The sequence below is a fragment of the Aethalodelphis obliquidens genome, unplaced genomic scaffold (assembly GCF_003676395.1).
Source record: "Aethalodelphis obliquidens isolate GAN/ISIS:26980383/991018 unplaced genomic scaffold, ASM367639v1 scaffold9, whole genome shotgun sequence".
Lineage (NCBI taxonomy): Eukaryota > Metazoa > Chordata > Mammalia > Artiodactyla > Delphinidae > Aethalodelphis > Aethalodelphis obliquidens.
The window spans coordinates 36,216,724-36,357,290 of NW_020837953.1; the positions used below are offsets into that span (position 1 = coordinate 36,216,724).

The 140,567-nt window shown below is 52.9% G+C and overlaps 2 protein-coding genes across 13 annotated transcripts; one reads left to right on the forward strand and one right to left on the reverse strand.

The window, feature by feature from the left end:
• The first annotated feature begins 1,067 nt into the window (after nt 1–1,067).
• RAP1GAP (RAP1 GTPase activating protein) lies at nt 1,068–50,061 on the forward strand. Of its 11 annotated transcripts, none has more exons than XM_027109853.1 (24): nt 1,068–1,097; nt 20,617–20,710; nt 27,070–27,105; nt 28,119–28,166; nt 29,421–29,459; nt 29,947–30,132; nt 33,331–33,434; nt 33,675–33,753; nt 34,128–34,181; nt 35,279–35,362; nt 35,565–35,665; nt 35,799–35,928; nt 36,982–37,137; nt 37,603–37,674; nt 38,286–38,372; nt 38,802–38,939; nt 40,772–40,903; nt 43,880–43,989; nt 44,961–45,074; nt 46,645–46,768; nt 47,752–47,854; nt 48,243–48,346; nt 48,615–48,656; nt 49,032–50,061. In XM_027109853.1, exons 3-23 carry the CDS (start codon nt 27,088–27,090, stop codon nt 48,621–48,623), a joined length of 1,992 nt encoding a protein of 663 aa, XP_026965654.1. In that variant the 5' UTR covers nt 1,068–1,097; nt 20,617–20,710; nt 27,070–27,087; the 3' UTR covers nt 48,624–48,656; nt 49,032–50,061. The 11 variants fall into 11 exon arrangements, 9 of the variants coding, with proteins under 9 accessions (XP_026965654.1, XP_026965658.1, XP_026965653.1 ...); XM_027109854.1 differs by lacking the exons at nt 1,068–1,097; nt 20,617–20,710 and adding exons at nt 24,327–24,576; nt 26,518–26,567 and having other exon boundaries at nt 44,919–45,074; nt 48,243–48,376; nt 49,032–49,271; XM_027109857.1 differs by lacking the exon at nt 1,068–1,097 and having other exon boundaries at nt 20,639–20,710; nt 48,243–48,376; nt 49,032–49,271.
• Nucleotides 50,062–64,316: 14,255 nt separating this feature from the next.
• ALPL (alkaline phosphatase, biomineralization associated) lies at nt 64,317–121,601 on the reverse strand. Of its 2 annotated transcripts, none has more exons than XM_027109858.1 (12): nt 121,444–121,601; nt 83,818–83,981; nt 79,134–79,253; nt 78,706–78,821; nt 77,407–77,581; nt 76,449–76,624; nt 73,080–73,223; nt 71,115–71,184; nt 68,880–69,014; nt 66,616–66,807; nt 66,028–66,147; nt 64,317–65,328 (listed from the first exon to the last, which is right to left on the reverse strand). In XM_027109858.1, exons 2-12 carry the CDS (start codon nt 83,876–83,878, stop codon nt 65,063–65,065), a joined length of 1,575 nt encoding a protein of 524 aa, XP_026965659.1. In that variant the 5' UTR covers nt 83,879–83,981; nt 121,444–121,601; the 3' UTR covers nt 64,317–65,062. The 2 variants fall into 2 exon arrangements, with proteins under 2 accessions (XP_026965659.1, XP_026965660.1); XM_027109859.1 differs by lacking the exon at nt 121,444–121,601 and adding an exon at nt 90,672–90,853.
• Nucleotides 121,602–140,567: the final 18,966 nt, after the last annotated feature.

The window sequence follows — 140,567 nt, forward strand, 5'->3', positions numbered from 1 at the left end:
CCTGGGTTGAGCCCTGAGCCTCCCGGTCAGCTGACACCGAGAGGCAGCCGGGCAGTGGGGCTGCATTCTGTTGTGTGACCTTGGGCGAGTCCTGGCCTCTCTGGCCTCACTTTCCCCATCTGCAGAGTCCGCATTAGCTGATCCCTGGGAGACCCCAGCCCTGCCTCCCCAGAAGATGTCTCCTTAGCTGGCGGAATCCGGTTTGGGGCCCCTTTCCGGTTCTCCTCTGGCCTCTGACCAGGAGGCAGGAGTTGTTTGTTGTCCCAACAGCTGCTGAGCCCCTCGGCCCCCAGCTGGGCTGGACGCTGGAGCCCTCCCCTATCTCAAGGTGCCCTCAGAGGGCAATGGGGGGAGCCTCTGGGAGGGGGCGCTGCCTATACACCCTCTCTAATGCTGGACCTGGAGAGAGTGGGGGAGACGAGGCCAGCGGGTGGCCCCTGAGCTCTGTGGGCTTGAGGTCTTCCTCTGGTTCTGCTCTGGGTTGGGGGTGGGTAAGGAGAGGAAGCCCCCCATGGGTCTCCTGCGCCCAGATTCCCAGGCGTTTGTCCCCTGGGTGGATGTGAGTGAGCTCCAGCTCCGGGATCGAGGCAGGCCACTGGGGAAGTAGAGGGGGGTGTTCTTCCTGCCCACCTTTACAAATACCCACACCCTTCAGTCCCGTCTGGAAACACTCTAAGTTGGTCCAGCCACACCCCTACATCCTTGCTCTGATCCCAAACTGCTGTAGTCACTGTCCCACCCCACCTGTTCCAGGACATCCCATGCTGAACCCCACCCCTGCTGCCACCCCATAGCCTGGTCCTGGGCCCCTGCTCCCCCGTCCCCAATCCTGTCTCTCTTCCTTTCTTCTTCACCCCACAACTTCACATGTCCCTAAACTGACATTAGGGCCCCTGCAGCCTATGGGGGATGGTGACAGTGCGTCAGGCACCTTAGAAGCAATACCTCCTCTAGGCCCCTCTGCAAGGGCGGTGGTGAGTTAGGATTGGCCTGATGTGCTGGGCGAGGCCTGGTAAGAGGGTCTGCCCCCCTCACCTGCTGTCCCTCTTGCTGTGTTTCAGGGTGGACAAGTCCTTCACCCCTCACCGGAGTGCGTGGTGAGTACTGAGGGGCTCTCGGGAGGGGCTGGGCTGCTTGGCCGAACTTTAGAGACACTCCCAAACCATTACTGCCCCCTGTAATGCCAGGCCAGACCCCACCAACCCTCCACCCATCCTCTGCAGGCCTTGGAGTGGGCAGACCCTCTTACCAGCTCTGTCCCATCACCACAGTTCTTTCTAGAGCTCTGCCTTGGAGTCAGGCAAATCAGGTTAAATCTCAGCTCTGCCATTGCCTGTGTGACCTTCAGCAATTCACTCACCTCTGTGAACTTCAGAGCTCTAATCTGTGAAATGGGGACTAAAATGCCTATTTAGCAGAGCGAAAGCTGTACCCAAAAAAAAAAGCAAAACAGGGCCTGGCAGAGTGTAGGCCACCAGTGAAAGGGTTTCCTTCCTTTCCTCTATTCTTTCCCATCTCATGGTGTCTCCTGGCCACTGACCCCCAAACCCTCTACTTCCACTCCATACATAGCCTTCAGGACGCCCTCCTCCAGCCCATTTCCTGTGTCTGAGGCTGCCTCTCTCTGGAGGAGGAAGTGTCTGCAGCTTCCCCAACACTGTGAGTAGTGGGTGGAGGTGCAGCCTCACCTCGGGATTCACACCCCCCAGCCCGATGCCCCAGCAGGCGGGTGCCTCCCGGCTTCCCTGGCACCGGCATCACTTGGGTCCGGCTGGCTGCTCCTGCTGCCACTTTAACTCCAGCAGGAAAGCCCCCAACTGCTCTGGCTTCTGCTTTCTGCCCCTGCTGAGGGCTTCCTGGGGTCCCCAGGCCCTGCAGTGCCCCCCAGCTGCTGGATGACTCCTATCTGGCACCATTGCCTTACCTGCTGCCAAGAGCTCCCTAGGAAGCCACACCTGGGGCAGGAGGCAAACGGGGTGCCCAGGCTGAGCTCCAGGGCCTGCCCTTTTATTTTCCTCTGATGCTCTCTGTGCCACCTGGAGCCAGTTACTCTCCCTCTCTGGGTTTTGTCTCCTGCTGCTGTGCCTCTGCTACGTGCAAAGCCAGTTTGAGTCTCTACCATGTGCAAGGCCATATGCCAAGCCCAGCGCAGGGGTAGGGCGAGGAGAGATACAGATGGAGGTGAGAAAAGTGCCCTTTCTGTCAAGGAGTTCAATAATAGTATCCCAACAACTGCCATTTGTCAAGAACCTGCTGTGCACTGGGTACTGTTAGGTGCTTGAATTGCATCATCTCACGTAATCTTTCCCACATCGCTGAGTCAGGGACTACTAGCCTTAACTACAGATGAGAAGAATGGTGCATGGAAGGGGTAAGTGACTTGCCCGGGTTCACACAGCTAGTCAGTGGCAGAGCTGGGATTTGAATCTTGATCTTCCAGGCTCTGTGCAGAGCCCAGAGTCTCACTCACTCCGTCCCAGGGCCTCCAGGCCACAGGGCAGATCTGACAGATGCACCTGAGGGAAGACTTGAAGATGGAGGAGGACTCAGAAGGATGGAGGAGTGACTCAGAAAGCCCACTCTAGGGAGCCTTGAATGAAGAGTCAAAGAGACGAGGGTCTAGGACTAATAGTAACTAACCACTGTGCGACTTTGGGCAAGTCCCTTCCCCTCTCTGGGCCTCAGTTGACACATTTACAAAATAAGGTTCTGGGATGACCAGGACTTGCCCATCACCCACAATGCCTTGCCCCACGCCCTCCTTGCTGGAGCTGCTGTCCTTGGTGCTAGCCCCTAGGCCCTCTCTTCCCTCATCCCCAAGCCAATTGCTTAGCCCCCAGCCTGTGCCTGGCATCTAGGTAGTGCCCTGTAAGTGGGTGGTCACTTTGACTATCGGTTATGATCTTCTGGCATTCAAGGCCTGTCTCCACCTCACCTTCCAGGCTGGCACTCACTTCTCCCATGCCCTGCATTTCCGATCAATGGGAATATGGTCCCCATGAGCACCACCTCCAGGCTTTGGCTCACATTGTCCCCTCCTCTCGACCTGCCCTCCCCTCCCATTTCCACAAGCCCTCACCACACCTGCAGCCCATCTTTATCACCATTTGTTGAGTGTTTGCTTTCCTGATCCCCACACCTCCTCTTTTTCTCCTTGAATGCCGTTTCTGCTGCTTACCATGCTTGTAGAGCACACAGTAGAGCTTACTCCTAGTGCAGTGGAAAGGCCATGGCCTTTGGAGTCTGACAGACATTGATTTGAATCTGCCTCTGTCACACACTAGTGGTGTGACCTTGGGCAGGTCACTTCCCCTCTCTGAGCCCCATTTGGTGCTCAATGGTATTTAATGAATTGGATCTTTCAGCGAGTTAACCTCAGTTGAGTTGAACGAATCCACACAAGAGTGTGGTGTGAGGCAGGGTCTGAGGTCCTTGAAAGCAGAGGTTGCTTGAGTTACTTTTGACTTAGGCCCACTTTCCAGCATGAGTCCCATAAGAGCTGGGCTGTACTCTTCTCATCTCTCCATCCTCCACACAGTCTTGCCCAGCTGCCCAAACCCAGTAAATGCTTAATGAATGTTTGTGGGATTGAATTGAATGTGTCCAGAGGGTGGAAGAGGTGAAACCTTGTCAGGTAGACTGAGAGGGGGTGTGGTTTTCACCACGTATTTTTTTTTTTTTGCGGTACGCGGGCCTCTCACTGTTGTGGCCTCTCGCGTTGCGGAGCACAGGCTCCGGACGCGCAGGCTCAGCGGCCATGGCTCACGGGCCCAGCCGCTCCGCGGCATGTGGGATCTTGCCAGACCAGGGCACGAACCCGCGTCCCCTGCATCGGCAGGCGGACTCTCAACCACTGCGCCACCTGGAAAGCCCTCACCGTGTATTTTTAAAAAGGATTAAGAGGTAGGGGCTTGGATCAAGGGAGCAGTGAGGCCTGGTAGAGACCAGACGTGATCATGGCTGGATTCCCCTACCCCCTGCCTCTCATCAGCAGATTATCTACAGTGAAAGAACACAGAACAAGTGTGCAAATGCCAAGGAATGAGGCCCAGTAGGGGGATTAGGAGCCAGTGGGATAGTGGGTGACTCTGGTTCCGCAGCCCTAATGGACATTACGGTGGATTCAAATGGTGGGGGGAGGAGGGAGGTGGAACAGTGTCAGAGTGGGGGAATGGCTAGGTGGAGTTGTGCAGGGAAGGTGGGTTCTGGAAATACCCTGGGAAGAGGAGGTTCAGCTTTGACCTTAAAGCTGGGCCCCTGGGAGGAGGAGCAGGACCTGGCAAGGACTCAGTGCCAGTGCCTGCTGGGCATTTTACTGTGGTGACCTCATTAAGTCATGATGACAGTCCTGAAAGTTGGCCTTAGTGTCCCCTTTATAGAGGCCAAAACCAAGACTGAGCACGTTGAAGACTCTGGCCCAAAGTTGCACAGCTGGCAAAGGCTGGATTTGAATCCAGCTTTTCCTCCTGCCAGGGAAGGGTCCTTGGCCAGAGACAAGGAAGCCACAGGAATGAGAAAAATCCTGGTTATGCGGTGAGAGAGGAGGACGAGGAGAGTGAGATAATCCTGGAACACCTCCAAAGCAGAGGGCACTGCCCAGCCCCCTGTGTCCCACCGGGAGGGCCTCTCTGGTCACTGAGATATTTCCCCGTGATAGTAATGGTACCAGTTGCTCCCATATATGAAACATTTCCCCGGTCTCAGGCCCTGGGCTGAGAACTTCATTTAAATTATTTCATTCCATCCTCATACCAGCTTTACAAAGTAGAGACTATTACTATCTGTCTCCCATTTTACAGATGAGGAAACTGAGGCTCAGAGAGGGGACCTGGCTGGCCCAGGGGAACACAGTCCGTGCGTGGTGAACAAGACTGGCAGCAGGGTCAGCCTGAGCCTGTACCTTTAGCTCCAGCTCTCCTGGAGGCTGCCTGTGCTGACTGGGGGTCTTGGGTGGGCAGCCCCTGTCAGGTGGTTCCTTTCTGTAATCACTGAGCCGGAGGCCCTGGGCGGCGGAGGGAGCCTGTGTGCTGCTGCAGGAAGCATGAGGCTGGCCTCATTAGTGGTTCTGAAATGCCAGGCGGGCACAGCCTGCTGGGCCTCCTTTTCTATTATGCATCTGGTGGGCAGGACCCCGGTGGGCAGCTGGCAGAGCACAGGACAGGGGAGCTAGCTACCACTTCTTGAGCCCACACCTGCCACCACACCTCTGAGCAGGGATCCCCCAGGGCGAACGCCAGGGCAGCTCCTGCCTCATTCCCCCAGCCCAGCCTGGGTGAGGGGGTTCCACAGGGGACAGGAGCGTGGATGCTGGTGCCCAGCTCATTAGTCTGCCTGTCTCAGCAGCTACTTCTGAGAGAGGCTGGGACCTTGATTGAGCTGAGAGTCATTTGGGACTAGGGTGGGCAGAGGCAGGCTGCTATAGAGTCTTAGGTGCACAGGCTCCTGGCTGCACAGCACCTCGGAGCGACGGTAGTCTTGGTCACTTATTCATCATTCATTCAGCTATAAGGAACTACCGAACACCTACTGTAAGCCAGACACAGTTCTAGGGACTGCAGATTCAGTGGAGAACGAGACAGGCGCAGTCCCTATCTTCAGAGAGATTGATTTGGTCAGTTCTTCACCTCTGAACCTCAGTTTCCTCATGTGTAAAACAGGGAGTAGGGGAGACAGTCTATAAATAGACGCCCCCCCAAAATAGCAAAAGACAGACTCTGATGGTTGCTAGCAAGAGCTGACCCTTACTTGGAGCTTAGCCAGCATGCTGTGTTCCAAAGCCCTTTCCATATATTGATGAATTGAATCCTCACAACCCCATGAGGCAGGTACTGTCATTACTCCTGGTTTAGGGCTGAGGAAACTGAGGCATAGAGAAGCCAAGTAACTTATTCAAGGTCTCTTGGCCAGGCTGAGATTTGAACACAAGCAGCTGGGCTCCAGCTTGTGCATCACCCTGTACTGTGAAGCTGTGGGCTGAGGGATGGAGTCATGGAAGGCTTTTCCGAGGAGGTGGCATTTGAACCAAAATCTGGAGAATGAGAAGAGCCACTTGAGAAAGCAGCAGATGCAAAGGCCCTGAGGCAGGAGTGAGTTTGGTGTGTCCTCAGAACAGGAAGGAGGCTGGTGTGGCTGAAGAGATGTGGGAGAGTGAAGCCAGGGGTGGATTTAGAAAGGGGGAGGGGCCAGACTGAGAGTCTCGCAGGCAGAGTAGGAGTCTGGCTACAACATCAGTGACTGACATGCAGAACCACAGAGTCTCAGACTCTTGGCTTTGTGAAATCTTAGAATCAGAGAATTTGGGCCTCCTAGAATCTTTGGAGATGGAAGAAATGTTTGAGGCACCCTCCTATGGCCTCCCACTAAACAAGGAACCCTCCCTTGGTTCACAACCCTTTGAATATTGGAAGAAGACTGTGGGGGGCCCCTGAGGAGATCGTACCTTTTTTTCAGTGGCTTTGTAGCCCTCCTGAAGCTCATCGTCCCTGGCTGAGACCATCATGACCTCTTGGCAGCTCCTTGACTAGCCTTTGTCGCTCACTCCTAGTGATGGGGGGCTCACTACCCTTGAAGTATCCCATTCCATTCCTGAGCAACTCAGATGGATTTCAAAATTCTTCCTTACTTCAAACCAGCTGCCTGAGCTAGATGCACCTTCTGGGTGTCCCATCCCTGACAGTGGCCCTTTAGTGAGACAAGGATGGGGATTTTATATCCCCAGGTCCACTCTTTCTTGTCTAAACAGTCACTCATCTTAGCCCACCCTCCTTTACATCCTCTATTTAGCTCAGTTTGTGCAGGCCTCGAAGCCCCCTTAGTTGTGCCTCTCTGCCTTCCTAGGGCCAGACAATGCCCACTCCTGGGGAAGGCCACTTCTTGGGCAGGGGGGATGCCTAGGAGAGACTCCAGACCAGAGAGGCCCCCTCTTCCAGGAAAGAGGCCTCCCTAACTTGAGGAGATAAGAGAAAGTCTCCTTCAGATGGGTTTTGGTCCTGGGTCTGCCGCTATGTTTCTGTGTGACCTTGGGAAGTGAATCCCCGTCTTTGGGCAGTTTCCCCATGCCCACCTTCGGCACAATCAAGAGGCAGAGATGGGGGACTTCCTTGGCAGTCCAGTGGTTAAGACTCCGCGCTTCCACTTCAGGGAGCATGGGTTCGATCCCTAGTCAGGGAATTAAGATCCTGCTTGCTGCGAGGTGTGGTCAAGAAAACGGGAGGCAGAATGGTCCTGGAGGGCACTTGCAGCTCTAAGTTTCCCAGTCTGGTTGGCCCTGCTTGCCTCTACATCCTGGCAACGCTCAGGCTTAGGTCCCTTTGTTTGGGAGGTGCAAAGAAAGATGGGGGTTCTGTTTTCAGGCAGATCTGAGTCCAGATACCAACTTCAACTTTTCTTACTTGCTGTGTGGCCTTGCCCAAGCTACTTTTGCCTCTCTGAACCTCAGATTGCTCATGACAATAAGAACCAGGCTCCGTACCCCACGGGGGGCTAAGAATGAAATAAGTTCATTGTGTGCACTCAGTGGATGTTTTCCCTCTCCCTGAGCATTTGCATTTTGAGAGAAAAGACACATTAAACCAAAGAGAGACTCATTAAAATTTTAGTGCTAGAATTTTAGGCACTGTGGAGGTGGCTTATTTTAGAAGTGATTAAGGAGGGGACCTTTCTGATATCCCTAAATCCCATAAAGACTTTCCTCTGCTCAGGGTCTCTCCCAAGACAGTCATTCCTTCATTTAGCAAATTAATTCAACAAATATTTAATGTGGGAATGCCCTCCAAGGGCCAACCAGACCCCATGCTGGACACTGGGGACATGGCAATGGAGATGACAGACAAGGCCACTCGCCTCGTGGAGTTCAAGGGCAGGGGGGAGAATAAGGAAAGAGAGCGTTCTAAGGGGGGGGGGTGATACGTGTTGATGGGGCAGATGTGGGGAGTTCTGAGAGCTCAGAGAAGGACTCCTCTCCCCTACCTGGGAATCAGGGGAGGCTTCCTGGAGGAGGTGACCCAGAAGCTGAAACTCACAAAACAAGTTGAAATGGGCCAAGTGGCAGAGTGTCTGTGCGTGTGTGGTGTGGGAGAGAGGGCCAGTGCCAAGAGAGTGTTCCAAGAAGAGGAGGTGGCAGGTCAGCAACGTGGAGGAGAAAAGCATTTGGTGGCACTTACTGGGCACAGGACGGAACTGGACCTGGCAACAGACAGTGGGAGAGGCAACCACCAGCTCATGTCCCTGTTAGCCCCACTGGGACTTCCTGTGGGTGCCCTAGAGGGTCTGAACCCCCAAGCCACGATGGGGCAGAGGCCTGCCGGGGCTGCCTGTCACCCACTGTAAGATGGGCACTCCCCACTGTAAGGGCTGCCCTGCTCTGTGCTGTCAGTCTGGGGCTGTGTACAATGGAGGATAACTTCTCTGGGTCTTATAAATTGAAGACCATAAAAGCACCTACCCTGAAGATTGTTGTGGGGATTAAGTGAGAAATACATGCCAAGGTCCAAAACCAAAGTGATGCCAGCGATCGTGGTCCCTGCCGTGTCATCCTTACAAGCTGGTCCTTGCAGTGGGGGCAGAATCGCTCAGTGTGGACTCTGCCCTCTGGAAGTTCACTGCCTGCCGGGAGGCAAGACCTGCCCACACTTGAGCATGCTCCCAGCCATGGGCACTGACCTTGACACTGGCCCTGAGAATGCTGGTTTTGCAGCCAGCCAGGTCTGCACTGAGTCCTGGCTGGGTGACCTTGGGCAGTACCTCCCTGGCTGAGCCATGGTTTCTTCCTTTGTGCAGCGGGGTTATTAGTTGTCACCACCTCAGGGTGAGAGGAGTGAGGAGGTGTTTTTAAAGGGCCAGCGCAGCCTAACAGTGCAGCTCTTTCAGACCATGGGAAGCCCCGGTAACCTGCAGAAACAGCACTCTCACTCTCTGAGGCTCATTTTCCTATCTATAAAATGGGAAGGTTAGCTACAAAACACTGTCGTGCTGGGGTTCTAGTGGAGTCTGATAGTCCCTAATCTTGACCTGGTCTGACTGATTGCTGTGTGACCCTGGGCTAGAGACTTAACCTCTCTGAACCTCAGTTTCCACACCTATAAACAGGGACAATATTCACCTCACAGGATCCTTTCAAGGATTCGTTAGCCATTTGCTTGTTGTTTTTTTGCAAATAAATTTGTTTATTTTATTTATTTATTTTTGGCTACATTGGGTCTTTGTTGCTGCCCGCAGGCTTTCTCTAGTTGCGGCGAGCGGGGGCTACTCTTCGTTGTGGTGCGCAGGCTTCTCGTTGCGGTGGCTTCTCTTGTTGCGGAGCACGGGCTCTAGGCACGCAGGCTTCAGTAGTTGTGACATGCAGGCTCAGTAGTTGTGGCTCGCAGGCTCTAGAGCGCAGGCTCAGTAGTTGTGGCGCATGGGCCTAGTTGCTCCACGGCATGTGGGATCTTCCCAGACCAGGGCTTGAACCCTTGTCCCCTGCCTTGGCAGGCAGATTCTTAACCACTGCGCCACCAGGGAAGTCCCTCGTTAGCCATTTGTTCATTCAACAAATACTTATCAAGTCCCTGCCACGTGTCGTCTAAGAATTGGGGATACAGCGGCGAACCTGAGGTGCCTGGTGTGTGGCCTCATACAGGTCACCTTCCAATGCAGGAGACAGATGCAAAACGAGCTAATGGGCAAATAAGGTGAATTCACATGGGTAGTGGGTAGTGCGTGACAGGGTGGCTGGGGAGGGGATACCCTTTGCTAAGGGTATCGGGGAGGGTCTCTCAAGGCCTGAATGGGAAGGAACTGACTGTGGGAAGTGTGATCCAAGCAGAGGGCGGAGTATGTGTAAAGGCCTTGGGGCAGGAACAAGATTCCTTCCCTTCCCCAAATCTGGAACATTCCAGATCATCTCCTGACAGCATGTGGAAGGTGGCTGAATAGGCAGGGGTGTTGGAGGCCCATCCTCTCTCAGAAGAACTGCTGCTCACGAGGCAGGCCTGGGGGAGGGGGGTGGGCAGGCATGCAAGACCAGGCTTGGGTTGGGCCTCCCGTGAGATGGGGCGTGTGGCAGAAGGCGGAGCCTCTGAGCCCGCAGGGGTGGGGCCGACTGCAGGGGTGGGGCCGACTGCAGGGCACAGGCAGGAGGCCAGCCTGGCGACCACCTGGCTGATCCCCCTGCCCAGAAGTATTCTGGGGTCTGGTGCAGAGACCCGGGGCCTATTTCAGGAGGAGTTTGGGGGAGGGGAGCAAAGGAACCTTGGCTGGCTTTCTCTCTCTCTGCAGCCAACCTGGGCCTGAGTACCAGTCATAGCGTGCTCCGGCGTTTCCCAGATCTGGCCCACCCATGGGCCAGAGGTTCTTTGAGATGCCCCCTATACACACGCACATTTTCCCTGTGCACACTCCTAGACTTGACTCTTGTCCAGGCAGCTTCGTCACGAGCATACAGCTGTATACACATTCACTCGTGTAGCATATCATAATCGGGCAGCGACTGTGTGCCAGGCCCCCAAACAGGTCGGGTCCACACTGCAGAAGCCCCGTGATCTGATAATCACACTGTGACAAGTGCAAACCCGGGACAGGCTTCTGGGAAAGCTGGTCAGGGTAGGGGCAACCTGACCCAGTCTGAGGAGGGGGCTCCAGAAAGACTGTATAAGAGTGTAGCATGTGGCTTCCCTGGTGGCGCAGTGGTTGAGAGTCTGCCTGCCGATGCAGGGTACACGGGTTTGAGCCCTGGTCTGGGAGGATCCCACATGCCGCGGAGCAACTAGGCCCGTGAGCCACAACTACTGAGCCTGCGCGTCTGGAGCCTGTGCTCCGCAGCCGCGATAGTGAGAGGCCCGCGCATCGCGATGAAGAGTGGCCCCTGCTTGCCGCAACTAGAGAAAGCCCTCACACAGAAACGAGGACCCAACACAGCCAAAGATAAATAAATAAATAAAAATTAAAAATGAATATCTGCTTATAAAAAAAAAAAGAGTGTAGCATGTAGGTGTGATGGGGGATGACGGGGGAGGGTGGAACAGGTGGAGGGTACGGTGTGTGCAAAGGCTGGGAGGTGGGACAGACGCTCAGGGCCTCGTGGGCCACGTGAGGCAGTCGAATCTCCATCCTGCACGTGGCGGGAAGCCACGGGGGGGCTTTTAGGCAGGTGGATGACGTGATAGACACAAACATGCTCGCCTACAAACCCACGCACGCCCCAGACACGAGCGTGTTTTCTCCCACCCACACTTCACGTTCCTGCCAGGCCTCCCACCTACATCCTCACCCACGGAGTTGCACACACCCTGTCGCACCAGCAGGCAGCACTGCAGAAAACCCCGTGCCGGCTCCCAGCAAAAGTGTCAGACACTCGCCCCAGCTGCTTGCTGATTTTGTGGAGCAGCGCCCTCTGATCCAGCCCTTTGCACACTCCACATTTGCACAGATGTGCACGTGCCCCCTCCCAACCACCCCCACAGTGTGCAGGATCATAACCCTCCCCTGCACATGGAAGGTGGCTCCTAGCTTGGGCAGTACTTTCATACGCGTTATCTCACTGAATTCTCCCAGCAGCCCTGCGTGGAGGAATTATCAACACCATTTTACAGCTGAGGAAACTGAGGCTCAGAGAGGTGAAGTGACTCTCCCCAGGCCACACAGCTAGAGCTTGGCCAAGTCAGGATTTGAACTCAAGTCCATCTGGCTTCTAGATCTGTCCATTGGTCCAGCCAGACTCAGGAGCACGCATCTGTGTTCCTCTCCTCTCCAGGCTTTCACTGAGAAGGCGGCAAGGAACTTAAAACGCCAGTTTCTTCCAGAAACACGTTGATCAACTTGGAAAGTTATTTAGAGCCCCAGTGCAAGTGAGGCCTTGGGGCGGTGGTTCCAGGGGTGGGGCTGGGCACCTGCCAGCCTGCTAGCCTGGGGCAGCTCGGGGCTGGGACCTGACGCCAGGAGCAGAGGCTTCATTTATTTGCATTTGCAAATGAGGCAGACAGCCTTGTCTCCGCACAGGCTGACCGTGGCTGGCCTGGCTCCCAGGACCTGACAGCTGAGGTCCCAGGGTATAGCCCCCGAGCCCAGCAGCCTGGATTGCTTCTCTCCTGCCTTCTCTCCTCCCTGCCCCTCAGAGCAGAGTGCCTTGTGTAGGAGAAAGAGCGTGGGCTTCAGAGCCAGCCAGAACGAGGGTTACAGCCCAGCTCTCTCACTGCTGCTGGGGGACCTTGGCCATGTTGTTTAACCTCCCTCTGTGTCAGCTTCTCCTTGGAATACGGAGTGAAGAGTATCTCTTTCTTAAGATGATTGAGGAAGGTAAAGGAGTCAGGTACTCAGCTGACTCAAAGGACTCAGTTCTTTTAATCTTTCTTTTTTTTTTTTCTAATGACAAAAATAATCAGTGCTCGTTGTAAAAATCCAAACAATACAGAGAAATATATCCTGTAGAAGGCAGAAGTTCCTAGTGGTCCTGTTGCCCAGAGATAACCCATGTGAACTTTTACATGTAATTTAAAATTTTTGCAAGTGAGATTTTTTGGGGGGCAGCCTGTTTTTTTTCACTTAACAGTATACCTCAAATTCCCTTTTCCGTCAGGACTAGAGACCTCCTTTGTCACCACTGCATGGTCTTCCCTGGTTTGCACATGACTTGTGTATTTAATCAGCTTCCAGGTTTCAGCTGTGGCAAACCCTGCTGCAGTGAATGTCCTCTGTTCATATATTTTTGTGCTTTTTTGTAAGTATTTCTGGGGGATAAATGCCTAGAAGTGGAGTTGCTGGGCCAAAGAGTGTGCACATTTTCATCCTTAATGGGTGTGGCAAACAAACCGGCAGAGAAGTAGCAGCAATCCATGTGTCACGGGAGACCCAGGAAAGTCCATCTCCTCGAAAGAATGGGAATTTATCCACTGCCTCTGCCTTTGACCACAGACCCTGGAGTCAAGAGGAATCGATTCCACATGTGGGAGGTGCCTGGCAGGTCATCTAGTGAACCCCCATGCTCCCATTATTCTCCCTGTTCCCATACTTTGGCATCTCCCCCCTTCATCCCTTCCTGCCTTTGCTTGACGGGGAGCTCAGTACCTTACACGGCTCTATTCATCACATTATTTCTCATGTTGGACTCTGGTCTACCTTCTCACGACTTTCACCCAGGAGACCTGCCTCAGTCCTCAGCAGCCTACAGAGGAAGGAAAAAAGGAGGAGAGAAGGGAAGGCCAGGAAATGCTCATGGTTAATATTTACATACTTTACATGTATGAACTCATTTAATCCTCACGACAACCCTTGGAGGCAGACACAGTTGTTACCCCCAAATTATAGATGAGGAAACTGAGGCTCAGAGAGATTAAGTAACTTGCCCAAGTCCCACAGCTGTTAAGTGGCAGAGCTAGGATATAAACCCAGGCAGTCTGGCTCCAGGGCCCACACCTCTGATGTTATGCTGTCTCTCCGGGCAGGAGCTTGTAATTTATTGAACAACACCTACGGTATTCTCAGCTTCTGCTCACCAGTGGCCTGGAACCCATGAGGGAGCAAACCCACTGGCTAGGAGGAAGACGGATAGATTTAACAAGGCCTCAGCACTGCAGGGTTTAGCATCTGAGCAGTGAGGCCACAGAGCAGCAGGCACAGCTAAAGAACAGTCCGGGCAGTGTCACTGGGCTTTGCTTTGAGGTGGGTGAGGCCTGGCTCTGATGCCAACGCCCAGCACCATTGTCTGGCCCAGAGCGGGCGTCAGGACGTGTGTCCTGAATGAGTGACTAAGCACAGGAATGAAGGGCACACGGGGGAGTGGGTGGGTGATGGAGTGAGTGAGTGAAGGAATGCATGGAGTTCAGCAAGGGAGACCCCCTGGGCGGCAAAGGCTGGGAAAGAACGATAAGGTTAAGGAGGGAGGCGGAGCGCGGGTGGCGCTAAGACTGAGCAGCCGATGGGTGCTGGGAAGGCCCCTGCTCACGAGCTGGGTGCTAAGGGCGGCGGCCTGTGCCGGCCCATTGGTAAGTTGTCCTGTGCCCACGTGGGCAAGGGCTAGAGCCGCTGGGTTTGGGCGTCGGGTGTGATACCATGGGCGAGTCATCAGCTCTGTCCCGGCTTCACTTTCCTTCTGTGTAGAATGGAGGTGACGAACGTTACCTGCCTTCGGTTCCTTGTGAGGCTGTAGGGAGGGTCTAGAGCAAAGGAAGTGTGTAAACTGTAAAGTGCCAGGCGGGATAAGCGGATGTTGTTATTAGGGAGCAGGGAGGCTCGGTCACCTCAGCGTCACTCCTCCCTCCTGCCCCCCGGTGCAGGGAGGGGTCAGTCCCCGGGGAGGAGGAGGGTCAGGCTTAGGCTGCTGCAGGCCTTGGGCCACCTGGGCAGGGGAGGCACTGGCGGGCAGCTGGCAGATGGGAGGCCCGGCTCCCAGGTGCTGTGCCCCGGGTGGGGGCCAGTCCCATGACCTCCTCTCGGGGCTGCCAACCTGTTGTTTGCTCAGGAGGCCGCTGCCTGGCGCAGCTCTGGGATCCGGTTGTCTCGGCGCTCAGCCAGCTCAGGGTGAGGGTGCGGTGCCCCCGAGCCCCCTTCCCGCTCCCCTCTGCCCTGCCTGGTGCCTGAGATCCTCTCCTCCTGCCCCCAGGGGGGCCCTGCCAGCTCTGCAGCTGGGCGGCTGCGAGACCCCGGCCCATCTTGCAACCTAGCTGAGCCTCTGCTTCCTTATCTCTGAAATGGTGTGAGGATGACAGCAGCCTCAGTCAGAGCTGTTGTAAGGATTACAGGACATCACAGCGCTTGGCTCGCCCCCCCCCGACCCCACCTTGTCTCCTGTGCCCTCAACACTCCCTCTTGAGTCCTGGCTGAGGTCAAAGGTGCCTGGGGAAAGGAGAGCCAGGAGCAGCCATGCCTGTGTCCCCGACGCCCCTGCTCTCGCTGCCCCTCCCCAAGGGCCCCCAGAGGGGGCCCAGGCCTAGCTTCAGAAACTTGCTCACCGGCTGCCCCTGGCCACCTTCCCTGGCACCTTGGCAAGGCCAGGGGCGAGCGGTGCCAGATGGTTGAGCTCCGGAGACAATGGGCTTCTGTGGCCCCCGGGGGGAGGGGGCAGTTCCAGGGCGGCCTGTAGCCTCTGGTTTCAGGAGTCCCCTCAGACCTGACCCCGCGGCTGGGGGGCACGGGCAGCCTCCCAAGCCCATCCAGAGGGCCCTCTCTCAGGGGACTGAAGGTTCACAGGAGTGACCCTCCGGGGCGGGACCCCTTCTCACTTTGAGGTCTGTGCCCTTTCCCCATCCCCCCGCCCCAACGTGAATCACCAGTTTGGTAGAACCGGTTGATCTCATGAAGACCAGGGAGATTCAAGGGACCCTGAGCTCTGGTGACCAGTGCTGGGCTGGCCTGGACCCCTTAGGCCCCGGTCCTGGGCTAGCCCCCGACAAATCCTTCTCAGCCTTATGTTCGTTGGTTGGCTGAGCCCCTCTTCTGCCCTCCCAACACCCCCCAGGACTGGATTCCCAACTTGTGTGTGTGCCGTTCAGCACCTGCCCGGCTACCCTGCTCCCCGTCACAGGACTCCTGCCTTGGTGGTCATGTGTCACCTGCTCTGGCCACCAGAGTTTCACCTGTTTCAATTGCATTTTAAAGCATGAATGGTTTACCGGGGAGAAAAGAAGGAAAAAGGAGCTCCCAGCAAAGGGCAAAGCCTGTGCAGAGGCTCAGCCCTGGGAAACAGCGCGTTTGGAAAGCTGCCTGCAGCCCAGCCAGGTTAGGGCAGGAAGCGGCGGTTGGGGGCGGGAGATGAGGCTGGGAGACTCAGCAGGGGTCAGACCCACCTGGGGGCCTCCGTTCAGGGCAGCTCTCTCGGAATGGCCAAAGGGCCAAGTCCTACTCGCAGGATAGCTCAGCCACCCCTCTGGTGCCCTGAAAGGGTGGGTTCTCTGGGAGAGCGGCTAATATTAATAATAATAATGGCAAACACTTCTACTGGGCTTACTTGCTTACTGTAATCCGTGGCTTAGGAGGTGGGTACATTGTCTCTCATTTTGCAGATAAAAGACAGGACCCTCCCACCAACTCTCCAGCTGGTTAACAGGTGGGAAGCAACCCAGGGAGGCATCTGGTCACCTGTCCTCCGTCTTCCCTTTCTCCCCAATCACACCTGGGTCTGACCTGCAGTTTTGCAGAGTGTGGACACCCCCCTGAGAGGCCCCCCACCCCAGCGCAGCATCTGTGGCCCTGGACCGGTGGTGGCCTGGTTCTAGTTCCTAATCTGCTCCCGCCTTGCTGGGTAACTTCAAGTTAGTTGTTTATCCTCTCTGAGCCTCAGTTTACCCTTCTGGGATAGCGACTGCCTTATCTCCCGCTCCAGTTCCGGTGAGACTTCCAGGAGTGAGCAGATAAAGAGGGCTTTTGAAAAGTAGAAAAAGCTGCACTCACGACACTGCAATTATTACTGTTACCTCAACATGGAGATAAGGGAGGGGGAGGAGGTGCAGTGACAGTTGCCAAGTTACCGGGAGCTGTCTGCAGCAGCTTCCGGCCTGGCCCATCCCACTCAGGAGCTGGGCCACTGGGTCCCTCCCCACACACCCCGCTGCACCCTTTCCCTGGAAGAGATGGGCACTCCAAGAGGGAGGGGAGCTAGGGCCAGATGGCTGGTGGCCACACACCTGCAGGGCCGGAAGGTGACCCTGGAATGTGGCTGGCCCAGACTCCAGGTGGGCTCTGGCTTTCTGTGTGACCTTGGGCAAGTCACCTCCTTTCTGGCTGCCGCCTATTCCTGTCTCCAGGTGTCCTGTACCTACAGGCAGGTGTCCAGGCCAGACAGGGCAGCATTGGAGCTGGACCTAGAGAAGATGCTTGGCGGTGGCAGCAGGAACCTGGGGCTGTGATGGGGAGGCCGCTGGGGGCTGGGTGACAGGACTGAGGGCCTGGGTTGAGAGCGGCTGTGATGCATGTAGTAGAAGAACCCTGGGCTAGAGTGCAACCCCGGCACTGCCCTTTCCCTGGAGTGACCTTGGGCTTGTCACTTAACCTCTCTCAGCCTCAGTTTTCTTATATGGAAAAAGGCTGATAATAATCCAAGCTCACAAAACTGCCATGGTGATTGAATGAGACAATGTCTATGTAAACTGTAGAGTGCTGTGCAGCTATGACTACGGTCCTGGCCAGGGGAACGGAAAAGTGGGGAGAGTTCCCCATGTCCCAGCTGCTGCGTGTGCAGGAAGAAGGCAAAGCATTTTAAGCTGAGCCAGGCCCTAGGGTCAGGAAGGTTTCCAGAGAAATGGGGAGCGGGCAGAGACTTGGGAGGCCCCTGTGTGAACGGAAGGATGGAGGTCGGGAGGAGACAAGGGTGGGATAGGAGAGAAAGAGAGATTCAAGTTCATGAGAGGGAGGAAAATAACCAAATAGGGGGAGGTCTGCGGAGACCAGAGGCAGAGGAGAGTGCATGGGAGGCTAGAAAGGTGGGGGAGAGGTGTGTGAGAGGTGAGGAAGGCTAAGACGAGGAAGAGGAGGCATCAGGAGGGGAGGGGGGAGGGAGGGAGGCAAGAACCTGAGTTTATTCATTTCTTCAGAAGCCCTGATTGAGCAGCTACTATTTTCTAAGAGATAATAGTGTAACATTAGGGCAGCGTCTAGATCCGACGGCTGGAGGTTCAAAGCCTCTGTATTTCACTATCAGCGTGACCTTGGACACATTGCTTAACCTCTGTGTCTTAGTTCCCTCCTCTGAAACAGAATTAAATGAGGTAATACAAGTGAAGCCATTCGCTCAGGGTCTGCACGCGGTACGTCCTGCATCAGGGTTGGCTGCCCTTGCTGTTGTTACTGTTATTATTATTATTTTTTTTTTTTGAGGTACGCGGGCCTCTCACTGCCGTGGCCTCTCCCGTTGCGGAGCACAGGCTCCGGACGCCCAGGCTCAGCGGCCATGCTCACAGGCCCAGCCGCTCCGCGGCATGTGGGATCCTCCCTGACCGGGACACGAACCCGGTCTGCATCGGCAGGCAGACTCTCAACCACTGTGCCACCAGGGAAGCCCAGTTACTGTTATTATTACTTCCCTGATGTGACGTGCTGGGTCCACAGGGCTGGCTGCCCATGCTCTGAAGTTCAGATCTTTGGCTCTGGAGTGACAAACCTGGGCTCAAATGCCTGCTCTGCCTCATTAACCGTGCGACCTTGGGCAAGTTAATATACCTTTCTGAGCCTCAGTTTCCTCGTGTGTAAAGCAGGTAGATTTTGAGCACCTGCCTCACTGGGGCGCTGTGAGGATTAAGAAAACTCATGGAAGGCACAGGGAGGCTGTGGCTTTTGTCATTATTGTCCTTCTATCCCTGCAGAGCTGGGATGGATTGGGGCAGGCAGGACCCAGGGCCTCCGATTTCTGCGCTATTCTCATCCTGGAGCCCCTCGCTTCCCCTGCCCCTTAGGGCCTCAGCAATGACCTTTGAGGTGGAGGGGTTGCCTGTGAGGGGCAGACTCTGGACAGCCAGGAACTGGAGAGCTGAGGGCCTTGGGCAGCACTCCAACAGAAGCAAGAGCCCCCTTGTCTTGAGAGACCTACCGAGTCCTGTGCCTACGTGAGCAGTCCTGCACGAGGGGGCACCTGGACACAGGGAAACGGAGACGTGTTCTGGAAGGGGAGCGTGTTGGGGAGCTGCTGCCAGGCTGACCTGCAGTGGCCACAGCCTGAGCCTTGGGGTATGAGAAGGGACAGACAGAAGGACAGCACCCGAATAGCTCAATCATGGGCAAAAACCTCCACTCGGCAGCCAGGGCCACCGAGACAGTGATCGCTGCCATCAAGGGGACCCAGCTTCACCTGGGCTTCAACTCCAGGGCTTCCTGGACTTTGGACAATCTCCGCTCTCCGTGCTGACCTGGCTGTGTCAAGGGCTTGGCTTTAAATTCTGACCCTGTCACCCACTTGCTAGGGGAAGTGGCTTCATGTCTCTGAGCTTTAGTTTCTCCATCTGTAAAAAAGGGGAAGAATAATGCCAGCCTCCCAGCACAGTAGTGAAGGTGTTATATGCCTGACACAGTTCCAGGCACATAGTCGGTCTCAAGGGTCCCCATGGCAGCCTCAGTGGAATTTGCCCGGACCATTTCTATGGGCCTCTCTCCACTCCCCCTTCCCCAGTCTCTCCCCGTGTCACTGTACCTTGTAATCTACAGAAACCTGTGTTTAGGCCATTGTTTTGCTCACAGACCTTTAATGCCTTCCCACTGCCAACATTCATTCATTCACTCACTCATCCATTTAACAAATACTTAATGAGACCCTACCATGGGGAGCCAGAGTTTCCCATGAATGCATGAATACCAGAGAATTCATTGAGTGAATAGCTTCTAGCTGCCCAGGCTCTATGATGAATTTTTTCTGGAAACTGAGGCTGAGAGGGGTGTGTCACTGATTTAAGGTCACACAACAGTTAAGTGCCTGGGAATATCTCCCCTACAACGATGCCACAGGCCTGAAATGTCACTGCCACCATGTCTATCCTCTGGGTCAAGCACTCCCCAGTTCAGGACCCCCTTTTAAGGTGCTAGTCCCCCTGGGAGGTGGAGAGGCAGCTGGTGCCTGCTGCAGGGCTATGGACAGTTCCTCTGAGCTGTTTCTCCCTGAGTAGCTGGGCCCAGGGGAGCCAGCAAGGGGGCTCAGAGCTTCCTCAGCGTCTCCTTCCTGGGCCAGGTTCCCACAGGCCCTTCCCCTCTTGGGGTGTGGCAGTCCCAGCTCCGCCTGACTCAAGCTGGCCGTGGCCTGAATGACTCAACCTCTCAGGACCAGCCTTCGAGGGACTGGGGCGGGGGTGCAGCCACGTCAGGGTGGCCCTAGGTGGTGGGTGGAAGCCAGGACTGCTTGCCCAGCCCTGGGCCACCTGGGTCCCAGGAACCACTGGGCACTTCCTCTCCCCGGCCCCAGAATGAGCCTCCTCGGCAGACTTTCTAGGGTAATAGGAGCTGACTTCACCCTCACCAGACCTGCTTCCTTTCCTCAGGGAAGGCCGTGGGTGTGGGCAAAGAGTCTGGGCTTGGTGTCAGTCAAGCGCCACTCAGATGCTGCTCTGCTGCTGACCCGCTGTGTGACCTCTGCGTGCCTCTGCGTCCTCATCCGTAAAGTGGGAATGCCAGTGTGGTGATGAGTCTGTGCCCTCAGGCCTGGAAGGAGGGGCTTGGCACAGGACCTGGCACATAGTCGGCCCAATGAGTGTCCGTTAGTGTTATTGTCATTAATAATAGCAGTGGCCCAGGTGGCCTCTCAGCCTTAAGGCTACTCTGTCCCTAAAGGCTCAGGGAGAGGTGCATAGAGGCTGGGCTACCTTGCTTAGTCCAGAAGTCAGGGCTCAGCCCTCTACAGCAACCCTCACTGCCCCCCTGCCTCAGTCTGCCCATCTTCAGAATGGGCTGTGGACATCCTCTTGGCTGGAGTACGGGTTAGGGAGGCCTAATGGAGAGCTGGAAGTGAGACCCTGTGTACAGCTCTGATCCCTGGGGAAGGAGAGCCTGTTTGGCAGCCCCGCTCAGGAAGCCCTTCCTCTCCTGCCTCCTGGGGAACCCAGGACCCCCTCCTCTGTGAAATCTGTCCCCCTTAATGTCCCCCAACTCTGAGAGTGACTCTCCCTCCCAAAGTTCACAAATCTCCCAACTTGGGGCCCTCCCTGACCTCAGACTCTTTTTCTCTTTCAGGAGGAGTGATGGGCAGAACCAGCGCTTCCCTCAGGCACTAGACCTGCCACGAGTGGACTTAGCTCCCTCCCAGACTGCTTCACTCCACCCTAAGGTAAGTGCCCGTCTCCCCACGGCCCCTGGTCTGGAGACACCCCCCCCCCCGCCCCGCCCCAGGGCCAAGAGATACCTAGGAATGACTGCTGTGCAGAAGTAAATGTTTGGGTAGATGCTGCTTGGGGTTTAGCCCCCCCCCCCCAAGGGTATACAACTCCTCACCCCTGGGTGGGCCTGGTACAGTCTCAGAAGTTGAACCAGGGTCTGTAGCACTGTTGGGGGCAAAACAACTGGGAATAAACTGGCCAAACAGCTATTCTTCCTTATATTCGTTATCAACATCACCATCAGTTTCCTCATCTGTAAATCAGGTATAATGATAATACCCCACTTCACAGGCTACTGTGAGAGGTCGCCCTCTGAAGTGGGGTCAAGTGTGAAAAGTGATGATAAAACACTCTGTGCACAATATCTGGCACAGAGTAAGCGCCCTATAAATGAGGCTATTCTTGTTGTTATCATCAAAATCAAATGTTTGCCCAGCACCTGACCTGGGTCAGCTTTGTGTTGGGCACTGAGGTGCCAGAAACCAATTTGACACAAACCCTGCCCTCAGGGAGCCATAGTCCAGTTAGGAGATAAATAACTAAACAACTTATACAGGGTGTCAAATACCAGTAATAACCACTAGCATTTATTGAGATTTCCTATGTGCCAGGTGGGTACTTAATGCTTTACGTGCAGTATCTCATTTCATTCTCAAACTCTAACTACTATGTACTTATATTAGTACTGTTATTAGTTCCATTTTGCAGATGAGAAATCGAGGCTCAGAGAGGTTAGGTTACTTGCTCAAAGACACACAGGTAGGATGTGATGGGTCTAGGACCAGAACTCATGTTATCTGACCAGAGTGCCTAGTCTGGTGGCATCTCTAATGCAGAGGGTAATAAGCTGTCACTTTCGTAGTACACTTTTCAGTTTCTAAAGCACGTCCACAGATATCATGCCTCTTGGTCCTTCCATCAAACCTTGGTGGTAGGCATTCTCCAGATGAGGATCCAGATGCTCAGAGAGGGGAAGTGGTTTTCCCAAGGTCACACAGCCGGGAAATAGCAGAGGCAGGATCTGCCAAGCTCCTTTCCCAGTGCTCTGACCTGGAACAAGGGCCATATACTTCTTCTAGGCCAGGAGGGCACATGTCCAAGGAATGGTGTACTTTTGGATCACCACCTCCAAGGGGGTCCAAGTGCAGCGAGTCCTAGGGATCGTATCAAGGGGTTCTTGAGATCCTCTCCTGTTGTCTGTGCCTGGGCGACAACCCAAGACTGGGCCATGTGGATCCTGGGACCTGGCAGGTAGGGAGCGACTCCATGGCAGCTGGGCTCAGAAGTGAGTCTCCCAGTCCCTCTCCCCGTAAGCATCCAGTAGGAGGCCTGGGTTCACTTCCCCTTCCTGGGCCTCAGTGTTCCTGTTGGAAAAATGAGGGTTAGAAGAGCCCATCTCCCTGAGTCCTGCCTCCTTGGCCAGCCTGGGGCTGGCCTTCTCCGATTAGCTCTGAGCTACCTCCCCTCTGCCCAGTTTGGCTAGAAGCCTCCATTTGTGCCAATACAGCCCAGCCGGCTGCGGGCTCCAAACTGCCCCATCCCAACAGCCCGCCCCCACCCCAGAATCAAGACACAGTCTGTACATCGTGCTCCTTTGACAGCAAAGGAAACCAGGGCCCAGAGAGACTGGGTCCCCAGCAAACCAGTGGTGGGGCTGAGGGGTCCCAGGTCTGTGACACATTCTCCACTCCCCCTCCCCCAGCTCTGCACACGTTTATAATGTTGATGGTGGAGCCAGTGTGAGGGGCAGTTGACCTCCCTGTGCCAGTGGGCACATCCCTGCCCCTCTGTGGGCCTCAGTTCTGATCTGTGATATAGAGGTGGCAGTTTCTCTTCTACCCACCTTGCCAGCTTGCAGTTGGGGGATGACTGTGAAAGTAATTTTGGAAAGTTCAAATTAGGAAGCTGAACTATTATCAGCATCATTACGTTCCCAGGGCAGGACAGAACACCCAGAAGGGACATCCCCCTCTCACTGGGAAGCCGCATTTGTATAGACACTGAGCTGTCCAGACCCTCCTACCCTGCCCTGCTGCAGGATTTTTTCTGCTTGAGGATTTCGAAATCTGCACACATGTACATACACAGCCTACCCACACCTACATACATGGGTGCATTCACATGTCTGCAGATGTATTCAGAGACTCGCACATGTACGCATGCATGTATATACAGATACACATGTACAAACACACAAATATGCACACCCAGGATGTCCACATCTGATCTCAGTCACACACATCTACACAGCTGCATGCACACATGTGCACACCCTCCACTCCTGGCACACAGATGTCTCCGGTGATGCGAGCAGCTCTTGCCTCCTCCCAGTGTGGGAATGAATGTTTCTCTGGCTGCATTTCGATGGGTGCCCGGAAGCGCTCAGGCCTGGAAGTGCCTGCGCGAATCAATATTTGCTGCTGTTAATTATTAAAAACAAAGCTACACTGTGTCTGGAATACACATCTCCAGAGTTCCCACCGGCTTCCTGGGCTCCAGCTTGACCCAGGGCCAGGTCTAGGGGAAAGGAAGGTGCGGTGCGTTCCTTCCAGGAGGCCTTGGCCCTGGAGATGGAGAGTGGTGGGTAGCTGCCAACAGCTCCTTCAGGAAGCTGAAGAGAGGTTGGGCACTGAGCTGCTGGGCAGCCCTGCCCCGCAGGGTCTGCAGCAGCTGGTGTTGACTTGGCCACAGCTCAGGAAGCAATTGCTGCTTTCCCAGCATCTGTCTGGGGAGGGGATGCTGAGGCCCTGCCCCCCACTGTACAGTGGCAGACACAGTGCAGGATCAGCTGGAAGGGCTTTCAGAGGCCTTATATTTTACAGATGGGGAACCTGAGGCCTACAGAGGTGGCAGGGACTCACTCAGGTCTACTCAGCAAGTTGTAGCAAGGCCAGAGCTAGAACCTACATATGCTTAAGTCTTCTCCATGTGTGGGTCCTTGGCAGGCCCTGTTCCCTCCCTCTCCCAGGATCAGGGGCAGTTAGGGACAGGTATGGGCATGGGGCCTGGGGAAGGGAGGGTACAGGTCAGCCACTGGCAGGCATTAGAGGGGGGTGGAGGTGAGGAGGTGGGAGGGGAGAGAGCTCCAAGCCTTTCCCTGGATTCCTAGTTCTGCCTTTTCCAAGCTGTGTGATCTTCAGCATGATATTTTATCTCTTGGAATCAGTTTTCTCTTCTGTAAAATGGGGATGACACTCGTACCTCTTGAGTTGTGGGGCGAGGCTAAGACTTGCAAAGGGTCCAACATTAAGTAGATGCTCAAGAAAAGCCCTCTGTCTCCAAGGTAACCGCCCCCAACCCCCGCCACTTCCTCCCCGACTTCAAAGCCCAGCCCAAGAAGCCCATCCCTGAGGCCCTAAGGCGTGGTACCCAGAGTTTGGGAAGGTAGAGGACGCACGCTATGGGTGCGCTGAAGAGCCTCGGGGCCCAAGGGCCCGCGCCGACAGCTCCCAACGCGCTAGCAAGAGCGCGCAGGCGCAGTGTCCGGGGCGGGGCCTCCTGTGTCCCCGCCCCGGATCCCCGAAGCCCCGCCCCGGTCCCCGCGCTGCCCGTACCTGGCGCCCCGCCCCCTCAGGGCCCGGCAGCCCGGCGAGCCCAGCGCAGGCAGCGCGCCGCGGGAGCCCGAAGCCGGGAGCGCGGAGCTCGGCGCTGCGGGGCCCGGGCCGGGGCTCGCGCGGGCCGGAGCCGGCTGGGTCAGCTAAAGCGCTGCCGGGGTGGGGGCCGGGGCCGGGCCGAGCTCAGGATGGCGCAGCCGCGGCCCCTGGAGCCCCCGCGCCGTCCTCGGAGGGGATCACTGCCCTCTGGGGCCGGCTGGCAGGTGAGGACCAGGGCGAAGGCGGCCTGGCCGAGGGGGTCTGCGGGAGACGGATCAGCCCAACTTCTTCGGAGCCCGGCAGGCTCTGCCCCAGTCAGGGCGGGTGTGCGAGGCTCCGTCATGGAGGGTGTGTTAGCTTCTGGGCTGACACACGGCCATCGAGGCCACAGGGCACACCCCTGCCCTGGGGTCCCAGGCCTTGAGCTCTTTCTGCAGCTGCCTACGGAACAGAGTGCTCGTGGTTGCACTGTGGCTCTGGGCTGCGGGGGCACTCTGTGTGTGTGTGGATGTGTGTGTGCGTGTGTGTGGATGTGTGTGTGTGGGCGCTAGCCTTGGGACCACTTCATCCATCCCCTTCCCCCCTTAGGAAGGGTCTGAATGTCACAGTGTAACTTTGCTTGGTGCCCCGGGGCACTTCACTCACAGCCTTCCATGTGTCAGAGCGTCTGATGCACTAGTGAGGCTGTATCTGTGGGTATCACTTGTTGCTGTGTGTGCGCTCTGGGTGACAGTACCATGTGTCAGTGTTTATGTGGCTATGACTCCCAGTGCGTTGTTTCTGGCCATGTAAGGCCATGTTACCCTGAGTGGGGTATTCTGGGGGACATCAGTGCACCTGTGTCACTGGTGCTGGGACTGTGCTGGGCTGAGGTTATGTGGCTCACCCAGGCATGGATGCTGATGTTGCTGCTGTGCAAGGTGTTGGCTGACAGGCGTGTTTGTCTACCTGGACTGCAGATGTGTGTCTATGGTCTCTGCTCTAATTGCCTGTGGAATTGTCTTCCAAGCTCAGAAGTGTTGGGTGTGGCCACAGGGGCCATGGGTCACCATCTCCTGTGGACTCCTGTCGTGCATTTTACAGGGTGGGTTTTGCCTCTGTGGACAGGCCTCACAGTGTGCACATGGGGTGTCTGTGTCTTGTGATCTTTAACAGACAGCTCCGTGTAGCGTGTGTGTGTGTGTGTGTGTGTGGTTCAGGCCAACGCCCCTCATCCTTGGCGATTAACCACTTCCATAGTTGCTGCATGCTTTTTCTTTTTCTCAAAACTCATTTAATGTTATGGGATCAAGTCTGTCACGTCTGTTATACAGGGAGTGTGACTGATGGGGAAGGGTGAACTTGTGCATGGCAGTGGGGCTCTGTGGCTCAGTTTCCATGAACACACCTGCCTGTGTCTGCGAGTGCATGTTATTCTGTCTCTCGGCACGTGGATGTGAGAGTAGTTTGGTGGCGTTCGTGTAGCTTCGTGTGCAATTACTGGTGCAGCTGCGCAGATCTGCATAGGGGTGGGTTTGCATTTGTGTGTGCGGCTCTTACGCGACATAGACCTGTAAGTGTGTGAGGGAATGTGCTGTTGTGTAACGCAGGACACTGACACGTGTATTTGTATGTTAGCGTGTAGCTGTAAGAATTGATGTGCACAGACCCGGTGGGTTTGTGCGTGTGGGTTTCTGTGTGTTTGCTTTCTTTGGTACAGTGAGACTGTGTTTAAATATTGGTGTGCAGGCCTGTGTGTGTTTGAGCAAGAGAGAAAGAGAGAGGGAGGGAGTGTGTGTTTCCTGGTGTACAACCCCATAGCACATGTGTCTGTGAGCTCAGGCAGTGCCCCCACTGGACAGCAGGAGCCGACTGAACTGAGGACTTGGAGGTGCTGGGGGAGGGGCGCTCTCCTAGAGACTCTGGGGGCTTCCCAGGCCCAGCCCCCAGCTCCGCCAGCCGGCAAGGATGCCGCCTTCCAGGAAGGCTCGTAGGGAGTTGGCGCTGGAGAGGCTGAAGCTGCCAAGCACAGCTGGCAGATGCCCGGATTAACCCTGTGTGTGCCCGGGCTAGCCTCAGGAGAGGCTGGCTGGAGTGTGAGGAGGGAGGAGGGAGGAGGGGGAATGTGTGGACTCAGACACAGGTATTGGGCCAATGGGACATCCCAGCATTCTCTCCCCCAACAGACGCCCAGCCCACACTGCTTGGGGGGGAGGATGGGGCCCTCCTTCCAGAGGTGAGTGGAACCACAGACTCTCCTGAGGATCCCAGCTGGGCTCGTCTCTGGAGTTGGGACCTGGGGCTCTTCTGAGGGGTCCGTGGGCCAATCCGGGCACTGCCAGTCTTGCAGTGACATGGGGGAGGTGTGTCTCTCCCCAAAGGTCAAGACCTTCTTTGTCTGAGGCAGCAGCCTCCTCCTTTGGGGAAGGGGACTGAGTGGGGTGGGCTGCCTGGGGAGGGTGCTGGACTCTGGGCAGACTTCTCCGGGCAGTTGGTCAAACTCTGCCAGTCAGTGGCACAGAGCCCCATCCTATGATGTCCCTTCCACTCCCTCTTGCTGCTTGGACAGGTCCACGGTATTTGGTTCCTTCCACTCCCTCTTGCTGCTTGGACAGGTCCACGGTGTTTGGTCAGAGTTGGGGCACCAGGAGGGCTGGGGCAGGTGGAGACTCCTCGGAGACTTGCAGGATCAGCTGGGCTACCCCGGTGCTGACCTGCTCTCTCCATCTCTGTTGCAGAACACAGATCTGTTTGAGATGATTGAAAAGATGCAGGTGAGGTGGGCTCTGGAGCCCGTTCTGGGGAGCCACAGAGGGGGCTGGACTGGGGGCGGGGGGCCCTGCTGTGTCTGCAGCCCTACATCTCTCTGAGGACGGGCCGGGAGCTCTCGCAGACCGTGCCAGGAGGAGATGTTGGCAGTGTGCTGTCCAGAGCCCTTTGTCTGGGGATGGGGACTGATAGTGCCCAACTGCCTGACTGACCCAGGGCGCAGGCCCCACTTGCGTCTCTCCAGCTCCCATCCCTGTGTAGGTTGCTGGGGTCAGTGCCTCAACCCACCCCGCATACACATACCATCCCCCATCTCCCAAGAGGCATCACAGGCTCTGCAGGACCCTGTGTGGAATGGGGGGAGGGACAGATGCCAGGGCACAGGGCAACCAGAGGCTGGGCTGCAGGTCCGGAGAGGTGTTAAGGAACCGGGCAGCCCCCGCCCCCTCTGCCTGACCCCTGGCCATCCTCCACTCCCCAGCCCTGGTCTTCCAGGCCCTCGTCTGTGTTTTTCGCTTGGGTATGTGTTGGGAGGCGGCCGGGGGACTTGAACCAACCTCAGGAGCTTTCCTGATATCGGGTCACCCTCCAAACCCCCGTCTCCTGCCATCTTCCTGTTTCCCTGCCTCTCTTAGTCTTTCCATCTCCACCTCTCCCCCTCCTCTCTCTCCCCCTCTCTCTCCCCCTCTCCCTCTTCCTTTCTCTCTCTCTCTCCCTCTTGCTCTCAACAAGACGTATCTGTGTAGACGCAGCGGCCTCCCTCCCCAGCTCACACACAAGCGTGCACGCTGGCCCTGCCCCCACTCCCAGCAGTGACCAGAGCCCTGAGCCCTCCCTGCTGCTGCCAGCCTCCCGCAGCCCCCGTTCCCTCCAGGAGGGCCAGCCCTGCAGAGGCCTGAGTAACCAGGCAGCCAGCGCCCTGCCCTGGGAGCACCTCCACAGCACCATCTACCTGGAAGGGGTGCTGCTTCCAGCAGCAGGGGAAGGGGTGACGGGATGTGCTGCCTTCTCTTTGCAGGGAAGCAGGATGGATGAACAGCGATGCTCCTTCCCACCACCCCTCAAAGTAGGTCTGAATCTGGAACCACTCCACCCTTCTGGGGGCCTTTGGCTTCCTGAGCAGTGCTCTCCAAAGGGCTTGGGGATGGGAGGGGACGGGAAGGGGGAGGCAGACTCCCTCTCTAGGGGTGGGGGAAGTGCTGCCCCAGCCGAGCAGCCAGCCCAGGAGAATCTGCGCCCCCCCTTTCGCGAAGTAGCCTTACTGCGGGCTGGTGCTGGGGCCAAGGGGGAAGCAGGGTATACCCAGCCCCTCCCCTCGAGGAGGCTAAGGTGTGGAGAACCCCTCCCTGCCTGTAGGCCTTCATTCCAGCTCCTCCTCACCCCATCTGCACCACCGTAAACTCACCCTGCCTCTCCAGGCTTCCCCATCGCAAAATCGAAGCCCCATCCCTCACGATAGCCTGCCGTAAAAGGTTTTCCTTGAAGCCACTTGTGATCAGCAGTGGCAGAAAGACTCGTACCCAGGACCCAGGAGGCTTACGCTCCCCCTCTCCGTGTAGCTCCTGCCTGGGACGGCTGAGGGGGAGGGGGAGAGACGGAGAGATGGGGAGGGGTAGCCTCGTTACCCCCCAGCCTTCATGAAGAGACTAACAGGAAGCTGGGGACCAAAGGAGGCGTGAGGAGTCTCTTTAGACTCAGGATTTTCTTGGGGTGGGAGCTGCAGAGCCCCTCCAGGTAGGTGTACGGTACCATGGTTGGTGATTTGGGACCCCAATCATCCCAGAATATCAGTGGCTGGGCTTAGGGGAGTGGACCCAGGGCTACAGGGATGAGGGTTAAAGTGGGGCTCATGGGCACAAGGCTGATGCTTTGTCTGGAACAGGGCTTCTCAAAGTGTGGTCCTCAGGCCAGAAGCATCGGCATCACCTGGGAGCTCGTTGGCATCTAAATTCTTGGGCTCCACCCAGACGCACTGCACAAGAAACTCCGAGGGTGGGGCAAAGCAATCAGTTTAATGAGCCCTCCGGGCCATTCTGATGCACTGAGAACCGCTGGTCCAGAGGTTTCTTCTGGGGATGCAGTGAGCCTCCTTTTCCCCAGGCAGGAGACCCAGAAGAGGCTGCCAGCACTCAGTGAGCTAAGCCTGCCTCAGTCCCTGCCTCGTGGGGTCAGCCCACATGGGATGGGGAGATGAGGAAGCAGCCCCATCCGCAGCCCCAGCCCGGGGGTGCTGCCTGAACAGCAGGTGTTCTGGGGAGGCTGGAAGTAAAGGGTAAGGACCCCACCCCAGCTGGGCCTCTGCCCTGCTTGTGTTTTGCAGACGGAGGAGGACTACATTCCTTACCCGAGCGTCCACGAGGTAACCGACCGGATCCCACTGAGCCCATCTCCATCCCAAGCCCAGCAGGCACTCCCTCGGGGAGTCTGGACAGCTGGGTCCTCCTCCTTGTCAAGAGCCTGACCACAGGCCTTGCTCGGGGTGTTGGAGACTCAGTTTACAAGCCCAAGACTTCAGAGCCCATGTGAACCCTTAGGCCTCTGAGCCAAATATGCCAGCCTCTCGGCCAACGTCATGCTCTCAGCTTTACCTGTCCCCACACTCCCATCCTTTGAGACTGGGACATGGGGCTCTGTGCATCTGGGTCTGTGCCTGCAGTGGGAGGAGAAGGGCTGGAGCAAGTGCCTTGAAGGAGGTGGATTTGATCCCTGGGACCCACATAGGCTCTGGGCTGTCCCCTAGTACTCCTTAGCCATGGCAGAAGTGGCTCCAGGTCTGAAATGGGGGGGTGTCTTGGGGCCCCCAGTGGCGTGCAGTGTGGGTGGCTCTCAGCTGTGTCCTCCTTCAGGTCCTGGGGCGAGAAGGGCCCTTCCCCCTCATCCTGCTGCCCCAGTTTGGGGGCTACTGGATTGAAGGCACCAATCACGAAATCACCAGCATCCCGGAGACAGAGCCGCTGCAGTCACCCACGGCCAAGGTGAAGCTGGAATGCAACCCCACCGCCCGCATCTACCGCAAGCACTTTCTTGGCAAGGTGTGTGGCCCGCTGGTGTTGGGGGGCTGGGCTGGCTGGGGAGTGGATCACAGCCCAGCCCTGGGGGACGCTGGGCCTGGGAGGGAGCGGAACCGTGGGCTGGGCTGGCTGTCTGTCGCAGAGTCCAGGGAGCATGCGTAGTGGATTCACTCATTCAGTCAACAAACATTTATTGCAAAAGGCAGTGTTACGGCATAGTGGTTAACAGAGACTCTACCAGGGCTTGAATCCTGGCTCTGTCACTACATGAGACATCAGGCAAGTCACTTACCCTCTCTGTGCCTCTGTTTCTTTCTTTCTTTCTTTTTTTTAAGATGGGGAGACTTTTTTTTTGTTTTTAATACATTTATTTATTTTATTTACTTTTGGCTGCGTTGGGTCTTCGTCGCTGCGTGTGGGCTTTCTCTAGTTGCAGCAAGCGGAGGCTGCTCTTCGTTGCGATGCACGGGCTTCTCATTGCGGTGGCTTCTCTTGTGGAGCATGGGCTCTAGGTGCCTGGACTTCAGTAGTTGTGGCACGTGGGCTCAGTAGTTGTGGCTCGTGAGCTCTAGAGCTCAGGCTCAGTAGTTGTGGCACACGGGCTTAGTTGCTCTGTGGCATGTGGGATCTTCCCGGACCAGGGCTCGAACCCATGTCCCCTGCATTGGCACGCAGATTCTTAACTACTGCGCCACCAGGGAAGCCCCTGCCTCTGGTTCTTCATCTGTAAAAACGGAGATGGTGATGATACCCACCTCATGCCTCTAATGCGACAATGTTTGTGAGGCATTTAGAATGGTGTCCGGCCCAAAGTGTCCGGCCCAAAGGGCTCAGTCAGGGTGAACAAATAATGAGCACCAGCTGTGTGCCTGGTCCTGTTCTGGGCACCAGGTATACAGCAGCAAACAAAACAGCCCCAGGCCCTGCCCTCACGCAGCTTGAGGTGGGAAGACAGTAATTCCATGGTGTGACCTGGATTGGTACAACCCCTGCCCCACCACCTGCCCCAGAGCCGGGAGCCTGCCCAGTACGACCTGTCCTCGTGTCACCCAATGACAACGGCGTTCCAGGCAGGAGCTATTGGGCGAGGCTGTGGGAGCTGGAGGGGAGGTCACACGCTGGGACCTTGTAGGTGCCACGTTCCATGCCGAGTGCAGTCTCTGTGTCAGTTTACAAACGAGGTGGTGGCATGTAGCGTGGGCTCTGGAGTCTCGTGGCCTGGGGACGCCTATTGACTCTTCTGTTTATTGATGGTGTGACCTCGGGCAAGTTAGTTAACCTTCCTGAGCCTGTTTCCTCGTCTGTAGAAATGAGGATGATAAAAGCATTGAGAACCATGTTTGGCACATAGTAAGTGCTCAGTAAACGTTAGCTGTTATTATTACATCTTCATAATTACTCTGTGAGATCAGGATCGTCCTAATTTTTACAGAAAAGGAAACTGAGGCTCAGAGAGATAAAACGACTTGGTTAAGTTCACACAGTTACTGAGCTAGGAACTGGACATAGCTCTGGCTGACCTTCCATTAAGACACAGTAAGGGAGGGGTCACGTTTCTAGTGTGTGTGCGTGCACTCGTGGGTGCTGGGAGGAGGGGTGACTCCTTGGGGTGTTGGGAAGCTGTGTGGGCTCAGTCTGGGCCCAGGGCATTAGCCTGATGCTGGTGGGTATTGGTGCTAAGGTGGGCGGACAGGTTGACTGAGACTAAACCAGCAGGCCCAGATGCAGGAGCCATTGCCTGGGGACAAACTCAGAACAGGGCAGGGGATTCCACCTGTGGGTGGAGAGAGAACTGCATCCCCGGAACCCACTGTCCAGAGGCTCTTAATTGGGTCTGGCAGGTGGTGGGGCCTGGGGGACTATGTGGGCCTAGCCTATAGTTGGTGCACAGAAAAGTTTGCTGAAGAAGTGGTGAGTGATAGAATGAAGGTGGTGCCTTGGGCACTGGAGGATTGGAAGAGGCACAGGTTGGGGGGTCTTAGAGGAGGCATGATGGCCAGGGTCAGGCTGGCAGCACAGAGAGGAGGGGCCCCAGGGGCTGGCAGAGAGGCCGGGCCGTTCCCGGCTCCAGGTGGGGTGCTGGGGAAGCAGTGGGCCGTGTTCTGGCAGAGGGAGGAAGTTAGGGTGACTTTGGCATTGACCCACTGGGACCCTGAGCCCACTCTCCTTGGGCTTCTCTGGGCCCAGCCAGGGGGGTCCGGGGAAACTCCGCACCCCGAGGACTTCGGTGCAGACCTCCTTGCCAAGTGCCTGCCACTCCCTCTGCACAGATAGTGCCAAGCCTTTGGGGGTTTCCGTCACTCTGCCCCAGGTCCCCGCGGACTGCCCCTGAGCTGTGGATTTGTGGCGCACGTCCCCCGGCCCCTACATCTTTTTCCTCCCATCCTTTGAGCACAGCTGTTTGTATTTAAACAGGGCTTCCTTCTACGATGACTCCTGGGGTGGGTGTGGCTGAGGAGCCGGGCTGGCAGGGGAGCCCAGGGCCAGGCGGGGTGAAATCTTCCGGCACTTCCGGCTCTTGGCTCTGGGGCTTCCCACCTGGAGGTACCAGACTGCCAGCTCCTCTCTGGGGGCGCCATCCCTGCTGCAGTTCCCCTGGGCCCTCGGGAGCATTTCTTCCCCACCCTGTGTCTTCCCCAGGTGAGGCAGGAGGGCAGGAACCGGCTCGGTCAGCCGGCCAGTGTGTTCATGAGATGTTTCATTTCCTGATTCTCATGGGCCCTGGCTTCAGGGGCCGCAGAGCAATCAGTTAAACAATCAGTCAGTTGACATATTTTTATTGAGCAGCTCCTGTGTGCCCAGCTCTGAGAGGGGCGGGGGCTGGGAGACAGCCATGCAGGTACAGATGTGGTCCTGACTTTGCTGAAGACCCAGAGAGCCAAGGTTACTACAGACGTTCAGAGAACACCTACTCTGCGCCGGGCACTATCTCTTTCAGTGCCTGCCACCCTCCCACAAGGTAGTGGACCTCACTGCCATTTGATAGACTAGGAAACTGAGGCACAGAAAGGTGAGGTGACCTTCTCAGGTTACCCAGCTGGCAAGTGGCAGAGCTGGGATTTGAATGCAGGTCTCTCTGAGGCAGACAGTGCTGTTAGCCCGGACACCTGCTGCTTGGTGAAGGACCCCCATCCGGGGGTGAGTTGGCTTTCTCGTCTGGTTTCTGGAAGCCTCAGGCTCAGCCTCACCCTCTCCCCTGGCCCCTGCCTCCCACCACAGGAGCATTTTAATTACTACTCACTGGACACCGCCCTGGGCCACCTTGTCTTCTCACTCAAGTATGATGTCATCGGGGACCAGGAACACCTGCGTCTGCTGCTCAGGTGAGGGTGGGGTGAGGGGACCTGTGACTTTCAGAACCTGAGAGCCCATCTTATTTTACCCAGAGAGGGCCAGGGATTTGCCTGAGGTTGCCCTGCAAGTTAGTGCCCAAGCCAGGCCTGACCGCCTCATCACCTCTGGACCTCCCTGGGGTCTGCCCTCTCTGGTCCTACTTGGTGTGGAGGGGCTCCCATCTCCCTTTCGCGCTGCCTCACCCCTCAGCATGGGTCTTCTCCTCCCAGGGCCAAGTGCCGGACGTACCATGACGTCATCCCCATCTCCTGCCTCACTGAGTTCCCCAACGTGGTCCAGATGGCAAAGGTGAGGCCTCTGATCCTTCATGCTGAGCCCCCCGTGGATATCTCAGGTGGGCACAGAGCTGGGCTGCAGCCTCGCCTTTGCACACCCTCATCTTTAGCCCCAGATCCTGGCCTGCCTGCTGTGGCCTGTCTCCAGGGTCCTGCTGCTCACGTGTTCCCGTGATGCCCACCCACGTGCTGGCTGTGTGCTTTGGGCACTCTTTAGAGCACCTTTTGGAGACAGGGGCTCCAGTTCTCTGTACCCCATTCTGAGTGACAGTGGGCCTCCTTCAGCCTTGGTTGTCCCCTCTTTGTCCTCCACTGTCCTCCCCCCAGACCTTGGCCAGGGAGGCCCAGAGGCCCCACCCTCAGACCCTCCCTTATCTGCTTCCGCAGCTGGTGTGTGAAGACGTGAATGTGGATCGATTCTATCCTGTGCTCTACCCCAAGGTATGGCTGGATCTGGGCCCTGCTCACTGGGAGTGGGTGGATAACTAGGGGGCCAAGCATTTATTGGGCACCTGCTGTGTGCAGGGCATTTTTCCTAAGTTCTCTCATTTAAACCTCACAATAACCCTGCAAAGTCCCCAGTTTGTGGAAGAGGAACCAGAGGCCCAGAAAGGGTTGGTGCCTTACCCAAGGATGCACAGCAGATAAGGAAGCCTGCATTTGAACCTAGTGCTGTCCTCCTTGGAGGCGAGCCTTCCTTACCTCTGGAAACTCTCAGTGCCATCTGGGGACCCTCCTAAGGGTAATCTGTGCTCCTGAGCCAGGGCTCCACTGGTCTTGCCTTCTGACCCCAGAGGGGACCTGGGGAGAGAGAATAACACAGGCACCTCCGTAGGTGCCGCCCCACAGACGGCAGCTGCACTTCCAGCTCTGGTGCTGGGTGCTGGGTTTGAGGCACTGTGACAATGTGGGATAAAGGGGAGGGACTTCTGTCTTCATTGAGCCAGGGGGTTTCTGGAAAGAGGTGGGCCCTGAAAGACACGGATAGCCTGTGGCTCTGACTGAATTCCAGAGTGAGGTGAGGTCGCTGAAGGGCGGGTGGTCCAGGAAAGGTCCCCTGAAGGAAGGGGCTCAGAAATCAGGCCCTGCTTCTCAGTTACCGAAAGCCCAAGGTGAGGAGGGGAACTTGCTCAAGGCTCCACAGCACACTGGGGGGACTCGGCCTGTTCTAGAACGATGAGGTGGCTTTACAGAAGAGCCGGGGAACAGGTTGGGTGTTAGAGCAGAGTAGGGGCGGGAGCTTATGGGCAGAACTCAGGAGCAGTGCGCTTAGCCTTTGGAATCCAACAGACCTGAGTTCAAGTCCCAGCTCTGCCATTTGCCAGCTGTTGACCTCAGCAAGTCAGTTCCTTAAGGTCTCGGAATGTCGGCGTCTTCATCCGTGAGATGCAGTCCGCGGGAGTGCCTCCCTCACGGGTTTGTTCTGAGGAGGAAATGAGTGGATGCATGTGGAGTGCCTGGCACAGCGCTTGGCACATAGAGCAATAAACGGCAACTTGAAAAAGCAGCGTGTTTCACCCATCGTCCTGTCCCCGCAGGCATCCCGCCTCATTGTCACCTTCGACGAGCATGTCATCAGCAATAACTTCAAGTTCGGAGTCATTTATCAGAAGCTTGGGCAGGTGTGCTCACCTCCTCCTCCCTGCCCCCCACACATCTGGCCACGTACCTGGGACCTCAGACCTTTGCCAGGGAGAGCACCTGCCGAGGGACTCAGTTTCCCAGGAGCTCAGGGGCTGCCAGAGGTCCCCTTTCCAGCCTTCCTGGGTGTGAGTGGGGGTAGGAGGCCCAGCTCGATGACCTCTGCCCTCTGTGCATCCCTAGACCTCCGAGGAAGAACTCTTCAGCACCAACGAGGAGAGCCCCGCCTTCGTGGAGTTCCTCGAATTCCTTGGCCAGAAGGTCAAACTGCAGGACTTTAAGGGGTGAGCATTGGGGTGGGACAAGCAGAGGATAATCCGACCCATGCCCTTGGGCAGGGAGGGAGCCCCCATCCTGGCCCCGTGGAGGCCTGGCTGGGGCTGGAGACTGAGCCGTGGCCTGGGGGGCCTGGGGCAGGTTCCGAGGAGGCCTGGACGTGACCCACGGGCAGACGGGAACCGAGTCTGTGTACTGCAACTTCCGCAACAAGGAGATCATGTTTCACGTGTCCACCAAGCTGCCCTACACAGAAGGGGACGCCCAGCAGGTAGCCTGGGCACCGACCCACCTGCTTCCCACCTGTCCTCCTGTCCCCCATTTACCTACCCATTCAGTGTCCACCACACCAGACTCAGTGGGCCCTGGGATAGAGAGATGGAAATGATCTAGTCCCCCAACTTGTGGCCTCTAGTTGGGGCAGGGTGACAAGCTACTACGATGTTGTGAAAGCCTCAGTTTCCACATCTGTGAAATGGGGATAATGCACCTACCTTATAGGTGAGCATAAACGAGGGTATGCACCCAGAGTGGCTAGAACAGTAACTGGTACATAGCAGGAGCTCAGTAAATGCGAGTATTTTTACAGGAAATGAAGGGTATTGTCAGGTCACATGGGGGCACTTAGACTGGGCAGAGGTGGGAGTCAGGCAAAGCTTTCAAGATAAAGTGACTTTTAGGTGGCAAAGGAGGTAGGAGAGGGAGGAGGAGCATTCTGGGGGAAAGAATGGCTTCCATCTTCTGCAAAGGCCTGGTGATGAGGAAGTGCAAGGCATGTTCCTGGAGCTGAACTTGGAAATTTGTCACCTTGTCCTAAGCTTCCTGCAGGGCTGTCCTCCTTATTTCCCCACGCCCCCACTCCAGGGGTACAGGGGGATACAGGGGTCATGTGAGAAAAATGGAAATGCTTATTCCTTATTTTTAATGTCTTTTAATTTTCTTTTAATAGATTCTCTGTTCATTTTAACAGCAAAGATATATTGAGTGGAACTTATTTGTTCAAGAGGGGCCCATGTTTGGGGTATTTAGACAGGAGGAGGGTGAGAGGTAGGGCCTGGGGACCAAGAGCCCCGGGTTCAAGTCCCCTAATTCACTGTAGGGCCTTGCAAGTCACTTCTGTCTTGGCCTTAGTTTTCTCATCTGTCACAGGATTCCAAGAAAACGAGAATAATTTTAAGACAAGTTTCTCACCACATTTTTTTGGAGGAAGCAACTCCTTAGACATGCCCTCTGCCTACCCCAAGCCCCCCGCACCTCTGCGGGCACCCTCCCCACACTCCACGAGCCCCCGGCCAGGTGGTGAAGGCTGTGGCCCTGTGCTCAGTTGCAGCGGAAGCGGCACATCGGGAACGACATCGTGGCTGTGGTCTTCCAGGACGAGAACACGCCCTTTGTGCCAGACATGATTGCATCCAACTTTCTGCATGCCTATGTGGTGGTGCAGGCTGAGAGTGGGGGCCCCGATGGCCCCCTGTACAAGGTGGGTGATCTCGGAGCTTCCCAAGGGCATCAGCCACCATCCCAGCCCCACCCTCACTCACTGTGAGGCCTCTCTGAGCCTCAGTTTTCCTAACTGTAAGTAGGGGGACTGTCCGGAGGGCTCTGAGCCCCCCTCTTGCTCTGATGATGGAGGAGTCCCATCCCGCCCTCTCTGCCCCCTGAAATCCCTCCCCTCAGAGAGGCTGGTTACCCTCCTCCGCCCCTTAGCCTCCTCCTCCCTCTCCATCCTCATGACTCCTGAGACCCTCCAACCCTTCCCACCACTCAAATTCAGGACCAAGGATGGAGGAGCTGAAATCCTGGGGTTCACCCATCCAATCGGCAGTCACTGAACCTCCCCCGCCAAGGGGCAGCCCTGTGCCCAGCACGGGGCAGGATAGGGAGGTGAATCAGTGGTTTCTGGCTGGTGTGGGGACTCCATGGGGACAGCTGCCCTCCCTTCCAGGTCTCCGTCACTGCGAGAGACGATGTGCCCTTCTTCGGGCCACCCCTCCCGGACCCTGCTGTGTTCAGGAAGGTGAGGGGCAGCCCCCAGCACCCCCCCCATCATGGGCAGAGCAGGACTAAATGGGTGGGGGCTGAGAGGGTGCACATTCTGCTGTACGAGGTCCTGAAGCCCCACTGTGTGCCAGGGCAGCCGGGCTCCCCTAACTGAGCAGCTGGGGCCTGGCTTTTCTGTTCATCTTGATAAAAACTGTGACTTTATTTTACAACGTCCCAGAACAGACTATATCATTGTTTTACATTTGGTATAGCAGACTCTGTGGCCTTTCCTCACTTCTGTTGTCTTCTTGACAATTTCAACCTTCTTCTAAAATGTTCGGGGAGAGGGGCACACATCTCTCTCACCTCTCAGGAGCCCTCACTTTGAGCCTTGGCTTCGGCACCCCCCAATCCCCCAGACTGAGGCAGTGGGAGACCCCAACCCAGCTCTCCCGAGAGGTGGGCAGCCATGAAGGGCATAGGGCTCACAGGTGCCTGGGCTGGCGAGCTGAGCCCAAGGAGATGCCCTTCTGGGAGTGAAGAGGGCAGCCCGAGGCCCCAGCAGAGCGTGGCTCAGGAGCCCCAGCCCCTTGCCTCTGTGTTCGCCTGACCCCCCTTTCTCTTCTCCACGCTGGGGGCTCCCAGGGGCCTGAGTTCCAGGAATTTTTGCTGACAAAACTGATCAATGCTGAATACGCTTGCTACAAGGCAGAGAAGTTTGCCAAACTAGAGGTGAGTATGGGTTCTTGGGGTTGAATCCCCCCACCCCTTAGAATTTCAGCCCCTGGGGAGAGAAGAGCTGTGTTCAGACCTTGGCCTTAGGGAAGGCTGCCTGGGGGAGGACAGATTTACAGATGAGCAGCGTCAGGGTCAGGGGAGAGGAAGTAAGGGTTCATAAGGAATGCTCAGGAGGGCCTTGGAGGTAGGCGGGCTGCCACAGAGGACGCAGTGGAGGAGGGGCGTGGGGACATGAAGTCAGATCTTTGAGGGGCCACGTCGAGCCCTGGGGGCTGCCTGTGCTGCGGAGGGGCCTGAGGGAAGCCGTCTAGGCTTCTGGAGCCCAGGCCCACTTCCCACTCAGAGAAGGTGGCCACGATTGCAAATGTGGGAAGAAGGGCTGATCCCTGGGGTCTCTCCTAACGGCCCCGGCCTGGCCCTCAGGAGCGGACACGGGCCGCCCTCCTGGAGACGCTCTATGAGGAACTGCACATCCACAGCCAGTCCATGATGGGCCTGGGTGGAGACGAGGACAAGATGGAGAACGGCGGCGGGGGCGGCGGCTTCTTCGAGTCCTTCAAGGTGAAGAGCTGGGGTCTACCTGGGTGCGGAGGGGGACGGGTGTGGTTTTCTTGGAATCTGGGCACGTGGTTGGGCTACAGCAGGGGGATGCCGTTAGCTACAAGGTGTGGGGGTGTGGCTAGAGGTGAGCTCACATTGGAGGTGGAGTCGGGTGGGGGCGTGGCTCAGGGTGGAGTCACGGGTGGAGTTAATAGGCGTGAGCTCGGACTAGGTGGGCACGCACCTGGGGTAGAGTTTGGGTGATGGTGAGCCTCTGGGTGGACCTGGGCTTTAGAGTGGGCTTAGACTTGGCGGGGGGGTGGTCTTGGCCTGGGGTAGAGCTGCGGTTGGGAGTTGTAAGGTGGGCTCTGGCTGGGGGAGGAGTTGCTGGTTGGAGGCGGGGCTAAGCTTGGGGGCGGAGTCTGCCTGGGAGCTGTGCTGAAGGTTGGAGCCCTCTGGTGCCAAGGGTGGTGGCTCCCAGGTCAGCAGGCAGAGAAGAGAGGAGGAAGCCTCTGTCCTGACCGAGAGAAAGAAACAGAGGTCAGGGAAGGGAGGTGAACGAGGGGCTATAGGAGAGGGACCTGGTCTGCATGACCTTAGGCCGTGTGACCCACCCTGGCTATCTCTAGTTTAGCTTAGTGTTAAGAGCATAGACACCCTGGGTTCAAATCCCAGCTCTGCCACTTACCACCAGCTTGAGCATTCTCTGAGCCTCAGGTTTTCTAATCTGTTGTTTAGGGTAATGGCAACTTAGCTCATACAACTGTTGAGAATTATTTGTGAAGCAGTTAGATCAGTGTAATCTAAGTTAAGAAGCAAAATGCAAAGCCCTGCCCATCTACCTCAGCAACTACCATCCAAAGTGAGAGACAGAGGAGGAGAGAGTTCCTCTTCCCCCCACAGGGCCTGGACTCCCCCAGGCTGCAGGTCCCCAGGCGGTGGCCTCTTTGCCACTGTGTCCTCCACCCACAGGAGGAGGACTGCCCATCCTCCAGGTGCCCAGCAGGCTATTGGGGCCTCACATTTACCCCAGGGCAGGCCACAAAGTTGGAGGTGTGGGTTTGCGTAAGAGGCTTAGCCCAGCTGCCCAGGCCTGCCTTGGGCTGAGGCGAACAGAACGTCTTTGAGAAAGAGGCTTGAAGAGAGCCCTGCCTCTGCTCACTGGAGACAGGGAGTGGGTGGGAGGAACACGGACCTGGGGTGTCTTCTCTGAGGGGGCCTCCAGTGATCCCACATCTGGTGAGTGCTGGATGGTGGACCGGGCTTAAGTTACAGACCTTCTTCGAGGCAGCGGAGCCCACGGTCAAGGGTTTGGGTTTGGCATCTGGGTTCCAGCCCCACCTCTGCTTCAGTTTCATCACGTGTAAAATGGGCTTGGTGGCAGTGCCTGCTTCCTGGGGCGGATTGAGTGAGAGCAAATGTAAAGCACCCGGCCCTGAAGTGAGCGTTCAGTGCAGACTGACTGACAAAAGTGAGGCACGGAGGGAGGGAGGGAGGGAAGAAAAGCAAGGAAGAAACAAGCCCTGAGAGACGCTAAAAGGAGGGAACTGGGGTTTCTGGAGGTCTCTCTGTGCACGCTTTTGCTCATGACCCAGCGTCCTCTGCGGGCTTTACAACAACTGCACGACCGGCCATGAGGCTCAGAGGCTCAGAGGCGTGGGGTGGCTTGCCCAAGGTGACCCAGGAAGTTGGTGGCAGAGTCAAGGCCCACACTACCCTTGGCACATGTGGACCTGACTCTCGTGTGGTCTCATGGGAAGGAACTTCCTGGGGTCACCGAGATTGGCGTCAGTGGCTCCTGGGTTTCCCTGAGGGGGTGGGGCCTTAGGAAACCCCTACCGCCACCTTCGCAGCGGGTCATCCGGAGCCGCAGCCAGTCCATGGATGCCATGGGGCTGAGCAACAAGAAGCCCAACACCGTGTCCACCAGCCACAGCGGGAGCTTTGCGCCCAACAACCCGGACCTGGCCAAGGCGGCTGGAATAGTGAGTGCCCTCCCCCAGGGGCCCCGCCTCCCCCCGCTGCCCTGCTGTCCGAGGGCTCATCCTGGGCTCTAGGCTAGGTCTAACCACTGCCCTCCATGGGGTCAGGTGCCCAGGCTGTGACACTGGGATGCTGAGAGCCTGCAGCCCCCTCCCCAGCTCCTCGGCCCGCCCCACCTCCTGGCCCCTTATTCAGCTGTGTCTGTTCTGGGGCAGCTTCCGTGTCCCATTCCTTATGAAGCACCTACTGTCTGTCGTATGCTGGGGATTGGGCTGCTGTGTGGACACCTCCTGTCAAGCCTTGAGTTTCTGGGAGCACCTGCTGTGTGTCAGGCTGTGGGCACGCACTGTGTGTCAGGACCTGGATCTCTGTGTGAGCATCTGCTGTGTGCCTGGCTCTGAGATGCTGGTGGGTACCGCTGTGTGTCCAGACTTGGGCTGCTGTGTGAGCACCTACTGTGTGTTAGGACCCGGGCTGCTGTGTGGACATGTACTTTGTGAGCACCTACTGTGGGCCCGGCCCTGAGATTCTGTGAGCACCTGTTGTATGTCAGATCCTGGGCTACTGCGTGGACCTAACTCTGCAAGTGTCTGCTGTGTGCCCAGCCCTGAGCTGCTGTATGAGAATCCACCATGTGTCAGGAAATGGACTGCTGTGATAAGCCCTGGGTATCAGTGAATACCTTCTCTGTGTCAGGAGATGAGCTGCGTGAGCACCCATTATGTGCCAGGGCCTCTGTGGTTGTGCCCACCTGTTGTGTGTCAGGACCTGGGCTTCTGTGTGAGCCTCTCCTGAGTGAGCACCTACTGTGTGATTACTTCCTGTCTGCCAGGCTCTGCGGGATTCTGCTACTAACACTCAGGGGGTGTGCTGGGCACAAAGGCTGAATAAGGCCCTCAATTGTGGGCCAGTCTGCTTTCCACTGCCCAGTGGTCACCCCCAGCACTGCACCTACTGCTCTGCTGCCCCTTCCCCATCCATCTTTCCTTCCTTCCTTCCATCCACCCGTCCTTCCATCCATCCGTCTGTCCGTCCATCCATCCATCCACCCACCCACCCATCATTTACTGACTGACTGCTGCATGCCAAGCAAGCCCTGTGCTCAGTGCTGTGAGGCTGTGTCATGTGGCAGGAGGGACCCCCTCCACCCCACCCCTGCCCCATGGGCTGACCTGGCCAGGGAGGCAGGGCGAGTCCTCTGTGTTCCAGCAGTCACCAAGCCCACTGTCACTGGAGAAGCAGGCCCACCCTCCTCCAACCCCAATTCACTAGCCACTCCCTTCCTTCCCCGCCAGAGTGGCCCAGCCTCCTGTGGGTGGCTGTAGAGGGGCCCCAGGGACAGGGCCAGACCAGCAGCACCCACCGTGGCAGTAACCAGACCCATTTCTGTTTTTGTTTTTGCACAACTGTCCCCTCTCTTCATGTTGCTTCCTTTTCCTTCCACTCTCTCCTCGTTCCTTGTTTTCCCTTCCCTTTTTCTCTTCCCCTCCTCCACCCCCTGCCTCCCTCCACCTTCTTGCACTTGTGTATTCTGTCCTCTTGCACCTGTCTTTTTACTCCCTCTCCTCTTTCAAACTGTTTTCGCCCTTGATTTTTCCTTTGTGCCTGCCCCTCCCTCTCCATCTCTGTCCGTCTTGCTCCCCGGGTCCATCTCTGTGTCTGTCTCTCCGTGTTTCACTCTGTACCCCTTCTCATGTGACTGTCAATCTCTCTCCTCTGTTCTCTCTGTGTCTCCTCCCACCTCTTCTCTCCTTCCCTTCCCCGGCCTTGTCTCTCTCAATCCCCTGCCCCGCTCTCTTCTTTGTCCCTGTCTGTCTTTCCCTCCTTTCCCTGTCTCATTTCTCTGTGCCTCCCCCTCCCGCCATCTCTGTCTCTCTGACTCTCTCTATGCCTGTCTCCCTCTCTCTGCTCCCACCCTCTGCTGCTTGCCAGTCATTGCTTATTCCTGGGAAAAGTGCGAGTAGATTCGGACGCCGGGGCAGTGCCATAGGCATAGGAACCGTGGAAGAGGTTGTCGTCCGCGGGGCCGCCGTCTCTGGAGGCTGCCTGCACGCGCTGTTCTCTGCTCGCCCTCAGGACGGAGGCCATATTGGGGACGTTGCCCCCCTCCCCCCGGGACAGGCCCGAGGGCTGGCAGGATGGAGTGCCAGCAGCTCTGATGGCGCTCAGCACCTGCTTTGGGGCCTGGCACCTGTGCCAGTGCCAGTGCCCCCCCCACCAGGGGCTCTGGCCCTGCCCTGCCCCCTGGGACTCTGGCCCAGTCCCTGCCTTTAGGATCTGGTACCTAGAGACCCTCTGTCCAGCTGCACGTCCCCCAATATCGCCAGTTCTGCATGGAGCGCCACCGCCCTCCTCTGCCCTAACTCCCTGTCCCGACCATGAACTGGCCTGGGGGTTTCTGCCCATCTGTGCCTCCATGGGGCCCACCTTCCCGCCTCCCCAGAGAAATGGGGGACATGCTTCTGGTGCCTGGGGCATCCCACCATTGTATATGTGTGACCTGGGCTCGGGGGCATCTTTCAACTGCTCGGCCAGAACCTCCCCCAGCCAGTTTGGAGATTCCGAGGTGTAGCAGGGGGCAGGGGCTTGGGTTGCCTCACCCGCTCTCTCCCCACTGCCCGTAGGCTGCAGGTCCCATGAAGTCCTGGGGGCAAAGAGGCAGCAGTCATTCTGAGGACTTGGCCTCCTCCAGTCCCAGCCCAGAGTGGCTGTCCAGCTCCCTCAGGCTTCTGCTCTTCTCCTGGACTAAGATGCTGGGTCCAGACCTGCTGTGTGACCTCAGGGGGGCCTTTGCCCTCTCTGGGCCTGTTTCCTTATCTGTAAATTAGGACGGCCCTCTCTGGAGATGGACAGTTCTCTCATTTTTCTTGCTCATTGTCTCTGCTTCAGGGCCTGGGCAGCAGGGCCCCAGGGTGGCATGTGGGGGGCACAGGGGCTCCTGGAGCAGGTGGGTACTGAGTTGGGACCTCTCCCCGCAGTCCCTGATTGTCCCTGGAAAGAGCCCCACCAGGAAGAAGTCGGGCCCGTTCGGCTCACGCCGCAGCAGTGCCATCGGCATTGAGAACATACAGGAGGTGCAGGAGAAAAGGTGGGTGCAGCAGAGAGGGTAGGATGGCGTCCTGCGTCTCCTCTGGCTCCCCCGACCCCCATTCAGTGGCAAAGCACAGCAGGCAAGAGGGAGCTCCCACCCTTCTCCCGCTCTGTCCCCACCGGTGACAGCTACACGGTCAAGTCCCTGCTCTGCGTCAGGCACCACGGCCAGCTCGTCACCTAACATGAAGCCCTATCATCCAGTCCCAGCTCTGCCGGCTCCCAGGGGGTCACACCTTGCACATCAAGGAGCCACGGGTCAAGGGGTCAGGGGCCTGCCCAGGTCACACAGCTGGTGAGGGGCAGAGCTGGGATTTGAGGCCTGGTCCATGGAGGCCTGTAAGTGCATCTGTGTGGGCGGGGTGTGGACAGCACACCGTATTACCAGCAGAGAGCCTCCGGGAAGCAGAGGATAGTTCCTGGGTGTGAGTCCTGTCTCCACCACACTGGGGCTGTGTGACCTTGGGAAAGTCACTGTCCCTCTCTGAGCCTCACTGTCCCAATCTGAAAAATGGGGATAAGAACACAACCAACGGCATGGTGCTGCTGCGCCGGGTGGGGGGGGGTGCAGTGCATGTGAAGCAGGGAGCAGGTGCACTGAGGCCTCAGGAGTGGAGCTGGCACTGTCCTCAAAGGCAAGAGAGCCCAGAATCCCATGAACCCAGGGTTCGAGTCTTGGCTTCGCCATGTCCTAGCTGCGTGTCCCTGAGCAGGTTCCTTCCCATCTCTGGACTCCAGTTTCCTTATCCATAACAGGGTCTTCAGTAGGTGCTCCCACAGCACCTGCCCCCTCCTTGGCCAGGCCAGCCCAGGAGCTGCAGGGACTGCTCTGGGTCTGGCCCCTGAGGATGTAGGGTGTGGGTACAAGGCAGGAGGCACCCAAGACCTCCTCTCACCACCTGGGCCTCCTTCTGCCCTTGATGCCAGGCCTGGTGCTGAATCCCCCCGCTGCCCCCATGTGCCCCGCAGGGAGAGCCCCCCGGCTGGCCAGAAGACCCCAGACAGCGGGCACGTCTCACAGGAGCCCAAGTCGGAGAACTCATCCACTCAGAGCTCCCCAGAGATGCCCACGACCAAAAACAGGTTGGGGCTCGGGGCATGCTGAGCCGGGGGGCTTGGGTGTGGTGGGCCCATTCTTTCTACCCCCTGTCTGGGCCCAGGCCTGCCAGGAGTGTTGACACAGCCATACCACGGCGGCAGGGTGCCTGATTACTCTCCTAGGTCCTCCTTTGACACACACCCGCTGAGCACTTTGTGCATGCCAAGCTCTGCAAGACAGCAGTGAGCTGGACATACGCGGCCCCTGCCTCGTGGAGCTGACAGTCCAGCGTAACGTAACCTAATAAGCTACTTCCAGACAGTGATGATAGAAAAATAGAGCAGAGGATATGATGAAGAATGAGTGGGGGTGGGGCGCTAGGCGGGGGCTCAGGGAAGACATCTACCAAGGGTTGGGGTTTGAATTGGGAGCTGAGTGAGGAGTCGGCCCTGTTAGGGCTGACTTACAGTGGCATGGCAGAGGGAAGAGGGTTTCAGGTAAGAGACACGGCAAGTGCAAAGGCCCTGAGGCATGCTTGGTGCAGTTGGAGCTGAAGGAGTGAGGCTGGGCCCAGGCGGACACCGGTAGTGGAGGGGATGAGGGTGGAGAGGCGGGTGGGGGCTAGGTCACGGCTTTGAAGGCCATGTGAGAACTTTGAGACTGGCAAGGAGGCTTTGGAAGATTTTCGTTAAGAGGAGCAGTGGTGCTTTAACAAGCTGACTGTGGTCACCGTGTGAAGGCTCTGAGGGTGGGGGCAGGAGCAGAAGCAGGGAGGCCAGCCAGGAGGCTGCCCCTCCGTTCAGTGCTTGTTGGCTGAGCCCCTTCTGTGCTGGCTGCCGGGGGTGAGGGGGCTGCTGAGAGGACCCGGCCTGGGCTGAAGAGTCAGGCAAGTGAACAGAGAAGCAGGAGAGGGCCACAGGGACAGGGAGAGACAAAGCTCAGCAGAGAGGGTCATTCCCACAGCAAGGAAGAATCAGTGAGGGCCTCCTTGAGTGGCGACCCCTGGCTGGTTTTCCAAAGGTAAATTTACTTTTTTGGGATTTGAGGGAAGGAGTGAGACTCCAGGCAGGAGACACAAAGGCCCTGAGCATGGGACAAAATTGTGAGAGAGTTAAAAGAGAGTAGACTGTGGAGTTGGCAGGCCTGGGTCCTGCCGGTTCTCCCACCTATGGCTGCGTGACCTCGGGCCGTGTGCCCATCCTCTCTGTGCCTCGGTGTCTGCTCCTCTATAAGGTGGGTCTAATAATGATAGCAATGAGATAACTAGGGAAAAAGCACTTAGAACAGTGCCTGGCACAGAGCAAACCTGCACTAGATGGCAGTATTGTTGTTAATAGTTACGATTGAGCATCCAGCCAAGGAAGTTGGACTTTATCTGGGGCAGTGGGGATCCAGGAGGGGGAATTGAGCAGGGGAGGGGCATGATAGGGTCTGCGTGTTAGCAAGGACAGTGGCATTGGGGAGGCTCAGAGGCCCAGGGAGCTGTAAGAGGCCAAAAAGGCACTTGGCTGGCTGCAGGCTGGGCCGCCCTGGGCCGGGAGGGCAGGGGCATGGGGTCTTGGCCCAGGAGGTGCCCAGTGTGGATGCTGGCTGATAGGATGCTGTCTGTGGCAGAGCGGAGACAGCAGCTCAGAGAGCAGAAGTGCTGAAGGACTTCTCCCGCTCCTCGTCCAGTGCCAGCAGCTTCGCCAGCGTCGTGGAGGAAGCAGAGGGTGTGGACGGGGACGATACAGGCCTGGTGAGAGGCCCAGGGAGGGGAGGTGCCCCACGACGGCCTGAAAGGGGTGCTCTTTGGTCCCTGGAGATGCTCTGGGTGGAAGCATGAGGTTGGGTGTGGTTGAGTTGTGACCAAGGGACTCAGCCCAAAGGATTAATGCAGACTGACCTTCTCTTACTCTAAAGCCTTCCGTGGCTCCCCGGTACCCCCCACAGCCCAATCTCTGAGGCCATCTAGCCCCTCCCTCCCCACCCTCGTCTCTTACCACTTCAGCCATTCTGCCCTCCTTTGTAGTCCCCCAAACCAACCAGGCTTACTCTACTTCTGGGCCTTTGCACATGCCATTCCTCTGTCTGGAGCACTACCTGCTTCCTCCTTCCCACTTTGTCTGACTGACTCGTATTCATCCTTCTCAATTCAGCCTCATGTCACCTCCTCCTGAAAGCCTGCCTTCCTGGTCCCAGGGTAGGTTAGGAGCCCCCTTTACACTCTCGTAGACCCTGGGCTCTGTCCTTGGAACCTGTCTGTCATGCTTCACTCAACAGCCCTTTGGCGAGCGCTGTTCCTTGCCACGCCCCGTGCCAGGTGCTGCGTGGGCAGAGGGGACAGTGCAGACCAAGGCCCTGCCCTGTGGGGCTTGGACTAGTGTCTCTTCACAGCCTGTCTCTCCTCTCCTCTTCAAGCTCTCGGAGGGCTGGGACCTTTCCTGATTTCTCTCGGTGGCTTGGCTCACGAGAACAACAATAAATGTTTGCTGAATGAATGAATGGGAGCGCATGTGCGTGTGTGCACGCGCGCCCCTTCGTCTGTGTCTGTTCCCACTCTGTCCTCCTCTGGTCCCCCCTGGGGCAGACATTGCTGGGCCCTCATCCTCTTTGCAGAGGGGCAAGGGTGGGGGGTTGTGGATTGCAGCGGCCAGGGGCTGGTGAGGAGGGGAGAGGGCAGCCAAGCCAGTGCCATGGCCAAGGGCTGACCTCCCTCTCTCTCTCCTCCCCCATCCCCAGGAGAGCGTCTCATCCTCGGGGACGCCCCACAAGCGGGACTCCTTCATCTATAGCACGTGGCTGGAGGACAGTGTCAGCACCACAAGTGGGGGCAGCTCCCCAGGTACTGGCCAGGGCCAGCTTCCCCCACCACAAGCAGGGCCAGTCTTGTGGTGGGCAGGGGACAGGGCTGGGCACAGAGGGTCAAAAGCAGTTCTCAGGCCCCAGGTGGTGGTGTGTGATGGAACTGCCCCTGACATGGGGACAGTGGGCTGGTCATTGTCCAGCCTAGGGTGGTTGGTGGCTTGGAGGGCTGGTGGTTTCCAGAAAGGCCTTGGAGGGTGATGCAGGAAGGGGGGGGGCGGTAAAGAAGGGAGTTAAGGGTGGGAGTCCCAGAGGGAGGGGCTCGGTGGGGTTGGGGAGCACTGGTGCCGACCGCCCATCCATGCCCCCCGTCTCCCTGGTGCCTCCCCGCGGCCAGTGAGGTGGCTCCCTCCTGCCTCCCTCCCCAGGCCCCTCTCGGTCACCCCACCCAGACGCTGGCAAGTCGGGGGACCCTGCATGTCCCGAGATCAAGATCCAGCTGGAAGCATCTGAACAGCACACGCCCCAGCTGGTACGCACAGCCACCAGGGGCCTGGCCACGGTGGGGACGGGTGGCCTGGAGCCTGGCCCTATGGGGAGCCCTACTTGGGAGGGAGATTGGCTGCTGGGGAGAGGCATCAAAGCGACCAGGGGTCCCCAGGGATGGGGGCTGGACCAAGGGCCCCCCTTAATCCTGGGGGGCTGGGCTCGTCCAGCCTGGGCATAGCCAGTGACTTCTGCCTGCGTGTATCTTCCATGTCGTCTGTCCTGTCACCTGCATTGCCGCCATCTCTGTGCAGGGCTGTTAGCCAGGATGCCCCTCTGAAGGTGACACTGAGCAGGTCAGTACCAGCCCCCAGCTTCTGTTTGGTGGGGAGAGGGCGGGGGTGGGCCAGCTTCTCTGTCTTCCTCTGTCACCTCTCTTGGGTGAGAGCTATGTATCTAGGTTTGAGTCCTCTGCCACTCAGTTGCTAGGTGACCGCGGGCCTCAGTTTCCCTATCTGTACAATGGGGCTAATAAATGCTGCCTCACCTCTGCCCATGAGTTTCTGGGAGGATCTGATGGGAGCCTGAAAGGGACTTGGGAATTTCTGGGAGGGAGGGGTCTAGGGGGTTCCCAGTGGGATGGAAAGACCCAGAGCCTGGAACTCCAAGGGTGGGCCCTTCCGCATCTGTCCCCCGGCTTCACGGTGCCTCCGTCTCCCCTTACCCTGCAGATGAGGCCACAGAAGCACAAGGTGAAGATGCTGTGTCAAATCCAGGCAGACGGGACCTCTGCCCCCGAGGCCAGCACCAGCCTGTGGGCTGCCCCCGCCTCGCCAGCCCTCCTCCTGGCCCACTGTCTGGGCTGTCTCTGCAGGGCGGAGCCATCCAGACCTGGGAGCGGGGAAGCTGCTGGCACCATCCCCACCCCCTGGGCTGGGGGGCCGGCTGGGGCAGGGAGTGGTCACTTGAAACAGGACTCCAGGCCTGGCCATCCATCACCCCTGGGTGCCCCTCTGGACTCAGGGGGAGTGAGCTGGAAGGGGGGATTGAGACATCTCAGTGCATACAGAGCCTACTGTGGAGGCCGTGGGGTGTGAGGTGTGGTAGAATGAGCACTGGGCTGGGAGTCCTAAGTCCTAGCTTTTAATTTGGGTTCTGCTCTGTGACTATGGGCAAATCACTCTCCCTCTCCGGGCGCCTCTGCTATAAATGGACAAGATTATTTCAGAGGTCACTGAAGGCTGTGAGTCCATGCACCTGCCCCAGAATGGAGGATCGTCGTCCTAGAGACCTCCCATCACCCTACCCTGCTTCTTGGGGTTCCTGGGGCCCCCGGTGGGCCGAGGCTGTGCCCATTGCCCCTCCTGGACCCTCAGTCTCTACCGCAGATCTGCCGATGCCCTGTCCACTGCCTCCACGACAGACGAGTGACCCGCTTGTGGGGGAAGTGGGAGCTGCCTGGCTCCTCAGCCAGCACCCAGCTTAACCCCTGCCTTCCCATGCTCCTGGGCACACCGGGCCGAGGGGTTTCAGCTGGCCTAGAGTTATGGGCCGCACCTTCGCGCCACCCTCACCCACCACGGAGGGGGCAGCCAGGCACAGCTGCTGTGGGTCCACATCCTTGTGTGCGTCTGTCCACACTTTTTAGGCGCCACGCCAAAGGCCAGCCTCCTGGCCCCAACACCCATTTTGGAAGCCCCCCGTGGCCGTGTGTATGTCAGTAACAGTTGTACAAAATAAATTCTATTTATCGCTATTGTACCCCGAGTCGGGTGTGGCTTCACGTGACCCCGCCCCCCACCCGGATCAACCCGACAGATCTCAGTGGCACCGTGGTGGCGAGGGAGAGCCTATTCACCCCCCGAATCAGCAGCTGGGTCTGCGAGCACCTCCAGGGCCAAGCCGCAGGCTCTGTGACCACCAGCTCTGGCTTCCCCGCCATGGCCCTGCCCTTTCTTCCACCTTGCTCCCCTCTCCACAGCAGGGAGGACGTGGCTTTGAAGGTCCAATCAGGCAGACCTAGATTGGAGTCCTGACACGGTCTCTTTAACTCTCTGGGTGACGCTGGGAAACTTAAAAGCTTCTCTGAGCCTCAGTTTCCACTTCTGTAAAACGGAAGCGATAGTTTTACAGAACTATCTCCCAAGGGTTCGTCATGAGGGTTCACTGAGGGTTCACTGAGGGTTCACTGAGCTGGAGCAGGTGGAACGCCTAGCACAGCGTCTGGCACCCCGTGGGTGCTCAAGGATCGGCTTCCCTCTCTTCCTATGCCCAGTGAAGCTCAAGGGCTTCCCCTATGTGGCCACCTGGGGGCGCCAAGGGATTGCTTACCTGGAATGATCGGGGTGGGGAGATGGCGATGAATCTGTCCAGCTGCTGGAAGGAGCTCACAGTGCAGAGCGGTTACAACAAAGGATGATGAATGCCCTGGCGGGGGTGGGGGGCGGGGACGAGCATGGGGTCCAGCCTGGCTAACAGAAGAATGGGGAAGACTCCGGAACAGTGGTGCCCGGGCATCCTGGAAAGGCTTAGGATAGTGTCCCTGGGGAGCGAGCTGCAGGTGCAAAGGCAGGAGGCGAGAGAGTGCTGCTTGCAGTCGGAAAGGGAGCCAGCAGTTCTGAATGATGGGAAGGTGGTGATGGGCAGGGAGATGGGGCAGAGATGAGGCCAGAGGTCACGTGGCCTTGGGTGCCAGACCAAGGGGCTAAGGCTTTACGCTGAGGGCACTGGGGAGCCATGGAGGATGCGAAATAGCAGTAGAAAGAGAAGAGGGGGCTGCTGGTGGGGACTGGCTGGGCAATGTCAGCCCAAGGAGGGGAGGGCCCAGGAGGCCATTGCTGGGTGCGGAGGGTAACCAGGACAGTGGGCAGGTCTGGAAGATGCTGGGAGACTTGAGCGTCTGGGCGAAGGGCCTGATGTGGCCTGATGTGATGTGGGGCTGAGGGAGGACCTGAGGAACCTTGGGGCGGTGGAGGGGGGTTCCTGGCCTGAGTGTTGGGTGAATGGGAGGGTCTCCTCTGAGGTAGGAGCACAGGAGGAAGAGCAGGTTGGGGGATTTGGGGTCTGGGGGCGCGGGCACAGAATTGGGTTCCAGCGGGACTAACCGTGCCTTGGCCTCGCCCCCTCCCCACCACAGCTCCCATGCCCTCCCCTGGACGATGCTGGGTGCACCCCAGGGGATTTCCCGACAGGGCCCTGCTGTGACACTCAGATGTCTGGGGCCACCCAGGGGTGGTGACTCACATCCACTCCCCAGCCCCGCCCACCTGGGTTTGGCCCTGGGCAACCCTGCGCTCAGTGGGTCCCCTGGTAATCCCCCCTCCCCTCCTCTGCCTCGGCCCTGTTCTCTCACCCCTCCCAGGCCCTGGCTCTTCCCCACTCTCTGCCCCAGTCTCTTACCCTGTCTCCTCCCATCCCACCACCAAGGGCCAGTAGCCCCGCTTCAGCACCAAGATGAAGAGCTTGGCTCTGAGTCTGTTCACCTCCCGGCTCTGTGGCTTTGGGCACGTGATTTTGGCTCTCTGGGCCTCCGGGTCTTCATCTGTGCAATGGGAATGCTAACAGTCCTGCCCTTGGTACCCTGAGGTGAGGATTCAATGAGATGATACCTCAGAAAGTTCTTGGTGCTGCCCTAGCACACAGTGGGCTCAGAAAATGGTGTGTGTTGTGTGTGGGGACATGCAGTTAGCCATTAACGAGGGCCATCTCCGTGACCCGCATCAGAGGCTGTGGAGTCTCTCTCTGAATGGGAGATGAAGCAGCTGGCGCGGAGCCCGGCACAGGTGTCTGGATACGAGGCGTTGGGAATGTACAGTTATCAGTTGCTTCCCTGAACCTCAGCTTCCTGGGCTTTACTGGGGTTCATGATCCTTGTATAAAAGAAGTGGGGCACCCCTGCTTGTATCCCTTTATGATGTGCCCCACCCCACAGCTCTGGCCTGCAGCTGAGCTGGGGCGGAAGCAGGGGGCCGGCCTGATGAGCAGAACCTGCCTTTGCCCCTCGGCCTGCCCAGGTTGTGGCAGAGCCCCTGTCAGCGGGAAGGGCCGGCCTCTGGGCTGGGTTTCAGCCTGGGCCCCCGCCCCACCCCTCCAGGCTCCAAGGTGGGGCTGGGGGAGGCGGAGGACGAATCTGGCCTCTGGGATCAAAGCGTCCAGCGCTGTTTCTCTTGTGCCCGCGCCAGCTCTGTGCTCGTCCTGGGTTCTGAGGTGGGGAGGGCGAGCCAGGACACTGACCCGAGGCTGAAATTAGGGCTTGGGCGGGGGGCGCCGGGCTCCGGGAAGCACAGGACTCTGCTTAGAAATAACTCTGGTGGTGGAAACGGCAGCCAAAGGTTTCTCTGGACGCAGGAGGCAAGAGGCCTCCATGGAGGGACTTGGGCGCCTGGCTGACCCGACAGCCACATCTCCCCTGCCTCAGAGCTGGGACCTTTCTCTCCAGGTCTCAGTTTCCTCACCTATAAGATGGAGGCAAAGCCCTACCTGTTGCTGTCAGGCCAAGAAGCTGTCATGGCCTCTAATGGATGTGGCATAGACCCCATGCCCAATAGGAGGGGGTCCTCCCCATCCCCCAGCAGCTGGGGCATCCCTGGACATCCACGGCTAACTCTGGGGCAACGTTGCCAAAGAGCCGGCCGCAGGCCCAGGCCCGCCCAGTGCCAGGGGACTGGGACCTGGACAGTCTCTGCTGCTCAGGCCACAGGGGGTACTTAACCAGGGACCCTGGAATGTGGAGGTCCCTCCCTCCTTCCCTGTATCCGCCCTGCCAAGGGGACAGTCAGGGACGGAGCCTCCTGAAATAACCAGATCTGGTTAGCAAGGCTAATTTTAAAAGCCACTCTGGCTGCCCCATAGGCCCTTCTGGGAAGCCATGAATGTCCCTGTGTTTGCCCCTGGGAGGCAGGGTGAGGGGAGAGCAGAGGGGCTGGGAGGACTCCCACCCCTGACTGCCAGTGCCGGAGACCCCAAGCTGCCTCCCAAGGCCTGCCCATCCAGGGCGCAGAGCCCTGGCCCAGTACAGGGGCTCAGGGGCCCAGCCTCTGCCCTGATCCACTCGGAATGAACCCTGGTGGGCTCTCAGGATCCTCCACCCTCTGCACTGGTCTCCCTGAAGCAGTTCTGGGCAGGGAGCCTTAAGCTCTCTGTCTGTCTCTGTCTTGGCTATCTCCCACAGTTTCCATCTGCTTACTCTTTATGTCCCTTTATCTCTGTGTCTCTGCCTTTCTCTGTCTCTGACACTCAAGGTCCCTCTCTGCAGCTGTGACTCTATCCCCGTCTCTCTGGGTCCATCATGCAGGAGGCCCCGGCAGGCTTCTGACAGTCTGTAGGCTGGACTGTGCACTCCAGGTAAGGGGTAAGTGTCCACCTGGGAGCTGGGGCTGCAGGTGGGTCCTGGTGGGGGAGGACAGTAGTCCTGGGGACTGACAGGAGCTGTAACTGGGCAGGCAGGGGCTCTGTCATGGCCTGGGCCATCCATCCAGGCCAGGTGTGAGCAGAAGAATTGAGCTCCAGGGGTAGGGTGGCCAGATTTAGCAAGTAGAAACACACAGAGCCCAGTTAAACTTGAATTTCAGATAAACAAGGGATGATTTTTAGTTTAAGTATACCTCATGCAATATTTGGGACATACTTAAACTAAAAATCATCCCTTGTTTATCTGAAATTCAAGTTTGACTGGACATCCTATGTTTTATCTGGCAGCCCTATCGGGGAGGCTCTAAGAATGAGAGGAGAAATTTCTTAGGAGCAGCAGGTTCTATAGACCGAGGGAGCCCCCGCCTGGTGGGGATGTCACAGCCACGCCTGGGGAAAATCCCTGTCTGATGTGGGAGGAACAGCTCCTACCCACAGGGAGCTTTCAGTTTTCTGGGGTGGCGCCAGTCCTCAGGAGTTTGGCTGGCGGGGTGCGGTGCACGTGATACACAGACACCAGTTACCTCCTCAGGGGAACCATAGACATCAGAAGGGAGGGTCTCTCCTGAGCCCTGGTGCCTCATCCAGGGCCTGGCACACAGTAGGGGCTTCATAAATATTTGTTGAATGAATGAAGAATTCTCCCAACCCATGCCCACAGCAGTGGGGTGGTGCCTGGCCAGCAGGGGCTCCAGCACCCTACCTGCCCCTCCCAAGCTCCTTGGATCCAGCGGGAGGGTGCACCGCCCTCACCCCAAGGGCTCCCCAAAGTGAGCTGTGGAGGGGAGGAGCAGGGCAGAGGGCAAAGAGAGATGATGCCAGCTTTTCTCCTACCCCACCCTCACCCCAGACCCCAGTCCCAACTCAGAGTCCAGCCTGGGCAAGCATGCAGGTCGGGGCTGGGAACTAGGGCAGGGTGACCTCTGGCTTCCGGCATTGGGGGCTTTTGGGGACTAAGGTAGGGGAGCAGGCCAAAGAGGTGCTGATCAGTGCTCCTTAGGGAGACATTTGGACAGTTGGGAGATCCTGGGACCCAGAAACTTGAGGACACTTGTTTCTGGGGAGGTAAGATTTGGATCTTTTCCTGAAGTGCATCGATCTCAGGGGTCTTCCTGAAGGGGCCAACTAGGGAGAGGCCTGTGGTTCTCCCACACCTCCCCCAGGACAGAATCCCTTAAACAGCCTTTGTGTTCATTCATTCATACATTCATTCATTTATTCACTTGCTGATCCCTCCCTCACTACCTCCATTCGCTGGGATGACCCGGCTCCAGGCCAGGGGATAAAGGACTGCAGCATCTCTTCTGGTCTCAGTAGGAACATACCTGTTCCAGTGCTGGCCCTGCCACTGGCTCCCCATGTGACCTTGGGCAAGTCACTGACCACTTTGAACCTCAGTTTCCCCATCCCTACAATGGGGATAACGGTAGCAGCTCCCTCCCTGGCTACTGTGAAGGGTATGAGATGATGCCAGCCCTCGGTGAGAGAGCTTCAGAGGGGGAGCCACCATGATTATTGTTGTTATTATTATTATCAGTATCATTTTTTAAAATTTTATTTATTTTTGGCTGCGTTGGGTCCTCGTTGCTGCGCGCGGGCTTCCTCTAGTCGCGGCGAGCGGGGGCTACTCTTCTTTGCGGTGCAGAGGCTTCTCATTGTGGTGGCTTCTCTTGTTGCGGGGCACGGGCTCTAGATGCACAGGCTTCAGTAGTCGTGGCTCGCGGGCTCAGTAGTTGTGGCTCTTGGGCTCTAGAGTGCAGGCTCAGTAGTTGTGGCGCACGGGCTTAGTTGCTTCGCGGCATGTGAGATCTTCCCGGACCAGGGCTCGAACCCGTGTCCCCTGCACTGGCAGGCGGATTCTTAACCACTGCGCTACCAGGGAAGCCCCATGTTATCGGTATCATTTTGAGGCCCCTGTGGGTTGGGCAGGGAGTGGCTGGCCCCAAGGCCCAGGTCCCATGGCCAGTGTCACACTGAACCATCCCGACAGGCCCGCTTCCTCTCGGGGCTTCAACCATCTTGGACCCCATCCCTCTTTTTCAAGGCATGTCAGCTCCTTCAAGGTGCCTCCGGCTTCTAGATCAGCAAGAAATCCTTCAGAGAAAAGTTAGAGTTGGGGACAGAGCTTGGAGTGGCCATCCGGTGGCAGGGCTTGGGCTGCAGTGTGAGCTGGAGCTAGTCCCTCCTGCTCTGGCCTGGTTTCCCCGGTTGTACAGTGAGGGGGCGGGGCTGGATGTCCTGCCACGGCCTGGACGGGGCCCTCTGTGTGTCATCCTGTTAGTAATGGGTTAGCTCCGAGCCTATAATCACATCTGCCCTGGGAAGAACTAACAGTGACTCTGTAAATTGAGCTCTAATTGCGGCTTTTAGTGGAGTCAGCTGCTCCCCCATTCCCCACCCCCCCGCCCTGCCCACTGCTCTGAATCAGCGAGGTTGTCCCGGCCTGCCCTGCCAGGCCCAGGAATCCCCCAGGATTGTTCTGGCTCCCACTGAGCCAGCGATGGGTCAGGGACTAATGTCCTTCCAGGACCTACTGTGCACGAGGCTCTGAGCCGGGTGCTTTCCATGCAGTGGACTCCAGGTCATGTGACTACAGCTCTGGGAGGCAGGGGCTACTGGGGCTGTTTTTGCAGAAGGGGAAACTGAGGCACAGGGCAGAAAAGTCACTTGCCCCAGGCCACTCAGCTAGGATGTGGCAGAGTCTGGATACAAACCTAGATCCGTCTGATTCCGAGGCTTTGTTCCCGGCCTGAGGCGGAGGAGACACACCCCACCCCACCCAGGGGCTCCGAGCCCCACAGCTGATGCACCTTCCCCACTGGCGTTTGCTGACAAGGTCAGAGGCAGCTCCCCTCCTCAGGCGGGGCGCAGGCCTGTGGTTTCCCTGTTTGTTCTGGAGGTCCCAGCCGCTACCCCGAGGAGACAGCTAGTGGTTCCCAGGCCACAGCCCCTCGGGCGGAGCCAGACCACGACTGGCCGGCCTGGGAACACTGCCCGCCAGCCCCACTGGGCTCCACCAGGCCCTGGCGCTGGGTGGTCTGGGCAGGGGCCGGGGAGGGCCTCGATCCTGGCCACGGGGCAGGAGCCACAACTGGTTCCAGACTCGAGGCTGCCCTGACAGAGACCTGGAAGGGTCCTGAGGCCGGGGATGGCTAAACTGGGGCAAACATTGCCCTGGTGGGGAGCCCAGGAGGGAAGGCCCCAGGCCCCAGTTCTCTCTGAGGACCTCAAGAGAAACATCCACCCCCTTCAGGATTGTCATTGTTGGGTGGCTGCAACTCAACCACTGAATTGGTTCAGACAGGAGCCCTCCTTAGAGGCTAGTGGAGAAGCCAGGGTTGGCAGGCAGAAGACCTAGCGTCCAGCCCTGCCCTCCTCTGGACCTCAGTTTCTCCATCTGTACAATGGGCAGGGGTCAGGACTCCATGCTTGACCAGGGCTCCACCAGCTGGGCAGGCTGTGGTTGTGGGGTGGGCAGCCCAGGCTGGAAGGATCTCAGTTGTTCCCAAAGTCATTTTCAGGGGCTTCTTCTTGCCCCCGCCCCCAAGTCTTACAGCCCCCGCCCACACCTCTGACACAGTCCCCTCTGTTCCCCTCTCCCAGGTGACTGCCTGATGGAGTGGAAAGAGCTCCCATGGGTTTTGGAGTCTGACAGAGCCCAGTTCAAATCCTGGCCACTGGCTCTCTGTGATCTTGGGCACGTTTCATCCTCTCCCTCCCCCATAGCTTTAAATGCCATTGTGACGCTCATCCTTCTATCTCCGGCCTGGGCTCCTCGCCTGAACTCCAGACTCTTTCCCAACTACCTACCAGCATGTCCACTCCAAAGTCCAATGGGCATCTCCAAGCTAACGTGATCCAAACCAACTCTCTATTTTCTCCCCAGATCTGCTCCCCCATATGCATAAATGGCATCCCACCCAGGTGCTCAGACCCCAAACTGAAGGGGCATCCCTGCTTCCGCTGTCTCCTCCGCTCCCTGCATTCAGCCCGTCAGCAAGTCCGGCTGGCTTTAATTCCCAAACGTGTCTGGGATGAAGCCCCTTCCCACCACACTTAGCTGGTCCAAGCCATCACCACCTCCACCCCCAGGAACAGAAAGGCCTCCAGACTGCCCTCCGGCATCTGCCCCTGGCATTGCTGATCCCTGCATGGCAGCCAGAGCAATCTTTCCATAAGCTGGATTGTGTCGCTCCCTGCGTCTAACCTTCCCATGTGACAGAAGAAGATACAGGTGCCTATCGTGCCCCATGGGACACAGCTCCTGTCCGCCACTCCCACCTCATCCCATCCACCGTCTCCCCTTTCTCTGGGCTCCAGCCACATTGGTTATTTCTGTCCCTCAAACATATTAAGAGTATTCCTGCCCCAGGGTCTTTGCACTTGCTTTATCCTACTTGGACTAATCTTTCCTCCAGCTCTTTGAAAGGCCGCCTTCTTACCGACTGGGTCTCAAACCAAGTGTCACCTCCTCAGACAAGTCCTCCCTGCCCACCAGCTACAGCAGGGCCCCCAGGCACTCTCTGGACCTTGGTTTTCTTATTTGTAAAATGGGGCCAGTGCCAGTGCCCTACCTAAGAGGGTAGAGAGAGATGGCTGGCGGGGAGGGGGTGCTGAGATGCCAGCGTGAGGCAGGCACTGGGCTCCTGTGTCCTCCTCTCTCACTGGCACCCACAGTCCCAAGGCATGGCTGACCCTGAGCTGGCTGGACCCAGGGTCAGGAGACGGGGAGAACCCTTTGCCAGAGGTGGAAGCTGGGCTCCTCTGCCCGTTTTACTGTGTGACTTCAACTCGGTCTCTGACCCTCTCTCGGCTACCTTCCTCCCTGGCCTGCAGAAGCCAACTCCAGCCCTGAGCTTTGTCTGGGTGACAATGGAAAGAGGCCTGTCCCCAGGAGATCCCTCAGGAGTGGAGGGATCAGGGCAAAAGGCCCATCCAGCACTGAATCTTGCCTTGAGGTTGGATGTTAGGACAGCACCTGTTCATACCCTGAGAACAGGCAGCAGCTGCTCAGGCCTTAGCCCTGGAAGGGCTCTGGGAGAAGAGGGAATGGTCACATCTTGAGCCCATCCATATTCTGCCCCAGAGCCCTCTTCTCATCCTGACCCAGCCCCCATCCTCAGGGCACAACCTCTTAGCCACCACTGTTCCCCAACCAGGTCACCTGAGTGGGCAGGAGGCTGATTACAGGGCCCTCAGCCAGAGTGTTCAAGCCCAGGCTGACCTCAGAGACCCTGGGGCCACCCGCCCTGGCCTGGGCAGCGGGAGGGAGGAGGAGGGAGGGGGAGGGAGGGGAGGCAGGGGGAGGGAGGGGAGGCAGGGGCTCTGCCTGAGGCTGCTGGGCACTCCCCACTGGGACAAGGGCACAGGCCCAAGTGGTCAGGATCTCCTGACTGACGCCGGCAGCCCTGCTCCCTCGAACCTTTGCAGAGTTACAATCCCGACTCCTGCTTTCTGCTGCTCATCCGGCCCGGTGCGCGGTCGCACTGCCTGCCTTCACATCCTTCTCATCTCCTGTTAGTTGTGGGACTTCACAGAAGTTATCAGATTTCTCTCTGCTTCCTTTTCCTCATCTGTAAACCAGAGACAGTAACAGTCCCTGCCCTCGGAGAGTGGTTGGGCGGATAAATGAGTTAAGTGCGCTGTGAAGCACTAGGAAGGATACTGGCACTCAGGGAGCACCGTGGAAATGTCCACAGCTGTGCCTGTAGCCAGTGTTTCCAACACCTCAGCGACTCTAAGCCTCGGTTCCAGCGGGCAGGAGGGAGAGCCAGCACTGGCCGGTGGCGGCCCCACGCCCCGCCTGCCCCTGCTGGGCTGGTGGGTCATGTGCGTGCCCCCCATCCTGAGGTTGCGGGCAGATGGCTGAGGAGCCGGAAAAGAGCCTGGAGCCATGATCAAGGCAGCATCACAAGGAGGCCCCAGGAAGCCACACAGGAACTCGGAAGCCTAAATCCTCTCTGAGAACTTAATCCCCCACCCCACCCCCAGATCGGCTGGTACTAGATCTTGGTGGGAGGTCTCAGGGTTAGCCACCAGGGCTAATTATAAACGCTGCTGCTTTGGGGATCTCACTACCTGATCGAAGGGCTTCTGTGGCTGATGGAGCTGGGGTTGTTTTCCTTGGAGAGATTAGTGCCTCGGAGGGCCTTGGAGGAGGTGGACTGGGGGTCAGGCAGACCTGGGTTCAACTTGCAGCTGTCACTAACAAGCCATGGAACAGGTCCCTGTGCCCTGCCAAGCCTCAACTTTCTAATCTGTAAAATGGGGATGATATTGTCCAGCTCACAGGATGGTGGTGGGGTATGTGGATGTGTCTAGCATCTGGGGATGCTACTAACCGTCCTACAACTTCACTGCCATGTCTGGGGTGCTTAGTAGGGTGTGCGATGCATTGTAGGTCCCCTGCTCCCTCCTGCCTTCAATCTCAGAGCAGTAAGTTTGCTGACAATCTATCCACTTACATGCTGGTCCAGTTTCCTTCTTCACAAACAGGACTGAGACTCTCAGGCACAGGTTTGGGGACTGCTTCCTCCTCCCCACCTCCATGACCCCAGCTTTCCTTGCCTGGCCTCTTGCAGCAGACTTCCTTGTTGGTTTCCCAGGCTCTAATTCTTCTCAAAGCTGGCAGCCAAGATGATCTTTCAAAAATGATGCTCATGTCCCAGCTCCAGAATCTTCCATGGCTCCCCAGGGTCTTCAAGGTCAACCCCCGGCTTCTTGGAATGGCATTTGAGGCCCTCCTGCCCATCTTTCCCGCAACATTTCCTCTGAATTCCCCTCTGTAGCCTCATGCCTGCCTCAGTCCTCCTCGCCTTGGCCAGCCCCAGTTCATTCTTTGCCTTCTGTCTGTGCCCACCCCACTTGTGCCCCCAGCTGGTTAGGTGCCCCCTCCATGCCCCCACAGTTCCTTGCCTCCCCACTGCCCTGGAATTCCCCCTGGTGGTCTCTACCATGAGACATGAACTTCCTGAGGACAGAGTCTTGGGCCTATTCGCAGCTGTCTCCCAGGCGTGGCCCAGGCTATGGCCCAGAATAAGGCAGGGGCTACAAGCTCAGTTTCCACAACGACCAGACAAGTAACACCAGTCCAGAGGGGCTTTGCATAAGGGTCCAGGGAACCCTGGGGACTGAGGCAAACAGGACAGGTACCCCCAAGATGGGCAGCCATCTCTCAGCTCCAGCTGACTACTGCCTTGCAGAAATGTGGGGCAGTGCCAGCACACCTTCCAATTTTTCAAAAAAAGCCAGAAATTCAAATCTTTTGTGCAAGTTCCCAATGTTCTGAAACACTGTGAGTTGGAAGGTGGCCTGAGCATAAGTGAAGCTAAGACAAGACAACCCAAGCTTCCTACACCCCTTCCTTTCTGTGGAGCAAAGGTGCTCATTGTTGGGTGGGGTGGGGGGCAGTGGTCACATCCCCTAGAAATCTAGTGAGGAGGGGCTGGGCATGTTGCTAACCATCCTATAATGCACAGGACAGTCCTCACAACAGAGAAGCACCCAGCCCCAAGTGCTGGTAGTGCCGCAGTTGAGAACCTGCTAGAGTTGTTGGTGGGAAACAGCCACTCAACTGAAGACTACATTTCCCAGCCTCCTTTGCATTTGATGGGATCATGTGACTAGTTCTCACCAATGCACCGTGAGTAGAAGGGACATATGTTACTTCCAGGAAGAAGTGGTTAAAAAGTGGGTCCCTCCCACCCCCCCATTGGTGAGCTGGTCAGATAGACGTTCTGGTTAGATAGAACATCTGGAATTTAGAGGACAGCAGAGCCACATAGTGGAAAGAACCTGGGTCCCAGGCACCTGACCAGAGGCACCACCAGCTGTTTGAGATAGAAATAAACTCTTATTGTGTTAAGTTCTAGATTTCTCTTTAACAGAAGACAGGGTTATCTGGATGACTAGAAGAGGACTTGTCAGCTTAGCTTCAGTCTTCCTCCCTGAGAAAGCATCTTACTGTCACCCTTAGCTTCTAGTTCTGCGGGTGCATGGGTGGAGCTGGGACCTCTGTCTGGACCCCTGGCCTGGATTAGGACTCAGAGCCACCAACAGTTAGACTAAAGGGGTGATGAGTGACGTGAAGGTGTGGGGTCCAGCCTGGGTGAGGGAGGCATGGGGAAGACTCTGGAGCAGCGGCGCCTGAGCACCCTTGATTATCCTTGAAGCAGACATCAGCCCACAGCCTGGACTCACGGCAGGAGGAGCTCCTTGTTTCTCATGGGATCCTAAAGGCTCAGTATGTGTTCAGCATGGTGCTGGGACTGTACATTCAGATGCAGGAATGGAACGTCAGCGAAGTTAAAGAACTCTCCTGAGCTCATGGAAACAAGAAAGTGATGGAGCAGAGACAGGAACCCCTATCTCTCTGACTCACAGCCCATGCTTTTGAACCCCATCCCAAAGTCTAACAGATGTGATGGTGCTTTGTTTGTATCCTTTGAGCATTTACTGTTCTAGCACATGCTTGGGAGCTTTGTCTCAGCCCTTCCAGGGGCCGGTTGGAAGGGCCAGGGTGTTCATTTTCCTGGGAGCAGCCCTCAGCCAATGAGGGATTAGAGCTGGAGAGTAAATACCCCAGCTCCCTCGCCCCACAGTGGTATAACTCTGAGATACATCTTCTACACAGTCTCCTGGAGGCCCACAGTGGGACTGAGCCCTAGTTGTCCAGAATGGTAACCTGCTTAATAACATATCCTTCCCTTTCCATGACTCCCCCACTCTGCCTGGTGCTTTCTGGGTTCCTTTTATAAACCAGTTGTACTCAGATCCTTGTCTCAGAGTCTGCCTCTGGAAAACCCAACCTAAGACACAAAGGATGGTTTGCATACCCCAGAGACGTGTAAATTGATTTTGGGTGGTACTGGCGAAATTTTTTAAAATTTATTTTTGGCTGCGTTGGGTCTTTGTTGCTGCACATGGGCTTCCTCTAGTTGTGGCGAGCAGGGACTACTCTTTGTTGCAGTGTGAAGGCTTCTCATTGCAGTGGCTTCTCTTGTTGCGGAGCACAGGCTCTAGGCATGCGGGCTTCAGTAGTTGTGGCGCACAGGCTTAGTTGCTCCACGACATGTGGGATCTTCCCGGACCAGGGCTCGAACCTGTGTCCCCTGCATTGACAGGCAGATTCTTAACCACTGTGCCACCAGGGAAGTCCCTGGCAAACTTTTAAAAACAGACTGCTTAAATGTGAATTTAAAGAAGTGTTTAGGGGGACTCCCCTGGTGGTCCAGGGGGTAAACACTCCATGCTCCCAGTGCAGGGGATGTGGGTTTGGTCCCTGGTCAGGGAACTAGATCCTGCATGTATGCTGCTACTAAGAGTTTGCATGCCCCAACTAAGAAGTCCGCATGCCGCAACTAAGGATCCTGCATACCGCCAACTAAGACCTGGTGCAGCCAAAATAAATTTAAAAAAAGAAAAAAGAAGTGTTTAGGAAATGATAGTACAGAGATATGACAAAAATTATGAGGATGGTATGAGAATAACAAATGAAAATGCTGTAATGTACAGTTGAAGATGAGGTCTCCGTCCTGGCGAGAATGTAGGCATGTAGTTTAATTTGTTATCCCAGCATCTGCTCGGCTGTGCTTCCCTTTTTGCCAGGACTGCTTGGAAACTCAAAGAGAAATCTGCTCAGCTGCATTTTCATTCTTGAAGGATGTCTGCTTCTGACATACAATTTCTCATCTTTCCAAGTTCATATTTAACTGGCCCCTGTTATGAGTCATTAGTACTGGCTGCCTCAGAGCCTGGTTGGCAGGAGGTTGGAAATGCATTATAAAGAAATAAAGCGTGTCATTAAGTATGGGAACTTTGTAATCAAATTCCAGCTCCACAACTTGAGGGACCTTGGGCACTCACATCCCCTCCTGCACCCTTGGCTTCATCATCTAGAAATGTGGATGATGGAGGCCTACTTCCTAGTGAGGATTAAATGAACTGAATGCATACAAGCATCAAGCACAGAGATCGGCAGATGGCAAATGATCAATATTAATTGTTAGGATTAGTATCATTATTGGGACTTTGATTCTAATTGAGGAAAGAGGAGCAAACTTGGGCAACTCTGTATACCCCCAATATCGGGTGTAATCTTGAGTCTGGTACCCGGGCTTGACAATCAGGAATGGAAAAATCACAATCATCTAGGCTGAAGCTCTGTGAGGGCAACCACTAAATTCTTAGGACCTAGTACAGTGCCTGGCTCATACTCAATGCTTATTGAGTGAATGAATGGAGGAACAGCTACAATGGGCCAAGGTGGGCAGTTGTTTGTGAGCGCCATGCAGCAAGGGTGTCCCAGGGCCCTTGAAGGCCTTCCTGCCGTGGGTTTCAGGGCACAGAGGCAGTCTTCTTTAATCCTCATGGCAGCCCCAGAGTGGACTGTCTCCCATTTTACAGATAAGGAAATGGAGAGGCAGAGACACAAAGGACTTTGTCCAAAGTCGCCCAGGTAATGAGCGGTGAAGTCCCCAGGTCAGCAGGAGACCCCTTTCTCCCCGTCGAACCCCACCTGTGCTCCTGGGCCCTGAGTCCAGTTCTTCCCAGAGAAATGATCTTATTTCAGTCTCTTCCTCACTGACCACAAAGACTCAGTCCTGTCCTCAGAAATATTTGGAAAGTTTTATTTAAATGTTTTGTGTTCCCTTTTAACCAACATCAAAAAGAGAAAAAATTTTGGCTGCTCCAAACAGGAGAGTCACTTCAGAGAGGAGCTGGCATGTGTGTTCAGAGCTGGGAAGTGTCTGCTCTGCCAGGCTGCCCTTCCCAGCCTGGGCCACCCTGGGCTGGATGGCCAGTCCCAGGAGCTGACTTCCTGGGAGCCCCAGGCGGCCTTGGAGTGAGTGAGTGAGCAAACCCCCATCCTGAGGAGAAGGACTTGGTCTCCCCTGCAGTTAGGACTGGGCTTGGGGACAGGGACATGAGCCTGGTGGGGCCTGGTGGGTTCCAGAGGGAAGGAGAGGGGAGTGGGAGGGTCAGATCCGGAATGTTCTGTAGAAGCTCTAAGGCCTCTGGGTCTGGAGAAATACGTCTGCTAGAAAAATAAGATGCTTTGAGAAGTTCTGCAGTCTATGCTCTCTGCCTGCCCAAGAGAAACCTACCCTGTTGGCCAAAGGGGCAGCGGGTGGGGGCAGAGGCTGGAGGCCAGCAACTGGTGGAGATTTCCAGCGGGGAGCGAGGTGGGCAGCAGGCAGACTTTGGTTTCCTGGGTCCCCTTTCTGGCAGCTGCAGAGGCTGTGGAGGCCTCTGCCTCCCGCCCCTTGAGGTGTGGGCTGCCGGGGGTGGGCAGCACTTGGAGAGGGAGGCCAGCCATCTGTCGTGGGCTGGTAGATGCCCAGGCCCTGGGCCCTCAGAACAGGATGGCCAGGGGGAGCAGGGCCAGCAGGAACAGCAGAGGGCCTGGGGAGGGGCTGCCTGACAAGCTGGCGGAGGCACAGTGGTCGCGGTTGGCACCGATGCAGGCTGCGTAAGCCATCACGTGGGGGATGTAGTTCTGCTCGTGGACGCCGTGCAGCAGGTGTGCCATGGGGCCCTTGGCGAAGATGGCTACGTCCTCCCCGCCATGGGTCTCGTGGCGCAGGGGCACGGCGGACTGTGCCTGGTAGTTGTTGTGAGCTGTGGGCCAGAAGAAACACTTGCTGAGAGCCTACCAGGGGCCTGGCACTATGCAGTAGCTTCCCCGTGCCCCTTCCAGGTTGGCTTGAATGCCCCCATTTTATAGAAGAGGAAACTGAGGCTCTCTGGAGGGAAGTCATTTCACACCAGGCCACAGGATTTGGGCCTGAGTCTGTTCTGACACAGAAGCCTGCACTCTCAACCCCCAGACCTCATCCGGGCCGTCTGGATTAGAAGGGAAGAGTCAACCCAGGAAAGCCTCTTACCATTGGCTGTGCCATTAGGCCCCCAGGGACCCCTGGGGACATCATGAACAAACATCCAACAATATGGAGTTGGATAAGCAGACTGGGAAGACTCACACACTGGAATATTATACAGCCAGTAAAAATGACAGTGTAACATAGCAAGTACCTACACATGCCAGGCACCACGCTAAGCTCATCAGATCTATCTAGTCCTTCAGACAAACTTAGGAGGTAGATATGGAGGAAACAGAAGCTGAGGAAGGTGAAGTTATTTGCCCAAGGTCACAGAGCAGCTAGATTTTAGGAGGGATTCAAATTAAGGTTGTTCTGACTCAAGTCCTGGCTATTCTGAGACACCCCCCCGAGCCTTAACCACAGGACTACACTGTTTCCAAGCTCATCCCTAAGGGGGTGCCCTGTCCCCTCCCAACTCTGGGCCTTGCAGTCTTACCGTAGTCCACCATGGAGACATTCTCTCGCTCACCGCCTACCACCTTGTAGCCAGGCCCGTTGCCGTACAGGATGGCAGTGAAAGGCTTCTTGTCTGTGTCACTCACCATGGGGGCCAGACCTGCACAGGGAGGCACTGGTCCAGGGGTCATGTTGGAGTACAGTCCCCAGCCCCCAGCTTGGCAACCTCTGGGTCCCCTTTCAAGGAAGTCGCCTTCCAAACCCAATTTATTTCCAACCAGCCACCCTTCAGTTTTCACTGTGCCCACATCCTCCCATCTGTTGGTCTGTCCTTCCATCCTTCCATCCATCCATCCATCCTCTCCTCTCCCCTGTCCATTAATCCATCCTCCCTCTCATTTTTCTACCCATCCATCATCCAGGTGGCCACCCATACACCCACCCAGGCATCACTTCACTCCATCCCCCATCCTGTGTTCCCCCACCTGTCAGTGACTTCTCCTCCCTGCCCAATTCTGAGTCTCACACGTGCCAGGCCCTGGGCTTGCCAGGTCTCCCACCCCACTCCTGCTCCCAGAGGGCAGACCCTGGGAGTGCCCAGTGCTCACCCCAATGGAGGCCCACCTACCAAAAATAGAGTTGCCACGGGGGGTGTACCCGCCAAAGGTAAAGACGTGGGAGTGGTCGGCGGTGACAACGGTCAGCGTGTCTTCCACGGAGGTCATGGCACCTGCCTGCCCGATTGCCCGGTCCATCTCCACCGCCTCGTGCAGTGCCTGCTTGGCTTTGCCCTCATGGTGCCCATGGTCAATCCTTCCCCCTTGGGACACCAAGGCAAAGGCCTCCAGTGAGGGGGCGGGGAAGGAGATCTGACCTCCAATTCCCATCCCATGATGGCCAGGGGACTCCCCTGGGCCAGGCACCACACGAGGCACTTGACACAGCCATTCGACCTTCACAGCGCCTCCGAAGGCGAGTTGTTGGACCACAGGCCCACGCATGGAGAGTGCAAAGCCAGGGTTTAAAGCAGCCCCACCACCCCACTCGGCTCCCAGCACTGCTTCTTCAGCTTCTCAGGGTCCCTGAAGACCTCGGAGAGGGAGGGAAGGGACCCAACATGCCTGAATGGCTACTAGGTGCCAGGCATCATAAGCTGATGTCTTGTTTCCCTTTCACAACAACCGTGGGCAGAGATGGGTATGATTAGCCCCGTTTACAGATGGAGCAGCTGAGGCTGGGAGTGGGAAGTGATGTGTCCAAGGTGGGATCTGCTAGGATTTGATTTCAGGCGTGACTCGCTGTAAAGCCCTGTTTTTCCATCTCCGCTTTGAATACATCCCCTCCGAGGGTTAAGCACGCTCCTAAAGGGGAAAAACCCTCCATGCCTGGGCAGTGCCTACGGCAGCCTTCCATAAAGGCCCGGGGAAGCCTGCACCTCATGCCACCTCCCCAGACGAGCACAGGAGGCCTGGCGTTAAGCCTGGCTTAAAGGTCACGGCTAAGGCTGTGTGACTTCGGAGAACACCTTCCATCTCTAACAGGAAGACGATGCCTGGTGGACACTCCCATCTCTGAGGCTCCTGAGCCTGGGGGCCTGGCCGCCCTCCTTCCTGCTAGCCTGGGCCTCACCACTCTGGCCCGGCAGGCTAGCAGGGTGGGTCCCTCCTTTGTTGTGGCTCTGGGAGCAGCTGGTCTGGCGGGCCCAGTCTTGGCCACGCTCACAAAGAAGACCGCTCCCGGGGGAGCCCGTGCTCACCACTGGTTCCTGGTTGGTTCTTAGGCATCAGAGGCCCGTTCAGGGCCAGGCCGAGACCGCCGTGCTTCAGTGGGAACCCCGGGGCTTGGCAAGAAAGCCGCCGAGTTGGGCTGGCGGCCGCTGGCCTCCGGAGGGCGGAGGGGCCTGAGCGTGTGCGTATGTGTGGTGACAGGATGTGTGCAAATACGTCCGTGTGCGTGTGTCCATTTAGAACATGAAAGACAATAGTTGTTAGAACCTTGGAAGATTCTGGAAACTTTATCATTTCCTCCCACTTCCTATTGTGATTGACTTAGCTACTGTGTAATCATAATAATGATAATAACAGAAGCATAAAGGATTTATTCTCTTTTGGGCCCTGCTCCAAGTACATTATGTCTCTGAACTCAATGGATGCTAATAACCCTTCTTGGAGAGGGGGACTATTTTTGGCCTCGTTTTACAGAAATGTACAGGTAGAGGTCACAGAGCCAGTGGGTGCAGCATCAGGACAATGACTCCAGGGCCTCACAACAGTGCTGGGAAACCCCAGGAATGTCGGCATACAGCACCGCTGCCTCCTGAAGGGTCTGGCTCTCCCAACCCAGGGGACCCCGGGATATCCCAGGGCCCGCCCTGGGCCTTCTCCTCTCTGACCTCGTTCCTACACGGGCCCAGTAACATCAGAGGTCTGCTGTCCAGCTGCGAGGGTTCCTGCAGACCGATGGGCACCTACAGAGGAGGACCCTGGGCTGGCGTCCTTGGGCCCAGCCAGGCAGCTGCTAAGAGCACATTTGTCTACCGGGGCCTGCTGATTTGTCTTTTGGGAGGAGTGAAGCTGAGGGGCCTGCACACCCCTCCAGAGCCAGGCCTTGGGGAGGTATTTCCAAAAGGAAGAAACTTGCCTCCTCTCTCAGGAAGCCTTCCTGGACTAGTAAGCCAGATGTGCCATCTCCACGCCCAGAGGAGAGCTGCTTGTTGGGCTGGGAACTTCAGCACCGCCCCCTTTCCCCCCCTCCCTCCACAACCCATCTCCCTAAAGGAATCTCCCTGCTCATCCCCAAACTGGACAGTTCTGAGAGCTGGACCGCCCTACCCCTGAACCCATCTGGAAGCTCCCAGGGAAGTGGCCCTGCAGTCAGGTCCTGGACCCCTACCTTCCACCAGCAAGAAGAAGCCTTTGGGGTTCTTGCTCAGGATCTTGATGGCCGTCTCCACCATCTCGGAGAGTGAAGGGTCAGTCAGGTTGTTCCTGTTGAGCTCATACTGCATGTCCCCTGGCTCAAAGAGACCTGAGGAAGACCCGGGAGGATGTGGGTGTCTCCCCACACACAGCTTGGGGGTAAAGTGGGGGGATGGAAGCTCATCTGGGTGGCTCTTGCGGGCCTGACTTGTGCCAGGTGCTTTGGGCGCACTTCCTCCTTTCATCTTCTTAGCCACGCCATGGTGAGAGGGACCACCGTGTCCATTTCACGGAGGAGGAGACTGAGCCTCAGGTGTTTAGTACCTTGCTATTTTCAGCTGCTAAGTGGGAGACCTGGGATTCCAATCCGTCAGCCCACCCTGAGCCCACAGAGCCCTGGACATGGCAGAGGATTGTGTCCTGGCCTCCACAAGGCAGCCTGGGCGTGTATTTACATGTCATTTACAGGTCAGCCTTGAACGGCTCAGTGCCCTGTGCAGTGAAACGGAAGAAGGGTTGGGGTCACTGTCCCTTCTGTTCACCGAGCTCGGTTTTTTCCCTTGTGAAGTAAGGAGAGTGATCCATTTCTTACCCATGTCACAAGATTCCACAAGTACTGGGTTGGTGCTTCCAGTCCTGGATGTCCTTCCAGAACACCTTGCCCTTCCATAATTGCACGCAGCCAAGCAAGGGCTCCGAAGAACAGAGTGCTTACTCTGTGCCACACGCTGTCCTATGCGCTTTGGAAGCACTTAGGCGCCAGCCTCCGAGATGGTGCCCAATAACCCTCCCTCCTGGAATTCATGCCCGTGTGTGCCCCTCCCTCACGGACTGGGGCTGGCCGGTGTATCCAACAGAACACTGTAGAAATGATGGCGTGTGACTTCCAGGCCAGGGCATAACACATTGTGGCCTCGGCCTTGCATACTCTTACATTTCTGGGGGAAGCCAGCCGCCATGTTGTAAGGACACTCAAGCAACTCAATGGAGAGATTCATGTGGCAAGGAGCTGAGGCCTCCTGCCAACAGCCTGCACCAAGTTATGAGCCATGTGAGTGGCCCACCTCGGAAGCCCCAGCCCCAGACAAGTCTTCAGATGACTGCAATCTCATGAGAGACCCAGCTAAATCACTTGCAAACTCTCGACCCAGAGAAACTGTGAAGGAATAAATTGTTCAACAATCATTATAAATAAAACAACTTTACAGTTGTTTTAAACTGTAAAGTTTTGGGATAATTTGTTATGCAGCAACAGGTAACTTATATATTAGCTCACTTAATCCTCATGACAACCCTGAGGTAGGCCCTATTGTTATCCCCATTTTACGGAGGATTCATTATCCTTATTTTATAGAAGAGAAAACTGTGGCACAGAGAGGAGAAATCACTTGCCCAAGGTTGCACAGCTCATGGGTGGTAGGAGCTGGATTTGAACCCAGCACTCTGGCTCTAAGATCCATGAACAGAACTTTCTTGCTCCATGGGTACATGCATAACTCTACACAGCCAGTGTGGGGTATGGGGTGTGTGCTGTGTGAGCCAGGCAAGTAGAGAGCTGTGTGTGTATCTGAGGGATCCTCCAGGTGCCCAGCTCTAAGCCCATAACTTCCAGTGACACACCCAGGACCCAGGGGCTGTGCTCCTTGAGAAAGATTTGCAGGAGGTCTTGCCACCACTTGCTTGGCCCAATAGCCAGAAGGGAAAGAGGACCCAGATGTCTGCATGGTGGCACTCAGGGTCTCATTCCACCTGGCCTGGAGCCGCCCCCAGGCCCCACACCTGTTTCCCACTCCCTGGGGAAATGGGGGTACCCCCCCACCCCAGTCGAGACCACTGGCGACAATCTAGCTGGCTTCTGCCCTGGCAACGCAGCAGGGCTGGCTCTGGGTCCCCTTGCTCCTCAGTCTAGGATCTGTTTAAGTCCCAGCTCCAGCCAGGGTTCAAACTCACCTGCGCCCTAATTCTAACTGGCTGTGTGGTATGCCAGAGGTCGCTTCCTTTCTCTGAGCTTTGTTTCCCTTTGTGCTCAATGGAGCTATTCACCCTGCACAGCCAGCAGATTTCAGGTCTAATTCTATGAACCAGAACCCCTCCCTCACCCCTCCCAGGTCCTGGAGCCTGAGGGCGAAGGTCCCTAAGTAGCGGGGCAGCCTGGGACCTCGTCCCTGGGGCACCCAGCTGGATGTCCACTCCACCCCCCTCCACTTACCCAAGAGGTAGTCCACGGTGTAGGGGTCGAGGGCCAGGAGTTCGGTGCGGTTCCAGATATAGTGAGAGTGCTAGGAAGGAGGGCGGTGTCAGCCATGCGGGGCTGGGGAAGTCGGAAGGACTAACCCCAGCTGGTCTCAGAGTCTGCGGCATGTACTGGTTCTCTTCAGTCATTTAAAATCCCTCCCCGAAGACCCACCATCCCTGCCTTCAAGAAATGGCAAATAAACGGGAAATTTTAATGCAGGGAGATGAGAATTTGGAGACCAGAGACCACTGTGAGCCTTGAGGCAGGATCAGAGAGAGCTTCCTGCTGTCCTAATGGGGCCTTGAAGGACAAGCAGGAATTGATCAGCCTGGGGTCAGGGAGCAGAGTTCCAAGCATGGGGAGGGATCAGGGAGCAAAGAGGGAGGCGCAGATCACAGGCGGCCCTGAGTGCCCACTGAGAGGTATGGGCTCTGTGTATTCTGAGAGCTGTGGAGAGCCAGGGAGGAAGCAAAGCCCTAGCTCTGCCCTGGGGACCCCATCCAAGGGGGAGATAAAGGAAGTGCTGTTTCCCCAGGGCATAGAGGCCATGGGAAGGGCTGGCCAGCTTGCCTGGTGATGGTACCATTCAGGCCTAGACCGGGGGGTCCCGAACTACCGGGAATCAGCTGTGTGTCCATTAGAGAGCCCCTTGCCTTCTCTGGCCAATGGCATTGGGATCAGAGGTTTCTGAACCTCAGGGGCTGCTTTGGGAAGGAGGGTGGGAAGGCTAAGAAAGTGGAGCTCCCCTCCTTCACTGAGATGATTCTCCTACGTTATGTCATTTGTCCCTCACATCACCCACCCAAGGTAGGTACTGTATTCTCATTTTACGGATGGGGACACTGAGACACACAGATTAGCCCATACTAAGGCACGATTTGCAAAGAATGTGTGGCTTATCTGAAACCTCAAAGTGATACCCTGTTCGCTCCAGTGATGTGGGTGCCTCTCTCCCTCTTGGTGTCTAGACTGAGTTCCAGGGTAAGCCCCCTGCCTGGGCAAGAAGAATTATAAGCTCCGGTCCCATGTTCCAGGTAGAGAAACTGAGGCTGGGAGTGGCGGTGTCTCTCTGACTCGGGCTGGGATGGGGCTCTGGTCCAGCCTGAGCTGACTCAGGAGTGGGAAAGGTTCAAAGCAGCTCAGTCCCACCCCTACCAGCCCCGGGGGGCCATTTCCCAGCCCCTACCCCCCACCTCGCTCTTGGCCCACCCCTATCCCACAAGGCCTCCCCAGGGGCCAGTCCTGGAACCCTCAGAAACCCAACCCCAGAGTGACATCAAAGTGGCTGCCAGGCTGCTTCCCACTGTCTTCAGCCCTGACCGCAGTCATTTCCAGACCCCAGCTGCCCCAGGCCCAGCGGCCGGCAGACGGATTTTAAGGGTCAGGGCTGCTCCAGGGAGCCAGCGCCCAGGTCTTCCCACGCTCCGGCGGGCCAGCACGTGCCCGGCCCGGCCCCTCCCTGCCACCTCTGCCTGCAAGACCCTCCCAATATTGCCTCCTCCCCCTCCTCCCCCTTGTCAGGGCTTCTCAGCCCCACCCTTGTGTTCTGTCCCCTCTGGGTTCCCGTAGCTCCTGGGCGTCTCTCCATCCAAGCACACAGCATTCCACGTTTCCTTAACCATCTGACTCATCCTTTGGACCTCATGCCTAGCCAGGGGCCCTGCACACAGTAGGGGTGCAGGTGGACTGAATGTCTCTGCAGGTTATCCTTGGCCCGCCTTCCTCCTTACCGCCTGAAGGTATTTCACTGTGGTCTTGAAGGAAGGAATTGATGGGCACCTACTATGTGCCATTCATATATCTGTAAGGCCCTCTGAGCCCGCTGAGGTAAGAATTATGACCCCATTCTACAGAAATGAACACGGATTCAGAGAGGACTCCCGCAGCCCTGCCCACTGCAGGCGTACCCTGCAGCCATCAGGCCCCCGGACAGGCTACCTTGTGTTTCGGTTTGAAGCTCTTCCAGATGTCGATGAGGTTCAGGCCGTCCAGCCTCGTGCCCCTGGCCTTCTCGTCCATCTCATACTCCACATCGGTTCTATTCTTGGGGAACATGTACTTCCGGCCGCCCCCCATGATCACCTAAAGGGGACACAGCCATGAGGAGCCCAGGGCGCCATGACATCCAGAGGCTCCAGAGGCCCCGCCTGGAGAGCTGGGCTCCTGGAGGCCCAGCGGGTGGAGTGGAAGCTTCTCCAGCATGGCGAGTCCTGGCTTCAGTCCACGCTGCCCTCCCCGAGCCTCCACGTCTCCAGCTCGGGGGCAGGGATGAAATCACGAGGCTATTGGGACTGTGATTTGGGCTTCTGGGTGAAATATTGGAGCTAACCTCCCTTATTCGGCTTTCCAGAAGCCCGACGCATAACTTGGGCTTCTGTGAGAATAATACCGTGTACAGAGTGTGTGTCAGGCACTAAGGACTTGAGATACATGATCTTATTCAACGTCATACCAAGGCTGTAAGGGAACCCGTGTCACCTGTTTTCCAAATAAAGAAATGGGTGTAGAAATGTGATTTCTTTCCCATAAGGCCACACGGCCAGTGAGGGGCAGAGCCAGGATTCAAACCCGAGCCTCCTCCAGCCCCGGCACCAGGGCCCGGCGGCGTCCATGGAGCTGAGGATGGGGACTCTGAGAGCCTCCTCCCCCCACAGCCAGGGAGGTCTTGGGGCAGCCCAGCTGGGAGCCTGGCAAACAGAGGACCAGTGCTCACGTCTGTGTAGTCACCGCCAGGCTAATTTTACCCACTGTGCTGACCCGCTTGGGCAGACGGACGCGGGACTGTTTGTTTTCCTGGGGAGTCCGTGTTTGAAGTCCTGGCTATTTTTAGAACGGAGGCCAAGAGCATACTAGCCGCCGCCCGCAGTGACCACCGCACCGGTGTCCTCCTGTCACCATGGGCGTCAGCCCAGGCCGCTGCCCCTGGCTGACACCTTGGGAGAGCAGACCCAGTGACGGCTGGCCTCAGATCCACTGGCATTTCATGCGCACCCTTCTCAACCTTCCATTCCAGCTCCCTCCTCAGAACCCAGGTTCCACAGGGTGGAGGGGGAGCCAGGAGTCCAGGCCAGTGGTACAGGTGGTACAGGTGAGGGGTACACGCTGGCCCCCAGGACCAGCCTGGATCCTGGGGAACCAGAAAGAGCTCTGAAGTCAGACTTGGGTTTGAATCTTGACTCTCCTGCATCTTGACCAAGGGCTTGTCACTTAAGCTCTCTGCACCTCAGTTTCCTCAACTATAACATGGCAGTAATGCCCACGCACAGGACCGTCCCAGCTACTGGACTGTCCCAGGAGGAAATGCAGTGACGCAGTGCAGTCCCGGCACCTGGGGCTGGCCTCCCGTGGAAGGTATTCTCAACGGCCAGAAGCAGTAGAGATCCAAGTAGTTCCAAGTTCCTCACTGCCAGCTCCAGCCAGGAGCTCTGGGGGCAGGGCAGGCTGTTAAAAAAGGAGAAGGGGACCCCGGGTCACTGGCCCCCCGCCCCCTCCAATTGTTCCCACAGAACCTGACCCCTTGGCATTTCCAGAATGGAAAATGAAGCCCCCAATCTTGTTGCCTGGAGCCTCATCATTTCCAGCCCCAGCACGCACTTCACACACTCATTAAACTCCCAAATAACAGACTTGCTGTTTGGCTTTGGGGTTTGGGTTTGTGTCTTTCATTTTTCTTTTTTTTTTTTTTTTTTTTTTTTTTAGCAAAAGATATTTATTTTCAGGGCGGACACTAGGATTTTTGTTTCATGTACAGCCTGGGGGCTGGGGGGCTTTGGGGTGGTGCTGGTGCAGGGGCAGAGGGGAGAGGGAAGGACGAGGAGGCTGAGAGAGGAAAGGGAGGAGGGGCAATCCTCACAGCTGCCCCACCTCCACACTCACGCCCTAGCTCATCCCCCAGTGGCCTCTGTGGCTTACCCCCCCCCTAAACCCAGTTAACACCCCTCCCCCCCCCGCCCCCCCCCCCCCAGAAGCCTTCATTTAAGCTCCTGTCCCCTTCTCAGGCTGTCGCTGCCAAATCGCTCTCAAGAGCAGCCCCGTAATTACACCCTGTGCTTGTACAACAAATGTTCTCACGTCCATGACCTCATCTCGGCCTCCAGCGGCCCTGGGAGGGGGCAGGTGGGGCTCTCAGCCCCTGTTGCACAGGTGGGGACACTCAGGCTTGGGGAGGGGAAGCCACTTGTCCCAGGACGTGAGTCGGGTACAGGCAAAGTCAGAACGGCGGCTTTGCCTGACACGGTCGCTTGCTAGGAGCGATCAACGGGACTACGTGTCCCGAGAGGGGCAACTCAGTCCACTGCTCAGAAAAACGAGGGGTTGGAAGAGGGGCCAGGTGGCACTTAGAAATTGGGGGGATGGCATGGGGGGGCAGAGGGTGGGTCTGGGAGCCAGGAAATTTGTCTGGTGGGGGTAGAAACAGAGGTAAGGGGTAGGAGGGACCTGGGGGCTCTCTGAGCCTCACTGAACCCCCATTCTAGGCTTGGGGGCCGAAGTCCCCTCACTCCCTCACCAGCCCCTGGCAGTAGGTAATAAGAGTCTGAAAAGGGAACAAGCCAGAGGTTCTCATTTAAGAACAGAGAGTAGGGACACATCTGAACATCAGGTGGACAATGCTGGGGTGCACATGTGCTGAGCCTGCTCCGTATGTCACAGCTGGTGTTTCAGGGAAGGGACATAAGGCTGCTCGTGCATAAATGCTGCCACTTTCTGAGCACTCACTCGGCACTGGGCCCAGGGCTAAACTCTACAGGGATTATTTTATTTAGATCTTGCAATGGGCTGATAAGGTAGGTACATTTCACAAAAGGGCTGTAGAAGGGAAGGCTCAGAGAGGTTAAGTAACTGACCCAAGGTCACACAGCTAGCAAACAGCAGGGCAAGGATTGGAACCCAAGTTTTAAAAGTAAGAGCTCGGGCTAACCACGGCCCACACCACCTTTTCTCTGGGCATGTTGCCTGAGTGCACGGGACGCGTGCCTGTCTGTGCATGTGGGAATGTACAGGGCAGGTACTCCCCTGAGATGGCACTGTGTCACCCCCATGCTCCAGTGCAGTGCCAGTTTCCAATTTACAGGATAATCCCTGGGCGTCTGGTTCTTGAGGTGTGGTGGCGGCCATATCAGGATTCATCCCTCAGCCCCACTGCGGAGAAATCCTACAGTGCCTCCCTGCCCCAACCGCAAATCCCCTAATGGGCTGGGAGCCCTCCCAGGTGTGTGGGGAGCCAGGCCAAACTGCTTTTCCCGGGCCAGTCTAGGCCTGAGGCCTCGGACCCACAAGCCCCTACTCTGGCTGCACTCCCGCACTCGCCTCGATGTCCCTGACGTTGTGCATGAGCTGGTAGGCGATGTCCTTGCAGCCCTGGCTAAGGGCCTCCGGGGGCATCTCGTTGTCCGAGTACCAGTCCCGGTCAGCAGAGTGGGCGTAGGCGGCGCTGGGGGTGGCGTGGTTCACTCGCGTAGTGGTCACGATGCCCACGGATTTCCCTGGGGTGTGGGAGAGGAGGGGTTGGTTTTGCCTGGAAATGGGTGTGTCCAAGCTGTCTTCCCCCTCCCTCTCCTAGCTAAAGACAGGTTAGTTCTGCTGCCTGACTGGGCCCCAGTCTCCCCATCCGTACTAAAGGTGGGGTTGGTGGCTTCCAAATATCCCGGCAGCTCAGATACTCTGCCTCTGTGACCCTCCCCTGTCCTGAGGGCCCTTGAGCTGTGAGCACCCGGGCTGGAGCCCTCCCCTCCACCAAGGACCCTGCAGAGCCCCAGCCTGCAGGAAGCCCCCCCGCTGCCCTGCAGGAACACAAGGGCCCCTCCGAAGGGCTCTCAGGTGGAGTGTGGTTCCGTCACCTATGTCAGCCAGCCTCATAACCTGACTCCAAAGTCCCTGGGGGCACGTGCCAGGGCCTCCCAATTCCCAGGAGGAAGGGAGAAGGGGTAGACATTTACTGGACTTCCACGGGAACAGCGCTGGGCTCGTTCCTGACCTCCCTCACACTAAACCTGGGAGGGGGCTACATTTTCATGCCCATTTCATAGTCAAAGGAATAGACTCAAGGAAATGAGCTGGGAGCAAACGCACACCTGAGTGACCCCCTAAACCACTAGCTTTCGCTGTCATGGAAAGGAATCCATGACTATTTCACAGAGGCCCAGAACCTCAGAGCTGGAAGGGCCCTGGAGAGCATCTTCTTCTACCCTCTCCCCATTGTACGGTTGGAAAGAGGCTCAGACAGGCCACAGAGCCAGGCCCGTTCCCCACCACTCACCCCACTCACCTGCGTCCTTGGCCCAGCGCAGGATGGAGGTGACCTCATTGCCCTGAGTGGTGTTGCACTCGGTGCGCTGGGTCGCTGCGCTCACCCCCACGGTGCCCTCGTTGGCCTTCACCCCACACAAATAGGCGGTGGCGGTGCCCGCGCTGTCAGGGACCTGAGCGTTGGTGTTGTATGTCTGTAGGCGGGAAAGGAGGGTCGGGAGGTGGCCCGGCCTTGGCCCGCTCTGCTGCCCTCCGACCCCCACTCACACCATGGGGCCTGGGCATGAGGGAGACACAGGCCTCCCGCGGCCTTGGCCGAGCCCTGCTACCCAGCGAGGTCCCCCCAGAGCCACGGGATCACCTAGCTGCCTGCTTCCTGCCCACGCCCAGTGCCCTGGCAGCCAGGGTTGCAGGAAGGGGCGGGAACGCAATGTTCCAATATGTGGAGACTCGGTTGGCAGAGAAATGGGGGCTGGGTCAGCTCTCTCTGGGTCTGGGGCTGCAGAAGCCAGTAAGGGGGAGGGGGAGGCAGGTGAGCCGTGGAGAAGGGAGACGGAGGGGGTTCTTGAGGGAGTGAGGGAGGCTGGGGAAGGGGAGGGAAAGTTAGGGGGAGGCAGGATCTAGGATGGGGAAATGGGGACCCCCCCCCACTATTCAGACCTCTGGTCTGAAACTATCTGCCCATCTCCCTGCCCCACCAGCCTGAGAGCTCCTTGAAGACCAGAAAACATTACGGTCCCTGCTTTCCCCCAGAAGGGAGCCCAGGGCCTGGCCCAGAGTGTCTAAAGGACCTTTATTATGTGACACCACGGCCACCAGCAATTACAACACCAGAAACAAAGCTACCACTTTCTATCTGAGCCGCCTTGGGAGAGAACGAATGTAACAGAACCCCATGCAAAGAGTACACACTGCGTGAACCCATTTACGTCAAGTACAAAGGCAGGAACAGCTAAGCTATGGTGTTAGAAGTCAAGGAGCAAGGACTGGAGCGGGGTGCGGGGGGACCCCTGGCTGCTGTCATGTTCAGTTTCTCAACCTGGATATTGGTCATACAGACACGTGCCAAGTTTGTGAAAATTCACTCTGTACACCGGTGCACTTCTCTCTATGTATGTCACGTGTCAATAGATTTTGAAATCAATGAGCTGAAATCCCCAGAGTCTTAGGAAACAGCCGCTACTGTCCTCAATTCACAGAGGGGCCACAGAGCCCCCGGGAGGGCTGACTGCATTGCCAGCAGGTTTGAGGGCTCCAGCGAATGCCATTCCCCTGCCCTTTCCTCCTGAGAGGTGGGAGGCTTGGGGCTGGAGCTCACCTTGGAGAGGGCCACGTAGGGAAACTTGTCCATCTCCAGCCTGGTCTCCTCCCCTGGGCTGTGGTGGAGCTGACCCTTGAGGATGCGGGCCGCCGTCACCGTGGAGACGCCCATCCCTGTGGCGGGGGGTGGGGAACGGGGGTCAGGGGGGCTCAGTCTCTCGGGCTCCCAGCCTCTCCAATCAGCTCTCTTGGGCACCCAGAGCTCCCTAGAGTTAGGTGCCAAGGCAGGCTGAGCAGTGGGCACCAGAGCATGACTGGGTGGTCCCTTTCCTCCTTCCCTCCCGAGACCCTTGGGGTTCACAGCCCGGCTCTCCCATCCTCTTCAACATGGCCCCAGGGCCCCAGCCTCTACAACACAGCCACCTTCACCTCTGCCTGGCTCCCTGGGCCCCCATCCAGCCCCTCCCTTTGGCCCCCAGGCCTCACCATCTCCAAGGAACATGATGACATTCTTAGCCACGTTGGTGTTGAGAGTCTGAAGCCTCAGGGCATTTTTCAGGGTCTGCTGAGCTTGGTCTCTCCAGTACTTGGGGTCTTTCTCTTTCTCTGTACCGACAGAGAGGCAGAGTTATTTGGGAGGGGGTGGGGCAGCTTCCCATCCCCAGCCACTACAGACACCGACTTCTCATTGCAGAAGGCTGCCTGGACTCGGCAGAGGAAGCAGTAGCTGTCCATCTCAGACAGCCATTGTGAGATCTGCAAAACCTATGCCAGTCCCATCCTCCAAACGAGCCTGTGGACCCTGGGTCTTCTACCTACAACTGAGACTGGAAAAACCAAGGCTCAGAGACACCAAGTGACTTGCCCAAGAAGGCCACACCGCTCTGGCAGACACTGGCAGAGCTGGGCTTCACTCCAAAGCCCACGCTCTTTCCTTCCACCCAGCAGAGAGACATTGTGCTACGGCAGCAAATGAACTGTGCTAGCACAATTAGGAGGGTTATGTTTAACTCAAGAGAACAAACCACTTCCAACTGCAGGAGCCCCCAGATGTATCCAGCCATCAGTTATAAACCCTGCTTGGCTTATTCATTAAAGTAGGCTCCGCAGGAACCTGACTTAGCAACAGCTATTTAGCTGTGCTGGAAAGCAAGACTTGCCTGTTGTTTAACGTATCAAACTTAAAGTAGCCAAGAACAGCCTCACTCCTGTAAGGATAAGTTAGCAAAGACGTTCTGTGTCCCTAATCTTGAGAAAAATTGGGAACCAGGAATGCCCTCTCCTCTCTCTCTCTCATGTCCATGAGTCTAGTCGTCAATTCTCCAGTGGAAAGAACACTCTAGTGCCTGACAGTCCTCAGTTAGAACCGCATCTGTGCCAAGCAGCAGCTGTGTGGACAAGTGAGTTCCCTGGACCTCAGTCTCCTCCCCGTCAGATGCAGGTGTTTGTACCTTCCTCTCGGGGTCTTCACGAGGACGGGATTTAGATAAGGAAAGCGACACACCTGACCCACAGGAGAGGATCGATGCCCCCCCACCCCAGTAAGTCCTGGAATCCCCTTTTCATACAAGCAGAGGCCCAGGATCCCTTTCCACGGGGGTAGGGGTCCCTGCCACCATCTGCTGGTTTGTCTTCTGTACTCGGGCCCCATCAAACCTGCCCATCAAAATACAGAAGCCTAGAGAGGGGAGCTCCTTGGGGATTCTCTCTTTCAGTGGCCTCCATTGCATGGAAGGAAGGCTGAGGCCAGCAGACGTGGGAGGGTCCTATCCAAGGCCATGTTACACATTCATAGGCTGAAGACACAGGCCTCATCCCTTGGCCCAGCTCAGGCCCATGCTGTGCGGGTGAAGAGCACAGCTCTCCTTTCTTACACACTCATGGTACCCAGGCTCATGCCAAGTGCCCCGTACACGGCAACAGTGCTTTCCCCTCCCCCCAGCCTTACAGGGTGGCTACCATTACTTCCTCCACGTTGCGGAATGAGGAAACAGGATTCTGAGACTGAGCCGCAGGGGAACCCACACATCTCCATGGCTGTGCTCCTGCCTGGGGCAGGTAGCGCAGGCAAGGAGATGGAAGGAAGCAGTTCTCCACCTCAAGCCTGGGACCTACCACGCCCCACTCCTCCCCCTAGAGGTCCCATCCCCACCCTGATCCCTTAGTCCCCCACCTTCACGCTGGCAGCCCCCCAGCGCCACATCTCTCTTCTGAAGCTCCCCAATTTCAGACCTCACGGGCGGAGGCCCCTGGCTGGAGCCCGGAGAGCCCTGGCCCTTCCATCCAGCTGTGCACCTTTAGGCAAGTTCCTGCCCCAGAAAAATAGGAGGACATACCTACTCGCAGGCAGTTCTAGGATCAAGTGAGGTAAAGCCTGGGCAAGTGCCCTGAGCCAGTGTTTTTTTTTTTAAACTTGGGTTTGTTTTATTTCCAAATATAAGCTTTTCTTATAAATTTATTTATCTATTTTTTATTATTTATTTTATTTATTTATTTTTGGGCTGCATTGGGTCTTTGTTGTGTCATGCCGGCTTTCTCTAGTTGCAGCGAGCGGGGGCTACTCTTCGTTGTGGTGCGCGGGCTTCTCATTGTGATGGCTTCTCTTTGTTGCAGAGCACGGGCTCTAGGTGCGCGGGCTTCAATAGTTGTGGCACATGGGCTCGGAAGTTGTGGCTCACTGGCTCTAGAGTGCAGGCTCAGTAGTTGTGGCACACGGGCTTAGTTGCTCCGCGGCATGTGGGATCTTCCCGGACCAGGGCTCGAACCCATGTCCCCTGCATTGGCAGGCGGATTCTTAACCACTGTGCCACCAGGGAAGTCCTATAAATTTATTTTTTAATTGAAGTATAGTTGACTTACAGTGTTGTGTTAATTTCTGCTGTACAGCAAAGTGACTCAGTTATACACATAGATACGTTCTTTTTCATATTCTTTTCCATTATGGTTTATCCCAGGATATTGAATATAGTTCCCTGTGCTATACAGTAGGACCTTGTTGTTTCTCCATTTTACATGTAACAGTTTGCATCAACTCCCTGGGCTAGTGGTTTTCATCAGGGATCCCACTAGCTCTGGGCGGGTTTCAATCTCCCTCCCGCCTTCCTCCCACATACCATGGTGCCAGGGCTTTGGTCAAGGAGCTTCTTTGGCCATTTGGGTGCCATCTGGGTGGTGATGAACTTCTACCCACCTTGCCCTCCCCCAGCACCTGGCACAGCAGCCCCGGGGCTGGGCTGCCATCAGCCTCCCCATTCCCGTTGCTACTTCTCCAGGTGAGCCCTGTTACCCGTTTGCCAGTTCCCTGCTGTGCCTGCTCCCTGAAGGACTGGGACTCGGGCAGAGCCCTTGTCTTTTTCACCAGCACCATCCCAGGGTCCGAGAAGGGTTCAGTGGGTGTCAAACTGACTTTATTGTCAGAGGACTGGTTTAAGCAATGGTGGCTTTGGACAACTGAGTATCAGGAGGCCATTGTGTTTGGAGACCATTAAATGACACTCAGAAATGCTTGTGCTGTAATGAATGCTACGTGAAGAGTACTTGTCAGTACGTACTGTATGACTCCATTTATACGAAGCTCAAAACAGGCAAAACTCGACTAAGGTGACAGGAGTTAGCCTAGTCACTTCCTCTGGCTTGGGGCAGGGCGGGGCGGGGGCAGTGGTTGGGAGGGGCACAGGAAAGCCCTTGGTGTCCCATGATGAATATTCTTTCTTGATCCCGGTGATGGTTACATGGGTACAAAAATATGTCAAAACTCATCAAGCTATACATTTAAGATCTGTGCACTTTGCTGTAAGTTACACCTAATTTTTTAAAAAAAGTTAAAGACCATGATGTAACACCACTACACACCCATCAGAATTACTAAAATGAAACATGCAAAAAACTGAAGTGGTGAATATTTGAAGATTTTTCATTTTGTCACTTTTTCGTCTTCTCACATTTCATCCATCTGCTCACCTTTTGCTCAGGTGGGTTGTGAGTGCTGAGAAAGCAGGGACTCGGTCCCAGAGTGACCTTGGCCCCAAGGACACAAGCCGAAAGGCATCATGGGATCGCAGAGAGAGCAGTGGCCTGGGAACCTAGCGGCTCAGGTTCAGTCCCCAGGGCTGCTACTGACTTGCTGTGTGACCTGGGAGGGCCAGTCCCTTCTCTGAATCCCAATTCCCTCATCTGTTGAAATATATTCTTCCTACGAGCACCCACTCCCTGCCTGCACTGTGACTGTCCCTTATAATTCCCACAACAGCCCTAAGGAGGAGAGATTATTATCTCCACTGGACAGATGGAGAAATTAAGGTTCAGGGAGGGCAAGTGGGGACTTCCAGCCACATGATGGACTGAGCCAAGGAGGGCTCCCCTCCTACAACAGACACTAAAATGTTGAAAAAAAAAAAAATCAAGAACAGTATATTACTTGAAAAAGGAAGAAAAGGGGGAAGGGAAACCCCCAGGAGGCAGAAATTCAGAGGGTATTCAAAACCAGAAAGGTCAACAGGAGCTGAGGCTGAAGGACCCTTGCAGTGTCAGACCAAACACAAGTCTAGGCTGAAACTTTTCAGGTACGTGTTTTGCCTGGGAGCTATGGAAGGGATGGGGACAGAAAGCCAGTCATAAAAATGTGAACTCAACTCCAAATCTGAGCTTGAATTTATAGTGTAAGAACCAAAAACTGAGAAATTAACATAAGTACTCTCATAGAATTAGTTGAAGAATCAAACACAATACTGCACTGTAGAAACACTTTTGTACGAGTTTACAACAGGAAACAAAAACAAAACAACAACAACAAAAGAACTGTTGAGGGTGAGTTTACAAGCAAGAATTACAAAATATAAGGAAATGTACTATCATGAGGGAGAGTTAAGCAGACGAAGCCAACAGGAGACTTAACATACCGCGACTTGGAAGAGTTTATAGAATAAAGTTCTATTTCAGATTCTTTGAGTTAAGAGAGAATAGAAACCCCAATTAAAGAATAATAAAAAGGGAAAAAGAGTGACCCTTCCAACACTAGCACGTGTAGAGGCTGGGATTTCCTGCTCTGAACATTTGTTTCCAGCTCTTAAATATTTTGGATGGTTCTATGACCCTGAACACAGACACTGCCCTCATCCTATCCTACCTGCACCATGTCTCCCCCTCCCTCCACCCTTGCCCCCAATCCTACCTGGCACTAAGGAGTTGGTAAGGCAGGTGCCAATGGCCAGCACTAAGAATGGTGAAATCATGGTGCACTCCAAGACCTGCTTTTTCTCTGGAGCCCAGAGGTATGATGGATATGGGAGGGAAGGGTGGGCTGCCAGTGGTCAGTAGTTAATTGATGTTCCAATCCTAGAAGAAAAAAAAAAAAAAAAAGACATGAAGGTCACAGCTCCAGAGTTCATTTGTTCATTCACTTATTTATTCGTTGATTCATTCATTATTCACCTATTACAAGAGACTAGGCATTTCGATGCAAAACCTAGGTGGTCCCTCCCTCAAGAAGCTTCATCACATAAACAGTTGTATAGGCATAAATGAGTTCCATGCTGCAGAGCGGTTCCTTCTCCTTTCCCAAGTGAATTCCCACTTTCAATCCACCTGAAGCCCAGAACCCACCAGAGTTCACTTTCTGTGTAGTGCTTCTCAAACTGCAGCATGCATCAGAATCTTCTAGAAGGATTGCTGAAACAGATTCCAGTACCCTCCACCCCTCGCCCAGAGACTCCAGCTGCATTTCTAACAAGCTCCCAGGTGCTGCAGCTACTGCTGCTGCTGGTTCGTGGACCCCACTTTGAGAAGCACTGTTCTAGAACATCAGCCTTTAGCCTTGAATTACCCATGTCCCAAGCACATCAGAGACAAAACCAAGAGTCCACCTTTTCCTACAGGGACACCTACATTTGCTCTTACAGGACAACTGTATTTGCTACGTTCTACAGCTTGTCATTTATGGCGAGAGATATAAAAACTATAGGAGGGACATACAGGAAAAGATTGTCTTATAAGTGTGGCCATTTCTGGGCAGTGACATTTTAGATGACTCATTATTTTTTCATTGTCTTTTTTGCATTTTCCAAATTTTCCTTCTGTGTTGAGATGTTACCTTTATAATTTTTTAAAAAAATGTTATTAAAAAAAAAAAACTGGAAGGAAATACACCAAAATGTTAACTGGTTTTCTCTGGGCAGTAGGACTGTGAATGATTATTTCTTCTTTAATTTTTTTTTTGAATTTTCCAAATTGCCTAAAATGAGCATGTATTAATGGTCTAAGAATGTTTTTAAACTGTGGTCATCCTGTTAGGATCACATGCGATAATCCCATTGGCAGCTGCGAAATGTAAATACTAACCATGTTGTGTATAAATATTACTGGAAGATGAGGAATTTTAAATGGTAAGAGTTTCACTGGGAAATAATGTTATTATTTCCACCAAAATCAAGATAAAAATGATCATTTCATTTGTTGTGGGAAATGGCAGTGATACTCAACATTCTACCATTAGACAGAGTGGGCTGTTAGGTAAGAAACCACTCTAACTGGAAAAAGGGCTTTTGATTCAACCTTAAAAATGTGCATGGAGGGAATTCCCTGATGGTCCAGTGGTTAAGACTCTGCACTTCTACTGCAGGGGGGCACGGGTTCGATCCCTGGTTGGGGAACTAAGATCCCACATGCCACGAGGTACGGCCAAAAAAAATTTATTTTAAGTGCACTCTGGTGCTTTTCTACTGCGTTCCTTGTCCACCTGGCTCCTTAAAAACCTGGCTTGGGGCAGGGACAGGTGGCGGGAAGGAAAGCACAGGAATTGAAAGGAAATACCTTTCATCTAACGTCTAACAGCATTTAACTCTGAGTGGTGGGATTTCAGATGACTTCTAATTCTTTAAGTCTACTTTAGTTTCCAACCATTACTAGAGTAAATTCTAACATCAGAAAAAAAGTTATTAAATTGATACACAATATCAATACAATCACTGCATGTACCTCTCTGTTTTGAAAGTAATTCCTTCCTGGTCCATCTCACCTACCACACTGGGAGCTTCTAAGAGCAGAGACTTTGCCTTGTTCGTTTCCACTCCAGTGCCTGGCATAGTATTTACATCATCAGTTGAAAGTCAGTGCTCTAAGAAGTGGAGGTAGGGAGGAATCACCCCCAAATCCTCCCTTTGTGTGTGAAGAAAAGTCCAAGTGTTGGCAAGGAATTGGGACTACCAGAGTATCTGTTCACTGCTGGTAGAGTGTAGATTGGTACAACCACTTTGGAAAACTGACAGTACTACCAAGGTGACACCATACACATGCCCTCTGACCCATTTAACTTCAACAGAAATGTACATGTGTTCACCAAAAGAATATATAAGAATGTTCATATCAGCCCTGTTCATAATGGCTTCAAAACTCTGTCCAACTTCAGCAGGATGGATAAATCCACTGTATGGGTTCACAAGAAGGTAATCCACACACAACAATGAGAATGAATAATTGAGAACTCTATACACCAACATGGATGAATCCCGCAAAGGTGAGGCTGAGTGAAGGAAGCTGACCCGAGAGTATATATAGTGTGATTCTAATGATATAAAGCAGGAGTCGCCAACCCCGGGCCTCGGACCGGTACTGGTCCTCAGCCTGTTAGGAACCAGGCCACACAGCAGGAGGTGAGCGGCGTGCGAGTGAGTGAAGCTTCACCTACTGCTCCCCATCGCTCGCATTCCCACCTGAACCATTTCCCCCCTCCCCGTGAAAAAACTGTCTTCCACAAAATGGGTCCCTGGTGCCAAAAAGGTTGGGGATCGTTGATATAAAGTATAAAACCCAAGGGGGGGGAGGGGCAATATAGGGGTAGGGGATCAAGAGGTACAAACTACTATGTATAAAATAAGCTACAGGGCTTCCCTGGTGGTGCCGTGGTTGGGAGTCCGCCTGCCGATGCAGGGGACACGGGTTCGTGCCCCGGTCCGGGAGGATCCCACATGCCACGGAGCGGCTGGGCCCGTGAGCCATGGCCGCTGAGCCTGCGCGTCCGGAGCCTATGCTCCGCAGCGGGAGAGGCCACAACGGTGAGAGGCCCGCGTACCGCAAAAAAAAAAAAAAAAAAAAAAAAGCTACAAGGATATATTGTACAACATAGGGAATATTGCCTGTATTTTATAATTATAAATGGAAAATAACCTTTAAAAATTGTGAATCACTATACAGTACACCTGTAACTTACATAATATTGTACATCAACTATATACTTCAATTTAAAAGAATTTTTTAAAAAGTATAAAAACCAACTAAGGGTATTACAAGACAGGATAAAGGCAGAGGGAGAAGGCTGAGTGAGGACAGAAGATTCATAGAAGGAAGATGCTAAGCGACTGGCTTTGAAGAAAAAGGCCACAAGCCAAAAACTACAGGCGCCTCCAGAAGCTAGAAAGGCGAGGAGGTGGATTCCCTTTGGAGCCTCCCCAGAAGGGAGCGGCCCCACCAGTGTGTTGATTCTCAGCCCCAAAGACTCTCTTGGAGCTCCTGACTTCCAGAACTGAGGATAACTTTTAAGTCACTGTGTTTTAAGTCACTGTGTTTGCGGTCATTTGTTATGGCAGCGACAAGAAAGTGAATATTGAACATCAAAAAAAAAAAAAAAAAGGCACTCTGCCTTATATGGGTGGGTTCAATCTGAAAATCCAACAAGCTGTCAATTGAGGATATAGACATTTTGCTGTATGTATGTTATACTTCAATAAAATGAAAACACTACTCTCTCAGATTATATGAACAATCCCTAAAGGTCACTGATAAAATGTTCACCATAATAACTTATGTGGTAGACAGACAGAGCTGTATGATCTCCTTTGTAGATAGGAAAAACAAGGCTCTGAAAGGAAAAGTGACTCGCCCAAGGTTACAAACAAGCAGGTAGCAGAGCTGAACTCTAACCACTAAGCTGCCAATTACAGAATTAGCAATGAGGTTACCACGGGGATCCTCCAAGGGTGGGGATTCTGGTTCACCAACTACAGGATGAAGGTTCTGAAGTTTAACACATGGATAGATTCGTGGATATGGATATCCACATGGATATCCACCAAAATCAGGATAGAGAACAGTTCTGCCAGCCCAAAAAACTCTCCTGTGCTTTCGCTTTGTAGTCAGAAGCTGCCCATGCCTGTACCTGGCAGCCACAGGTCTATTCTCCATCACTATAGCTTTTTTTTTTTAACTAATTAATTTATTTTATTTATTTATTTTTGGCTGCGTTGGGTTCGTTGCTATGCATGGGCTTTCTCTAGTTGCAGTGAGTGGGGGTTATTCTTTGTTGCGGTGCACGGGCTTCTCGTTGCAGTGGCTTCTTATTACGGAGCACAGGCTCTAGGTGCACAGGCTTCAGTAGTTGTGGCATGCAGGCTCAGTCGTTGTGGCACACGGGCTTAGTTGTTCCGCTGCATGTGGGATCTTCCTGGACCAGGGCTCGAACCCGTGTCCCCTGAATGGGCAGGAGGATTCTTAACCACTGTGCCACCAGGGAAGCCCCATCAGTATAGTTTTGATTGATATTTTATTAAATCTGTGGATCAATATGGGGAAGATTTGCATCTTGACAATGTTCAGTCTTCCAATCATGAACACAGTATGTCTCTCTGTGCGTTTAAATCTTATAGTCTTCATCATACAGATCCTGTTAGATTTATACTGTTGTATTGCACTTTGGGGGAAGCTATTAAAATAGCATTGCTTTTTTTTTTCTTTTGGCCATGCCGTGCAGCATGTGGGATCTTAGTTCCCCGACCAGGGATCGAACCCCTGCCCCCTACAGTGGAAGTGCAGAGTCTCAACCACTGGACCCCCAGGGAAGCCCCTTTTCTGTTTTGTTTTCTTTTTGGCCGTGCTGCATAGCTTGCAGGATCTTAGTTCCCTGACTAGGAACTGAACCTGGGTCCTTGCCATCTTCTGTGTAGTCAATCATGTCATTGACAAATAGGGACAGTTTTAGTTCTTCCTATCCAGTCTTTATGCCTTTTATTTCTTTTTCTTGCTTTATTGTGCTGGCTAGGACTTCCAGCACCAGGCTGAATAGGAGAGGGAAGAGTGGACATCCTTACCTTGTTCCTAATCTTAGAGGAAAAGCATTCAGCCTTTCAGCATTTGGGGCGGTGTTTTGAGGTGTGAGGTGGAGTAAATTTGGTGGGGAAAATCAGGAACGTGGTTTTGGACATGTTGAGTTTAAGATGAAGTGGAGACGTTAAGCGGACCGTTGCATATAGGCATCTGGCAACCGGGAAAGAGTTCTTGGCTAGAGGTATACACTTGGGAACCCTGGGCATAAAGGTAGCATTTAAAGCCTTAATCAAACTTACAAGATCATTTAAGAAGAGGGAATGGGGGTGTACAGAACTATATGATAAAAGCCCTCAGAAAACCAGGAATTGAAATAATATTTTTAAATTGATAAAGACTTTATATATCAAAAAAACCCTACAGAACAATCATATTTATTGAAGAAACTTTTGGCATGTTCCCTTTAACACTGGCTTATGATTAGAAGATTTGGGGGCAACCTCTAGGTCCATAACTAGGGGAAGGAAGTTATAAAGAGTGGTGGGGCAATAACTATGTGGCAGTAGTATTAAAACTAGAAGTAAAACAGTAGGATCGGTGGAGTTTAAAAACACAGGATTTCAGTAGTTCGTATGTCAGTGTAAACCACACTCATATACACAACACAGCGTTACTTGCAAGGACACTTATAAATTCAACAACATATTAAATAAAGCATATTAGCATGAAGACCTTTGGAGGGTGATGGGATTGGTACTGGGGAGCAGGGATGAAGGGGAAAATGAACAAATAAAACAAAAACTGAGCTCATGATAGTACCCCACGTACTGAGGAATATGACTTGTTCAACCCTCTGCACCGCAGGTCCAAAACAAACACATAAATAAGGTCCAAAGCAAACACATAAATAAGGAAAAATAAAAGTGAAGCGTGGCTCCAGGAGCTCTAAAGGGCTCGTCCAGCCCTGCACGGTTATTCTCATTTGTCTCTCTTCTCTGCTAGCCCGACACTCTGTGCGAGTAAAGACCATCTCTTCTCCATCTCTGACTCCCAACCCCGTGCACATAGAATCAGCTCTGAAAATGCTAACTTCATGAAAAGCTCCATGATTCAGGCTGGAATGCTTTGAATTTTGGCCCCAGAGATGTGGCATTGAGAAGGGCCTGTTCTGGAGACACTCAGGTGCCCTCTCCCATTGCCTCTGCCTGGAAAGGAGAATCTAGGAAACCCTTCAGGAGCCAGAGTCTCCCCTGCTGGCTCCTCTTCACGGCCCCCGTCCCTACTCAGAGGCTCCAAGTCCACTCTCTGGCAGCCCTAGATGCTGGGCTCCGTGGGGCCCAGCCTGGGGCTGAGGGGCCCCAGCTGCCCACCACCCTCTGCCAATGCTCCACCAGTTCATAATGGAGCCTCCAGGTGTGTGCCAGCCCCATCGCTCCCCACCTCCCAGCCGAACCATCTCTGCCAGGCTCCCAGCTACATGCCCTGACTATTCATGACAAGTGTGCAGAAGCCCTGGCTGCGCTCTGGCCTTGGAGGAGAAACAGCCACTTGGCAGGTCAGGGGAGGGAGCGGAGGCTGGGCCTTGCCCCTGGGGACTGACTCAGCATCCTGGGACAGAGGGCACTGGAGCCCTTTGGAGCTGGGCAGAAAGCCAGCCCTGGGCTGGGTCTCAAAAGGTCCAGGACAAATGACAGAACCATAGGACTGATAAGAATCACTACCACTTCTTGGGCATCTCACTTGATCCTCACAAGTGTTATTAACTCCTGTTTTACCGTTTAGGAAACTGAGCAAAGGATCTCAGCTCGTCCATGGCCAAGTGCAATTTGATCCCAAGCTGACTCAACCTCTCTGGGCCTCAGTTTCCCCACCACGGAGAGGGAGAGAGACCGGCGCCCACCTTTCCACTATCCCTCAAGAGCAAACAGAAGCCAAATGAACTTAGGGCGGGAGATCTGGCAGAGGAAGGAGTCGGGCCGGGGTGAGTTCTACCTGAGCGGCCTGGCCAGGCGGCAGGTGAAGAAGCAGACCAGGCTCAAGGTCAGCGCCAGGAGGAGAAGGCTGAGGACCGCTGTGAGGACCACGTCCATGGTGGGGGCCGGGAGGGCCATCTTGGGTGAAGGGAGCCCCACGGAGTAGCCAGCACAACCTGTAACACCTAGTCACAGTAGCCTTGGATGTCTGCTCCAAAGCTCTGGGTCAGTGGCGGTGACCTGGCTTTGTTCCCTGGGGTTAATCTTTGGGGCTTAGCCCAGGAGGGGTGAAATGGGAGGGAGGACAGTCCATGGGGCTCCCCTCCCCCAGCCCAGTCCTTCCCCACCTGAAGCTTGTTCATTCCTCTTTGTCCATTTATTCTTTATTCCCAAACATTTACTGAATACTTGCTATGTACCTGGCTCTGTTCTAGGTACTAAGGACTCAGTGTGGAGGAGGACAGACACAGTCTCCCTCAGTGGGGAATGGGAGGGGAGTTGGAGGGGGTCCTGCAACATCAAACGGGCTGCAGCAGCTGCTCGGGGAGGGAGTGCCACTAAAGGTCAGCCCAGGAACATCTCACCTGCAGGGTCAGAGAGAGGGAACATAGAACCGCCCAGCGCCTCCGGCAAGCCTTGCTGGTCGGGACTCTATCCATTCACTGATGGAAGTCATTTATGGCTGCCATAAAGCAGCCTCTGGGTGAAGGGCTCTGGAAGGAGTGTGTGCTGTCAGAGTAGGCTGCAGGTCAGACCCAAGAAGGGACTTCCCCAGAGGGCGGTAGGCCAGGTGCTGGCATAGAGCAAGGCTCAGACCTCCAGCCGCTGCAGACAGCACCCCATCTCGACAAAAAAACAGAGGCGGGAGTGCCTGGGGAGGCTTGGCGTCAGCCCTGCCTGCTGCCAAGCCACTGCATCTTTAGGGCTGTGATGACAAGCCAGCTGTCCCTCTGAGCACCTCCAGCCTCAGCACCTCTGCACACTGCGTTCCCTGGTCTGGAATGTTCCCTGCTGTCCACCCGATAAAGTCCTCCCATCACCCTTCCCCCTTGACCTCAGCTCTGCTGGGCTGTCCTGCAGCCCAGCCCCAGCCCAGGCGGTAGTTACAGTTCCTCCCCAATCTCCCAAAACCCAGCCGCTCAAGACCTTGGTCACGTTTATCAGAGCCAGAGAACCATGGGGTGAGCTCCTGGAGAGCAGGGATCTTGCTCTGTGGATGCTGGCAGCCCCACGGCTGGCAGAGCCGGGTGCACAGCCGGCTGGCCGGGCAGGAATGTGGGTAGGTGGGTGGAAGGGTGGCGGGTCAGTGGTGAGTGACCAAAGAGGCAGCTCGGCAGCAGGAAGCACGCTCTGGAGCCAGGGCTCCAGGCTCAGATCCTGCCTCTGCCCCTCGTGAGCTGAGTAGCTCAGGGCCAGTGACCCCACCCCTGGGGCCTCAGGTTTCTCATCTGCAAAGTGGGAGACGAATAAAATCCATAGGGTCCTTGTAAGGATTATATGAGTTAATGCACAGAAAGGCTTAAAACAGGGCCTGGGACACAGTAAGTGGGCAATGAATGTCACCCAGCAGCCATGATCACCGGGCAGGGGAGGATGGAGTGAGGGGTAAGTGGGCAGGTGAGGGGCTGGAGCTGAGAAGGGACAGACCCTTCTCTGCCCACTCGGCCAGCAGCCATTTACCCTTGTGCTCATCACAGGCCTGCCCACCTGGAAGGCCCACAAGGTCTTTCCAGCTCCAAGGCTCTAGAAACCAAAAAGCTTACCTGGCTGCTATGCACCTCCACTTGGGGGAGGGGTTAATTAGGGGGTGGAGGTTCCAGTTCCTATACTCAAGGGGCGCTATGTTTCCTGAGAGGACCAGATTTTCTGTCTGCCTGTCTCTCTCTCACACACAAACATCCCACCAGGAGGCCAGATGCCTTCTCTTTCTCTTGAAGGAGAAAGAGAAAGAGACCACCTAGGGTCAGCCGGGAAGCTTCCATGGAGTGGGTGGGAGGAGAGCCAGGCGGGAAGGATGGTAGGGTTGAGATGAACAGAGAGAGAAACAGTGCTCTCTACAGGAGAACCTGAACGTGCAAAGGCAAGGAGGTAGGAATGAAGTACTTAGAGGTCGGGGAGAAAGGCAGGAGCCGACAGCTGGTGACAGAGGACAGAGAGGCAGCCGGGACCAACCACAAAGGGCTTCGCTCCCTGAGCTCAGCCTGGTCAAGAGCGGGCGCTTGGCGTCCCCACCTGACTTACACGTCTCTTGCCAGCCCATTTCACAGGTGAGGACTTTGCAGCTCAGATGGTCTGCCCCTCGCCCAAGGCCACACGGCAGAGCTGGAATCGGAAGCCTCAGCGGTCTGGGTTCCAGAGCTAAAGATCTTTCTGTGGCTTCCTGGGGTGCCTGGCCGGTCTGGATGCCACAGACTGGCTCTGTGGGCAGAGGACTGGAGCCAGTCAAGGTTCATCTGGTGGGAGGAGAGCTGGCAGCAGGGAGGCGGGGGAGGGAGATGGCAGGGCCCAGAGGCACCGTGCCTGGGGTGGCTGGAGCGACCGGGCAGAGGGGTGTCAGGGATGGCTGTTCCACGGGCACACAGGCTCCCACCATCCCACGCAGAGGACATGTTCTGTCCCAGGCCACCTTGCTCTGAGCCAAGCCTGGGAGCTGAGTGGTGGGATCGGGGGAAGGAGCATGTGCTGTGTTCGTCATCCCCTGCACTCTGGTACCTCACCCAGCACTCCTGCGGTGGGAGCCCCTCTGGTACCAGGAGACATCGCCATCACAGTGGACAACAAGAAAAGGAAGGCACAGAGAGGGTATACAACCTGCCCAGGGTCACACAGCAATCATCAGCAGGGATAAGTCTCCCCACTCACCAGCTAAGATTTGGGAGGCTATTACCAGAAGCACAAGGCAGTCTGTGAGGCATAGCATGGATACCAACGTCTTGGAATTCCGGAAATCAGTGATTTCTGTCAACTGAAAAGAACATTTCAAACTGAGGCTACTCTAGAGAAACCCTTACTTGATATACTTTGTCGCTGTATTTGTAATAATAATAGCATACCTTTTGTCATGTGCCAGACATTGTTCTAAACACTTTACCTATATTAACTCATTCAATCTCCACAACAACCTACTAGGTAGGCACTATTATTATACCCATTGTACAGGTAACAAACAGAAGCACAGAGAGATCGTGCTTGCTCAAGGTCACACAGCCAGTAAGTGACCAAGCCAGAATTCAGCGTCACCTGTAGATGTTTCTGTCTCCCAGGGCCAAGTATAAACTCCTGAAGCAGTCAGTAAGACTGAAGACAAACCACACTTGTTCCATCTGCAATATGTACATTATATGTTTGTAGATGAACGGAATACACACACCTACCATTTGACTTATACACTCTTCCCAGATGTCATTTTATTGCATGTGCATCACAGCCCCCTGAGGGAGGGCTTCTTATCCCCACTTTATGGAAGACAGGTGAGGTGACTTGCCCCAGGTCACATAGCACGAGAGTGGCCAAGGACTGACTGAGTCCAAGTCCTTGATCACAGGTGGTCTGCCCTGCGGTGTGCAGCAGAGACGGGGGGCGGCGTGGGGAAGACCTCGGCTGGAGACCTGGCTCCACCCCTGGACAGGCCAGTGACCCTGGACACATCCCTCCTCCCCCACAATCTCCTACTTCAGCTGGTCCCCATGCAGGACCCTGGACCACCGTGGCTCTTCCCCCCTCCCTGCCCCCGATGCCCCATGTGCTCTGGCAGCCTTCCCCTAGGAGATGAAACCTCCATTCCATAGACAGCCCCACACAGGCCCTGTAAGAAGAGGCTGAGGCGGCTCTGGACTTCAGGGAAATAGGCCATGAACTTGTAACCTTCTGAGTGGCGGCCAACACAAGCAGTATCCCTGGGTGGCAAGTGCCCGGTTTCTCGAATGCCCAGCTTGCGTCAGAACAGGGAGTACACAGATGTTCCCAGAGACAGGTCTCACTGCCCTGGGCCCATGGTAACAGCACTCCTCGTATTCCCAGAGAACCTTCCAGCTGGTAGAGGCTCCTGGCACTATTACATTTGATATCCATGGTGACCCTGGGAGGTACAGGGCAGGGATGCACCCCAACCTCCAGGCAGGAAACATGGACCCACAGAGGTGAGGGTCTCACCCAAGGGCGCACAGCTGAGCAGAGCCCCCAGATTGCTTACTGGCTTTATGACCTTGGGCACATCACTTCCCCTTTCTGGGCCTCAGTTTCCTCACTGGTCCAATGGGGATAATCACAGAGAGTGCCTATATCACTGTGCTATTATAAGAAGGATAATTGCACAATAAACAATGAGATCAAGGCCCAGGGCTTGGCCCATATTAAACACTCAAAATAAATGTTAGCTAGTAGTAAAGGTGATAACGAGTGTGCCAGGCACTGTTCTAAGTGCTTTCCAGGCATTCCTTCATCTACTCCTCACAACACCATGTGGTAGGTGCTATCATTGCTCCCACTGCACAGAGAAGTTAAGTAACTTGGCCAGGGTCACACAGCTATTAACAGGACACTATGAAAGGGGAAAAGGAGAAACTCAAAATGAATGAAGCCCCTATTATGTACTGGGAGCTTTTTGTTCAGCCTTCTAAGAAACCAGTCATGTGGGAATTAGCAGCCTGGGTCAGAAGAGAAAACTGAGGCTCAGAAGGGAGAGGGAAGTGCGGGGTCACACAGCAACCATGTGGGAGAGCTGGGATGCAGGCCAGGCCTGACTGGCTCCGTATTCAGTGTGCTGGCTCCCCCGTCTCAGTCACATGCCAGAACAGCTTCCATCATGGTCACCATTATGGGCAGCAGACCCCAATGCCTTGGCCACCCCCGGTACAGGGAGCCCCACGTCAGTGTGTCACGTGACCTCCCTCTGCCTGTGTGGCAGTGTGCGTGTGTGAGTTTGTGTGCACGTGTATGCGCGCGCATGCCGGGGTCCTGGCAGTGAGCGAGGCAGGGCTCCCATTGTGTGTGTGCCCAGCCCCGTGAGCAGTCCTCACATCAGGCTGTTCCCTCTGCCCACAGACCAGCTCCTCCTGGACTTTCACATGATTGCAGCTTCCTGGGGACCTCTCATATCTGGAACGGGCGCTCCCTCTGTAAAGGGAGGGCCTTCAGTCACACTGGCTCCCTCCCGCCCAGGTCAGCCCCTCTGGGTTTATAATTTTACACAGAGAGGCTGAGGTGGGTGAGGGCAGCTCAGGGTTACAAGTCAGAGTCCTGGCCAGTTGCTCAAGCAGTGATAATAAGTGCCATTCTGCTTCCAATATTGGCTTCTTAGGAGGGAAGGAACTTTGCAAACTGTAAAGTGCTATGCAGATGTTTCTATGGCTTTCTGTTGTTTCCCCTTCTGATGACTGTAGTAGATACGTGATATAATTTTTGGCCACCCAGAATCCATTCCCCTTTCCTAACAACACCACAAAGTTTCCTTGGGAAGTGGCTCTCCCTTTTCCAGCCAGCTGGTTTGGGTAGGGCTGATCCTACCTCCAGCGGCTCCAGGTGGGTCCTGACTGACTGACTTAAGCTCAAGGCTCTCTCCACCTGGATGGTGTGTTGTGAGGGAGTGGGGCGATGGGAGGGGCACTGTGTGCAGCCTGAAGATAAGGCAAGCTCTCAGAAGGTGGAGTAGAGAGATGCAGAGAATCTGAGTCTTTGATGATGCTGCTTGAGCCCCTGGATGCAGCCACGCCTGAAGCCTGATTCTGAACATTCAAGTTACAGGAGCTAATTAATTCCCCATATTGCTTACCTTGGATTTTCTGTTACTTGGAACACAGAGTCTGACCTCAGAACTCCAGTTCAGCCTGTTTTTCTCAGCCCCTTACATTGTAAGCAACCACATCATGTCACTCATCTAGTTGTTTCTACCAAAGGAAAAATCTTGCAAACAAGCTAAAGATGGGTCAATAAGTTTCGAGTGCATGGTAAAATGAGGCCAACCAATACAAGCTTGGTTTTCTTCTTGGAATCTATAAACTTGTAGAGTTGTAGGAGGTCCTTGGGCAGGATTTGCCTAAAAGCCCTGCTGTGTGCAGGACTCGGACCCTCCCCTTCCAAGGTCGTTGTCAGTTGAGTTTAACAACTCTTTGACCACTAGGTTCCAAGTGTCTACTGTGTGGCTGGCCCTGCACTAAGGGCCGCAGGTACAACTTCTGCCTTGTAGGCCCTTCAGTCTAGTGATGATTGGTCACAATACACATTTTTAGTGTATTTTACACAAAGCCCTAGGAGGCTGGCATACAGGGGGGAAACTGCTACACCCATTTCACAAGAGGAGGAAACAGAGACTCAGAGAGGTGCAGTGATTTGCCGAACATCCCTCTGGTAAAGAGGGGCAGGGCTAGGCCATAACCCCGGATCTGCCTGCCTCCAAACCCAGTGCTTTTTCTTCTAGCCTTTGTGGTGGCAGGGATGGCACTGGGACTGACATTTCTTTGAGGTAGTCTGTTCCACTTAGGGGCCATCAGAATGGTTTAAAAAGCTAAAGAAAGCAGGGAAGCCAAGTATCATGGGCTTCCTGTTTGCCCCAAGAGTCTTGGCTCCATGAGAATCCCCAGTACTCAGGCCCATCCAGCTTTACTCTCATAAAGGACTCACCTCCTACAGGCTGTGGCCAGAGACGGCCCAGTCACAACCTTAAAATCCAGGCCCCAGTTGCTTTCATGGGCAGCCCTTGGCACCCCAAGTGAGCTGTCCTGGCTTCTCTTGTGCCTCTGTCCTGCATCTCTAAGATCCAACTGACACGGCCTCAACATCCCCTATCCCCTAGGGTCTTCCCTATATGTTATTCAACCAACACTCATATGACCTCTGTTTATTGGGCACCTACTATATGCCAGGGGCTGTTCTAGGTGCTCAAATCCCTGCTGGTGGGGTGAGCAGACAATAAGAAAGTAAGTAAAATCAATAGGATGCCAGGTAGTGGTAAGTGAGATGGAGGAAAAGAAGTTGGGGAGGAGAGGTGGTATTTGCAGTTTTAAGTAGAGAGATCAGAGAAGGTCTCACCACGAAGTCATCTCTCTGGAGGCTTGCAATAATCCCACGCAGGCAAGAATGTGATTCCCAAACTGCAGATACGGAAACTGAGGCTTCAGGATTAAATCGAGCCTACACATGCCAATCTAATCAGCTGTGGAGCTGAGGTTCTGGTGCAGGGCTACTGCTGCTCCCCCACGTACCCTCTCCCCTACCAAATGGTACTAGCAGCCCTTTTGCAGGCTCTGAGAGGTAAAGCCACGTATCCGGACCAGCAAGAGTACAGGGCGGGGCTGGAGTCAGCCCTAGTGCCACCCTCTGGAACTGCCTCTTAGCAAGACCTACATCTGCTTCCACAGGCCTCGCTCTTCAGCTTCAGCTCTGGGCTTGCTGAATCTCAGTCCTCCTCTTTGCTGACTCCGTGTCCTCCAAGACCACTGCTCTCTTTCCCAGAGCCCCTTTGGCTCTCTATCCCAGGTCACATGAGACGCTAATCGTCCCACCCACCCTTGTTCTGCCTCCTCAATTAACTTCTGGCCCATCATTAAATCTGCATTTGCATGAAACCTACAAAATACATCTTGTGGACGGCCTAGGCGTGCAGACAGCTGGCGTACATGTGTAACGGGGAGGGGGAGTTTCTCACCAAGCTTTTGCATCTGGATTTGTTCAGTAATCTCCCAAAACCCCAGACTAATCTTTCTGAACACTGTGGCATAGTGGAAAGGCCTTGACCATGGAGGAGCTGGATATGGGGTTAAGTCCTGGCTGTGTAGCTTTGAAAGTGACTTTATGTTTGGGGCCGCAGGATCCTTATCCATAAAACAGGGTTACAGATCCTCACTCTGCAAGGTTGTTTTAAAGATAAAATGCAGGGACTTCCCTGGTGGCGCAGTGGTTAAGAATCCGCCTGCCAATGCAGGGGACACAGGTTTGATCCTGGTTCCGGGAAGATCCCACATGCCACGGAGCAACTAAGCCCATGCGCCACAACTACTTAGCCTGTGCTCTAGAGCTCACGAGCCACAACTACTGAGCCTGAGTGCCACAACTACTGAAGCCCGCACGCCTAGAGCCTGTGCTCCACAACAACGAGAAGCCACCGCAATGAGAAACCCTCACTGCAACGAAGAGTAGCCCCAGCTCGCCACAACTAGAGAAAGCCTGCGCGCAGCAACAGAGACCCAACACAGCCAAAAAAAAAAAAAGATAAAAGGCAAAAGAGAGTATCTGTTAAGGAATAAAATTTGGTAGAATTTAAAAAAGCATTTAGATAGAGCCTGGCAGACAAACATCAAGATTTTGTTGAATGGAATGGGAAGTCTGTATAATGGTGAACAACCACCAACAGCACAACAACAGCTGCATTTATTGTGCTCCTACACTTGGAGGTAGGCACCCTTAATATCAACATTATTTTACAGAAGAGGGGAAAAAAAAGCACAGGGAGGCTCAGTAACTTGCCTATGGTCACACAGCAGGCAAGTGACAGAGATGGGATTATGAACCCAAATTGTCCAACCCCAAAGTATAAGCTGTTAACCATTATGCTAGGTTAGTAAATGAGCTTGAAACACAGCGATTAAGTCCAGAACTTTCTTTTTTTTTTTTTTTTTTGCCATACGCGGGCCTCTCACCGCTGTGGCCTCTCCCGCCGCGGAGCACAGGCTCCGGATGCGCAGGCTCAGCGGCCATGGCTCACGGGCCCAGCCACTCTGCGGCACGTGGGATCTCCCGGACCGGGGCACGAACCCGTGTCCCCTGCACCGGCAGGCGGACTCTCAACCACTGCGCCACCAGGGAAGCCCAGAACCTTCATTCTTAACCACTGTACTAGCTTGTCAGAGCTGAAAGGGGTTCTAGGACTAATCTAACCCAGCACTCTCATTTTTTTCCCAGCAGGAGCCGAAGGTCCAGAGAGGTAGTGTGACTTTCCCAAAGTCACACAGTCAGTTAGTTGAAGAATAGGACAAGCACCCTGGTTTCCTAACTCTTGAACCCCATGCCATCACTGAGTATCGCAATGACCGTGAGAGGCCTTCAGGGAAGGAGTCTCGAGGATGTACCAGAATTTTTCCAGCAGAAGTGTAGGGAAGGCAGACTAATCAGAGGGAAGAGCCCATGCAAAGGTCTGGCGGCCATGAAAGTCTTTTTTTGGAGAAGAGTGAGCTGTGAGGTGCATGCAAAGGTTGGGGCTGGAACAGATGATAAGGCTGGTTTTCATATTAAACCATATTTCATATTTCCACATGGTTCTTTTATTGTTTAACACTTTCTCATTCTGTCTTATGTTGCTAATATACATCCTTATTTCTTTCGTATGTTTCTAATGTTAATTAAAAATTCTTGGTCTATCTGTTCTAATGTCGCTGACTCCAGCGCTATCTCAAGTCAGTTTGCTGTTTTTCTTTTGAAGCCTCTGTGCTCCAGCTGCTGATACAGTGGGGTTGAGGGTGCTGCACATACCATCCCTAGAAACAGTGAGGGAAGACATACGGCTCCCGGCCCCTCATCCTCAAATCAACACCAGAGTAACAATAGAGCAAAAACGTCACTAAGCCTAGGAAATCCTAGAGAGACACGGAATCTCCTGGGGACACGGAAGGGGGTTTTAACTTGGTGTGTGCAGCGCTGGAGGGTGGGAACGCAGCAGCCAGGAGAAGGGGCAGGGCCTAGTCTTTAGCAGGTGGAGAATATTGTAGAAAAGACAATAGGATTTGAGCTCTGCTCTTGCCTCTTTGCATCAAGCCTTCCCCAGCACACCTCCCCACACCCCCTGCCCCCAAACATGCCCACGTGCCCTGGAGCAATCGAGGCCAGCATTCTCACATGCATACGCGGGGCCCAGGCAGACGGTCCACGTATATGCCGGAGTAAAATCAGGGCCGTGCAGCAGGCACCGTGGAATTGCAGAAATCAAGAGGGAACTAATGAGCTGACAGGCCTCCACGGTCACTCCACCACCCCTTCTCTTCTGGACCTGGAGGCTGGTGGATTCTGACCTAGGCAGACAGCCCTCTCTCCCTTGCTGCTTCTTCCTGGCATCCAGAAAGTGAGGCTCAATGCTGTAGAGTTAGTTACTTGGTGGGGGGGCTGGGGGTGAGGGTCCTGATGACAAACCCAGGGAGGAACTATGCAGTTCTGACACCTGGGGGCCTCCACTCTGGGACTGTCATCTCCTTGGGCTCATCAGTGCTGACAGAGACCAGGGTCAGGCTTGGATTCTTACCCCAACATGCAGCACCAGACAGAATAGATGAAACCCTCCCACCCCGAGGAATGAGCTCACGGGTTACAGAACAGGGAATCCGAGGAGTACACTGGCTTCAAAAGAAAAACAAACCAATTAGAGATACCACTGGAATTGGCTGTGTTCAACAGATGGACTGAGAATTTTAAAATAAGCATTAGAAACACGCCAAAGAAATAAGGAAAGATATTAGTGAAACAAAACAGAATAAGAGAGTGTTAAAGGACCCAAGTGGAAATATTCTATATGAAAAAACAGTTGAAATAACAAACATAACAGGTAGAATTAACTGCAGAATGGATACTGCAGCTGAGGAATGAAATAGGGAACTGGGATATCAGACGGAGGAATATTTCCAGGAAGAAGCCAGGAAGGATTAAGAAATCGGAAATATGAAAGAAATGGTAAAAGATCTGTTAAAAGTTAAAACAGCAGCCCCAATCTTACTCCATTAATTTGAAATGGATCATAAACCTAATTGTACAAATCTTGTTTGTTTTTTTGGCCGCAACACAGAGCATGTGGGATCTTAGTTCCCCAGCAGTGGAAACGCCGCGGCTTAACCCCTGGACAACCACGGAAGTCACCATAATCCTAACTATAAAAGCCAGAACCATAAAGCCTCTAGAAGATAACATAAGCAGATATCTTTGTGACTTTGGGGTAAGGCAAGGAGTCCTAACTTCATTAAAAAAAAATGATAATTTGGACTTCATCAAAATTTTACATTTCTGCTCATCAAAAGATACCATTAAGAAACTGAATAGACAAGACACGTAATGGGAAAGAATACGCACAATACACATAGCTCCCAAAGGACTTGTATCCAGTAAATAAAGAATTCCTGGGCTTCCCTGGTGGCGCAGTGGTTGAGAGTCCGCCTGCCGATGCGGGGGATGCGGGTTTGTGCCCCGGTCCGGGAGGGTCCCACATGCCGCGGAGCGGCTGCGCCCGTGGGCCGTGGCCGCTGAGCCTGCGCGTCCGGAGCCTGTTGCTCTGCGGCGGGAGAGGCCACGGCGGTGAGAGGCCCGCGTACCGCAAAAAAACAAACAAACAAAAAGAAAACGGAAAAAAAAAAAGAATTCCTAAAGTTGCCAATAAAATGATTAACAACCCCCCCACACACAATGGGCAAGAGATGTACTCACTTCAAAATGAAAACATACGAATGACCAATAGTTCATGGTGCTCCACATAATTACCATCAGGTAAATGAAAATTAAACCCGTTTCACACCCACCAGAATGACTAAAACCAAATCAAAATGACTTGCAAAATCAAACATTGGCAAGAATGTAGAAAAACTCATGGTTATGTAATAAAGTACACTGACTTTGGAAAAGAGTTTGGCAGTTAAACCAACATACACTTATCACATTATCCAGCAATTCCACTCCTAGGTATTTGCTCAAAAGAAATGAAAATACACCCAAAGGGCTTCCCTGGTGGCGCAGCGGTTGAGAATCCGCCTGCCAATGCAGGGGACACGGGTTCGAGCCCTCATCCGGGAAGATCCCATGTGCCGTGGAGCAACTAAGCCCATGCACCACAACTGCTGAGCCGGTGTGCCAACAACTACTGAAGCTCGGGCACCTAGAGCCCGCGCTCTGCAACAAGAGAAGCCACCACAATGAGAAGCCCGCACACCACAACAGAGTGTAGCCCCGCTCGCAAGCAACTAGAAAAAGCCCCTGCGTGGCAATGAAGACTCAACGCAGCCAAAAATAAATTTATTAAAAAAAGAAAGAAAATATACCCAAAGAGTCATACATTAAGTGTTCATAGGAACTTTATTTATAATACCCCCAAACTGGAAACACGCTATTTATTTAATTTTTGGCAGCATGACATGTGGGATCTTAGTTCCCCGACCAGGGCTTGAAGCCACGCCCCCTGCATTGGAAGCACGCAGTCTTAACCACTGGACCACCAGGGAAGTCCCTGGAAACAGTTTAAATATTCACTAAGAGATCAATGAATAAACAATGGTGGTATATTAATTCAACGGAAAACCACTTGACTGAAAAAGGAGAGAACTATTGAGGCAACAAACATAGATGAATCTCAAAAACATTATGCTAAGTGAAAGAAGCTAGACATAGAAGATTATCTGCTGTATGATTCCACTTACACGAAACTCTAGAAAAGACCAATCTAATATATGGTAAAAGAAATCAGAATAATGATTGCAATTTGGGAGGAAAAATAAACTGGAAACGGTTGTGAGGGAACTTGCTAGAGAGATAGAAAAAAATTTTTAATCTTATTTTAAAAATTAAAAAAATTTTTTAAATCTTATTTAAGAAAAATTTTTAATCTTATTTTTAATCTTATAATTATTATTATTAAAATAATAATCTTATTTTAATCTTATTTTGGGGTTATGGTTACAAGGTAATGTAATTGGTCAAAATACCACATTGAATTGAACACTTAAGATCTGTGCATTTTATTGAATGAAACTATACATCAACCAAAAAAAAGAGAGAGATGGAAATATAAGCACCAACATCTAGATATTAGGAGTCCCACGAGAGGAAAATAAATCAAAAGAAGAGATATTTGAAGAAATAATGAAGACAACCTTGGAACTGAAGAAAAATGATAGATCTCAGTTTGAAAGAATCCCAAATACATCAGACAGGATAGATAATGAAAAACCCACACTCAGAAATATTAGAGTGAATATCAGAAGACACATTCTCAAAGTCTAGAGAAAAACAGATCACTTACAAAGGAATAAGTAACAAATTGAATTGACCAAAGTACCAAAGGAAAAGAATTTGAACTGAGAATTTTATATCCAGCTAAACTGCCATTCAAATGTTAAAGGCTAAAAAAAAAAACATTCAATGGCTCAGGTTTATACAAAAAGACACCACCCCCAAAAAAAATTTTGAAGTAACTACTTCAGTAATAGAAACAAATTCCACATATGATACTAAAGATATGTGAAAGCTGAGCAAATAACTTAGTTTAAAAAAAATCCCCAGATCAAAGAGAAGAACAAGACAAATATATAATATCTAAACAACTGAGAACTGTAAAACCGAGACAGTTTTAATGTGCTGCCATGGGGGCTCAAAGGCATGTCACTGAAGAGTATAAGGGTTGAAAGGGAAGAGAGAGACCAAAGGGTATAAGAAAGCGCTAATCTTGTCTTTGCAGGGAAGAGCTACAGCTAACAATTCTTTTAAAGTAATAAAATATTAAAATGAAACAGAAAAAGCAAGATAAATTGAAATTAAAAAGTAGGATACACACATACTTTTCAGGAACACTCAAACATTTTAAACATTAATCACATACCAGACCACAAAACAAGTCTCACATTTTAAATAACAGGTCTTCACATAGTCCACATTCTCTGACCATTAAATTTGAAGTTAGTTTTTAAAAGGACAAACAATTTTCCATACACTTAGAGATTTAAAAATCCCTAAATAACTCATAGATCAAAGAAATGTCATAGTAGAAATTAAACACCACTTAGAACTGAACGATAATAAAACACTATATATCAAAAACTGCAACGCAGCAAAGGAAGTCTAAAAATTAATGAGCTAAGTTTCCAATTTAGGAAATTAGAAAAAACAGAAACTCGAAGAGAATAAAAGGAGATTACAAAGAGCAGAAATCAACAAAACAGAAAACAAAGATTAAACTGAGAAGATCAAAGCCACAAGTTGGTCCTTTAAAAAAGTCAATAAACTTGAGGCAAGATTAATTTTAAAAACTAAACAGAGGGAGAAAGATAATACACAATTATTACGGAAAAGAGGAATACAATAAGAAAATGCTATAAGCAACCTTACACTGATAAATATGAAAATGCAGATTAAATGCATACATTTCTAAAAATACATATATAACATACCAAAACTGACTCAAGAAGAAATAAGGAAACTAAATTTAAAAATTGAAACAGTAGTTAAAATCTTTCCACAAAGAAAACAGGCCAAGGTGATTTTACAGGTGAGTTCTATCAGACTTCAAGAAGCAAATTATCTCAATTTTACCAAGACTTTTCCAGAAAACAGTAAAAGAGAAAATATTACCATCTACTTCTGTGAAGCCATTATTATTGCAATACCAAAGCCAGAAAAGCACAACATAAAAAATGAAAATTACAGACCCATTTTATTCATGAAAACTGATAAAATAATTCTAAACAAGATATAAGAGAATAACCAATATACAAGTTAGACTTATCTTAGGACTGCAAGGATGGTTTAATATTAGAAGATCAAATAAGTAATTAACTACATGAACAGATTAAAGGAGAAAAACCATATAATCATCTCAAGATACTTTTTGAAAGCATTTAATGCAAATTAATTCAACACAAATTATTATTTTTAAAAAGCTCTCGGTAAGTTATGAATAGAACAAAGCTTCCTTAACCTAAAAAAAGCAATTTATAAAAAATCTTTAATACATATATATTAAATGGGGAAACATTAGAGCATTATCTCTAAAATAAAAAACAAGACAAAGATACCTAATACCACCTTTTAAATTTTTAAGATTGTACTGGTAGTCCTAGACAGTGTAATAAGATGAGAAAAAAAGTTAAAAGCATAAAGACCTAAAAAGACAAAAGAAAACTATCATTACTTGTAACTGATTGTCTGCATAGGATCTACAGACAAATAATTGGAAATAGAGTTTAGCAAATTAGCTTGATAAGATCAAATGCAAAAAAGCCTATTGCATTTTCATACATCAGCTACAAAGAGAACTGGAAAACATAAGAAAAAATGGGTACCCAGATGGGAAAAAAGTTGAATTGGATCCTTATCCTACACTATACACAACATCAACTGAACATGGATCAAGGTCTTAAATGTGAAAAACAAAACTTTGAAACATTTAGTAGAAACTGTAGGTGACAGCTTTCTGATCTTGGAGTTAAGGCACACTTTCTTAAATAAGATCCAAAAAGCACTAAATATTAAATAAAACAGTGCTAGATTCGACTCTAATAAATTTTAGAATTTCAGTTTCCAAAACATCAGTAGACTCAGAAATATAAAGAACTATTACAAGGGAGTTCCCTGGTGGCCTCGTGGAGGGAAGGAGGAGAAGGAGGGAGGGAGGGAGGAAGGAAGGACTATTACAGATCAATAAGAAAAGAACAAAAAAAGGACAAATAGAAAAATGGGCAAGGGACTTCCCTGGTGGTCCAGTGGTTGGGAATCCACCTTCTAGTGCAGGGGACGTGGGTTCGATCCCTGGTCAGGGAACTAAGATCCCACATGCCTCGGAGCAACTAAGCCTGCATGCCTCAACTATAGAGGAGTCTGCAAGCCTCAAGGAGGAGCTGGCGCACCGCAGCTGGGACCCGACACAGCCAAAAATAAATAAATAAATATTTTTTAAAAAAGAAAGAAAACAATGGGCAAAAGACATCTCATACACACACATTCATACACACTTCTTCAACCTCATTGGCAATCAGGGATATGTAAGTCAACTCTACAGTGAGAAATCGTTATGCTTGTTGGGTTGGAAAAAATAAGAAGTCTGACAACACTTATGGAAGATGTAGAACAACAGGATCTCTTATATGTTACTGGTGGGAGTATAAACTGATACAATCACTTTGGAAAACAGTTTGCTCTTATCTTGTGATACTGAACAAATATTCATATACCCTATGACCCCACAATTCCACTCCTAGTTATATATCAAGAGAAAATTTCTATATATATGCATTAGAAAGCATATACATGAATACTCATAGTGCTTTTTCTACACTAGCAAAAACCTGAAAACAACCCAAATGCCATCAACAAGAAGTTGACTAAATAAAAACTGTGGTGGGAATTCCCTCGAGGTCCAGTGGTTAGGACTTGGCGCTTTCACTGCCAAGGCCCCAGGTTCAATCCCTAGTCGGGGAACTAAGATCCCACAAACAGGGCAGCACGGCCAAAAAAAAAAAAAAAATTATGGAATACTCAGTGGAATATTATCCTGTAGTTAAAAAAAGGAATTACAGCTACATGCAACCATTGGATCAATCTCGGCAATGTAAGATTGAGTGAAAAAAGCAAGTCCCAGGAGATTATGTAAAGCATGATACACTTTCATAAAGTAAAAAAATACATATTTTACATAATGTGTATAACACACACATATATATGATTTTAAATACTAATCAAAAAAAGGCAAAGCGAATGAGAAACTTCATATGTGTAACACGTATATCTGTGTGTGATAATAATACTAATAAAGTATTAATCAAAATTTTAAAATAATAATTTTAAAAGGCAAGGGAATGAGAAAGCCCAGACTCAGAAGAGTGGTTACCCCACATGAAGAAAGGTGGGTAGGAGACAGATGGAGGAACCCAGAGGAAGATGTAAGGTATTGGATGATGGCTCATAGGCATTTAAAATTTATTTTTAATAATAAAATAGGGACTTCCCTGGCAGTCCAGTGGTTAAGACTCCACGCTCCCACTGCAGGGGACATGGGTTCGATCCCTGGTAGAGGAACTAAGATCCCACATGCCACGCGGTGCGGCCAAAAAATAAAAATAATAAAATATACAAGAGGGCCATTATGAACCAGTGATAAATGTGCTTGAACAAGGATCCTGATTAATCCGCTGAGAGATCCCAGGGTCCATAAAACAACTGAAATGAAAATAAAAATGCTCAGTAAATATTCACATTTTGTCAAGCGCTATAGAAACTGTTCAACACGCTTCATATCTCATTGAATCCTCAACAGTTTTACGAGCTGGAAACCATTACTGTCCCCATTTTATGAGTAAACTGAGGTTCAGTCACTCGGCCAGGGTCAATCATCTGGAACCCAGGTCACCTCCTCCTGTCAAAGTAGGCAAGATACGTAACTTTCTTGGCAAACAGTAAGTGCTTAATAAGTGTTTGCCTTAATTCAGAGGGGCTGTGTGGGCATATTGGAGAGAAACTGGTTGGTGGCTAGGGGACCCAGATACAGTCCTACCACCGCCCTTCACGACCTGGGAGGGTCACTTTCCCTCTCTGTGCCTGGAAAGGGCTGGAGTGGCAAACCCCAAAGTCCATTCCTGCTTAAACAACCATTTAAGTGGCCACCCAACAAACAGGTCACCCTTACCTTACTTCTCCTGGCAGGCCCTGCTGATTCTCCCAGAGTCAGTCTGAGGTCTGCAAGCTTTGGGTCCAGCCCACCTTCTGACATCACCTCCTGGCCCCCCCTCCCCGCTCACCACTCAGACCTTCTGTGCCCTGTTCTCTTCCCTCAGGGTTTTTGCACGGCCTGTGCCCCTGCCTGGAACACTCATCCCCAAGGTCTTTGCTTGGATCACTCCTCATTCTTCAGGTCAAAGGCCACCTCCTCTGAGCTCCTACCGCACCCCAGTCCCTCACTATTTCACAACCCTGCTCATCGCTGGCTGAAATTAACCCAATTTTATTGTGTGGTCTGTCTTTTGCATTACAGAGGAGCTCCTGTATCCCCAGCGCCCAGAGCCACACCTGCCTGCAGAAGATGCTCAGTATTTGTTGGAAAGAGAGAGGAAAATAAAAAGAAGGATGCTGCCTCCCGCAGAAATGCTTTGTGGTTGTTCTGCCTGAGGCTTGGTTAGGTGGCTCCTCTGGTCCCACAGCTCTTGAACTTTCTCCTTCACCCTACACCACCTGGTGAGTGTGTCTGAATGTGTCTGTTTACATGACCACCTCCTGCACACACTGGTTGATCTTTGAAGGAAAAGCTAGACCAGATTCGTCTGCGAATTCCAGCAGCCAGCCTGGGGCCTAGAAGGCAGCTGGGCTAAGGAAATGTTTGTTGAATGAATGAATGAATGAATGTTCTGCACCCATCTTTCCCCCTTCCTGACTCTGCTCCCTCCTTTTTCCAGCCTGACAGGCGCCAAGAGGTGACACCCAGGTGAGCTGACAAGAAAGGCCACTCCAGCGTGAATTTTCTGAAGTGGGGACAGCCCCTCCTTCCACCAACCAGTAGTCACTCCAGACAGTGAGGGAACAAAGCCCAAGGTCAGCCCTGCCTCTGCCACAGGAACCATCTGGGGCCTGCCCAGCAAAGCCAACGGGACAGGCTTTTCTGTGCATCTCAGCCTCGCTGATTAGAGCATGCTACAGGATGGGGAGGCTGGCAGGCCTGCCTCAGAGCCCCAGTGAGAGGCCGTGCCAAGTGAGCTCAGCCTGGCCAGGGGCCAGTGGGGAAATACGTGATTATTCCAATCAAGTCGCCACGCAAGAGGAAAGGATCTGCTTCCTCCAAAAGGACGAAGTGGGGCAGGCAGGCCAGTCCAGGGACTTGGGTGTCGAAGGGGGAAATTGCAGAGCACAGTTCTCACACAAACCAGTGCTCTGAGATTTGCCACCCCAGGAAGACTCTGGAAGCCTGAGATGGAACTCCAGGAGGGTGAGGTCCAAGGCCAGAGCCCTGGACTGAAGCTGGGGCCAGTCCCCCACTGAGGATTCTCAGTTAGCAGTAGCTCCAGCCAGGCTAATTACTCTGGCCTCCTTCTGACCCTGGCTCTGGAGACACCGGGACTGCCCCCCTGTGCTCCCCACCCCTGTCCGTTCCTCCCTTTGACCAGGATCACACGAGGGGTAGATAAACTCTGCATCCTCAGCTCAGGGGGCCAGGGAGTGTCCCGCAGTCTATTCCTGCCACTTGCTCAACTCCTGCCTTGCACCCCCTCTCTGAGTCAGGCTCTGGAAGAACCATCAGGTGCAAGAAGAGTTTATACATCCGACCTGCAGAGATTTATCTAATACTTATTAAGTGACTCAGGGCCCACACTCTGGAGCCAGGCTGCCCAGGTTCCAATTCTGGCTTAACCACTTATGAGCTGCATGACCTTGGGCAAGTCCCTTCCCTTTTCCGTGCTTCTCCTTTTCACCTGTAAAAGCTGGGATTGGAGTACCTACTCCGTGGGAAGTTTAAGAGGACCAAATGAAAAAGGGTGTGTAAAACACTTACTTAGCAGGCCATACATGGGGATTCAGCAAATGACAACTCTTAGTATTATTAAACAAATTAAGATTGTTTGGAGGCAAGCCTAAGTCTCTGGACCAGGCATCCCCAAGACAGACAATTTTTCCCTCACCAGAGGCAAAACCAGTCAGCTCAGAGCAGACTGAAAAGCAGAGGGGAAAGCCCCCAGACTCTGGGTTCAAATCCCAGCTCCTCCACCCATCAGCTCTGCAACCCTGGGCAAGTTACTTAACCACACTGAGTCTTGTTTCTGCCTCTGTGTATTACAGACCACAGTAGTACCTCCCTCAGAACTGTCACGAATCTTCCCCATTGGCGGGGGGGATGTTAGTCCCTGTTGCTGTCGGCTCTGAGCAGTGCCAGGGAATTAGGGAGCTGACACGTGCAGGGGCTGCCCCAGGCAGGGGTAAGGTGATGGGCTGGTTTCCTTTCCTGAAAACCTCCGTCTGGGCCCAGCCTCAGGGTGTGATATGGGGAAGGCTCCCCAGGAGGTGGGGAAACTCTCCTCCACTGCAAGGATCACGTAATATCAGCGTGTACACTCACCCAGGCCTGCCTGCCAACAGCCAGCCCTGAGCAGAGGCGAGAGGAACTGACAAGCAGGAAACTTAGATGAGCCTTTCCTTACAAAAGGAGGCAGTACGGCCAGACTCCATAGCCTGATGGCTGGGATTTACATGCCGGCCTGCCAGCTGCTAACCATTTCCCCGAGCAGGTGAGTTCGTTTCTCTGTTTCCTCATCCATGGGGTGGGGATGATTAATTATGGTGCTGCCTCCCACGGCTGAAGAGTTCCTACATCTAACACACTTGGGGCAGTGTCTGCTCCTAGGAGGTATGAGCTGATGCTATTATAGTCATCCAGGACCGCTTTAATTTCTTCTGTGAAGGATCTCCTGGCTTTCTCCAGCAGACTCAGGTCTCCCTCCTGTGGGCTTCTATACAGGGCAGGATCCACGCCTGTTACACGGATGAGGATCACAAGATCTACTATGTGCTCGGCACTGTGTCTTAACACATTTTAGCATATTTTATATCCATGGAGATGTTTCCTAGTCAGGGGGCAAAACCACCACTGGACTCACCTACTACTTATGACCACAGGCTCTGGGGCAGGGGCTTCTGTGCTATGGAAAGAGGTTGGGGGAAAATGGTCACCACATTATATTACTTGGAATACATGTGCCCTGGAAGGTATGAAAATATTTGCACTTGGTACCGACTGTGTGACTTAGGAGACATTACTTAGACTCTCTGGGGCTCAGTTGTGAGGAAAAATGAATAAATATAAGTGAAACACTTAAAACAGAGCCTGGTCCATGACATATTTAAAACAAATATCTATTGATATATATGTATCAGTCACTCCTCCGGGTACCTCTCAGGGACAGAGGAGGAAACAGGCACGGAGGTCATACAAGGTCTTAGTTCCTAAGAGATGTTATTTCCTGCAAGTATTCACTCACCCATTCACCATATATGTATTGAGTGCATGCTATGCACCAGGATGCATGTTATATAGATTCAGCAAATGATGGCTGTTCCTATTTTTAAAGAAATTAAGGTTATTGGGCACTGAGGGTCCATCTGTGAACAAGAAGATTGGTCAGAGGTATGACGCTGGGGAAACTCATACCTGACTAAGGGTCTGAGCCACCAATACGGAGACTGGATTGTCCTGCTGCCAATCATTAACCAATCATTCATGAGCTGATGTCACTGATGGAGAGAAGAAGACACCAATGCAGATGCGGGAAGGGCAGCCAGGCTCAGCCTGGAGTGGCTCAGGTGTTAAACCCAGCGGGACAGCCTTTTCAGATTTCCCCATGGGAACCAAGCCCAGCTGGGCTGCGGAAACCCCTGCCAGGCGGGGCAGCCTTTCATTACTTAACGTCATTGGACGCTTGCTGAATGAGGGTACCTTGCTAGACACTGGGATTCACGAATGGCTCAGCTGGGGTTCCTGCCCTCCAGAAACTCAACTCACACAGAGCCAGACGCTACGGGGATGATCAGATTACAAAGGGCTGAAGATTTCCAAGCAAGATCTAGAAAAGCAGCCATGATGCCAACTGGCAACACAGGCAGGGAGGACACTGCAGGGGAGGGGACAGCAGGTGCAAAGGCAAAGATGGGACAGGTTGGGGGACACTGCAGGGGAAAGATCTTTAGCCTGTGATCCTGACCTGAGTTTGAGGGCTGGTTCTGCCATCCACTTGACCTGAGCCTGTTTCCATTCTGCAAAATGAAGATAATACTTTATTGGGCTGTTTCAAGGATTCAGCGAGTTCATGAATAAGAAAGAGCTTTAAAAATGGAAAAGTATAAGAGTCTGGATACTGAGGCTGGCAGTATCCAGTATTAAAGTGACTATTAAATGAGCGTTAACGTGACTCATCTATGGTCCCATGGCTGATTAAAACAGGATCTAGTTTTGGTTCATCCAGGATGAGGGGTCAGCAACTCAACCCCACCTCAGCTGCAACACTCCCATGTTCCCATCCCCCAACCCAGGCTCCCCTGGCCAATCCAGAGCCCAGGGATAACCATTTCCTCACCGTGTGATCCCAGGCCCAATTTTCTAACCTGCAACATGGAGATACCATTTGCTGTGCTACTCCCATGTGTACACGGAAGGCTCTGCATGTGGAAGAGCGCTTTCCACAGGTGAAGGAATGTCAGGGTCGCAAATGAGAGGTGATGATGGTGAGTGAGGAAGAGCCAGTGTGGAAACTGAGCCAGGGAGGGGAGCCAGCTTCAGGGCTGGACGGATGTGAAAATTCCAATCTCAGCAACTCCGCTGGTTCACCAGCTGAGGACACTTGGGCAAATTATTTCACCTTCGAGTCATTTCCGTCACTTGAAAAATGGGCTGTTATAAGGATTAAAAGCATGAATATATATAAAGCATTTAGTAGAGTGGCTTGGTGCATAACAAATATTCAGTAGCTGTTAATAACTCTTATTACTACTATTACTACTACTATGGATATTATCATGGAGGGTGGGGGAAGGGGTTAGCGGAACTCTTTCCGGGACGATCTGAAACCAGCCTCTTCCTTCTCCTTTTTACTTTAAGCCTGAGTTGTGACAGCCCCAGAAACCATTCCCCACCCTTCCTTGAGGAGTGAACCAGGGACACAGCTCCATGGAAGGTCTGCACCCTACCCCAGAGGTGAGTTCTGGCACAGCCTAGCTCAGGAGTCCTCCTGCTTTCCCAGACCAGGAAAAGAAGACTGAGGAGCACAGTGACACCGACCTGGGCACCACCCTGGGCCTGTCCCTTCTCTGCCCCTGTTCACACAATGCCTAAGTCTAATTTGGTTCCGGAATGTCTTTCCATCTTGTGTGCCAATTCTAATGAGTGGATAATGGCTGCCTGTAGGACTGCATTTAGAAGGAACTTAAGGTTTAGAAGGAAAGAGAGCAGTGGTTGATTAGTCATGTCTGACAGGTACAGGACAAGAGGGTGACAGCATGCATGCCAACTATTTGCCACACGTGAACTAGAAAAGTCCTAACCTTGCCTCCCTCAAACAAGCGATAGTTGTCAGGCAGGGTAACTGAAAGCCAAGAGGGAAAGGGATGTGTCCAAGGTCACACAGCTTGAAATGGCAGGGCTGGGATTCAAACCCAGGCTCCTCTGGCTTTCTGAGGATGCTTCCTGCTAGGATTGTCATTTCCTTCCTCTTGACCAGAAGAGGAGGTGTCCAGGCCAAAACCCATTGTCTGGGAGAACAGAAGCGTCTATCCAACCAGGAGTGTGCCTGTGCTTGGTCCCCTCCCTCTGAGACCTCCCACATGACTTTGCAAACCCTAGAGACAGATGGTTCCACTGAAAACAAATATATACAGCAAGGTCCCCTGAGGGCTTGTATCCAGACAAAAAAATTGAATCCAGATGCTAATCTGATTGGGCAGGAAGGCATGAGACCTAAATTTGGGTCTCACCGCCTCTTTCTGGCTGTGTGACCTTGAGAAAGTTACTCAGTTTCTCTGAGCTTTAGTTTTCATCTCTATAAAATGGAGAGGACAACAAGTTAAATATAATAAGGTCCTTAAAAGTGATTTGCTCAGTTCCTGACACAGAGTAAGACCTTAAATGTTAGTTGGAAGGATAAGGTCAAGGGGAAAAATGAAAACTCACAGCATTTTCACAAAAACTACTCAGGTGATTAAGGCAAGGCTCAAATGAGCTTTTGAGAGGAACTTGTTTATCTTTGATATCCTGATAGGCTAACTGAAGCTGAAATATGAATTACTATATTTGATCATTTCAAAATAAGCAACCACACTCTTCTAGGGAAATAGGGTGTGTCATTCATGTCACAAAGAAGGAAGCATCCTTGAGCGGGTGGATTGGCAATGAATGGTAGGGGATGAGTGTGTATATTTCCCACTTTCAGGCCGAGTGATTTTGTGCCTCAGTCTCCTCATCTGTAATGGGATAATTGCACTTGCCACACAGGGCAGCCGTTAGACCAACTGAACAGTTCCAGGACAGGCACTGAGTACCACATGGCATGTGGCATGGCAACGTTAGCGGTGGTGTGTGGAGGTGGGAGGGGGGTGCTCGCTTAATGAGGCAGAGGAAACAGAGCAGCTATACAGGTGCTAAGAAGGAGTGAAGGAGGGGAGGGGGGTCTCAGAGTCAGCTGACACACTTTCCACCCAGAATGGTGGCAGATGAGTACGTTATTAACTCCTGTATGTTAAGAGGCCAGTAAGTCAAAGTGGGAACAGGTGGAGTAGAAAGAGACAAATGATACTCAGAGAGGCCAAGCCTGACACAGCCAGCTTAGAGGATTATAGGACATCGAACTGACAACCTCAACTTGAGGTCTGGGAGAGTGCCCACCCTGCTGTTCTGTAGACAAAGTAAAAGGTGGATCAGAGAAGGCAAGAGCTTGACTTCACAAAAAGTCACATGGCAGATCCTTTTAAAAGTGAGATTTACGGGGACTCCCCTGGTGGCGCAGTGGTTAAGAAACCACCTGCCAATGGAGGTGACATGGGTTCAAGCCCTGGTCCGGGAAGATCCCACATGCCGCAGAGCAACTAAGCCCGTGCACCACAACTACTCAGCCTGTGCTCTAGAGCCCGCGAGCCACAACTACCGAGCCCGTGCGCCTAGAGCCCACGCTCCGCAACAAGAGAAGCCACCACAATGAGAGGCCCGTGCATGCAGCGAAGAGTAGCCCCCGCTCACCACAACTAGAGAAAGCCCGCATGCAACAACGAAGACCCAACGCGGCCCAAAAATAAAATTTTAAAAATTAAAAAAAAAATTTTTTTAAGTGGGATTTACGGTTTTTCAAGTAAAATCCACCTAAACACTTTTTTAAAGAACATAAAATGTTAGCTGGGCCTGGCCGGCAGCTTGCAGACCTGGCCAGCGGAAGTTCACCCACCTGAATCACAAACTGAGATCTGGGAAGATGAAGACGCTTCTCTCAAACAAGCCCTGGGTCAGTGCCTCACTACAGGGTCTCAGAGGAAATAGCCTCCCAGCCGCCATTCCCCTCTCTCCCTTCCCTGGGTCAGGGCAGGGTGACTGAGGCACCTCAGGAAGGGGTTTGGACCCAAGGTGTCCATCCCTTGAGCCTCAACTGCAAAATGGCAGGGGGTGAGGGGTAGGTGAGGTTCAAAGATGATGTGGAAAGTGCCTGGTACCCAGCGGGTGCTCACAAAATGCTACTTCCCACACAAGGTCATTCCTAGCACTCCTCTGCAGCTGCAGGGACCAGGGGCCCTGTGGCTCTGTCAGGAATCAGGGCTCCCCCTTGTTCATCTTGTACCCCGCAGAACAGTTTGCTTGTGGAGACCTTCTAGGATCTCATGCTAGGCAGCTGCCTCCAGAGCCTTCACCGTGAGCTTTAACCATGAGGTTTCATGGCCTCCTACACTGCCCTTGAGCTCAGACACGGCGATTTGGAGATCTGTGCTACAGCTGGGCTATGGCCTGCCATCAATCACCAGGCCTCGGCCCCCAGCAAAGGGGGCAGAACAGAGAGCTGTGGGTTCAGAGTGCAAGACGGTGTTTCCTGTCTGCGAAGTGACACCAATGCACAGGGCTACTGGGAGCATTAGGTGAGGTGGCAGATGTCAAGGGGGTCCCTCCCCTCAGGGGGCTGCATAATCTCTAGTCTGAAGCACCCCAGGTTGCCTGTCCCCTAGGGGGTGGGCCCCAGGCCCAGCTTCCTAAGCACTGACAGGCTGATGCTCTGTTAGCCCCCAAACTCTAGAGCCCTTAGCCTCTTCCTGGGACCAGAAAAGCAGAAAGGAAGCTCCCTCCTCCTGGCTGACATGTTTCAGAGATGCTGCCAGGCCCCGGAAGAGGGGTTGGTGTCTATGTGTCCCACATTCCTAACCTGAGCCTCCTGAGGGCTGGCCCAAGCCTCATGCACCTAGCCCAGAAACTGCAAACTCAGAAGGCAGGCAGGGAATGGCAATGAAGCAAATGGGCTGGGTGCGAGAGCAGGGCACAGTGGGGACTGCGGTCAAGTGGGTGGAGCAGCTGCTAATCAGCTCCAGTCATGGTGGCCAGGCAGGGATGCAGCCCAGAGTGGCCACATCTTTTGATCTTTTGAGAGAAGCCAGAAACCCTTATTTTTATGTAAAATGCAATCACCAGCAATGAAATCAACGTTTTAAAATCACTGCAGGAGACTTATAGACATCGAAAACAAGCTTATGGTTATCAAAGGGGAAACGTGGCGGGGAGGGATAAACCAGGAGCTTGGGATTAACACATGCACACTACTATATATAAGATAGATGACCGACGGGGACCTACTGCATAGCATAGGGAACTCTACCCAATATTCTGTGATAACCTATATGAGAAAAGAATCTAAAAAAGAATGAATATATGTATATGTATAACTGAATCATTTTGCTGTACACCTGAAACTAACACAACATTGTAAATCAACTATATTTCAATAAAATTTTAAAAAAATCACTGCGGGAGTCAACAATGCCCCCACCCCCACACTTTTCTGCCTCAGGAGGGCAGTTTGTGACTGACCTGCCATAACCTAAGTCACAAATGTTTGAGGACCAACTCAAATTAAATCAGACCCATTCCAAGTCTTAGGGATGTCCCAACCCCCCAACTCCTGCTCTTCAGGCAACTTGGTTTACAGATGAGGACACTGAGGCTCAGAAAGGGGAAGGGACTTGCCCAAGGTCACACAGGTAGTATATCAACAGTTCAAGGGCTTAAACTCTGCTCTGAGTTGCGGATCTTTTTCTACCAACTCACACCATCTGTATTCTCCCTTCAACAATTCTTTCTTTTTAAAAAATAGATATATTGGGCTTCCCTGGTGGCGCAGTGGTTGAGAGCCCGCCTGCTGATGCAGGGGACACAGGTTTGTGCCCCGGTCCGGGAAGATCCCACATGCCGCAGAGCGGCTGGGCCCGTGAGCCATGGCCGCTGAGCCTACGTGTCCGGAGCCTGTGCTCCGCAACGGGAGAGGCCACAAAAGTGAGAGGCCCGCATACCGCAAAAAAAAAAAAAAAAAAAAAAAAAAGATATATTAAGGATATGCTATGGAAATGATACACACCAAAATCAAGATAGTGGTTACTTTTAGGACAGTCATGGGTGACCCTGAGCAAGCCATTCCCCTCTCTGGACTTCAGTCTCCCTGGTCTGCAAAGCAGCCGGTTGACAGAGGCAGCCTTTAAATGCCTTCCAGCTCTGAGGAATCTATGAGGTCTCTTCTCTGGCCAGTACTTTGTGGCCTCAGATGAATATAAAATAGTAATAATAATAATAATGGGGAGGGCTAGTCCACGGTAGCCAGGAAGGAACACTACAATTTTAAGTGAAACTTGACTCCTGGTTACTGGAATTCAGAAAGAATGATCTTAATACCCAGGCAGTTTAACCACCATCCGACAGTTAAACAAAAACACATCTGGTTTAACTTCATTTTCCTCATCTCCTCCCCCCCCACCCCCTATCCTCATCTCAAATTTTACCTCTTAATTTGAGAAGTCAAATTAAATGCAAACAATTGATTTCATGCCACAGTGAGGTTGAGAATTTCAGCATGGAAAACTTTAAGCATGAAGTTTTTCTGGGAGTAATTAGTAAATGTTGGGGGGTGGTATGAGGGGGGTGGAAAAATATGGAGACTATTCTTGAATGTTCTTTGGACACTGAGCATCAGAGAAGAGTTCCTGGGGGCCTACTATGAACCCAGCACTCAGAGAGGCCAAGTGACTTGCCTCAGGTCACACAGCTAGGGATTGGAACCCAAGATGCAGATCCCAAAGCCAGCACTTTCCCTCCTGTCTAGGCCTTTGTAACCTACGTAGGGCTTTCCCTCTGGCCCTTATGGATCACCTGGTAGTGGCAAAGAAACTGTCCCATAGGAAATATTAACTTCTCAACAACAATCTCCAGCAGTGGGTCAGCCCCAGCTGAGCCATTCAATGGTGAAAAGCCATTTATGATTTTGCTGGCCCCACATATCAACTCTGCAAAGTATATATTATTAACCCATATTACAGATGATTTCCTTACCTGAGGCTCAGAGAGGGAAATAAACTTGTCTAGGGTCACACAGCAGTGCTGGGAATGAACCTCCAATCTACTGCCCACAACTGCCCTCTAAAAGTGAGGCCATCTCTAAAAACAAAACAAAAAAACACACCGCACAGCTCAGCTCCAGCCTGCTGAGGATGAGGACGACGACGTAGCACGGGAAAGCTGAGTGTGCATTCCTGTGGCCACGCGGAGATTGCTGGGTGCTGGTTCTCAGCTCAGCTTGCTCACTCTCCCCGTAATGTTCTCTTCAAGCCCTGAGTTTTGTATTAATAACTCAAGGTGAGAACTCTGAGCTACGTCACGGGATCCTACCCCTCGATTAAGAGGCCTCATCCCCAAAGATGGGTACTCGTGAAGGTCGCTAGAGTCATCACCAGGGCTCCAGCCCCAGCTCCCCAGGTAGCATCTGTGTGTCCTTGAACAAGTCACTTCCCTTCTCCAGGACTGATTCCTAGTTTGCAGGGAATGTTGGGTATGTAAGCCATGGGACAGGCAGGGCTTGAGTTTGGTTTCACCTCATTTCAAAGCTGGGACACACAGAGGCAGAAGGCACTGTGGAGATAACAGCCCCAGGCCTGTTCCCAGCAAGGACCTCCAGGCTCCTGGCCAAGGCTGAGTTTAGGATGACAGGAGGTGGCACCTGAGTGTGGGCAAGGAAGACGCCATGCCACTCCACAGCACAACCCATGAGGGAAAGGACAGGGCCTAGGCAGGGGGGTGACAGGTTTCCAGGGTTCAGGGGCAGCGACATAACCCTATGCCCAGTCTCAGGGTTGCATTTTCTGCTGAGATTAGAGCTGATTATAGACAATATTTTCTTAGGCACAGACACCAGCTAAACACTTTGCATACATTAATCATACTATTTATTGATCTCCTCAACTTAAAGGAGGAGACTGGGGCATGACAGAGAACAGAATTTGTCCCAGGTCACACAGCTAGGTTGCCTTTTCTATTAGTGAAAACCAAAGGCTGGCTGATCAGTTTTACCCGTGTTATTGCATTTTAATCTCCTTCCTTGTGAACTGCTTAATTCCAATTCTAAAGTGTCAATTTCAGAGCCTGAAAACATTTTGTTACACAAGCGTCCAGATGGCTGTTTAATTTACCCGCTGCATTCTCAGCACCTAGAACAGGGCTTGGTGCATTCACAAGTAGTTGTTAAATGAAGATAGCATTTTGTTTCTGGCCTCAGTTCAGTTTTTTTCCTCACAATAGTCTCATGAGAGAGGCATACTCCCTATTTTCCAGGTGGGGCCACAAATACAGACAGGGGCCATCACTCAAGTCTGTCTTACTCCAGGGGATGGGAAGTTAGGAAGCCATGTCCAGGAGCCTCTTCTGCTTAGGGAGTTCAGAGGCATGAAGTTCAGGAAGAAAAAAGGAGGCAAAGGGACAAGAAGAGCAGGGGCAGGGAGTGGAGTAGGTGGTGGTGGGGGGGAACAACACAGTGGGGAGGACTAAAGATTTGAAGAAGGCAGGTCTAGAGCATGGGCGGAGGTAAGCCTGAGCACCAGCAGGGCCAGAAGAGGAAAGGTCAGCCCCTCATCTCTTGGGTCACATAAAGGAAGCAGGAAGGGCTTCCCTGGTGGCGCAGTGGTTGAGAGTCTGCCTGCCGATGCAGGGGACACAGGTTCATGCCCCGGTCCGGGAAGATCCCACATGCCGTGGAGCGGCTAGGCCCGTAAGCCATGGCCGCTGAGCCTGTACGTCTGGAGCCTGTGCTCCGCAACGGAAGAGGCCACAACAGTGAGAGGCCCGCTTACCGCAAAAAAAAAAAAAAAAAAAAAAAAAAAGGAAGCAGGGAGCTAAGGTTGTAAGGTTTAGAGTCTGGGTTCACATCCTGGTCTCATATTTACATAACTTCTCCAGGCCTCAGTCTTCCTATTTGTAAACAAGATGATGCATGTGAAGTGTTGGAGTCTGGCACACAGTAGGCATTCAATAAACAGTTGCTGTCATCTTTGCTGGTGTGGGAGCCAACCCCTTGCTCACCAGGGAAGCCCGGCCCACCGGAGGAGTCTTTCTTTCCCAGGGCCCAGAGGCCCTTTCTGGCCTGAGAATTGCCCCCTTTTGATCTCCAGGGTTTTCCCCCTCCACCCTCAGGCCTTTGTAAAGCCCCCCCTCCCCCAATCCCATTACGCTTGGAAAAAGGGTCAGAAGGGACAATGTATGGGAAGGATGGGACTTTCCCTAGCTTCCCGCCCCACCATTGTTACCATGCGTTTAACACTTTCTTATCAAGACTAGGCTTGGGAACCAACCCTGAGCTATCTGCTCACCTGCACATGCCCAGAGATGGATCGCAAACTCCCTCAGCTTCCCGGGCTCCGGAGCTTTGCCCTAAGGCTGCTGTGGCCACCCCGGACTCCCAAACAGACTCCAACACGCCAGATGTCCGTTCCCCCACTCCCACCCCCCTGCGGCTCCCGGACCCAAGTGCCTCCCTCCCTCTACTGTTCCCAGCTCTGGCCCAAAGTACTTTGGAGCCCACCCAGGCAGACCAGCCCCCTCCCCGACTACTGTGGCAAGATCTAGAGATTACTAGGTGGTTGGCAGTTCTGGGTGGGCAACCTGACTCGCTTGATCTCGGACACAGGGGGTTCCGTAGAAGCCTCTCAGTCACGGAGCACCGGGAGGAGGTGCCTAGACTGAAGGTGGGGGTCTCGGGCAGCGGCCTCGGAGGTAGGAGACCCCAGGGCTGCAGCAGCGGTCGCGAGAGCAGTCCCCTTGACTCGCCGGCTCCGCGAGCGCCAAGTCTGATTTCCAGCCCGGCCCAGCGCGCCCGCCGGGAGCCTCGGATGCACGCGAGCACGGGAGCGGGACAGGTGGCTGGGGGGTTCCGAATGGGCTGCCTTGGGAGGTGTCGGGGCGCAGAGGTCCCTGCCCCGCCACTGATATCCGACCTCGCCACCGTCCCCAGGCGAGGGGAGGATGTGGGAGGGGCCGGGGAATCGACCACATCCCTGGGGCCGCAGGGATCCTGGAGCCAGCGTCGAGTCTTTACCTGCGCAGAGTTCGTGGGCGAAGGTCTGTCCTGGCACAAGTGACGAGAGGTCGGTGCGCTGGGACGGAAGGCGCGGAGTGGCGGGAGCGCGACGCTACCGGGGCTAACTCCCCCGCGGGCTTATAAAGGCGACCACGGGGCCCGAGCGCGGCCGGGGCAGCCCTCCCCTGCTCCCGACCCCGCCCCCGGCCGGGGCCCCGGCCCTCTCCGCCCCCGCCCCGCCCCCGGCCCCGGCTGGAGCGATGCCCGCCGGTCCGCAGCGTGGCCAGGGCGCCCCCTGCCGGGGAGTGGGGCACCCTCCCCCTTCCCGCGCCCTGGCTCGGCTCGGGTCCCGCGTGGGGTTGGGGAGGGCTGGGGTGCCACTGTCTCCGTGTTCTCCTGCTCTTTCCGCCTCCGCGCTTCTCTCTCTGTCTCTCTCTCTGTCTCTCTGTCTCTCTGTCTCTGTCTCTCTGTCTCTCTCTCTGTCTGTCTCTCTCTCTCTGTGTCTCTCTCTCTCTCTCTGTCTCTCTCTCCCTGTCTCTCTGTCTCTCTCTGTCTCTGTCTCTCTGTCTCTCTCTGTCTCTCTGTCTCTCTGTCTCTCTCTGTCTGTCTCTCTCTCTCTACTTTCTCTCCACGAGCTCCAGCTCTGATTCCGTCTCTGTGCACGACTCTTTGGGGTTGTCTTTAGCTTTGGATCCAACTTCCTTCTGTGTCTCTTTGTGGCTGTCTTTCTCGTGCCCTCTGTCTTGTCTGGCCCTTTCTGTGTGTCTGCCTCTGTGTCTGACAACCTGTCTCTATTTGGGTCTCTGTCTCTACCCATCTCTGTCCACGAGTCTGTCTCTCCATCTCTGTGCACCTGTGTCTCTGACTCTCCTCACTGTCCCCTCTCGCCTTCCCACTCCAACCAGACCACTAGCCTGTCTCTCTCTCCCCTGCCCTTGGGCTGAGTCTTTTCCTAGGGGCTGAGGAAGCAGAGGGAGACCTAGAAGGGGGTGGCTTCGGGGAGGGGAGCCTCCCCTAGACAGGGCCAACTCTCCTAGACAGGGACTGTTCCCTCTTTCTCCTTAGAGCCAGCTAGGGTTCCTGCAGACTGCATCCCAGCCAGATCCTGAGAACCTGTCTCCTGGGTGACCAGAGGAGGAAGCCAACACGCCCCATGCAGTAGAAACAGACAGCCCAGGTTCAAGACTCCACCCTGGTGACCTTGGGCAAATCATTTGAGCCCTGTGGCATGGCCGGCCCCTTAATAGGCAGACATGATCTCCCCTGGCTTCCCTTATCACATGCTGAGAGGCAGATTAATATGAGACAGGGTTGAAAAGTGCACAGGAAACTCTAAAGTTCTAGATAAAGGGGGTTGGAGCTGGGACTGGAGGGGATTGAGGCCAGAGCAGAGCAGAGAAGGTGTCAGCACCAGCAGAACCAATACCAGCCCAGAATTCTCTCTCTTACCTACTCCATGCCAGCTCAGAGCAAGGCATCTTGCATACTTTATCTCCCAACAACCCCATTTTAGGGAGGAGAAAACAGAGGTCCAGAGAGAACATGCAGGCGGCTTGTCAGTATAATTGGAACAAGAGCTGGGGCCTGGCACCAGAAACCAAGAATGTATTTATTTTTCTTTTTTCTTGTATTTTTAGCAACTGATACTGCTTCTTTATTTACAGGAGTGATATGAAGTTTCTTTTTTGACATAAATTTATGTTTTTAGAAAGTGAAGCAAAACATTCATTAAATATTATTTATTTATGTATTCAGTGGGTTAGATTATTATGGCAAAAATCATGGAGGTGGTAAATGACTCAAGTTTGGGAAACAACACTTTTGCATAAGAAATTGTGGGTGAAAGCATCCAGGACGTGGGAGGGGTTCTGTAATTGCTCACAAACTCCAAGGAAGGATTCAGGGATACGAAGAGGCTTGAGATGGTGTCATCCTCAGTGAGCCAGGGGTAAATCCCCAGGTATGGGAGGTCTGCCTGTCCCAGCCTGAACAGAGGCTGGGGGGCTGAGGCAACAGGGAGTTGGAAGGACCCCATTTCACCAATCTTGGGCCCCCATGCCTGCCCCTGACTTCTGAGCTCCCCAAGGCTGGGGGGGATGGACACTTCTGGTTGCACCACGTGGCCAGCATTGGGCCTCCTGTGTGTCGATGGTTTTTCCCCAGGTACCACCTTGGGAGTCCAGGGATTGGTTATGAGCAAGACGGACCACTACCTTGCCAGTCCTGCTACCTTCCTCCCTCACTCTCCCTACCCTGCTCCTGGGCTCTGTGCCCCAAGAATTCACCTGAGGTGGAGTCACCCAGCAGCCATTGCCTCCCCTGTTCCCTGGATGCCACCCCTCCTGGTGCTGTCAACACAGCAGGAAGGAGGCCCGAACTGGAAACCAGGAGCCCCATCTTCCAGCTCTGCTTCCTGGGTGAGCTGAGCAATCTCTTTCCCTGTCCAGGCCTCGATTTCCTCTGGCTGGCTGGACTGGACAATCTCTAGAATTCCAGGATTCCTGGACCACTCAGCTGTGAGAACACAGTTCATTATATTAGGTTTCTCTGCATCTACACATACCGTGTCTCTGGGGATTTGTTTCCTTCTTGAAAAAATAAGCAAATTGGACTGCGTGACCTCCAAGCTCCCTTTATTCTAAGAGCTGATGATCTTATTTGATTCTTACAACAGTTTTTTAAGGTGGACAGGGAAGGCATTTATAACCCTCATTAGAGATGAGGAAACCGAAGGCCAGAGATGTTAGTTACCTAATGGTCAGGGTCAGAGCTGGGGCTTTTCCTACTCATTCATTCACTCCATGTTTATTAAATGCATGCCATGAGCCCCCTGCCTTGAGCAAGGTCTGAAGCTCACCAGGCATCAGAAACTGAGTTAGAGGTGAAAAGACCCAGGAGCTCAGAGTTTTCTCATTTCCACTAATCCTGGGGAGGTTCCTACAGGCATAAAGGCTGAGATGGAGATCACAGGGATGTCAGGTCCTCAGGGTGAAGGATGAAGGAGAAAGGATGGAGAGAGAAGAACAAAACTCCAAGGCCTATTTATGGGTGGCATCGAGGAGTCAGCTGTGACCCAGCGCTGGAGGATGGAGCGCCTGAAATCTAGGGAGATATTTAAAGAGGAGGGAGTCTGGAAACCCTTTGTCTGTTTTTAGCCTTGGATTTGAGGGATCATTTTATCTTAAGCTTAAGCATAACCAAAGGTTCAATGATTTGACTCCCAGAGTCACCTCCAGCCTCTCCTTCAACTCAATAAAACAAGGACCCAAAAGCCTGAGATGGAAGGAACTAAGGGTGGTACTGCCCAGCGTTACTGAACGCTGACCTCATGTGAGGCTCTGACCTAATATGAGGCTTTGTACGTATTAATCCAGCTAACCCTCACAACAACTTTTATTCCCACTTTACAGATGAGGAAACTGAGGCATATACGAGCTGTCATTTGCAGAAGTGCCCGCCAGCCTGGTGCAAAGCTCTTCACAGGCGAGATCTCATTGGCTCCTCCCTGCAACACCGAGGCAGCATCATTAATGTCATCCTCGCTTTTCTTTTCTTTTTTTTTATTAATTTATTTATTTCATTTTTGGCTGCGTTGGGTCTTTGTTGCTGTATGCAGGCTTTCTCTAGTTGTGGCAAGCAGGGGCTACTCTTCTTGTGGTGCACGGGCTTCTCATTGCAGTGGTTTCTCTTCTTGCGGAGCACGGGCTCTAGGCACGCAGGCTTCCATAGTTGTGGCGCGTGGGCTCAATAGTTGTGGCTCACGGGCTGTAGAGCGCACGCTCAGTAGTTGTGGCGCATGGGCTTAGTTGCTCCTTGGCATGTGGGATCTTCCTGGACCAGGGCTCGATCCCCTGTCCCCTGCATTGGCAGGTGGATCCTTAACCACTGTGCCACCAGGGAAGCCCTCATCCTCGCTTTTCAAATGAGAAAGCTCTCGGCTCAGAGAGACTTAACAACTTTATTCACTCAACAAATATCTATTGGATGCCTGCTCAGTGGCAGGCACCGTGCTAGGATCCGGGGACACAAGTGAACAAGATAAAGATTTCTGTCCTCATGGAACTGACATTCTAGTTAAGGAAGACAGATAAACAATAAACATTATAATTAAGTAAATTATATAGTAAATGAGAAGATGTTAAGGGAATGAGTAAAGAACGAGCACAGATACAGGGGGAGGAGGAGTGCCAAGGGGGCCAGATGGTGGCATTAAATAGAGTGTTCAGGGGAGAGAAGATGGGATCAGAGCGAAGATGGAAGCCGAGAGAGGGCCTGCCTGAGACCACCCAGACAGTCAGGGAAGAACCCAGGCCGCCCATGGCTAAAGCCTGTGCTTTGAGCAGTATACAACATGCTCTCCCAGGACCAGCTCTAACCCCCAAGCCTCTTCCCAGCTTCCCAGCCCTGGCTGCAGCCCCAGGCCTAGACTTACCCACCCGCCCCAGTCCTGCCCTGGTCCCTGTGCTGTCCCGTCTTGAGGCTTGCCCTCGCTCAGCCATCGTCTTCTCTCTCTTAGGCCAATCTCTCAGGCAGTATTAACTCAAGCACACTTCCAGCCCCATCTGTAGTCCCAGGCCCCCCCCTCCACCCACCCCCACCCCCCCGCAGTCAGCTCAGTGCTCAGGCCGAGACCGGAGGGTGTCCTCCAGCCCCGGCTGCAATTAAAGGAAGTCTTCCTCACAAAGGCCTGGGCAGCCCACCCCGTGAGAAAACCCCATTGTCCGAGGAACAGTGTCCCCATTTTGCCCTTTATTTCTAAAGGGACTTGTGAGCAGGCTTCAAGCTCCAAGAGGGAGTATGTTGCTTCCTCTTCTCAGCCCTGGAGAAGGCTGCAGGCCAAAAGGAAGGGTCAAGGCTGTCTGCTGGGGGCTGGATTCCAGAGGTCAGGGCAGATTCAGGCAGGCCCAGCCATAGCAGTTCCATGGCATTTCCAGAATGAAGGCAGGAAGGAAGCCATTCTGAATAAGCAGAAAGAGAGTTTGGCCATACGCAGGACGGCGGAGAGATCTCCTCCACCCTCGCCCCCCTCTCCCCCATGCATATAATGGCTTTTATCATCACTGATAAAACCTTCCTGAAGATCCACCCATCCTCCTGGCTGTGCATCAGTCTGTCCATCCATTTCCCTGTCTTCGATGGACACTCCTGAGATGGGCCTTGGAGATGCTCTCCCTGGGGGCTGTACCACTTTAGCATCCCACTTCCTGTTAGATGCAAATTTGGGGACCCAAGAATACTTTAGGCCTTGGGCAATGGCAGGCTGATAATGGGCAGATTGGGGATTACTTTAGCAATGTTCTAAAAGGCTCAGTAGGTGTCTGACCTATTTGCTTTTAGCCAAATACATGGAGACCTTGCCACTTATCTGTGTCTAGGACATGACCTGGGGATATTCATCTCCTGACGACTAACCTTGGGCTCAGTGCACGCCCCTGCCCTTGGTTTAATGGATGGCTTCTTCCTTGACGTGTCAGAGCCATAGCAGGTGTGGAGAGATATTGCTAATTGACCTCTTGTCCAGAGTCTGCACCCCAGCAGAAGCGTGAGAGGAGGAGTTGGGTCTCCTTGTCAAACAAAGAATGCTTGGGAATTCCCTGGTGGTCCAGTGGCTAGGACTCAGCACTTTCACTGCTGCGCCCCGAGTTCAATCCGTGGCTGGGGAACGAAGATCCCGCAAGTCGCTTGGCGCAGCCAAAAAAAAAAAAAAAAAATCATCTCAGACAAAGAATGCTTAACGGGATGAGTTTGGGAAGGACCTGAGGGGTCTTCAGCTTTATCTCCTGCCAAGTCCCCCGCCTCCTGCCTCTGCTTACACTAAATATAGCTGGGCATGGAGAATTCAGCTCTTTGGCTGTGATCCTGGACTCACTGTTAACTTGGATCACAGACCTCAGGTCTAAAGTGTCTAGTTCTTCTTTATCTTCTTTCAAACAGGCCAGTTTCAAAGGAACCACGCACGTCTCTTGTAGGAATTTACTAAAGACTACAAGACATGAACAACCTCCAAAATCCTGAAATTTTCCCACAAGTCTCACAAAAGAGCAGCCTTGGAGGTACCTTGGTTTGAATTCCAAGATTCCGACTACAGCCTAACTGACTTCTTCACCACCAGCTCTTTGAGAATTGCCAACCTCCCAGGCAGAAGCCCTGGCTCCGCCTACACCATACCTCCCTCCTCAGCCCCACAAGTTCTGCACCACAGGGTCTATTATTTGCCCTATCCCACTTCAGGTCCCTGTTTCCTCATAGTTAGGAAGTTGTAAATAACAAAATCTAACTTCGCAAACCGGTTTTGAAAATAAAGGAAATTTACTGGCTTGTGAAACAGAAAAGTCTACCTTCAGGAGAGGCTTCTTTCCCCAGTGGTTCAGTGATGTAATCAGGACCTGGTTTCCCTCTCTTTCCATTTCTCAGCTCCTTTTCCTCTCTTTTGGCCCCAATTTCACACAGGTGGAGGTTCCCAGGTGACATATGGATGTGTGTCACCTATAATATATCAAAAACGTGGAAATCTGTTTCCCCAGACAAACACAAGCCTTGGAATTAAGTCTCGTGCACCAAACCTCCATCACGGATTCCCTAATCCAGTCACCACAATGATTGATTTAAGCCGATCCAGGCCCACCTGTGGAGATGGGATAAGGTTTCCACCTACCCAGTCTGCTCCAAAAGGAGAAGAGGGAAGTGGGTGTGGGAGAGGCAACTCACAAATGTCCCCCACACATGACTCTAGGACCTGGACAAGTACTCACACTCTACATTTATGGGCTCTGTACTTGCCAAAGCACTTTGAAGTAAATAATAATAAAAATATTTTATATGTGTAAAGTAAGATATATATATATATATATATATATATATATATATATATATATATTTCTTTTTTTTTAGCGGTACACAGGCCTCTCACTGTTGTGGCCTCTCCCGCTGCGGAGCACAGACTCAGACGCGCAGACTCAGCAGCCATGGCTCTCGGGCCCAGCCGCTCCGCGGCATGTGGGATCTTCCCGGACCAGGGCACGAACCCGTGCCCCCTGCATCGGCAGGCGGACTCTCAACCACTGCACCACCAGGGAAGCCCGTAAGATATATTTTTAAATACATAAATCATCTATGTTCATGTCAGAAAGTTTGAATCCAAAAAATAAAAAGTAAATTAAAATACCCTGTAGTCTCATCACACAGGGATATCCAATTTAACACCTTGGTATTTATCTTTCCCAATTTAAAAGCAAAACAAAACTCTAAGAATGCGATCGTAGGATACATATGAAACAAAAAAGTCTACATTTAGGTGAGGCTTTTCCCAGTGGCTCAGTGATGTAATCAGGACATGGTTTCTCTCACTTATTGAGGAAAGCACAAAGGCCCCCACTTTTCTCACTTAATACATAAACATTTTCCCATTAACCTATTTTCTCCTCTGGGTAGGGGTTATTATAACCCCCATTTTACAGATAACAAATCCAAGGCTTGGAGATCAAGTTAGGAGCAGGCAGCCAGGGTGCAATTCCCAGCCCAGGCCCCTCACCATGGTGGCTTCAAGTGGGAGAGAGGATGCGCTGCTGGTCATTCAGGAAGTGCCCAGAAGCAATTCTGGAAGGTGAGAGTGACCACGTGCTGCACCTCCCGAACAGTCTTGTCCCCTTTCCAGCCTCCTTCGAGGTGGTTCCAGAGGTCTCTGGGCACTCAGAGGAAGGAAGACCAATGGGTTTAATGTTTACCACCCCAAAGTGCAGTGTCATGGAAACCCAGGGACTCTGGACTCTCCCTCTACTTCTGGGGGTGGGGTAGGCAGGGCAGGGGGCAGAGGGCAAGCACTCCCCCTCAGAGGCCAACTCCTCCAGCTTGAGTTTTCTGTGTGGGTGCAGGGCTGGAATAAGCATGTGATGCGGGGGCAGCTCAGAAGGCCTGAGTCCCCACCTCCCAGCAGTCTCAAATGAAAAGGCTGTTATAATGGACAGTGGCCCAGACTCTGAAGCCAGATGACCTGCAGTCAGATCTGGCTCCACTAGCTGTGTGACCTTGAGCAAGTGAACCTATCTGTGCTCAGTTTCTTCAGCTGTGAAATGGGAATAATAATACATACCCCTACAGAGTTGTTGAGGGGTTTAAATAAGATAATCTATATTAAACCCCTTGGGAGAGTGTGTGGCATATAATAAGCATTCAATAAATATCAGCTATTATTATTATTATTTTATTAAATATATGTGTTAATGAGTATTCTAGTTGCAGGCAATAGAAAACCACTCCTGCTGGACTAACAGAAAAGAGGAATTTATTTATTTATTTATTTATTTATTTGCGGTACGCGGGCCTGTCACTGTTGTGGCCTCTCCCGTTGCGGAGCACAGGCTCCAGACGCACAGGCTCAGCGGCCATGGCTCATGGGCCCAGCCCACCTCCGCGGCATGTGGATCTTCCCGGACCGGGGCATGAACCCATGTCACCTGCATCGGCAGGCGGACTCTCAACCACTGTGCCACCAGGGAAGCCCCAAAGAGGAATTTATTAAAGGGAAGATTGTCATGAAGGTAGGCAGCCAGGGTTCCAGAAGCGACTGGAAGCAGGGATTTTTTTTTTTTTTTTTTTTTTTTGGCTGGGGGAAACATTCAAAAGCCTTTGTATTCAATTCTTTTTTTAATTGAGATATAGATGATGTACAATATTATATAAGTTTTAGGTGTACAGCATAGTGGTTCACAATTTTTGATGTTTTACTGCATTTATATTATTGTAAAATATTGGCTAAATTCTGTGTGCTGTACAATATAACCTTGTAGCTTATTTATTTTATACATAGTAGTTTGTACCTTTTAATCCACTACCCCTATCTTACCCCTCCCTGTTTTCCTCTCCCCACTGGTAACCACTAGCTTGTTCTTTATGTGTGTGAGTCTGTTTCTTTTTTTGTTATATGCATTAGTTTGTTTTATCTTTTAGATTCCACATGTAAGAGATATCAAACAGTATTTGTCTTCTCTGTCTGACTTGTTTCACCTGGCATAATACCTTCCAAGTCCATCCATGTTGTTGCAAATGGCAAATTTTCATTCTTTTTTATGGCTGAGTAGTATTCCATTGTATATATATGTACCACATCTTTATCCATTCGTCTGTCGATGGACACTTAGGTTGCTTCCATATCTTGGCTATCATAAATAGTGCTGCTATAAACATTGGGTGCATGTATCTTTTTGAATTAGTGTTTTCATTATTTTTCAGCTATACACTCAGGAGTGGAATTGCTGGTCATATGGTAGTTCTGTTTTTAGTTTTTTGAGAAACCTCCATACGTTTTCCACAGTGACTAGAAGCAGGGATTTGATCAGTCACCAATTCAGACCATTTTCAAACTTAGTTTCTTCTCTCTGTACCTGCTTCACTCTGCCCTCCCTGCAGACCCACTTTCTCTTCTTGCCAGTCGTTGCGGCAGGACCTGGCCCCCCAGGGCTATCTGGCAAGTGCACTGAGTCATTGCAGTGCCAGCGCCCAGGAGAGAAAATTGGATAGTCCCGTCTGGGTCACATGTCTACTCCTGGTCCAGTCAACTATGGATGGGGTCGGGGTCATGCAGTGCCAACATGGCAGCTCTTAAAGAATTGGGGACTGGCCTGTGAAGGGGTCTGTACACTCAGATGATGAGAGGCTATCATCCCACTTCCTTCTGTTACAAACCACGTTTGCTCCTTGGTTCTCAAATTGAGAGAACAAACTCTCATTCCCACTCGACCACACTTACTTAGAGGGCCTGCTTGCAGCATCCCTCATCCCAGGGGAAACCCTACCACAGCATCTGTTACTCTAGGTAGCCACCACAACACACCCCTTCACACACACACACACACACACACACACACACACACCCATCTGGACGTAGCTGATCAGCTCAGGTTCAGCCAATCCCTAGACTTGTCCCCTGACTCCACAATCAATCAGAATCTGAACCAAGAAGCACTAATGGGAGGGCAGTTGTTGACCACGAGAAAGGGAAGGCCAGGTTCTCCTGGGTGCCAGGGGCCATGTGGAGCTATGTGGAATCTGAGCAAGTGGAGTGTGTCCGCTGGATGAGAGGAGAAGGGAGCAGTTGCTCAGAAAGAAACTGAGGTAAGAGAGACCTGCAGCCCAAGGCACTGGGCGGGTAGCTTCAGTCTCCAACTCTCCAGTTCGCATGTCCAGCACCAGAGGGACCTGGCTGCGTTTAGCTTTTCTGGGCCCATGGAGCTCCCTGGAAATTCCCATATGGCCTCACAATGCCCTCCACCCAAGGTTTTGTTTCATGTCACCAAACGTGCCCTGCCCAGAAAAAATTCACTTTCTTATTTCTCCCTAAAACAAATAATCCAACTTCCTTATTTCTCCGAGGAGAGAAGACGCCACAACCAACCCACCCCCTTATTTCTCCTACTTAAAGCCCCATGGACATGTGTGTATAGAGCGTGTACCAGAAACACCCATTTAAGGACACTTAGAACAATGGTTGGTGCCACAATACTCTCCTTGTCCCGACGCCACCTGACCTCCCCCAGTAGAGAGGGGACAGAAAGCAACTTTGCCAAAATGGCCAGTAGAAACAATCGTTAGGACTGCCAACTCCAGATTGTGGACATGGCATCCCTGGGGGCAGAAGGGGAAGATCCCCAGTGTGCACGGCCCTTCTCCATGCCTCAGAGCTGGGCTGGTCATGGCACGTCAAAGTGGGGCCAGAGTAGGACTTTGAGGAAAATATCTCCTCCGAAGCACCACTCTCAGTGCTTCTGCACTTAATTAGATGCAGAAGTTGTTTGTACACTAAGCAACCATTCACTGGGAGGGAGGTGGGTTAGAATCTGCCATGGATGCCACCTCTCTCTCTCTCTTTTTAATATATATTTTATTTATTTATTTATTTTTGGCTGCATTGGGTCTTCGTTGCTGCGCATGGACTTTAGGTGCGGCGAGCAGGGGCTACTCTTCGTTGTGGTGCGTAGGCTTCTCATTGCAGTGGCTTCTCTTGTTGTGGAACACGGGGTCTAGGCATGCGGGCTTCAGCAGTTGTGGCACACGGGCTCAGTAGTTGTGGCTCACAGGCTCTAGAGCGCAGGCTCAGTAGTTGTGGCCCACGGGCTTAGTTGCTCTGCGGCATGTGGGATCTTGCCGGACCAGGGATCGAACCCGTGGTTAAGAATCCGCCCGTGGCAGGCAGATTCTTAACCACTGCAATACTGGAAGTCCCTAGAGGCCACCTCTCTCCCCACCACGTTCCCACCACGGGTAAGTAGCTCAACTAAGACCTGGTTCCAACTTCCTCTCTCCTGCAGCAAATCAGAAGATTTATTTGAATTCAGCGATGATTTTTTTTTTTGAGCCCATGGTGTGCTAGGACCTGCCCATGACTAAATTACACACATGATAATTCCTCCTTGGCACAGACACTGTTAACACCGAAATCTTATTTCCTTATTTATAAAATGACAAGGTTGGACAAGGTATGGTCTTAGGCCCCGACTTGCTCTGATGGTCCAGAAATGAGGTATCTCATTGCTACCGTGTGTTATGACAGTGGATAGTAGACTGTTTTATTCTTTATTCTTGGGCCATTTTCTACACCTGTTTCCTGATCTCTTGGTGTCCCCAACACAGAGAGTCTGTGTGGAGTAAACTGATAATTGCTTGCTGAGAATCCAGCTAGTGCCTGTGAGATGAGACAGGTTTGGCTGGCTAAAAGCCTGATGTCAGACTGACGGCACAGAGTGATCCTGACAGGTGACATGGCAACATCCTGAGCCTAGGTGCAGCGGCAGTCCCTGGGCTGGGCCGGGTCACACTCCCACCTCATCTTGCTCCACACCCACCCTCCCTTAAGCAGCTAGTGGTTAGGTGAAAAAAATGTGGCCAGGGTGCCAGAAAAGTGAAAGAAACACCCCCAGTCCAAACAATACCCGAGAACAGAAGTTCATTTCAACAATCCTATTCAAATTCTGCCATCAGTAAGTGTAAAATATGGAAATATAAGCTAATTTTAACTTTGGCCTATGTGTTAGGTGTTTGTGGTTTAATGTTATTTATATTTCAAATTACACGGGAAGAAGGTAGTAAGGGGCACCACAGTGCTCAGACAACTAAAGGTCTAAAGCGGGCCCTGGTGCTGGAATTCGGGTCCGCAACCTTGGAACCAGTGGCCCCAAATCATCGCTTTTCTCTTTCTCTGGGTGGACGGCCCTGTCTGTTTTCTTATCACCATCTCTTAAAATATCTTAAGACCGTAGTTGCAAAACAACGCTCAACTCACCCAAACAACACTTAACTAGTTGAATCCAAGTGGCTTTGTTTATATTAACTTTTTTTCCCAGGAGGAGGGGTTGGAGGGAGGAAAACAGTCCCTGCAGAAATGAATACCAAGGTTGTTAATTGCTCTTTATCCCAAGCAGGTTGAGTTGATCCCAGACCGAAAGGAAAATCCTCCATTCTCTGGAGTATTTTGGAAATAGGTGGGACAGGGATTCCACGGGACAGTCAAGAGTCTGTGGGGCTGGGTGGAGACAGTTTGTTTCCTTTTGCTTACCTCCAGGTGGCTGTTGGCCTGTGTGGGTCACCACCTGTGCTATTACTGGTTGATACGCTTCTTCAAGTGGGTGCACGTTTACAGTTTTCTAAATTCCAATAGATTCATTTTAGAATTAAATCACTATTTCAAATGGGAAACCAATTTCATTTGCCATAATTAGAAGCTAACCATGACCATAGATTCAATGAATTCTAGTTTGAATCTGTTGCCTGCCAAGGGCTTTTAACAAGTGGTGGGGAGGTGGTGATGATGTATTGGCCCAGGGAGAGTGAAATAAAATTGAAAAAGGAAAGCTTTCTCAATTTGTGATTTGAGGTTATTCAAGATTACATCTGGATACCACCCCAGATGTGATTATGGGTCATTTTTTTTTAACATCTTTATTGGAGTATAATTGCTTTACAACGGTGTGTTAGTTTCTGCTATGTAACAAAGTGAATCAGTTATACATATACATATATCCCCATAGCTCTTCCCTCTTGCATCTCCCTCCCTCCCTGGGTCATTTTTATGAGGCTGTGAGCTCCCTGGGAGAGAGAGGTGGGTTGATGTCCTTGTTAGCAGAATGTCTTACGTATATTGAGTGCACGGTAAATATGTCTACGTGTTGGGTGCCCTGAGCACGAGGGCAGCCTGCCAGGGCTGTGACAGCCCAGGGGCCAGGTCCTCCCTCAGACTTCTAACTTGGTGAGAGGTGGAAGAGCCTATGGGTAGGAGTGGGGGATGGAGCTTCACGATCTTGAACTGCCACTAGGTCCCAGGGTCTTACAAGCAGGGCAGGGCTGGGGTGAAAGTTCCCCACTTGCCTCACCCTGGTGTGACCCAAAAGGGTCTGGAGAGCTGGGTGAGGCAGACCTCTTTTCTGGGAGAACAACGCCCCAACACAATCCATGAATTGGCCTTTTGGTATTTGTAATTCTTAAAAGAACAATAATTTGTTGCCACTTTTCCTGTGGCCTCCAGCCAATGTTTGCTTTCTGCCTATTTTCAGCTTTCGCTGCTAATTTGAGGCAAATTGCCAAGTGTTTGAATAGGATGGAGTTACATTCCCAGCTTGGGAATTTTATCTCTTCCCCCACCACCCAGGAGCGGGGGAGGTGTTTTGGAACTTGAAATTCAACTTTGGCAATTATATTTCATCTTTTCAAATTTCCGAGCCCTGGGGGCTTCAGAACCAATCTTGACCTCTTTGTTTTGATACCTAGTTCCTGCCTTGGGTAGAGTATCAGCCCCGAGGCCCCCAGCCTGGAGGCTCTGGGTCCCCCTCAGCAGAGGGCCTTTGCTTACTGAACACCTACTGTGTACCAGGCACTGTGCACTGTCAGCCGGGTGGCTACTGCCAGGATATTCTTGTGCTCTTAGGAAACAGTTTCTTGGCTTCGTTCTCGCTGGCTCTGTCGTCCATCTGAGGTGTGAAGTTGATTCCAGAATGCCCAGACAAGAATGCTCCCAGATCTTAAGCAATGGAGCATTTCTAACTACCACCTCCACTCCCCACCCCACCCCTACACGCCAGCTGGAAATTTCCTCAGGCGCAGCAGGTGTTCAGAATAGCATTACCACCCATCCCCACCTCATCCTGCCATCTGGCCATAACCAGTCCCTTTACCTCGCAGAACCTTGGCTTCTTCAGCTCAGAATGGTCTCCCGACCCCTCAGGTCTGTTCCCCACTAGGAGTTCCTACCTCACTGGCGTTGCCTTTTATCCATGGCTCACACCAGTGTCCTCCCTGGCTCTCCCTCCTTATGTCCAGACCATCTCCAAATCCTGTTTGTTTTACCTGATAAATCCCTAAATATTTCTGACCACTCCCCTTCATGCCCACCACCACCATCCTGCTCCAGGAAACCAGTTCCTCACCAAGATGAGTGCAGGTCCTCCCCATGGTCTCAGGATGTGACACTGCTCTCTCTTCTCAGGGCAGATCTGATCATATCATGTTCCTGTGCTAAAGACCTGATTTCTAACTACGGCTGCCTGAGGTCTTGTGAGGTCTGGGCCTCACCACCTTCAGCCACATCTGGTCCTTGCTGTAGCTACCTGGGCCTTCCTTTGGTTCCTTGAATGCACCATGCTCTTGCCTGCCACAGGGCATTTGCACATCCTGTTTCTTCTTCCTGGAAAGCCATCCTTTACTCCCCCAAAGCCTTGCTTCATTCGGTCCTATTTACTAAGTTCTTAGCTAAAGGGTCACCTCCTCCTCGATGCCCTCTCTGATCAGCAGCCCTGAGAGAGTCAGGGCCTCATTATACCCTCTCAGAGCACTGGGTACTTCTTCACCTTACTCTAATGTGGTTATTTGATTAACCATCTTCTTGACTGTAACCTTCATGAAGGGAGGGACAGTGGCTATTTAAAGTCACATTGTTGTCCCAGAGCTTAGCACCTGACACACAGTAGTTGAGTGAATAAACGATCGTATGAAGGCTGTTCTGAGAATCAAATAAAGAAGAGGGAGTGGGAAATGGAGAGGGAATTAATGTTTGGAAGGTGCCCACATGGTGCCAGGTGTTTAAGATACATTGTTCTAACTAATTTTCATGAACCACCAATTTTACATCTGAGAAAACTGAGACTTAAAGATATTAGGTAACCCACCCATAGTACACAGCCAATAAATGGTAGAGTTAGGATAAGAGCATATTCTATTTAACTCCAATGCTCATGATCTCCCCTGTTCCCCAGTCTGCCTCCAAGTTAAAAACGTGAAAGAATGTATTTTGCAAATTCTTGAGATAAATATTAGTCTTTTATGACCATCCCCAGAGCTATCATTACCATATTCATAATAGATGTGGAGGGAGGAGGGGGAGTTGTTGGAAAGAAAAACATTCGGCGTAATGGAAAGGTCTGTATTCTGTTTGGGGTGGTGGTAGCACAGGTATGTATATATTTATTGTAATTCATTGAAATGTGCACCTTAGAGCTGTAAATTTTACCGTATATGAATTTTACCTCCATGCCACAGCTATGAATAGTTGGTACTACTGAGGAAATTTGACTATGTCTCCATTAGCTAATATTATTGTATCAATGCTAAATTCTGTCAAAGTTTAACCACAGAGTTACCATGTAACCCAGCAATTCACTCCTAGTACCTAAGAGAATTGAAAACACGTATACACCCACACACAAAAATTGTACATAAATGTTCATAGCAGCATATTCAGAATAGCCCCAAGGTGGAGATAACACAAATGTCCATCAGCTGACGAATAGATGAATAAAATATGTTTTTTTAAAGTAGAAAGAACATGAACAAATAATTTTCAAAGAAAAAATCTCAACCTGAGAAAATAAAAATAAAACAAAATGTCAGCTACATATAAAAGAATGAAATTAGAACACTTCCTAACACCATACACAAAAATAAACTCAAAATGGATTAAAAACCTAAACGTAAGGTCAGACACTATAAAACTCTTAGAGGAAAAGGTAGGAAGAACACTCTTTGACATAAATCACAGCAAGATTCTTTTTGACCCACCACCTAGAGAAATGGAAATAAAAACAAAAATAAACAAATGGGACCTAATGAAACTTAATTTGCACAGCAAAGGAAACCATAAACGAGATGAAAAGACAACCCTCGGAGAAAGTATTTGCAAATGAAGCAACTGACAAAGGATTAATCTCCAAAATATACAAACAGCTCATGCAGCTCAATATCAGAAAAACAAACAACCCAATCCAAAAATGGGCAGAAGACCTAAATAGATATTTCTTCAAAGAAGACATACAGATTGCCAAGATGCACATGAAAATCTGCTCAGCATCACTAGTCATTAGAGAAATGCAGATCAAAACTACAATGAGGTATCACCTCACACTGGTCAGAATGGCCATCATCAGAAAATCTACAAACAATAAAGACTGGAGAGGGTGTGGAGAAAACGGAACCCTGTTGCACTGTTGGTGGGAATGTAAATTGATACAGCCACTATGGAGAACAGTATGGAGGTTCCTTAAAAAACTAAAAATAGAACTACCATATGACCCAGTAATCCCACTACTGGGCATATACCCAGAGAAAACCATAATTCAAAAAGAGTCATGTACCACCATGTTCATTGCAGCACTATTTACAATAGCCCGGACATGCAAGCAACCTAAGCGTCCACTGACAGATGAATGGATAAAGAAGATGTGACACAGAGAAGCCAGAAGAACTACAATCCTACAGCCTGTGGAACAAAAACCACATTCACAGAAAGAGAGACAAGATGAAAAGGCAGAGGGCTATGTACCAGATGAAGGAACAAGATAAAACCCCAGAAAAACAACTCAATGAAGTGGAGATAGGCAACCTTCCAGAAAAAGAATTCAGAATAATGATAGTGAAGATGATCCAGGACCTCGGAAAAAGAATGGAGGCAAAGATGGAGAAGATGCAAGAAATATTTAACAAAGACCTTGAAGAATTAAAGAACAAACAAACAGAGATGAACAATACAATAACTGAAGTGAAAACTACACTAGAAGGAATAAATAGCAGAATAACTGAGGCAGAAGAACAGATAAGTGACCTGGAAGACAGAATGGTGGAATTCACTGCTGCAGAACAGAACAAAGAAAAAAGTATGAAAAGAAATGAAGACAGCCTAAGAGACCTCTGGGACAACATTAGACACAACAACATTCACATTATAGGGGTCCAAGAAGGAGAAGAGAGAGAGAAAAGACCTGAGAAAATATTTGAAGAGATTATAGTGGAAAATTTCCCTAACATGGGAAAGGAAATAGCCACCCAAGTCCAGGAAGTGCACAGGGTCCCAGGCAGGATAAACTCAAGGAGAAACATGCTGAGACACAGAGTATCAAATTGGCAAAAATTAAAGACAAAGAAAAATTATTGAAAGCAGCAAGGGAAAAAAAGACAAATAACATACAAGGGAACTCCCATAAGGTTAACAGCTGATTTCTCAGCAGAAACGCTACAAGCCAGAAGGGAGTGGCATGACATATTTAAAGTGATGAAAGGGAAGAACCTACAACCCAGATTACTCTACCCGGCAAGGATCTCATTCAGATTCGCTGGAGAAATCAAAAGCTTTACAGACAAGCAAAAGCTAAGAGAATTCAGCACCACCAAACCAGCTCTACACAAATGCTAAAGGAACTTCTCTAAGTGGGAAACACAAGAGAAGAAAAGGACCTACAGAAACAAACCCATAACAAGAAAATGGTGATAGGAACATACCCATCGATAATTACCTTAAACGTGAATGGATTAAATGCTCCAACCAAAAGACGCAGGCTAGCTGAATGGATACAAAAACAAGACCCATCTATATATAGGCTGTCTACAAGAGACCCACCTCAGACCTAGGGGCACATACAGACTGAAAGTGAGGGGATGGAAAAAGATATTCCATGCAAATGGAAATCAAAAGAAAGCTGGGGTAGCAATACACGTATCAGATAGAATAGATTTTAAAATAAAGAATGTTACAAGAGACAAGGAAGGACACTACATAATGATCAAGGGATCAATCCAAGAAGAAGATACAACTACTGTAAATATTTATGCACCCAACATAGGAGCACCTCAATACATAAGGCAACTGCTAACAGCTATAAAAGAGGAAATCGACAGTAACACAATAATAGTGGGGGACTTTAACACCTCACTTACACCAATGGACAAATCATCCAAACAGAAAATTAATAAAGAAACACAAGCTTTAAATGACACAATAGACCACATAGATTTAATTGATATTTATAGGACATTCCATCCAAAAACAGCAGATTACACTTTCTTCTCAAGTGCACATGGAACATTCTCCAGGATAGATCACATCTTGGGTCACAAATCAAGCCTCAGTAAATTTAAGAAAATTTAAATCATATCAAGCATCTTTTCTGACCACAATGCTATGAGATTAGAAATCAATTACGGGGAAAAAAACGTAAAAAACACAAACACATGGAGGTTAAACAATACGTTACTAAATAACCAAGAGATCCCTGAAGAAATCAAAGAGGAAATCAAAAAATACCTAGAGACAAATGACAATGAACACACGACGATCCAAAACCTATGGGATGCAGCAAAGGCAGTTCTAAGAGGGAAGTTTATAGCAATACAAGCCTCCCCAAGAAACAAGGAAAATCTCAAATAAACAATCTAACCTTACAGCTAAAGGGACTAGAGAAAGAAGAACAAGCAAAGCCCAAAGTTAGCAGAAGGGAAGAAATCATAAAGATCAGAGCAGAAGTAAATGAAATAGAAACAAAGAAAACAAGAGCAAAGATCAATAAAACTAAAAGCTGGTTCTTTGAGAAGATAAACAAAATTGATAAACCATTAGCCGGACTCATCAAGAAAAAGAGGGAGAGGGCTCAAATCAATGAAATTAGAAATGAAAAAGGAGCAGTTTTTCATAGGAGAGAAAAACAAATACCATATGCTAACACATGTATATGGAATCTAAAATAATAAAAAATGGTTCTAATGAACCTAGGGGCAGGACAGGAATAAAGACACAGACGTAGAGAATGGACTTGAGGACATGGGGAGGGGGAAGGGTAAGCTGGGATGAAGTGAGAGTGTAGCATTGACATATATACACTACCAAATGTAAAATA

Excerpts from the sequence above, each read along its gene's own strand:
- RAP1GAP (XM_027109848.1), top strand. The coding sequence starts at position 24,502 with ATGGCGCAGCCGCGGCCCCTGGAGCCCCCGCGCCGTCCTCGGAGGGGA. Across the intron at positions 37,138-37,602 it reads CCGATGGCCCCCTGTACAAG|GTCTCCGTCACTGCGAGAGA; the intron begins GTGGGTGATCTC and ends CCTCCCTTCCAG. Across the intron at positions 38,940-40,771 it reads GCTTCTTCGAGTCCTTCAAG|CGGGTCATCCGGAGCCGCAG; the intron begins GTGAAGAGCTGG and ends CCACCTTCGCAG.
- ALPL (XM_027109858.1), bottom strand. The coding sequence starts at position 83,878 with ATGATTTCACCATTCTTAGTGCTGGCCATTGGCACCTGCCTTACCAAC. Across the intron at positions 73,224-76,448 it reads ACAACGTCAGGGACATCGAG|GTGATCATGGGGGGCGGCCG; the intron begins GCGAGTGCGGGA and ends TGTCCCCTTTAG. Across the intron at positions 65,329-66,027 it reads TGTCTCCATGGTGGACTACG|CTCACAACAACTACCAGGCA; the intron begins GTAAGACTGCAA and ends TCTGGCCCACAG.